General features: G+C 55.3%; 29 non-coding genes across 29 annotated transcripts; 18 read left to right on the top strand and 11 right to left on the bottom strand.

The window, feature by feature from the left end:
- The first annotated feature begins 12,746 nt into the window (after positions 1–12,746).
- On the top strand, positions 12,747–12,820 carry TRNAI-AAU. The gene has a single exon. It is a non-coding gene; the product is annotated as a tRNA-Ile (tRNA).
- A 3,629-nt stretch (positions 12,821–16,449) lies between these two features.
- TRNAA-CGC lies at positions 16,450–16,522 on the bottom strand. Its single transcript has one exon. It is a non-coding gene; the product is annotated as a tRNA-Ala (tRNA).
- A 112-nt stretch (positions 16,523–16,634) lies between these two features.
- Positions 16,635–16,708, top strand: TRNAI-AAU. Its single transcript has one exon. It is a non-coding gene; the product is annotated as a tRNA-Ile (tRNA).
- Positions 16,709–20,346: 3,638 nt separating this feature from the next.
- TRNAA-CGC lies at positions 20,347–20,419 on the bottom strand. The gene has a single exon. It is a non-coding gene; the product is annotated as a tRNA-Ala (tRNA).
- Positions 20,420–20,531: 112 nt separating this feature from the next.
- TRNAI-AAU lies at positions 20,532–20,605 on the top strand. Its single transcript has one exon. It is a non-coding gene; the product is annotated as a tRNA-Ile (tRNA).
- Positions 20,606–24,406: 3,801 nt separating this feature from the next.
- On the top strand, positions 24,407–24,480 carry TRNAI-AAU. The gene has a single exon. It is a non-coding gene; the product is annotated as a tRNA-Ile (tRNA).
- Positions 24,481–28,283: 3,803 nt separating this feature from the next.
- On the top strand, positions 28,284–28,357 carry TRNAI-AAU. The gene has a single exon. It is a non-coding gene; the product is annotated as a tRNA-Ile (tRNA).
- Positions 28,358–32,161: 3,804 nt separating this feature from the next.
- On the top strand, positions 32,162–32,235 carry TRNAI-AAU. Its single transcript has one exon. It is a non-coding gene; the product is annotated as a tRNA-Ile (tRNA).
- Positions 32,236–35,856: 3,621 nt separating this feature from the next.
- Positions 35,857–35,929, bottom strand: TRNAA-CGC. The gene has a single exon. It is a non-coding gene; the product is annotated as a tRNA-Ala (tRNA).
- A 110-nt stretch (positions 35,930–36,039) lies between these two features.
- TRNAI-AAU lies at positions 36,040–36,113 on the top strand. The gene has a single exon. It is a non-coding gene; the product is annotated as a tRNA-Ile (tRNA).
- Positions 36,114–39,744: 3,631 nt separating this feature from the next.
- On the bottom strand, positions 39,745–39,817 carry TRNAA-CGC. The gene has a single exon. It is a non-coding gene; the product is annotated as a tRNA-Ala (tRNA).
- Positions 39,818–39,929: 112 nt separating this feature from the next.
- Positions 39,930–40,003, top strand: TRNAI-AAU. Its single transcript has one exon. It is a non-coding gene; the product is annotated as a tRNA-Ile (tRNA).
- A 3,624-nt stretch (positions 40,004–43,627) lies between these two features.
- TRNAA-CGC lies at positions 43,628–43,700 on the bottom strand. The gene has a single exon. It is a non-coding gene; the product is annotated as a tRNA-Ala (tRNA).
- A 112-nt stretch (positions 43,701–43,812) lies between these two features.
- Positions 43,813–43,886, top strand: TRNAI-AAU. Its single transcript has one exon. It is a non-coding gene; the product is annotated as a tRNA-Ile (tRNA).
- Positions 43,887–47,518: 3,632 nt separating this feature from the next.
- On the bottom strand, positions 47,519–47,591 carry TRNAA-CGC. Its single transcript has one exon. It is a non-coding gene; the product is annotated as a tRNA-Ala (tRNA).
- Positions 47,592–47,702: 111 nt separating this feature from the next.
- TRNAI-AAU lies at positions 47,703–47,776 on the top strand. The gene has a single exon. It is a non-coding gene; the product is annotated as a tRNA-Ile (tRNA).
- Positions 47,777–51,570: 3,794 nt separating this feature from the next.
- On the top strand, positions 51,571–51,643 carry TRNAI-AAU. The gene has a single exon. It is a non-coding gene; the product is annotated as a tRNA-Ile (tRNA).
- Positions 51,644–55,447: 3,804 nt separating this feature from the next.
- TRNAI-AAU lies at positions 55,448–55,520 on the top strand. The gene has a single exon. It is a non-coding gene; the product is annotated as a tRNA-Ile (tRNA).
- Positions 55,521–59,142: 3,622 nt separating this feature from the next.
- TRNAA-CGC lies at positions 59,143–59,215 on the bottom strand. Its single transcript has one exon. It is a non-coding gene; the product is annotated as a tRNA-Ala (tRNA).
- Positions 59,216–59,327: 112 nt separating this feature from the next.
- TRNAI-AAU lies at positions 59,328–59,401 on the top strand. The gene has a single exon. It is a non-coding gene; the product is annotated as a tRNA-Ile (tRNA).
- Positions 59,402–63,203: 3,802 nt separating this feature from the next.
- On the top strand, positions 63,204–63,277 carry TRNAI-AAU. Its single transcript has one exon. It is a non-coding gene; the product is annotated as a tRNA-Ile (tRNA).
- A 3,803-nt stretch (positions 63,278–67,080) lies between these two features.
- On the top strand, positions 67,081–67,154 carry TRNAI-AAU. Its single transcript has one exon. It is a non-coding gene; the product is annotated as a tRNA-Ile (tRNA).
- Positions 67,155–69,707: 2,553 nt separating this feature from the next.
- On the bottom strand, positions 69,708–69,780 carry TRNAA-CGC. Its single transcript has one exon. It is a non-coding gene; the product is annotated as a tRNA-Ala (tRNA).
- A 112-nt stretch (positions 69,781–69,892) lies between these two features.
- On the top strand, positions 69,893–69,966 carry TRNAI-AAU. The gene has a single exon. It is a non-coding gene; the product is annotated as a tRNA-Ile (tRNA).
- Positions 69,967–80,352: 10,386 nt separating this feature from the next.
- On the top strand, positions 80,353–80,424 carry TRNAQ-UUG. The gene has a single exon. It is a non-coding gene; the product is annotated as a tRNA-Gln (tRNA).
- Positions 80,425–82,769: 2,345 nt separating this feature from the next.
- On the bottom strand, positions 82,770–82,852 carry TRNAS-AGA. The gene has a single exon. It is a non-coding gene; the product is annotated as a tRNA-Ser (tRNA).
- A 10,486-nt stretch (positions 82,853–93,338) lies between these two features.
- Positions 93,339–93,410, bottom strand: TRNAD-GUC. The gene has a single exon. It is a non-coding gene; the product is annotated as a tRNA-Asp (tRNA).
- A 2,394-nt stretch (positions 93,411–95,804) lies between these two features.
- Positions 95,805–95,876, bottom strand: TRNAD-GUC. Its single transcript has one exon. It is a non-coding gene; the product is annotated as a tRNA-Asp (tRNA).
- Positions 95,877–102,794: 6,918 nt separating this feature from the next.
- TRNAR-UCG lies at positions 102,795–102,867 on the top strand. Its single transcript has one exon. It is a non-coding gene; the product is annotated as a tRNA-Arg (tRNA).
- The last annotated feature ends 6,530 nt before the right edge of the window (positions 102,868–109,397 follow it).

Genomic DNA, 109,397 nt, shown 5'->3' with positions numbered 1-109,397 from the left:
ATTAACATAGTAAAAATATGTCCTGATTCCGCTAAATAACACATGGCGGAAATAAGAAGAGACATATATTGTCAGTGACGACTAATTTCGCAAACGATCTTCCCATTATTAATTTCCACGCTGCCCCCATTGGAGGTCTGGGCACCTCCAGTGTCACTGCTCTGCATTCACCTTCCCCTTAGAATTGTTCTCGGACATTCCCAAATTTGGAAAATTGTGCAGTTCACAATGTGAATAGTGACCCTGGCTCCTTCCTGCACCTACTCTACATTGCTCCACAGCAGCTTCTCCCCCTGCAGAGTCACCCCCGCACGGCAGTGCAGCCACCCAGGGTTTTGCAAAAATTAATAATACAGAGTTTGGAGGAAAGTAAACATTTGTGAGTTGTGGAAATAGCAAAAGGCAACAGTTGTGGTGTTACAAGAAGGGCAGTTTTTGGTTTAATAATAAAACCCAGTTATATAAATGTAACTGTATGTGCAGCTCTGTGCACTCACGTTGGATGGAAGCTTAGTAATTAAATTATACAAGAGGGTCAGGTAAAGTGGCTACTACCACCACTATGTTTTGTCCCGAGAAGCCTTTACAGCCATTCTGAGGGGAAATGGGCCCTTTGTCCACAGAAACGGTCTATAGGGGACAGCTGCAGGCAGCAGGTGGAGAGATAATCTCATCAAAATGATTTGACTCCTGGGTAATGTAAGCAAAATCACTAAAGGAATGTCCGCGGTTTCTATTGGCACTTAACATGCCTGCCCCTGGCTGTCTCTGGTTGTACAAGATGGACATGTAATCGGGGTACAGTTGTGTAAAAAAAAATTATTGCAGTGCAAGGGCTGTTAGACAAAACAAACTGTTGTGTGTAATTGTGTAAGGTTTTAAAAACCTAAACTGAGACTTATGGTTTGTAACATAATGTTATGAAGGTTAAACTATGGAAGGAATGTGCGTTTTCCCAGGACGTGTGCAGTGTATATTGGAGAAGGGGTAAAAGAAATGCAAACAAAACATGGTACTTAATTCAAACCCTATTAGGGCTCCAAAGGGAGCCACAATAGGCTGTGGTTTCTTTTTCAGATCTGTGTGTTTTGAAGCAGAAGATGAAAGTGGAAAGTAATCAGAACTCCGGTGGAAGTTGTTTGTGTCCCTTTTAAGACAGTCTCTGAGCTGCTGATGGCTTTGGATCCAAAAACAAGCCCAAAAGCCGCGGTGAATGCAAGTGACCTAGCTGATGGGGGAACGAGAGAACTGCCCATCAGTGGCAGCACAAAGGAGCTGCAAATAATAAATACATCTGGTCAGCAAACAAGCTACTGGAAGACTCAGATTGTGGCCCTCCAGGAAAGGGAGGTGAAAAAACAAGTCAAGCCTGAAAATAAGGGGGACAGGTTAACCCTAAGGAGTGTGTGGGTGTATGTACAGTGCTAAAGCTAAATCTAAAGCTGTCTCTCAGCTGTTACCTGAGGATAAACTTAAAGCTTGGTACAGCAGAGAAACTATTGCAAACTGGGTCTGTTGTACAAGAGGGGAAACTGAGGCACACCACCTCATGAATTTCATAAATGACCAGTGAGTGGGGTAATTCACTATCTAACTATAGAACAAAATAAGGACAGCCTGGAGGGAATTCTTCTGTTTTTCCTGCAATTAGCAAGGAAATTTGTAAAAGGAAGTGGTATTATTATTATTAAGCACTAATCTGTCCCCACTGGGGGTGTGTGTGGAAATTGTTTCTTTTGTTTTTCAGACACTCTACAAGCAAGCTGGTGCCAGCAAAAGACTAACCCAGAATACCATGAATCTATGTTTTGTGTTGTTTGTCTGTGGTGTTTGTCTTGTTGTTAGCATTGTTGTGTTTCAATGAACAGAAAACCTCATGACATGGATGGGGATGGCTTCAAAAGGCTGACCTGGGGGAAGATGTGTGTGGACATTCAAAATGCTCGACTAGGAGGCCAGCACCTGTGTAATAGCTACCGTGGTATCTGGAAGTGAATCGGCAGCTGAGGTGGGCCCCACAAGCCCTATGGGAATAATGAGAAGGGGATTTGCTCGCTGGCAATCAATGGAGGGGTGTGTAAAATGGTGTAAATCCAGAGAAGATGTTTGAATGTGCCCCTCCCTGATGGCCGTGGAGGAGCACACCCAATGGCCCGTGGCAAGGGGTGGACAATTGGGTGTACTGTGTATGAGGTGTTTTGCTGGAAATGTACATATTACTGGGGGCACAATTACACCAGCCCCTAACCAAATTCCACACTACACGCTGCTCTCTGGGCTTTGGCGCACAGATAGATCTGTGAATCTTACTGCTGTGAATAATCGAACCAGCGCATACAGCCTGATTCCACACCATGTGGTTAAGTTGGTTTGGACAATAACCCATTTCTCTGTGGACATTCAATGGACTTATGCTATGGACAAAAGCACGAAAACCTGCAGCGGCAGCGTATTGCAACTGCCAGCAACTGGGCATGTTAAGGGCTTGACCCCGTCGAAGGAGGAGAGGAGGTGTTTCGGTGGTGGCCAGGATGTTGGACCATGCGGCTAGTGCTCAGGTCTCTCGGTGTTGCTGTGGATTGTTACAGCGGCTGGTGTATTGCTAAGTATACTTGTGTTACGTTGCCTATGGAAATAACCTAGAAGTAATGGAGTAAGCCCCTCCCCCCTGTACTAGACAACCTTGACCCAACCTTCCCAGGCCCACTATAGTGGGAAGTCTGGAACACTAATTGGAACAGGTGTGGCAGGCCCGTACGAGAGAAGGTGCAGGGCACTGCACTACGCACAGGGACAAATGGAATATCAACACCTTCCACCTTGATGCCTGGCCCTATCAGGAAATGTGTCACCATACTTCCTATGCTTTGCTAAGGGGGAGAATGGGAACAGGGACACAGGCAAGGCTCTGTGGCGTCAGGGCTGGGATGGGGACACTGAGGAAGGAAACTGGAATCGTTGCTTGCTGGAAATTCAACCCAATAAACATCTAATTGTTTGCACCTTCGGACTCTGGGTATTGCTGCTCTGTGTGTACGCAAGACAGACCCAGTAATTGGAGGGTGAAGGGATCTCGATGAAAGGAGCAGAACAGAATTTACTTGGGGTGGGGAGAGAATTGAGAGTGTCTCAGGGGGTTGTACAGAGGTGTTGCCTGGGTGAGAGACTGGCTAAAACGCAGGCCTCGCTGTGAGCAGGATTTGAACCTGCAGGGGAACCCTTTTGGATTTAAAGTCCAACGCCTTAACCACTCGCCCATCACAGCTGTGAGCACAAAACTGCCCCAATGCCAGAGAAACTGGTAAATAATCCCAATGCCCAGGCGTGAAGTCATCTGAACTACAGGATTCCCACCGCAAACCTGGCTCCCAAAGCACAGGGGGGATTTGGGGTTTGTTCTGTTTGCTTAGCCAGGTGCCACAGGAGTCTTTGCTGCTTTTACAAATCCAGACTAACACGGCCCCTCTGATACTCCTAGTGACACTCTCCAATGGATCCCCATCCTCCACCCACCTTGAGCTAGGTAGGAGCAGATCATCATTATCCCTACTTGAGAGAGGGAGAAGCTGAGGCTGAGAAAGGAGAATTGACTTGTCTTAGGTCACACAGTCAGCCAGTGGCAGAGTTGGGAATAGGACCCAAGAGCCCTGATTTTGAAACTAACCATCAGATCGTGAATTTCAAACACTGAATGACCTGAATAAAGTGCTCTCAGATGAGCTCCACACCAACAACAGTTCACAGTAATTATTCAGCAAGTATTTGAGGAGAACTGCAATGTTAGAGAGAATCATGAACTGCTCAGAGACAATTAATGCAGCAAAGCAGCAAAATTTGTCAAACATATAAGTGGTTATGACTTATTTCCTTGGTCTTAAAGAGAACAACAAGGACCTGAATCTCCTCCCTGTCAATAACCCCCTGCTCAGCCAATCAGGGTAGAGACTGAGGACGGGAGGCTGAGGGTTCTCACCAGAGAGCCCAAAGGATGGCCCAGGTCACCGGTGGGGATCACTGCCCGAGCACTATTTCAGCCCCACATTTTTGGGTGGACCTCCCACAGTGGGAGCTGCAGAGCACTCCCCATACACACACACATACACACACACACACACACCGCTCCTGGTGATGGGAGGAACAGGTGAAAGGACAAAAGAAGCAAGAGACATAGAGAAAGGAGGGAGGGATGGATGGATGGAGGAAAAGGTGAAACAGAAAGGACAAACCCTAATGACCCCAGTGATTCTAAGGGACAAAATCCCAGGTGCGGAATAAAATTCTGCCTCCTTAAGTTTGTGTTTTCCATGCCTAGAATTCAACTGTCACCAGATGGATCAGACTGAACAGGTTTCAAACCTCGAGGAGGCTTCAACCTTCTAAACAGGGATGGCTGTTTTCTAGTAAAATCAGGAAAAGGGAAGGAGAAAACTCAAAAGAGGTTCCTCCTGGCACTCACGTCCGTGAACCCGAATACTCTCTCAGTCCTCAAAGAGAGACCTGGAGAAGGAGACTTGCTGAAGCAAAGCCACAGGGGTCTCTGAGGTTTCCCTGGCCCCTCACCCCTGTCCTGCCTGGCTGATGTCAGCATCTCTCTGTGAGGTCACCACCTCCCCACCACCTTGGACCAATAGTCTGAGGTCCTGCAAAAGGCCTTTGTGATGGACAGCTTTGCTAGGTTTTTATGCATTTGGACAACAAAATGTTGAGTGTTTACATTAATATCAAGCACTCCTGTATAGAGGAGCCCCTGAACATAATGGAGAATGGAAATGAAAATGTTTAACTTTAAAAAAAAAAAGAAAGAAGGTTATAAGAGAACACGGGGGTTTGAACTGAGGACTACGTGAAAACTGCAGTTAAGCACTCTAACACTGAGCAATATCCCCAATGACAACAGGAGTATGGAATCGTGATGTCCAGGACTTTGAAGGACAAACCCTGATTCATCGAGCTCCTTTGCCATTCCCAGACCACAGGTGGTTTTCAAAATGGGGTTTGATTAAACTTCTTAAATGTGGCAAACACCACAGCTTGCACACCCACCGATATAGCTTCTCCCACTGACATAGCTGCCACCTCTTGGGAAGTGGATTAACTACACCCCCAGGAAAACTCTCTCCCATCAGCCTAGAGCAGTGGTTCTCAAACTGTGGGGCAAGACCCCAAAGTGGGTCATAACCCTGTGTTAATGGGGTCGCCAGGGCTGGCATTAGACTTGTTGGTGCCTGGGGCTGAAACCAAAATCTGAGCCCCACCACCCAGGGCTGAATCCCTCAAGCTCTGGTTTTGCCCTCCCCCAACTGGGGCAGGGCTCAGGCTTTGTCTCCTCTGCCTCTGCTCAGTGTAGAGGGGCTTGGTGTGTCTTTCTAGGGTCATGTAGTAAGTTTTTTTGGCAAAAAGGGGTTGTAGTGAAAGGAAGTTTGAGGAACCCTGGCATAGAGCCTCTGAGTATGTCTAGACTTGGCTCCCTGTGGCAGATCAGACACTGGAAGCACAGCCATGGAGACACCACACCCCAGCCTGGCCTAGCAGGCAAGAATCAAACCTCCACAGCTGTTGCTTTCTAACCCATCTCCCTAAGCCCTCACCCACCACCACTTGACAAAGGAGCTTTTCTACACTGTGGTTCTGGTCTCACTGAAGGGTCATTTCCAATTGTTTGCTCAGACCAGCATTAGGGAAAATGGTGCCCTGGGCAAAGCTTGTACTTTGGCACTTCCCCATTGCCCCTGGACGATCCCCACTCCCCCTTTACCGCTAGCTCCTGCACTCCCAACCCTTGCACCTCCTTCACCCCTAACTCCTGCCCCCTCCTGTGCCCCCTTTGCCCTTAACTCCCTGGGCCACCAGCCATTGCCCCTCTCCTGCAGCCCCTTCACATGGCTCCAGTGCTGGGGGCCCCGCACTTGTTCTCCCTTTCCCTGGGCTTTGGCATCACTAGCCCCTGCTTAGGGAGTAGGGTTCAGTGGTCCCCAAAATGTGGGGCATGACTCTTAGGGGGACACAGAGGAACATTCATGGAGTCAATGAAATCAATTGAGCTTCTTCAGTCTCTCGCTGCAGATATTTCCCTTGTTTTTAAAGGCAAAAATCCTGATCTTTCCAATGGGAGCTGCTGCTTCAATGTTTAGTTTGGGGAGGGATCTGGCTGCACTCAGAGATCTGCCCGTGGGTTACAATCTGCGATCCGAAGGGTCGAATGCAAACAGCGTTTAGATGGGACCGTTAGTGCCGCCCCCGTGTGGCCAAAGGTTAGAACTGACCAGCAGAGTTTACAGCTGGAGCCTGGGACGCTCCTGAACAAACTGGGCCCAAAGCCTCTCGCGTGGGATCCTCGCTGTGCAGCAGGAGGCGGAGGGAAGCTGGTTGTCAGGGCTCAGGGCAGCACCCTGCCATGCTGAGCCGGTGTCTGTGCTAAGCTCGGCATCAATCAGGTGATTCTGGGAAGTTTGGGGTCCCCGGGCTCCCACAGGAGGGTGAAGTAGGTCACCCCTGGAGCAGGGTAAAGCTGCAGGGTGACAGTGGGGTTGCTGCCCCTGTGAACAGCTGCTGTAGCACCGCCTGGGCAGGACAGAGAGAGCCAGTTATACCCTCCCCCCCCCAGCCTGTATCGGGGGATGGGAGCACTCACACCCTGGGGACCCACCCACCAGAGATCTACGGGGGGGAGAGTGGCACCCACACACCCAGGATCTTGTAGGGGGGGACAAGGGCATCCACACTTCGGGATCCCCTGCAGAGGGACGGACACCCACACATCCAGGATTCTGTATGGGGGGCAGAGGTACCCGGACACCTGGGCAGGGGAAGGGGGCACCGAAACATCCGGGATCTTACCTGGGACGACAGCGGCGCCCGCAGCTCAACATGAGACGGGGGCAAGGGGAAGCAGGAGCATTTCCCAGTTCCAGGCTGTCCTCGTCTGGCCAAGGCACAGAGCTCAAGAGCAGAGTTTAAAGCTCCAGCTGCCAGGCTGCAAAACAAGCTGGGCCCTGTGGCTGGTGCCTGTGATCCCAGCGCCTGGGGAGGCTGAGGCTGGCGGATCGCTTGAGCTCAGGAGTTCTAGGCTGCAGAGGGCTGTGCCGATCAGGTGTCCGCACTAAGTTCAGCATCAATATGGTGATCCCAGAGAAGCTTGGGGTCTCCAGGTTGCCTAAGGAGGGGTGAACCGGCCCAGATTGGAAACGGAGCAGGTCAAAACTCCTGTGTTGATCAGTAGTGGGATTGCACCTGTGAATAGCCCCTGCAGTGTAGCCTAGGCAAGACAGTGAGACACAGTCTCTTTTTAGACACCCCCCTCCCCCGCAGAGCCTGGCTCGGGGGATGGGAGCATCCACACGCTGGGGAATCTGACTTGCGGGGAGGGACGCCCCCCTGCAACATGGATTTTGAAAAGAGGAACAGCGACACCCACACACCACAGAGCCTGGATGGGGGCAGGGGAACCACACACAGGAGCTAGTTCATGGGGTGGGGGACACACCCATATGCTCCGTTGCACCATTCTTAATGAGAAGAACGGGGGCATCCGCACAACACGGATCCTTAACGGGTGGGGGGACACCCACACACTCCACTGTTAACCAGCAGGGACAGGGGCACCAGACACCCCCAGCAGCGTGGAGAACCCCCACATCCACCGGATCCCTCATGGGGGGTAAGACAGAGGGGATTGTAATGGGGCCCAGCGCACCCACGCACCAGAGATTGTTAAGGGTTGAAGGGACAGGGACACCCACACACACTGAGATCACGTCCCTGGGGGAACGCAAAACCTCCACAGAAGGACCTGGCCTGTTCCATGATGGCAGCCCAGCCTGGGTGAGTCAAAGTCTCTTTTTATACAGCCAAGCCTCAGAGATCCTGACTAGGGGGAGAGAGACACCCACCCACCAGAGATCCTTAATGGTCTAGGGTGCACCCCCACACCAGGGATTCTTAGGGGTGGCAGGAATGGAGACAGCCAGACACACTGAGATCACTTCCTCCCAGGAGCCTGGGCCAGACAGGGAGACACAGGCCCCCTTTACAGATCTGCCAGACAACCTTCCTCCCACTCCCTCCACACAATGTTCTTATCTGGAGGTGAAGCCAGGAAAACCACATGGAGGATTCTTATCTGGGGAACTGGGGGGACCCACTTACCATCAGAGATTCTTAAGGGCAGAAGGAACAGGGACTCCCACCTCTGCAGCATGGGGGTGGGTCGCCTGCTGGGATCATCTGGGCATATTTCACCTCGTCAGCTCCCTTGGGGGCTCCTTGTTCGCTGCCTCTGGCACCCAGTTTAGCCTCCTTCCTGAGGGCTGAAACGCTTTGATCTGTCTAAGGTCTGTGGGATCAATACGTGTCATGGTGTAATTCTGTGTTATTCGGGGGTCAGACTAGCTGAGCTAATGGCTCCTTCTGCCCTTAAACGCCATGAAAACATTTCCCTGGTTTCCCTTTGTGCCTGACAGACACCACAGTGAGGGGCCCAATAGAGGATCCTGGACACAGCGCTCTGGCTCTTACTTTACTTGGGGACGTCAGCGCTTTCCTAGCAAAGCTGCTGCTAAAGCGCTGGATTTGGGGAACGGTTCGGCTCCGATTCAGAGATCTGCCTGCGGGGTGTGAACCTGCCACGAGGAGTGGGAAACGCTACCAGCAACGGGAGGCGTTGGCTGAGCTCCATGCTGCCCCCGTGTAGACAAAGATTAGAACTGAGCAGCGGAGTTTAAAGCTGGCGCTGGGAGGGACCTGAACACGCGGGGCATGAAGGCTCCTGCTTGTAACGCTTGTTGGGTGGGCAGCTGAGTGTAGCTGATTGCTGGAGTTCAGGGCTGCACCCCGGGGTGCTGAGCAGGTGTCTGTGATCAGGTTGGCCTCGCTATGATGGTTCCTTGGAAGTTTGGGGTCACCAGTCTCCCTAAAGAGAGAGGAGCCAGGTCAGCCCACGAAAGGAGGCCGGCAAAACTCTGGTACCAATAGACAGTGGGACTGCCCCTGTGAAGAGCCACTGCAGCCCCGCCAGGGAGAGCCGGTCTCTATTTATGCAGCCCCACCCCCCCACTCACCCATTCCTCAGGACAAGGGTTGTGCTCAAAGATCTGTGCCCCGTGTTTTTACCTCTGTGTGAAGTGTGCAGTGCAAATAACCCTCAGCGCAAAAGGTAAGTTCAAGGCTCCACTTCCACCGGCTCAGGCAAGATGGTGCAGAGGGGCCCCTGGGTGGCTGTGGGCCTGGGGAGGATGGCTTTTGATTTTTCGGCCTGACCGCTACGGGCAGCCAGGCCAAAAGTCAGATGGCCGGCTCTCCCGGCCACCCAAATGGACCCGACGCCGGATCATGCTCCCCAGCCCAAGCCACAGAGGAAGGCTTAATCCTCGGCACCCCAACCTAGGGGAGAGGCTTCACACTCCGCCGGCGCAGGGTGACCTTTGGGACTTCCCTGGACACCATCCTCCCACCGCCCACAGCCAGACCCCCCAAGCCCACACTCGAGCCCACACCTCCGACAGGAAGGAGCAGGAGGACCACTCCGCCCAGGGACACCACCACTCAAAGTCAGCTTCACTTGCTTCCTCTTCTACCCCTTTCCTCCCAAGTTATGCGCGCCTCACGGGAGCCGGCCCTGGGAAGACGCAGGCACGGCACTCTGACTGGTGCAAGCCAAACGCCCACACCGAGAGTTTAGCACGGGCTCTTGAGGCACTGGAGGAACCCCATGCAGAAGCACTGACGGAGCTAAGCTTTACGGCCAAGGGCCCTACCTGTGCAGAAAGCCAACTTGCTTGTGAAAAAGACGCCTCTTTCGGCTCCCCTTCCAAACTTCCAAATGCCTCCAAATGGGAAAACACACACACTGAAATACCCAAACAGTCCTAAGGCTGGGGCCAGGTGAAAAAGAAAAGCAAGGAAAAGATTTCTAAATGGCCACCCTGCCAGAGTCGTACAGCTCCGCAAGTGAAACCCGTGGGAGGGACATTACACAGAAAAGGGGAATGGAAAGCTGCCCAAATTGAGATGCTGTGGAAAGCTACAGCCCCATCGCTACTCCTACTCTGCACACTTCTTGCAACAGCTGATGAACGGCCAGGTGCTTTTCGCATCCAAGCCCACACCAGGGAAAGACCTTGAGAAGCTTCCCGTGGCTTGCCTGGTTCAGCTGGTCAGAGTGTGGCACTCGTGGAGGCAAGATGGTGCAGAGGATCCCTGGGTGGCTGTGGGCCTGGGGAGGATGGCTTTTGATTTTTCGGCCTGACCGCTACGGGCAGCCAGGCCAAAGTCAGATGGCCGGCTCTCCCGTCCACCACGCTCATCAGGAGCCCTTAGCTGACCGGCTCGGAGAATGCGGGCAGCGTCCCCTACCTCTCGCATGCAAAGCGAGCGCTCTGCCGATTGAGCTAATACCCCGCAGCTGGCCTGACTCTCTGGAACACGGCAAATAAAGGCAAGGGCTCTTTGGCCTTAAGATTGACACAGCATTAAATGGGGGGGTGGGGGGATTGCTACCCAGAGCTGGGGAAGGGGGTCCGAGTCCCAGCCACGCTCCTCGGCACAAACACCAACGCTCCTTCCTGGAGTGTGTCTGGGCTGAGAGTTAGCCCCTGAAACAAGCACCAAGCTTCAGAAGACAACACAGGGATAGATCACTTGACGATTGCCTGCTCTGGCCATTGACTCTGAAGCGCCTGGCATTGGTTACTGTCAGAAGACGTGATAGTGGCCTAGATGGACCATCGGTCTCACCCAGGAGGGCCGTTCTTATCTTCACCACTTTCCTCTAACCCAAGCAAAGCCAGAAGCAGGCCCAGCTCAGCAACTCTAGCAGACTCCCTGGCCTCTGGCCCAGCATACAGCAAAACGACCCTGCCTCCGCCAGGATAGACAGCCACCGACTCCCTCTTCCAGACCAACGCAGCCCTTCCCCGCTTTGGCTGTCTCCAAGCTGTCTGCATGCTCTGCTCTGCTCCACGGCTGCCATGCTGCCTGAGATCAGGAGGCTGCGAGGTCTCACGGTCTCAGCTGAGCTGGTATCGCATGCCACCCCGCCCATCTCCTCATTCTCTTCATGGACCCCTGGGATGTGAGTAATTCTGTATTTGAGTGGCTCTCCCTCCCGGCCAATGAGCTTGGCGTAGACTAGCAGGGAGGGAGGAGGAAAGGGATTGTGCTCCAGTGAGAGCTCAGAAAGAAAGGTGCAGGTCCCCCACTAGAGCCCAGCACAGCAGAGCAAAGCAGAGCAGAGCAGGCTGGAGAATGTGTGTATGGGTCTGACTACTTCTCCCATGCTCTTCCATTTGAGCTAACTTCCCCCAGCTGTCGCCAGCCTCCCAGTCAGCGCAAGGGGGAGAAGGGCCGGGTGACGTTATTGATATAAATTGGGACCATATAGAACATGGGTTGCAACCAAGGTCCTGCAGTGGTACCAAATCTTAGATAAAGGGGTCATCTAAGGTGTCTAAAACCAGATTATGGGTTGCTGGTTATAATTATGCTGTCTATATGTCTGTATCATTTGTAGTTAAAGTTATAAGTATTGGCTCTGTAATGTCTATAGTTTGTATTCTGCTCTGCCTCTGGGAAGTGTCCCAGACAAGCTGATGTTAGCCCGGCATAGCTGGATTGATGGCCCATTAAAGGGCCATCGGCTACACAATTGACCCATGGAGAGAAGGCAGACACGCCTTGTGACTCAGCAAAGTATGCAGGGACTGGCCCATGTGACTCTAGGCTCCATTTTGCTGTAAATTTCCACAGTGAAGACAAAGGGATTCTTACACCTGGAAAAGTCTATATAAGGCCAATGCCTCATCTCCATCTTGTCTTCAATCCTGCTTCTGACCTCTGGAGGGACTTTGCTAAAAACTGAAGCTCTACACCAGGGACTGAGGACCCATCCCAGCGGGGGATGTTCCAGAGACTTAAATTGAACCTGCAGTTTACTCCATCACTGCTGCAAGCCTGAACTAAGAACTTTGCCATTACTGTATGTAATTGATTCCATTTAACCAATTCTACCTCTCTTCTCTACCTTTTTCCCTTTGTAAATAAACCTTTAGATTTTAGATTCTAAAGGATTGGCAACAGCGTGATTTGTGGGTAAGATCTGATGTGTATATTGACCTGGGTCTGGGGCTTGGTCCTTTGGGATTGAGAGAACCTTTTTCTTTTATTGGGGTGTTGGTTTTCATAACCATTTATCCCCAGGACGAGTGCACTGGTGGTGATACTGGGAGACTGGAGTGTCTAAGGAAATTGCTTGTGTGACTTGTGGTAAGCCAGTGGGGTGAGACCAAAGTCCTTTTTGTCTGGCTGGTTTGGTTTGCCTTAGAGGTGGAAAAACCCCAGCCTAGGGCTGTAACTGCCCTGTTTGAGCAATTGGTCCTGATTTGGCACTCTCAGTTGGGTCCCGCCAGAATCGCTCCGTCACACCTGGGTGGAAGAGCTTTGTGCTCCGCAAGGGCTGGCCTTTTGGGAGGCCAAGCGGGGAGAGGGATGGAGGCCACTGGAGGAGCTGAGCTGGCTGACTGTCCATGGCTTCTAAAAGAAGGGCAAGAGAAGGTCCCGGGGCTGCCTTGCCGCTGGAGAATGCGGGCATTGATCCCGCTGCCTCTCGCATGCGAAGCGCGCGCTCTACCACTTGAGCTCATTCCCTACCTTGGCAGGTGGTGTCTCGATCCATCCATTCGATAACGGAGGCCACATCATTCCCGCGCCAGCCGGTGACTCCTTCCAAAGGGTCAGGCAAGAGGGCACCCGTAGGCCGGCTAGCTCAGCTGGTTAGAGCGTGGTGCTAATAACGCCAAGGTCATGGGTTCAAGCCCCATGCTGGCCACTCGGGGTGCAGGAGGGAGAGGGTGGCTTCTGGTCTTTTGGCTGACTGCTAGGGGTGGCAGAGGCCAAAACCAGGTGGGCCGGGAGCAGGCAAGAGCCCTGCTGGGCGCGGGCGCAAGCGCCGGGCAGGAGGAGGCTCCGGACACCTCCTTGGGCTCTCCTCCCTGGGCTCCTTGCTCCACCTGCTGCCTGAAAGGAACTTGGGCCCGGGGAGGAGACTGGTGAGCCCGGCCGGCTGCCTTCCAGGCTCATAGGAGGCCAGGCTTGAGCTGCCCGGCCCGCGAAGCCAAAATCGCAGGCCTGCCGGCTCACCCCCATTTCCACACAGGGTTGACCTGATGGCCCGAATTCTTGCCGGCTGCCAGCTCCACCCAAATGGACCCGACGCCGGATCATGCTCCCCAGCCCAAGCCACAGAGGAAGGCTTAATCCTCGGCACCCCAACCTAGGGGAGAGGCTTCACACTCCGCCGGCGCAGGGTGACCTTTGGGACTTCCCTGGACACCATCCTCCCACCGCCCACAGCCAGACCCCCCAAGCCCACACTCGAGCCCACACCTCCGACAGGAAGGAGCAGGAGGACCACTCCGCCCAGGGACACCACCACTCAAAGTCAGCTTCACTTGCTTCCTCTTCTACCCCTTTCCTCCCAAGTTATGCGCCTCACGGGAGCCGGCCCTGGGAAGACGCAGGCACGGCACTCTGACTGGTGCAAGCCAAACGCCCACACCGAGAGTTTAGCACGGGCTCTTGAGGCACTGGAGGAACCCCATGCAGAAGCACTGACGGAGCTAAGCTTTACGGCCAAGGGCCCTACCTGTGCAGAAAGCCAACTTGCTTGTGAAAAAGACGCCTCTTTCGGCTCCTTCCAAACTTCCAAATGCCTCCAAATGGGAAAACACACACACTGAAATACCCAAACAGTCCTAAGGCTGGGGCCAGGTGAAAAAGAAAAGCAAGGAAAAGATTTCTAAATGGCCACCCTGCCAGAGTCGTACAGCTCGCAAGTGAAACCCGTGGGAGGACATTACACAGAAAAGGGAATGGAAAGCTGCCCAAATTGAGATGCTGTGGAAAGCTACAGCCCCATCGCTACTCCTACTCTGCACACTTCTTGCAACAGCTGATGAACGGCCAGGTGCTTTTCGCATCCAAGCCCACACCAGGAAAGACCTTGAGAAGCTTCCCGTGGCTTGCCTGGTTCAGCTGGTCAGAGTGTGGCACTCGTGGAGGCAAGATGGTGCAGAGGAGCCCTGGGTGGCTGTGGGCCTGGGGAGGATGGCTTTTGATTTTTCGGCCTGACCGCTACGGGCAGCCAGGCCAAAAGTCAGATGGCCGGCTCTCCCGTCCACCACGCTCATCAGGAGCCCTTAGCTGACCGGCTCGGAGAATGCGGGCAGCGTCCCCCACTACCTCTCGCATGCAAAGCGAGCGCTCTGCCGCTTGAGCTAATTCCCCGCAGCTGGCCTGACTCTCAGGCACCAGGCAAAAAAAGGCAAGGGCTCTGTGGCCTTAAGCTGGACACAGCCTGAAATGGGGGGGAGGGGGGCTTGCTACCCAGAGCTGGGGAAGGGGGTCCGAGTCCCAGCCACGCTCCTCGGCACAAACACCAACGCTCCCTCCCTGGAGTGTGTCTGGGCTGAGAGTTAGCCCCTGAAACAAGCACCAAGCTTCAGAAGACAACACAGGGATAGATCACTTGACGATTGCCTGCTCTGGCCATTGACTCTGAAGCGCCTGGCATTGGTTACTGTCAGAAGACGTGATAGTGGCCTAGATGGACCATCGGTCTCACCCAGGAGGGCCGTTCTTATCTTCACCACTTTCCTCTAACCCAAGCAAAGCCAGAAGCAGGCCCAGCTCAGCAACTCTAGCAGACTCCCTGGCCTCTGGCCCAGCATACAGCAAAACGACCCTGCCTCCGCCAGGATAGACAGCCACCGACTCCCTCTTCCAGACCAACGCAGCCCTTCCCCGCTTTGGCTGTCTCCAAGCTGTCTGCATGCTCTGCTCTGCTCCACGGCTGCCATGCTGCCTGAGATCAGGAGGCTGCGAGGTCTCACGGTCTCAGCTGAGCTGGTATCGCATGCCACCCCGCCCATCTCCTCATTCTCTTCATGGACCCCTGGGATGTGAGTAATTCTGTATTTGAGTGGCTCTCCCTCCCGGCCAATGAGCTTGGCGTAGACTAGCAGGGAGGGAGGAGGAAAGGGATTGTGCTCCAGTGAGAGCTCAGAAAGAAAGGTGCAGGTCCCCCACTAGAGCCCAGCACAGCAGAGCAAAGCAGAGCAGAGCAGGCTGGAGAATGTGTGTATGGGTCTGACTACTTCTCCCATGCTCTTCCATTTGAGCTAACTTCCCCCAGCTGTCGCCAGCCTCCCAGTCAGCGCAAAGGGGAGAAGGGCCGGGTGTGACGTTATTGATATAAATTGGGACCATATAGAACATGGGTTGCAACCAAGGTCCTGCAGTGGTACCAAATCTTAGATAAAGGGGGTCATCTAAGGTGTCTAAAACCAGATTATGGGTTGCTGGTTATAATTATGCTGTCTATATGTCTGTATCATTTGTAGTTAAAGTTATAAGTATTGGCTCTGTAATGTCTATAGTTTGTATTCTGCTCTGCCTCTGGGAAGTGTCCCAGACAAGCTGATGTTAGCCCGGCATAGCTGGATTGATGGCCCATTAAAGGGCCATCGGCTACACAATTGACCCATGGAGAGAAGGCAGACACGCCTTGTGACTCAGCAAAGTATGCAGGGACTGGCCCATGTGACTCTAGGCTCCATTTTGCTGTAAATTTCCACAGTGAAGACAAAGGGATTCTTACACCTGGAAAAGTCTATATAAGGCCAATGCCTCATCTCCATCTTGTCTTCAATCCTGCTTCTGACCTCTGGAGGACTTTGCTAAAAACTGAAGCTCTACACCAGGGACTGAGGACCCATCCCAGCGGGGGATGTTCCAGAGACTTAAATTGAACCTGCAGTTTACTCCATCACTGCTGCAAGCCTGAACTAAGAACTTTGCCATTACTGTATGTAATTGATTCCATTTAACCAATTCTACCTCTCTTCTCTACCTTTTCCCTTTGTAAATAAACCTTTAGATTTTAGATTCTAAAGGATTGGCAACAGCGTGATTTGTGGGTAAGATCTGATGTGTATATTGACCTGGGTCTGGGGCTTGGTCCTTTGGGATTGAGAGAACCTTTTTCTTTTATTGGGGTGTTGGTTTTCATAACCATTTATCCCCAGGACGAGTGCACTGGTGGTGATACTGGGAGACTGGAGTGTCTAAGGAAATTGCTTGTGTGACTTGTGGTAAGCCAGTGGGGTGAGACCAAAGTCCTTTTTGTCTGGCTGGTTTGGTTTGCCTTAGAGGTGGAAAAACCCCAGCCTAGGGCTGTAACTGCCCTGTTTGAGCAATTGGTCCTGATTTGGCACTCTCAGTTGGGTCCCGCCAGAATCGCTCCGTCACACCGGGGTGGAAGAGCTTTGTGCTCCGCAAGGGCTGGCCTTTTGGGAGGCCAAGCGGGAGAGGATGGAGGCCACTGGAGGAGCTGAGCTGGCTGACTGTCCATGGCTTCTAAAAGAAGGGCAAGAGAAGGTCCCGGGGCTGCCTTGCCGCTGGAGAATGCGGGCATTGATCCCGCTGCCTCTCGCATGCGAAGCGAGCGCTCTACCACTTGAGCTAATTCCCCTACCTTGGCAGGTGGTGTCTCGATCCATCCATTCGATAACGGAGGCCACATCATTCCCCGCGCCAGCCGGTGACTCCTTCCAAAAGGGTCAGGCAAGAGAGGGCACCCCGTAGGCCGGCTAGCTCAGCTGGTTAGAGCGTGGTGCTAATAACGCCAAGGTCATGGGTTCAAGCCCCATGCTGGCCACTCGGGGTGCAGGAGGGAGAGGGTGGCTTCTGGTCTTTTGGCTGACTGCTAGGGGTGGCAGAGGCCAAAACCAGGTGGGCCGGGAGCAGGCAAGAGCCCTGCTGGGCGCGGGCGCAAGCGCCGGGCAGGAGGAGGCTCCGGACACCTCCTTGGGCTCTCCTCCCTGGGCTCCTTGCTCCACCTGCTGCCTGAAAGGAACTTGGGCCCGGGGAGGAGACTGGTGAGCCCGGCCGGCTGCCTTCCAGGCTCATAGGAGGCCAGGCTTGAGCTGCCCGGCCCGCGAAGCCAAAATCGCAGGCCTGCCGGCTCACCCCCATTTCCACACAGGGTTGACCTGATGGCCCGAATTCTTGCCGGCTGCCAGCTCCACCCAAATGGACCCGACGCCGGATCATGCTCCCCAGCCCAAGCCACAGAGGAAGGCTTAATCCTCGGCACCCCAACCTAGGGGAGAGGCTTCACACTCCGCCGGCGCAGGGTGACCTTTGGGACTTCCCTGGACACCATCCTCCCACCGCCCACAGCCAGACCCCCCAAGCCCACACTCGAGCCCACACCTCCGACAGGAAGGAGCAGGAGGACCACTCCGCCCAGGGACACCACCACTCAAAGTCAGCTTCACTTGCTTCCTCTTCTACCCCTTTCCTCCCAAGTTATGCGCGCCTCACGGGAGCCGGCCCTGGGAAGACGCAGGCACGGCACTCTGACTGGTGCAAGCCAAACGCCCACACCGAGAGTTTAGCACGGGCTCTTGAGGCACTGGAGGAACCCCATGCAGAAGCACTGACGGAGCTAAGCTTTACGGCCAAGGGCCCTACCTGTGCAGAAAGCCAACTTGCTTGTGAAAAAGACGCCTCTTTCGGCTCCCCTTCCAAACTTCCAAATGCCTCCAAATGGGAAAACACACACACTGAAATACCCAAACAGTCCTAAGGCTGGGGCCAGGTGAAAAAGAAAAGCAAGGAAAAGATTTCTAAATGGCCACCCTGCCAGAGTCGTACAGCTCCGCAAGTGAAACCCGTGGGAGGGACATTACACAGAAAAGGGGAATGGAAAGCTGCCCAAATTGAGATGCTGTGGAAAGCTACAGCCCCATCGCTACTCCTACTCTGCACACTTCTTGCAACAGCTGATGAACGGCCAGGTGCTTTTCGCATCCAAGCCCACACCAGGGAAAGACCTTGAGAAGCTTCCCGTGGCTTGCCTGGTTCAGCTGGTCAGAGTGTGGCACTCGTGGAGGCAAGATGGTGCAGAGGAGCCCCTGGGTGGCTGTGGGCCTGGGGAGGATGGCTTTTGATTTTTCGGCCTGACCGCTACGGGCAGCCAGGCCAAAAGTCAGATGGCCGGCTCTCCCGTCCACCACGCTCATCAGGAGCCCTTAGCTGACCGGCTCGGAGAATGCGGGCAGCGTCCCCCACTACCTCTCGCATGCAAAGCGAGCGCTCTGCCGCTTGAGCTAATTCCCCGCAGCTGGCCTGACTCTCAGGCACCAGGCAAAAAAAGGCACGGGCTCTGTGGCCTTAAGCTGGACACAGCCTGAAATGGGGGGGAGGGGGGCTTGCTACCCAGAGCTGGGGAAGGGGGTCCGAGTCCCAGCCACGCTCCTCGGCACAAACACCAACGCTCCCTCCCTGGAGTGTGTCTGGGCTGAGAGTTAGCCCTGAAACAAGCACCAAGCTTCAGAAGACAACACAGGGATAGATCACTTGACGATTGCCTGCTCTGGCCATTGACTCTGAAGCGCCTGGCATTGGTTACTGTCAGAAGACGTGATAGTGGCCTAGATGGACCATCGGTCTCACCCAGGAGGGCCGTTCTTATCTTCACCACTTTCCTCTAACCCAAGCAAAGCCAGAAGCAGGCCCAGCTCAGCAACTCTAGCAGACTCCTGGCCTCTGGCCCAGCATACAGCAAAACGACCCTGCCTCCGCCAGGATAGACAGCCACCGACTCCTCTTCCAGACCAACGCAGCCCTTCCCCGCTTTGGCTGTCTCCAAGCTGTCTGCATGCTCTGCTCTGCTCCACGGCTGCCATGCTGCCTGAGATCAGGAGGCTGCGAGGTCTCACGGTCTCAGCTGAGCTGGTATCGCATGCCACCCCGCCCATCTCCTCATTCTCTTCATGGACCCCTGGGATGTGAGTAATTCTGTATTTGAGTGGCTCTCCCTCCCGGCCAATGAGCTTGGCGTAGACTAGCAGGGAGGGAGGAGGAAAGGATTGTGCTCCAGTGAGAGCTCAGAAAGAAAGGTGCAGGTCCCCCACTAGAGCCCAGCACAGCAGAGCAAAGCAGAGCAGAGCAGGCTGGAGAATGTGTGTATGGGTCTGACTACTTCTCCCATGCTCTTCCATTTGAGCTAACTTCCCCCAGCTGTCACCAGCCTCCCAGTCAGCGCAAAGGGGAGAAGGGCCGGGTGTGACGTTATTGATATAAATTGGGACCATATAGAACATGGGTTGCAACCAAGGTCCTGCAGTGGTACCAAATCTTAGATAAAGGGGGTCATCTAAGGTGTCTAAAACCAGATTATGGGTTGCTGGTTATAATTATGCTGTCTATATGTCTGTATCATTTGTAGTTAAAGTTATAAGTATTGGCTCTGTAATGTCTATAGTTTGTATTCTGCTCTGCCTCTGGGAAGTGTCCCAGACAAGCTGATGTTAGCCCGGCATAGCTGGATTGATGGCCCATTAAAGGGCCATCGGCTACACAATTGACCCATGGAGAGAAGGCAGACACGCCTTGTGACTCAGCAAAGTATGCAGGGACTGGCCCATGTGACTCTAGGCTCCATTTTGCTGTAAATTTCCACAGTGAAGACAAAGGGATTCTTACACCTGGAAAAGTCTATATAAGGCCAATGCCTCATCTCCATCTTGTCTTCAATCCTGCTTCTGACCTCTGGAGGGACTTTGCTAAAAACTGAAGCTCTACACCAGGGACTGAGGACCCATCCCAGCGGGGGATGTTCCAGAGACTTAAATTGAACCTGCAGTTTACTCCATCACTGCTGCAAGCCTGAACTAAGAACTTTGCCATTACTGTATGTAATTGATTCCATTTAACCAATTCTACCTCTCTTCTCTACCTTTTTCCCTTTGTAAATAAACCTTTAGATTTTAGATTCTAAAGGATTGGCAACAGCGTGATTTGTGGGTAAGATCTGATGTGTATATTGACCTGGGTCTGGGGCTTGGTCCTTTGGGATTGAGAGAACCTTTTTCTTTTATTGGGGTGTTGGTTTTCATAACCATTTATCCCCAGGACGAGTGCACTGGTGGTGATACTGGGAGACTGGAGTGTCTAAGGAAATTGCTTGTGTGACTTGTGGTAAGCCAGTGGGGTGAGACCAAAGTCCTTTTTGTCTGGCTGGTTTGGTTTGCCTTAGAGGTGGAAAAACCCCAGCCTAGGGCTGTAACTGCCCTGTTTGAGCAATTGGTCCTGATTTGGCACTCTCAGTTGGGTCCCGCCAGAATCGCTCCGTCACACCGGGGTGGAAGAGCTTTGTGCTCCGCAAGGGCTGGCCTTTTGGGAGGCCAAGCGGGGAGAGGGATGGAGGCCACTGGAGGAGCTGAGCTGGCTGACTGTCCATGGCTTCTAAAAGAAGGGCAAGAGAAGGTCCCGGGGCTGCCTTGCCGCTGGAGAATGCGGGCATTGATCCCGCTGCCTCTCGCATGCGAAGCGAGCGCTCTACCACTTGAGCTAATTCCCCTACCTTGGCAGGTGGTGTCTCGATCCATCCATTCGATAACGGAGGCCACATCATTCCCCGCGCCAGCCGGTGACTCCTTCCAAAAGGGTCAGGCAAGAGAGGGCACCCCGTAGGCCGGCTAGCTCAGCTGGTTAGAGCGTGGTGCTAATAACGCCAAGGTCATGGGTTCAAGCCCCATGCTGGCCACTCGGGGTGCAGGAGGGAGAGGGTGGCTTCTGGTCTTTTGGCTGACTGCTAGGGGTGGCAGAGGCCAAAACCAGGTGGGCCGGGAGCAGGCAAGAGCCCTGCTGGGCGCGGGCGCAAGCGCTGGGCAGGAGGAGGCTCCGGACACCTCCTTGGGCTCTCCTCCCTGGGCTCCTTGCTCCACCTGCTGCCTGAAAGGAACTTGGGCCCGGGGAGGAGACTGGTGAGCCCGGCCGGCTGCCTTCCAGGCTCATAGGAGGCCAGGCTTGAGCTGCCCGGCCCGCGGGCCAAAATCGCAGGCCTGCCGGCTCACCCCATTTCCACACAGGGTTGACCTGATGGCCCGAATTCTTGCCGGCTGCCAGCTCCACCCAAATGGACCCGACGGCGGATCATGCTCCCCAGCCCAAGCCACAGAGGAAGGCTTAATCCTCGGCACCCCAACCTAGGGAGAGGCTTCACACTCCGCCGGCGCAGGGTGACCTTTGGGACTTCCTGGACACCATCCTCCCACCGCCCACAGCCAGACCCCCCAAGCCCACACTCGAGCCCACACCTCCGACAGGAAGGAGCAGGAGGACCACTCCGCCCAGGGACACCACCACTCAAAGTCAGCTTCACTTGCTTCCTCTTCTACCCCTTTCCTCCCAAGTTATGCGCCTCCACGGAGCCGGCCCGGGGCAGACGCAGGCACGGCACTCTGACTGGTGCAAGCCAAACGCCCACACCGAGAGTTTAGCACGGGCTCTTGAGGCACTGGAGGAACCCCATGCAGAAGCACTGACGGAGCTAAGCTTTACGGCCAAGGGCCCTACCTGTGCAGAAAGCCAACTTGCTTGTGAAAAAGACGCCTCTTTCGGCTCCTTCCAAACTTCCAAATGCCTCCAAATGGGAAAACACACACACTGAAATACCCAAACAGTCCTAAGGCTGGGGCCAGGTGAAAAGAAAAGCAAGGAAAAGATTTCTAAATGGCCACCCTGCCAGAGTCGTACAGCTCCGCAAGTGAAACCCGTGGGAGGGACATTACACAGAAAAGGGAATGGAAAGCTGCCCAAATTGAGATGCTGTGGAAAGCTACAGCCCCATCGCTACTCCTACTCTGCACACTTCTTGCAACAGCTGATGAACGGCCAGGTGCTTTTCGCATCCAAGCCCACACCAGGAAAGACCTTGAGAAGCTTCCCGTGGCTTGCCTGGTTCAGCTGGTCAGAGTGTGGCACTCGTGGAGGCAAGATGGTGCAGAGGAGCCCCTGGGTGGCTGTGGGCCTGGGGAGGATGGCTTTGATTTTTCGGCCTGACCGCCACGGGCAGCCAGGCCAAAGTCAGATGGCCGGCTCTCCCGTCCACCACGCTCATCAGGAGCCCTTAGCTGACCGGCTCGGAGAATGCGGGCAGCGTCCCCACTACCTCTCGCATGCAAAGCGAGCGCCTGCCGCTTGAGCTAATTCCCCGCAGCTGGCCTGACTCTCAGGCACCAGGCAAAAAAAGGCAAGGGCTCTGTGGCCTTAAGCTGGACACAGCCTGAAATGGGGGGGAGGGGGGCTTGCTACCCAGAGCTGGGGAAGGGGGTCCGAGTCCCAGCCACGCTCCTCGGCACAAACACCAACGCTCCCTCCCTGGAGTGTGTCTGGGCTGAGAGTTAGCCCCTGAAACAAGCACCAAGCTTCAGAAGACAACACAGGGATAGATCACTTGACGATTGCCTGCTCTGGCCATTGACTCTGAAGCGCCTGGCATTGGTTACTGTCAGAAGACGTGATAGTGGCCTAGATGGACCATCGGTCTCACCCAGGAGGGCCGTTCTTATCTTCACCACTTTCCTCTAACCCAAGCAAAGCCAGAAGCAGGCCCAGCTCAGCAACTCTAGCAGACTCCTGGCCTCTGGCCCAGCATACAGCAAAACGACCCTGCCTCCGCCAGGATAGACAGCCACCGACTCCTCTTCCAGACCAACGCAGCCCTTCCCCGCTTTGGCTGTCTCCAAGCTGTCTGCATGCTCTGCTCTGCTCCACGGCTGCCATGCTGCCTGAGATCAGGAGGCTGCGAGGTCTCACGGTCTCAGCTGAGCTGGTATCGCATGCCACCCCGCCCATCTCCTCATTCTCTTCATGGACCCCTGGGATGTGAGTAATTCTGTATTTGAGTGGCTCTCCTCCCGGCCAATGAGCTTGGCGAGACTAGCAGGGAGGGAGGAGGAAAGGATTGTGCTCCAGTGAGAGCTCAGAAAGAAAGGTGCAGGTCCCCCACTAGAGCCCAGCACAGCAGAGCAAAGCAGAGCAGAGCAGGCTGGAGAATGTGTGTATGGGTCTGACTACTTCTCCCATGCTCTTCCATTTGAGCTAACTTCCCCCAGCTGTCGCCAGCCTCCCAGTCAGCGCAAGGGGGAGAAGGGCCGGGTGTGACGTTATTGATATAAATTGGGACCATATAGAACATGGGTTGCAACCAAGGTCCTGCAGTGGTACCAAATCTTAGATAAAGGGGGTCATCTAAGGTGTCTAAAACCAGATTATGGGTTGCTGGTTATAATTATGCTGTCTATATGTCTGTATCATTTGTAGTTAAAGTTATAAGTATTGGCTCTGTAATGTCTATAGTTTGTATTCTGCTCTGCCTCTGGGAAGTGTCCCAGACAAGCTGATGTTAGCCCGGCATAGCTGGATTGATGGCCCATTAAAGGGCCATCGGCTACACAATTGACCCATGGAGAGAAGGCAGACACGCCTTGTGACTCAGCAATGTATTAATGGACTGGACCATGTGACTCTAGGCTCCATTTTGCTGTAAATTTCCACAGTGAAGACAAAGGGATTCTTACACCTGGAAAAGTCTATATAAGGCCAATGCCTCATCTCCATCTTGTCTTCAATCCTGCTTCTGACCTCTGGAGGGACTTTGCTAAAAACTGAAGCTCTACACCAGGGACTGAGGACCCATCCCAGCGGGGGATGTTCCAGAGACTTAAATTGAACCTGCAGTTTACTCCATCACTGCTGCAAGCCTGAACTAAGAACTTTGCCATTACTGTATGTAATTGATTCCATTTAACCAATTCTACCTCTCTTCTCTACCTTTTCCCTTTGTAAATAAACCTTTAGATTTTAGATTCTAAAGGATTGGCAACAGCGTGATTTGTGGGTAAGATCTGATGTGTATATTGACCTGGGTCTGGGGCTTGGTCCTTTGGGATTGAGAGAACCTTTTTCTTTTATTGGGGTGTTGGTTTTCATAACCATTTATCCCCAGGACGAGTGCACTGGTGGTGATACTGGGAGACTGGAGTGTCTAAGGAAATTGCTTGTGTGACTTGTGGTAAGCCAGTGGGGTGAGACCAAAGTCCTTTTGTCTGGCTGGTTTGGTTTGCCTTAGAGGTGGAAAAACCCCAGCCTAGGGCTGTAACTGCCCTGTTTGAGCAATTGGTCCTGATTTGGCACTCTCAGTTGGGTCCCGCCAGAATCGCTCCGTCACACCGGGGTGGAAGAGCTTTGTGCTCCGCAAGGGCTGGCCTTTTGGGAGGCCAAGCGGGGAGAGGGATGGAGGCCACTGGAGGAGCTGAGCTGGCTGACTGTCCATGGCTTCTAAAAGAAGGGCAAGAGAAGGTCCCGGGGCTGCCTTGCCGCTGGAGAATGCGGGCATTGATCCCGCTGCCTCTCGCATGCGGCGAGCGCCTACCACTTGAGCTAATTCCCTACCTTGGCAGGTGGTGTCTCGATCCATCCATTCGATAACGGAGGCCACATCATTCCCCGCGCCAGCCGGTGACTCCTTCCAAAAGGGTCAGGCAAGAGAGGGCACCCCGTAGGCCGGCTAGCTCAGCTGGTTAGAGCGTGGTGCTAATAACGCCAAGGTCATGGGTTCAAGCCCCATGCTGGCCACTCGGGGTGCAGGAGGGAGAGGGTGGCTTCTGGTCTTTTGGCTGACTGCTAGGGGTGGCAGAGGCCAAAACCAGGTGGGCCGGGAGCAGGCAAGAGCCCTGCTGGGCGCGGGCGCAAGCGCTGGGCAGGAGGAGGCTCCGGACACCTCCTTGGGCTCTCCTCCCTGGGCTCCTTGCTCCACCTGCTGCCTGAAAGGAACTTGGGCCCGGGGAGGAGACTGGTGAGCCCGGCCGGCTGCCTTCCAGGCTCATAGGAGGCCAGGCTTGAGCTGCCCGGCCCGCGGCCAAAATCGCAGGCCTGCCGGCTCACCCCCATTTCCACACAGGGTTGACCTGATGGCCCGAATTCTTGCCGGCTGCCAGCTCCACCCAAATGGACCCGACGCCGGATCATGCTCCCCAGCCCAAGCCACAGAGGAAGGCTTAATCCTCCGCACCCCACCCTAGGGGAGAGGCTTCACACTCCGCCGGCGCAGGGTGACCTTTGGGACTTCCTGGACACCATCCTCCCACCGCCCACAGCCAGACCCCCCAAGCCCACACTCGAGCCCACACCTCCGACAGGAAGGAGCAGGAGGACCACTCCGCCCAGGGACACCACCACTCAAAGTCAGCTTCACTTGCTTCCTCTTCTACCCCTTTCCTCCCAAGTTATGCGCGCTCACGGAGCCGGCCCTGGGAAGACGCAGGCACGGCACTCTGACTGGTGCAAGCCAAACGCCCACACCGAGAGTTTAGCACGGGCTCTTGAGGCACTGGAGGAACCCCATGCAGAAGCACTGACGGAGCTAAGCTTTACGGCCAAGGGCCCTACCTGTGCAGAAAGCCAACTTGCTTGTGAAAAAGACGCCTCTTTCGGCTCCTTCCAAACTTCCAAATGCCTCCAAATGGGAAAACACACACACTGAAATACCCAAACAGTCCTAAGGCTGGGGCCAGGTGAAAAGAAAAGCAAGGAAAAGATTTCTAAATGGCCACCCTGCCAGAGTCGTACAGCTCCGCAAGTGAAACCCGTGGGAGGGACATTACACAGAAAAGGGAATGGAAAGCTGCCCAAATTGAGATGCTGTGGAAAGCTACAGCCCCATCGCTACTCCTACTCTGCACACTTCTTGCAACAGCTGATGAATGGCCAGGTGCTTTTCGCATCCAAGCCCACACCAGGGAAAGACCTTGAGAAGCTTCCCGTGGCTTGCCTGGTTCAGCTGGTCAGAGTGTGGCACTCGTGGAGGCAAGATGGTGCAGAGGAGCCCTGGGTGGCTGTGGGCCTGGGGAGGATGGCTTTTGATTTTTCGGCCTGACCGCTACGGGCAGCCAGGCCAAAAGTCAGATGGCCGGCTCTCCCGTCCACCACGCTCATCAGGAGCCCTTAGCTGACCGGCTCGGAGACTGCGGGCAGCGTCCCCACTACCTCTCGCATGCAAAGCGAGCGCCTGCCGCTTGAGCTAATTCCCCGCAGCTGGCCTGACTCTCAGGCACCGGGCAAAAAAAGGCAAGGGCTCTGTGGCCTTAAGCTGGACACAGCCTGAAATGGGGGGGAGGGGGGCTTGCTACCCAGAGCTGGGGAAGGGGGTCCGAGTCCCAGCCACGCTCCTCGGCACAAACACCAACGCTCCCTCCCTGGAGTGTGTCTGGGCTGAGAGTTAGCCCCTGAAACAAGCACCAAGCTTCAGAAGACAACACAGGGATAGATCACTTGACGATTGCCTGCTCTGGCCATTGACTCTGAAGCGCCTGGCATTGGTTACTGTCAGAAGACGTGATAGTGGCCTAGATGGACCATCGGTCTCACCCAGGAGGGCCGTTCTTATCTTCACCACTTTCCTCTAACCCAAGCAAAGCCAGAAGCAGGCCCAGCTCAGCAACTCTAGCAGACTCCCTGGCCTCTGGCCCAGCATACAGCAAAACGACCCTGCCTCCGCCAGGATAGACAGCCACCGACTCCTCTTCCAGACCAACGCAGCCCTTCCCCGCTTTGGCTGTCTCCAAGCTGTCTGCATGCTCTGCTCTGCTCCACGGCTGCCATGCTGCCTGAGATCAGGAGGCTGCGAGGTCTCACGGTCTCAGCTGAGCTGGTATCGCATGCCACCCCGCCCATCTCCTCATTCTCTTCATGGACCCCTGGGATGTGAGTAATTCTGTATTTGAGTGGCTCTCCTCCCGGCCACGGAGCTGGGCGTCGACTCGCAGGGAGGGAGGAGGAAAGGGATTGTGCTCCAGTGAGAGCTCAGAAAGAAAGGTGCAGGTCCCCCACTAGAGCCCAGCACAGCAGAGCAAAGCAGAGCAGAGCAGGCTGGAGAATGTGTGTATGGGTCTGACTACTTCTCCCATGCTCTTCCATTTGAGCTAACTTCCCCCAGCTGTCGCCAGCCTCCCAGTCAGCGCAAAGGGGAGAAGGGCCGGGTGTGACGTTATTGATATAAATTGGGAACTTATAGAACATTGGTTGGAACCACGGTACTGCATTGGTACCAAATCTTAGATAAAGGGGTCATCTAAGGTGTCTAAAACCAGATTATGGGTTGCTGGTTATAATTATGCTGTCTATATGTCTGTATCATTTGTAGTTAAAGTTATAAGTATTGGCTCTGTAATGTCTATAGTTTGTATTCTGCTCTGCCTCTGGGAAGTGTCCCAGACAAGCTGATGTTAGCCCGGCATAGCTGGATTGATGGCCCATTAAAGGGCCATCGGCTACACAATTGACCCATGGAGAGAAGGCAGACACGCCTTGTGACTCAGCAAAGTATGCAGGACTGGCCCATGTGACTCTAGGCTCCATTTTGCTGTAAATTTCCACAGTGAAGACAAAGGGATTCTTACACCTGGAAAAGTCTATATAAGGCCAATGCCTCATCTCCATCTTGTCTTCAATCCTGCTTCTGACCTCTGGAGGGACTTTGCTAAAAACTGAAGCTCTACACCAGGGACTGAGGACCCATCCCAGCGGGGGATGTTCCAGAGACTTAAATTGAACCTGCAGTTTACTCCATCACTGCTGCAAGCCTGAACTAAGAACTTTGCCATTACTGTATGTAATTGATTCCATTTAACCAATTCTACCTCTCTTCTCTACCTTTTTCCCTTTGTAAATAAACCTTTAGATTTTAGATTCTAAAGGATTGGCAACAGCGTGATTTGTGGGTAAGATCTGATGTGTATATTGACCTGGGTCTGGGGCTTGGTCCTTTGGGATTGAGAGAACCTTTTTCTTTTATTGGGGTGTTGGTTTTCATAACCATTTATCCCCAGGACGAGTGCACTGGTGGTGATACTGGGAGACTGGAGTGTCTAAGGAAATTGCTTGTGTGACTTGTGGTAAGCCAGTGGGGTGAGACCAAAGTCCTTTTTGTCTGGCTGGTTTGGTTTGCCTTAGAGGTGGAAAAACCCCAGCCTAGGGCTGTAACTGCCCTGTTTGAGCAATTGGTCCTGATTTGGCACTCTCAGTTGGGTCCCGCCAGAATCGCTCCGTCACACCGGGGTGGAAGAGCTTTGTGCTCGCAAGGGCTGGCCTTTGGGAGGCCAAGCGGGGAGAGGGATGGAGGCCACTGGAGGAGCTGAGCTGGCTGACTGTCCATGGCTTCTAAAAGAAGGGCAAGAGAAGGTCCCGGGGCTGCCTTGCCGCTGGAGAATGCGGGCATTGATCCCGCTGCCTCTCGCATGCGGCGAGCGCCTACCACTTGAGCTAATTCCCCTACCTTGGCAGGTGGTGTCTCGATCCATCCATTCGATAACGGAGGCCACATCATTCCCGCGCCAGCCGGTGACTCCTTCCAAAAGGGTCAGGCAGAGAGGGCACCCGTAGGCCGGCTAGCTCAGCTGGTTAGAGCGTGGTGCTAATAACGCCAAGGTCATGGGTTCAAGCCCCATGCTGGCCACTCGGGGTGCAGGAGGGAGAGGGTGGCTTCTGGTCTTTTGGCTGACTGCTAGGGGTGGCAGAGGCCAAAACCAGGTGGGCCGGGAGCAGGCAAGAGCCCTGCTGGGCGCGGACGCAAGCGCCGGGCAGGAGGAGGCCCGGACACCTCCTTGGGCTCTCCTCCTGGGCTCCTTGCTCCACCTGCTGCCTGAAAGGAACTTGGGCCCGGGAGGAGACTGGTGAGCCCGGCCGGCTGCCTTCCAGGCTCATAGGAGGCCAGGCTTGAGCTGCCCGGCCCGCGGCCAAAATCGCAGGCCTGCCGGCTCACCCCATTTCCACACAGGGTTGACCTGATGGCCCGAATTCTTGCCGGCTGCCAGCTCCACCCAAATGGACCCGACGCCGGATCATGCTCCCAGCCCAAGCCACAGAGGAAGGCTTAATCCTCGGCACCCCAACCTAGGGAGAGGCTTCACACTCCGCCGGCGCAGGGTGACCTTTGGGACTTCCTGGACACCATCCTCCCACCGCCCACAGCCAGACCCCCCAAGCCCACACTCGAGCCCACACCTCCGACAGGAAGGAGCAGGAGGACCACTCCGCCCAGGGACACCACCACTCAAAGTCAGCTTCACTTGCTTCCTCTTCTACCCCTTTCCTCCCAAGTTATGCGCCTCATGGGAGCCGGCCCTGGGAAGACGCAGGCACGGCACTCTGACTGGTGCAAGCCAAACGCCCACACCGAGAGTTTAGCACGGGCTCTTGAGGCACTGGAGGAACCCCATGCAGAAGCACTGACGGAGCTAAGCTTTACGGCCAAGGGCCCTACCTGTGCAGAAAGCCAACTTGCTTGTGAAAAAGACGCCTCTTTCGGCTCCCCTTCCAAACTTCCAAATGCCTCCAAATGGGAAAACACACACACTGAAATACCCAAACAGTCCTAAGGCTGGGGCCAGGTGAAAAAGAAAAGCAAGGAAAAGATTTCTAAATGGCCACCCTGCCAGAGTCGTACAGCTCCGCAAGTGAAACCCGTGGGAGGGACATTACACAGAAAAGGGGAATGGAAAGCTGCCCAAATTGAGATGCTGTGGAAAGCTACAGCCCCATCGCTACTCCTACTCTGCACACTTCTTGCAACAGCTGATGAACGGCCAGGTGCTTTTCGCATCCAAGCCCACACCAGGGAAAGACCTTGAGAAGCTTCCCGTGGCTTGCCTGGTTCAGCTGGTCAGAGTGTGGCACTCGTGGAGGCAAGATGGTGCAGAGGAGCCCCTGGGTGGCTGTGGGCCTGGGGAGGATGGCTTTTGATTTTTCGGCCTGACCGCTACGGGCAGCCAGGCCAAAAGTCAGATGGCCGGCTCTCCCGTCCACCACGCTCATCAGGAGCCCTTAGCTGACCGGCTCGGAGAATGCGGGCAGCGTCCCCCACTACCTCTCGCATGCAAAGCGAGCGCTCTGCCGCTTGAGCTAATTCCCCGCAGCTGGCCTGACTCTCAGGCACCGGGCAAAAAAAGGCAAGGGCTCTGTGGCCTTAAGCTGGACACAGCCTGAAATGGGGGGGAGGGGGGCTTGCTACCCAGAGCTGGGGAAGGGGGTCCGAGTCCCAGCCACGCTCCTCGGCACAAACACCAACGCTCCCTCCCTGGAGTGTGTCTGGGCTGAGAGTTAGCCCTGAAACAAGCACCAAGCTTCAGAAGACAACACAGGGATAGATCACTTGACGATTGCCTGCTCTGGCCATTGACTCTGAAGCGCCTGGCATTGGTTACTGTCAGAAGACGTGATAGTGGCCTAGATGGACCATCGGTCTCACCCAGGAGGGCCGTTCTTATCTTCACCACTTTCCTCTAACCCAAGCAAAGCCAGAAGCAGGCCCAGCTCAGCAACTCTAGCAGACTCCTGGCCTCTGGCCCAGCATACAGCAAAACGACCCTGCCTCCGCCAGGATAGACAGCCACCGACTCCCTCTTCCAGACCAACGCAGCCCTTCCCCGCTTTGGCTGTCTCCAAGCTGTCTGCATGCTCTGCTCTGCTCCACGGCTGCCATGCTGCCTGAGATCAGGAGGCTGCGAGGTCTCACGGTCTCAGCTGAGCTGGTATCGCATGCCACCCCGCCCATCTCCTCATTCTCTTCATGGACCCCTGGGATGTGAGTAATTCTGTATTTGAGTGGCTCTCCCTCCCGGCCAATGAGCTTGGCGTAGACTAGCAGGGAGGGAGGAGGAAAGGGATTGTGCTCCAGTGAGAGCTCAGAAAGAAAGGTGCAGGTCCCCCACTAGAGCCCAGCACAGCAGAGCAAAGCAGAGCAGAGCAGGCTGGAGAATGTGTGTATGGGTCTGACTACTTCTCCCATGCTCTTCCATTTGAGCTAACTTCCCCCAGCTGTCACCAGCCTCCCAGTCAGCGCAAAGGGGAGAAGGGCCGGGTGTGACGTTATTGATATAAATTGGGACCATATAGAACATGGGTTGCAACCAAGGTCCTGCAGTGGTACCAAATCTTAGATAAAGGGGGTCATCTAAGGTGTCTAAAACCAGATTATGGGTTGCTGGTTATAATTATGCTGTCTATATGTCTGTATCATTTGTAGTTAAAGTTATAAGTATTGGCTCTGTAATGTCTATAGTTTGTATTCTGCTCTGCCTCTGGGAAGTGTCCCAGACAAGCTGATGTTAGCCCGGCATAGCTGGATTGATGGCCCATTAAAGGGCCATCGGCTACACAATTGACCCATGGAGAGAAGGCAGACACGCCTTGTGACTCAGCAAAGTATGCAGGGACTGGCCCATGTGACTCTAGGCTCCATTTTGCTGTAAATTTCCACAGTGAAGACAAAGGGATTCTTACACCTGGAAAAGTCTATATAAGGCCAATGCCTCATCTCCATCTTGTCTTCAATCCTGCTTCTGACCTCTTGATGGACTTTGCTAAAAACTGAAGCTCTACACCAGGGACTGAGGACCCATCCCAGCGGGGGATGTTCCAGAGACTTAAATTGAACCTGCAGTTTACTCCATCACTGCTGCAAGCCTGAACTAAGAACTTTGCCATTACTGTATGTAATTGATTCCATTTAACCAATTCTACCTCTCTTCTCTACCTTTTTCCCTTTGTAAATAAACCTTTAGATTTTAGATTCTAAAGGATTGGCAACAGCGTGATTTGTGGGTAAGATCTGATGTGTATATTGACCTGGGTCTGGGGCTTGGTCCTTTGGGATTGAGAGAACCTTTTTCTTTTATTGGGGTGTTGGTTTTCATAACCATTTATCCCCAGGACGAGTGCACTGGTGGTGATACTGGGAGACTGGAGTGTCTAAGGAAATTGCTTGTGTGACTTGTGGTAAGCCAGTGGGGTGAGACCAAAGTCCTTTTTGTCTGGCTGGTTTGGTTTGCCTTAGAGGTGGAAAAACCCCAGCCTAGGGCTGTAACTGCCCTGTTTGAGCAATTGGTCCTGATTTGGCACTCTCAGTTGGGTCCCGCCAGAATCGCTCCGTCACACCGGGGTGGAAGAGCTTTGTGCTCCGCAAGGGCTGGCCTTTTGGGAGGCCAAGCGGGGCGAGGGATGGAGGCCACTGGAGGAGCTGAGCTGGCTGACTGTCCATGGCTTCTAAAGAAGGGCAAGAGAAGGTCCCGGGCTGCCTTGCCGCTGGAGAATGCGGGCATTGATCCCGCTGCCTCTCGCATGCGGCGAGCGCTCTACCACTTGAGCTAATTCCCTACCTTGGCAGGTGGTGTCTCGATCCATCCATTCGATAACGGAGGCCACATCATTCCCGCGCCAGCCGGTGACTCCTTCCAAAGGGTCAGGCAAGAGGGCACCCGTAGGCCGGCTAGCTCAGCTGGTTAGAGCGTGGTGCTAATAACGCCAAGGTCATGGGTTCAAGCCCCATGCTGGCCACTCGGGGTGCAGGAGGGAGAGGGTGGCTTCTGGTCTTTTGGCTGACTGCTAGGGGTGGCAGAGGCCAAAACCAGGTGGGCCGGGAGCAGGCAAGAGCCCTGCTGGGCGCGGGCGCAAGCGCTGGGCAGGAGGAGGCTCCGGACACCTCCTTGGGCTCTCCTCCCTGGGCTCCTTGCTCCACCTGCTGCCTGAAAGGAACTTGGGCCCGGGGAGGAGACTGGTGAGCCCGGCCGGCTGCCTTCCAGGCTCATAGGAGGCCAGGCTTGAGCTGCCCGGCCCGCGAAGCCAAAATCGCAGGCCTGCCGGCTCACCCCCATTTCCACACAGGGTTGACCTGATGGCCCGAATTCTTGCCGGCTGCCAGCTCCACCCAAATGGACCCGACGCCGGATCATGCTCCCCAGCCCAAGCCACAGAGGAAGGCTTAATCCTCGGCACCCCAACCTAGGGGAGAGGCTTCACACTTCGCCGGCGCAGGGTGACCTTTGGGACTTCCCTGGACACCATCCTCCCACCGCCCACAGCCAGACCCCCCAAGCCCACACTCGAGCCCACACCTCCGACAGGAAGGAGCAGGAGGACCACTCCGCCCAGGGACACCACCACTCAAAGTCAGCTTCACTTGCTTCCTCTTCTACCCCTTTCCTCCCAAGTTATGCGCCTCACGGAGCCGGCCCTGGGAAGACGCAGGCACGGCACTCTGACTGGTGCAAGCCAAACGCCCACACCGAGAGTTTAGCACGGGCTCTTGAGGCACTGGAGGAACCCCATGCAGAAGCACTGACGGAGCTAAGCTTTACGGCCAAGGGCCCTACCTGTGCAGAAAGCCAACTTGCTTGTGAAAAAGACGCCTCTTTCGGCTCCCCTTCCAAACTTCCAAATGCCTCCAAATGGGAAAACACACACACTGAAATACCCAAACAGTCCTAAGGCTGGGGCCAGGTGAAAAAGAAAAGCAAGGAAAAGATTTCTAAATGGCCACCCTGCCAGAGTCGTACAGCTCCGCAAGTGAAACCCGTGGGAGGGACATTACACAGAAAAGGGGAATGGAAAGCTGCCCAAATTGAGATGCTGTGAAAGCTACAGCCCCATCGCTACTCCTACTCTGCACACTTCTTGCAACAGCTGATGAACGGCCAGGTGCTTTTCATCCAAGCCCACACCAGGAAAGACCTTGAGAAGCTTCCCGTGGCTTGCCTGGTTCAGCTGGTCAGAGTGTGGCACTCGTGGAGGCAAGATGGTGCAGAGGAGCCCCTGGGTGGCTGTGGGCCTGGGGAGGATGGCTTTTGATTTTTCGGCCTGACCGCTACGGGCAGCCAGGCCAAAAGTCAGATGGCCGGCTCTCCCGTCCACCACGCTCATCAGGAGCCCTTAGCTGACCGGCTCGGAGAATGCGGGCAGCGTCCCCACTACCTCTCGCATGCAGCGAGCGCTCTGCCGCTTGAGCTAATTCCCCGCAGCTGGCCTGACTCTCAGGCCCCGGGCAAAAAAAGGCAAGGGCTCTGTGGCCTTAAGCTGGACACAGCCTGAAATGGGGGGGAAGGGGGGCTTGCTACCCAGAGCTGGGAAGGGGTCCGAGTCCCAGCCACGCTCCTCGGCACAAACACCAACGCTCCCTCCCTGGAGTGTGTCTGGGCTGAGAGTTAGCCCCTGAAACAAGCACCAAGCTTCAGAAGACAACACAGGGATAGATCACTTGACGATTGCCTGCTCTGGCCATTGACTCTGAAGCGCCTGGCATTGGTTACTGTCAGAAGACGTGATAGTGGCCTAGATGGACCATCGGTCTCACCCAGGAGGGCCGTTCTTATCTTCACCACTTTCCTCTAACCCAAGCAAAGCCAGAAGCAGGCCCAGCTCAGCAACTCTAGCAGACTCCTGGCCTCTGGCCCAGCATACAGCAAAACGACCCTGCCTCCGCCAGGATAGACAGCCACCGACTCCCTCTTCCAGACCAACGCAGCCCTTCCCCGCTTTGGCTGTCTCCAAGCTGTCTGCATGCTCTGCTCTGCTCCACGGCTGCCATGCTGCCTGAGATCAGGAGGCTGCGAGGTCTCACGGTCTCAGCTGAGCTGGTATCGCATGCCACCCCGCCCATCTCCTCATTCTCTTCATGGACCCCTGGGATGTGAGTACTTCTGTATGTGAGTGGCTCTCCTCCCGGCCAATGAGCTTGGCGTAGACTAGCAGGGAGGGAGGAGGAAAGGATTGTGCTCCAGTGAGAGCTCAGAAAGAAAGGTGCAGGTCCCCCACTAGAGCCCAGCACAGCAGAGCAAAGCAGAGCAGAGCAGGCTGGAGAATGTGTGTATGGGTCTGACTACTTCTCCCATGCTCTTCCATTTGAGCTAACTTCCCCAGCTGTCACCAGCCTCCCAGTCAGCGCAAAGGAGAAGGGCCGGGTGTGACGTTATTGATATAAATTGGGACCATATAGAACATGGGTTGCAACCAAGGTCCTGCAGTGGTACCAAATCTTAGATAAAGGGGTCATCTAAGGTGTCTAAAACCAGATTATGGGTTGCTGGTTATAATTATGCTGTCTATATGTCTGTATCATTTGTAGTTAAAGTTATAAGTATTGGCTCTGTAATGTCTATAGTTTGTATTCTGCTCTGCCTCTGGGAAGTGTCCCAGACAAGCTGATGTTAGCCCGGCATAGCTGGATTGATGGCCCATTAAAGGGCCATCGGCTACACAATTGACCCATGGAGAGAAGGCAGACACGCCTTGTGACTCAGCAAAGTATGCAGGGACTGGCCCATGTGACTCTAGGCTCCATTTTGCTGTAAATTTCCACAGTGAAGACAAAGGGATTCTTACACCTGGAAAAGTCTATATAAGGCCAATGCCTCATCTCCATCTTGTCTTCAATCCTGCTTCTGACCTCTGGAGGACTTTGCTAAAAACTGAAGCTCTACACCAGGGACTGAGGACCCATCCCAGCGGGGGATGTTCCAGAGACTTAAATTGAACCTGCAGTTTACTCCATCACTGCTGCAAGCCTGAACTAAGAACTTTGCCATTACTGTATGTAATTGATTCCATTTAACCAATTCTACCTCTCTTCTCTACCTTTTTCCCTTTGTAAATAAACCTTTAGATTTTAGATTCTAAAGGATTGGCAACAGCGTGATTTGTGGGTAAGATCTGATGTGTATATTGACCTGGGTCTGGGGCTTGGTCCTTTGGGATTGAGAGAACCTTTTTCTTTTATTGGGGTGTTGGTTTTCATAACCATTTATCCCCAGGACGAGTGCACTGGTGGTGATACTGGGAGACTGGAGTGTCTAAGGAAATTGCTTGTGTGACTTGTGGTAAGCCAGTGGGGTGAGACCAAAGTCCTTTTTGTCTGGCTGGTTTGGTTTGCCTTAGAGGTGGAAAAACCCCAGCCTAGGGCTGTAACTGCCCTGTTTGAGCAATTGGTCCTGATTTGGCACTCTCAGTTGGGTCCCGCCAGAATCGCTCCGTCACCGGGGTGGAAGAGCTTTGTGCTCCGCAAGGGCTGGCCTTTTGGGAGGCCAAGCGGGGAGAGGGATGGAGGCCACTGGAGGAGCTGAGCTGGCTGACTGTCCATGGCTTCTAAAAGAAGGGCAAGAGAAGGTCCCGGGGCTGCCTTGCCGCTGGAGAATGCGGGCATTGATCCCGCTGCCTCTCGCATGCGAAGCGAGCGCTCTACCACTTGAGCTAATTCCCCTACCTTGGCAGGTGGTGTCTCGATCCATCCATTCGATAACGGAGGCCACATCATTCCCCGCGCCAGCCGGTGACTCCTTCCAAAAGGGTCAGGCAAGAGGGCACCCCGTAGGCCGGCTAGCTCAGCTGGTTAGAGCGTGGTGCTAATAACGCCAAGGTCATGGGTTCAAGCCCCATGCTGGCCACTCGGGGTGCAGGAGGGAGAGGGTGGCTTCTGGTCTTTTGGCTGACTGCTAGGGGTGGCAGAGGCCAAAACCAGGTGGGCCGGGAGCAGGCAAGAGCCCTGCTGGGCGCGGGCGCAAGCGCCGGGCAGGAGGAGGCTCCGGACACCTCCTTGGGCTCTCCTCCCTGGGCTCCTTGCTCCACCTGCTGCCTGAAAGGAACTTGGGCCCGGGGAGGAGACTGGTGAGCCCGGCCGGCTGCCTTCCAGGCTCATAGGAGGCCAGGCTTGAGCTGCCCGGCCCGCAAGCCAAAATCGCAGGCCTGCCGGCTCACCCCCATTTCCACACAGGGTTGACCTGATGGCCCGAATTCTTGCCGGCTGCCAGCTCCACCCAAATGGACCCGACGCCGGATCATGCTCCCCAGCCCAAGCCACAGAGGAAGGCTTAATCCTCGGCACCCCAACCTAGGGGAGAGGCTTCACACTCCGCCGGCGCAGGGTGACCTTTGGGACTTCCCTGGACACCATCCTCCCACCGCCCACAGCCAGACCCCCCAAGCCCACACTCGAGCCCACACCTCCGACAGGAAGGAGCAGGAGGACCACTCCGCCCAGGGACACCACCACTCAAAGTCAGCTTCACTTGCTTCCTCTTCTACCCCTTTCCTCCCAAGTTATGCGCGCCTCACGGGAGCCGGCCCTGGGAAGACGCAGGCACGGCACTCTGACTGGTGCAAGCCAAACGCCCACACCGAGAGTTTAGCACGGGCTCTTGAGGCACTGGAGGAACCCCATGCAGAAGCACTGACGGAGCTAAGCTTTACGGCCAAGGGCCCTACCTGTGCAGAAAGCCAACTTGCTTGTGAAAAGACGCCTCTTTCGGCTCCTTCCAAACTTCCAAATGCCTCCAAATGGGAAAACACACACACTGAAATACCCAAACAGTCCTAAGGCTGGGGCCAGGTGAAAAAGAAAAGCAAGGAAAAGATTTCTAAATGGCCACCCTGCCAGAGTCGTACAGCTCCGCAAGTGAAACCCGTGGGAGGGACATTACACAGAAAAGGGGAATGGAAAGCTGCCCAAATTGAGATGCTGTGGAAAGCTACAGCCCCATCGCTACTCCTACTCTGCACACTTCTTGCAACAGCTGATGAACGGCCAGGTGCTTTTCGCATCCAAGCCCACACCAGGAAAGACCTTGAGAAGCTTCCCGTGGCTTGCCTGGTTCAGCTGGTCAGAGTGTGGCACTCGTGGAGGCAAGATGGTGCAGAGGAGCCCCTGGGTGGCTGTGGGCCTGGGGAGGATGGCTTTTGATTTTTCGGCCTGACCGCTACGGGCAGCCAGGCCAAAAGTCAGATGGCCGGCTCTCCCGTCCACCACGCTCATCAGGAGCCCTTAGCTGACCGGCTCGGAGAATGCGGGCAGCGTCCCCACTACCTCTCGAATTCATAGCGTGCGCTCTGCCGCTTTAGCTAATTCCCCGCAGCTGGCCTGACTCTCAGGCACCAGGCAAAAAAAGGCAAGGGCTCTGTGGCCTTAAGCTGGACACAGCCTGAAATGGGGGGGAGGGGGGCTTGCTACCCAGAGCTGGGGAAGGGGGTCCGAGTCCCAGCCACGCTCCTCGGCACAAACACCAACGCTCCCTCCCTGGAGTGTGTCTGGGCTGAGAGTTAGCCCCTGAAACAAGCACCAAGCTTCAGAAGACAACACAGGGATAGATCACTTGACGATTGCCTGCTCTGGCCATTGACTCTGAAGCGCCTGGCATTGGTTACTGTCAGAAGACGTGATAGTGGCCTAGATGGACCATCGGTCTCACCCAGGAGGGCCGTTCTTATCTTCACCACTTTCCTCTAACCCAAGCAAAGCCAGAAGCAGGCCCAGCTCAGCAACTCTAGCAGACTCCTGGCCTCTGGCCCAGCATACAGCAAAACGACCCTGCCTCCGCCAGGATAGACAGCCACCGACTCCCTCTTCCAGACCAACGCAGCCCTTCCCCGCTTTGGCTGTCTCCAAGCTGTCTGCATGCTCTGCTCTGCTCCACGGCTGCCATGCTGCCTGAGATCAGGAGGCTGCGAGGTCTCACGGTCTCAGCTGAGCTGGTATCGCATGCCACCCCGCCCATCTCCTCATTCTCTTCATGGACCCCTGGGATGTGAGTAATTCTGTATTTGAGTGGCTCTCCCTCCCGGCCAATGAGCTTGGCGTAGACTAGCAGGGAGGGAGGAGGAAAGGATTGTGCTCCAGTGAGAGCTCAGAAAGAAAGGTGCAGGTCCCCCACTAGAGCCCAGCACAGCAGAGCAAAGCAGAGCAGAGCAGGCTGGAGAATGTGTGTATGGGTCTGACTACTTCTCCCATGCTCTTCCATTTGAGCTAACTTCCCCCAGCTGTCGCCAGCCTCCCAGTCAGCGCAAGGGGGAGACGGGCCGGTGTGACGTTATTGATATAAATTGGGACCATATAGAACATGGGTTGCAACCAAGGTCCTGCAGTGGTACCAAATCTTAGATAAAGGGGTCATCTAAGGTGTCTAAAACCAGATTATGGGTTGCTGGTTATAATTATGCTGTCTATATGTCTGTATCATTTGTAGTTAAAGTTATAAGTATTGGCTCTGTAATGTCTATAGTTTGTATTCTGCTCTGCCTCTGGGAAGTGTCCCAGACAAGCTGATGTTAGCCCGGCATAGCTGGATTGATGGCCCATTAAAGGGCCATCGGCTACACTAATTGACCCATGGAGAGAAGGCAGACACGCCTTGTGACTCAGCAAAGTATGCAGGACTGGCCCATGTGACTCTAGGCTCCATTTTGCTGTAAATTTCCACAGTGAAGACAAAGGGATTCTTACACCTGGAAAAGTCTATATAAGGCCAATGCCTCATCTCCATCTTGTCTTCAATCCTGCTTCTGACCTCTGGAGGACTTTGCTAAAAACTGAAGCTCTACACCAGGGACTGAGGACCCATCCCAGCGGGGGATGTTCCAGAGACTTAAATTGAACCTGCAGTTTACTCCATCACTGCTGCAAGCCTGAACTAAGAACTTTGCCATTACTGTATGTAATTGATTCCATTTAACCAATTCTACCTCTCTTCTCTACCTTTTTCCCTTTGTAAATAAACCTTTAGATTTTAGATTCTAAAGGATTGGCAACAGCGTGATTTGTGGGTAAGATCTGATGTGTATATTGACCTGGGTCTGGGGCTTGGTCCTTTGGGATTGAGAGAACCTTTTTCTTTTATTGGGGTGTTGGTTTTCATAACCATTTATCCCCAGGACGAGTGCACTGGTGGTGATACTGGGAGACTGGAGTGTCTAAGGAAATTGCTTGTGTGACTTGTGGTAAGCCAGTGGGGTGAGACCAAAGTCCTTTTTGTCTGGCTGGTTTGGTTTGCCTTAGAGGTGGAAAAACCCCAGCCTAGGGCTGTAACTGCCCTGTTTGAGCAATTGGTCCTGATTTGGCACTCTCAGTTGGGTCCCGCCAGAATCGCTCCGTCACACCGGGGTGGAAGAGCTTTGTGCTCCGCAAGGGCTGGCCTTTTGGGAGGCCAAGCGGGGAGAGGGATGGAGGCCACTGGAGGAGCTGAGCTGGCTGACTGTCCATGGCTTCTAAAAGAAGGGCAAGAGAAGGTCCCGGGGCTGCCTTGCCGCTGGAGAATGCGGGCATTGATCCCGCTGCCTCTCGCATGCGAAGCGAGCGCTCTACCACTTGAGCTAATTCCCCTACCTTGGCAGGTGGTGTCTCGATCCATCCATTCGATAACGGAGGCCACATCATTCCCCGCGCCAGCCGGTGACTCCTTCCAAAAGGGTCAGGCAAGAGAGGGCACCCCGTAGGCCGGCTAGCTCAGCTGGTTAGAGCGTGGTGCTAATAACGCCCAGGTCATGGGTTCAAGCCCCATGCTGGCCACTCGGGGTGCAGGAGGGAGAGGGTGGTTTCTGGTCTTTTGGCTGACTGCTAGGGGTGGCAGAGGCCAAAACCAGGTGGGCCGGGAGCAGGCAAGAGCCCTGCTGGGCGCGGGCGCAAGCGCTGGGCAGGAGGAGGCTCCGGACACCTCCTTGGGCTCTCCTCCCTGGGCTCCTTGCTCCACCTGCTGCCTGAAAGGAACTTGGGCCCGGGGAGGAGACTGGTGAGCCCGGCCGGCTGCCTTCCAGGCTCATAGGAGGCCAGGCTTGAGCTGCCCGGCCCGCGAAGCCAAAATCGCAGGCCTGCCGGCTCACCCCCATTTCCACACAGGGTTGACCTGATGGCCCGAATTCTTGCCGGCTGCCAGCTCCACCCAAATGGACCCGACGCCGGATCATGCTCCCCAGCCCAAGCCACAGAGGAAGGCTTAATCCTCGGCACCCCAACCTAGGGGAGAGGCTTCACACTCCGCCGGCGCAGGGTGACCTTTGGGACTTCCCTGGACACCATCCTCCCACCGCCCACAGCCAGACCCCCCAAGCCCACACTCGAGCCCACACCTCCGACAGGAAGGAGCAGGAGGACCACTCCGCCCAGGGACACCACCACTCAAAGTCAGCTTCACTTGCTTCCTCTTCTACCCCTTTCCTCCCAAGTTATGCGCGCCTCACGGGAGCCGGCCCTGGGAAGACGCAGGCACGGCACTCTGACTGGTGCAAGCCAAACGCCCACACCGAGAGTTTAGCACGGGCTCTTGAGGCACTGGAGGAACCCCATGCAGAAGCACTGACGGAGCTAAGCTTTACGGCCAAGGGCCCTACCTGTGCAGAAAGCCAACTTGCTTGTGAAAAGACGCCTCTTTCGGCTCCTTCCAAACTTCCAAATGCCTCCAAATGGGAAAACACACACACTGAAATACCCAAACAGTCCTAAGGCTGGGGCCAGGTGAAAAAGAAAAGCAAGGAAAAGATTTCTAAATGGCCACCCTGCCAGAGTCGTACAGCTCCGCAAGTGAAACCCGTGGGAGGGACATTACACAGAAAAGGGGAATGGAAAGCTGCCCAAATTGAGATGCTGTGGAAAGCTACAGCCCCATCGCTACTCCTACTCTGCACACTTCTTGCAACAGCTGATGAACGGCCAGGTGCTTTTCGCATCCAAGCCCACACCAGGGAAAGACCTTGAGAAGCTTCCCGTGGCTTGCCTGGTTCAGCTGGTCAGAGTGTGGCACTCGTGGAGGCAAGATGGTGCAGAGGAGCCCCTGGGTGGCTGTGGGCCTGGGGAGGATGGCTTTTGATTTTTCGGCCTGACCGCTACGGGCAGCCAGGCCAAAAGTCAGATGGCCGGCTCTCCCGTCCACCACGCTCATCAGGAGCCCTTAGCTGACCGGCTCGGAGAATGCGGGCAGCGTCCCCCACTACCTCTCGCATGCAAAGCGAGCGCTCTGCCGCTTGAGCTAATTCCCCGCAGCTGGCCTGACTCTCAGGCACCGGGCAAAAAAAGGCAAGGGCTCTGTGGCCTTAAGCTGGACACAGCCTGAAATGGGGGGGAGGGGGGCTTGCTACCCAGAGCTGGGGAAGGGGGTCCGAGTCCCAGCCACGCTCCTCGGCACAAACACCAACGCTCCCTCCTGGAGTGTGTCTGGGCTGAGAGTTAGCCCCTGAAACAAGCACCAAGCTTCAGAAGACAACACAGGGATAGATCACTTGACGATTGCCTGCTCTGGCCATTGACTCTGAAGCGCCTGGCATTGGTTACTGTCAGAAGACGTGATAGTGGCCTAGATGGACCATCGGTCTCACCCAGGAGGGCCGTTCTTATCTTCACCACTTTCCTCTAACCCAAGCAAAGCCAGAAGCAGGCCCAGCTCAGCAACTCTAGCAGACTCCCTGGCCTCTGGCCCCGCATTCAGCAACACGACCCTGCCTCCGCCAGGATAGACAGCCACCGACTCCCTCTTCCAGACCAACGCAGCCCTTCCCCGCTTTGGCTGTCTCCAAGCTGTCTGCATGCTCTGCTCTGCTCCACGGCTGCCATGCTGCCTGAGATCAGGAGGCTGCGAGGTCTCACGGTCTCAGCTGAGCTGGTATCGCATGCCACCCCGCCCATCTCCTCATTCTCTTCATGGACCCCTGGGATGTGAGTAATTCTGTATTTGAGTGGCTCTCCTCCCGGCCAATGAGCTTGGCGTAGACTAGCAGGGAGGGAGGAGGAAAGGATTGTGCTCCAGTGAGAGCTCAGAAAGAAAGGTGCAGGTCCCCCACTAGAGCCCAGCACAGCAGAGCAAAGCAGAGCAGAGCAGGCTGGAGAATGTGTGTATGGGTCTGACTACTTCTCCCATGCTCTTCCATTTGAGCTAACTTCCCCAGCTGTCACCAGCCTCCCAGTCAGCGCAAAGGGAGAAGGGCCGGTGTGACGTTATTGATATAAATTGGGACCATATAGAACATGGGTTGCAACCAAGGTCCTGCAGTGGTACCAAATCTTAGATAAAGGGGTCATCTAAGGTGTCTAAAACCAGATTATGGGTTGCTGGTTATAATTATGCTGTCTATATGTCTGTATCATTTGTAGTTAAAGTTATAAGTATTGGCTCTGTAATGTCTATAGTTTGTATTCTGCTCTGCCTCTGGGAAGTGTCCCAGACAAGCTGATGTTAGCCCGGCATAGCTGGATTGATGGCCCATTAAAGGGCCATCGGCTACACAATTGACCCATGGAGAGAAGGCAGACACGCCTTGTGACTCAGCAAAGTATGCAGGGACTGGCCCATGTGACTCTAGGCTCCATTTTGCTGTAAATTTCCACAGTGAAGACAAAGGGATTCTTACACCTGGAAAAGTCTATATAAGGCCAATGCCTCATCTCCATCTTGTCTTCAATCCTGCTTCTGACCTCTGGAGGACTTTGCTAAAAACTGAAGCTCTACACCAGGGACTGAGGACCCATCCCAGCGGGGGATGTTCCAGAGACTTAAATTGAACCTGCAGTTTACTCCATCACTGCTGCAAGCCTGAACTAAGAACTTTGCCATTACTGTATGTAATTGATTCCATTTAACCAATTCTACCTCTCTTCTCTACCTTTTTCCCTTTGTAAATAAACCTTTAGATTTTAGATTCTAAAGGATTGGCAACAGCGTGATTTGTGGGTAAGATCTGATGTGTATATTGACCTGGGTCTGGGGCTTGGTCCTTTGGGATTGAGAGAACCTTTTTCTTTTATTGGGGTGTTGGTTTTCATAACCATTTATCCCCAGGACGAGTGCACTGGTGGTGATACTGGGAGACTGGAGTGTCTAAGGAAATTGCTTGTGTGACTTGTGGTAAGCCAGTGGGGTGAGACCAAAGTCCTTTTGTCTGGCTGGTTTGGTTTGCCTTAGAGGTGGAAAAACCCCAGCCTAGGGCTGTAACTGCCCTGTTTGAGCAATTGGTCCTGATTTGGCACTCTCAGTTGGGTCCCGCCAGAATCGCTCCGTCACACCGGGTGGAAGAGCTTTGTGCTCGCAAGGGCTGGCCTTTGGGAGGCCAAGCGGGAGAGGATGGAGGCCACTGGAGGAGCTGAGCTGGCTGACTGTCCATGGCTTCTAAAAGAAGGGCAAGAGAAGGTCCCGGGCTGCCTTGCCGCTGGAGAATGCGGGCATTGATCCCGCTGCCTCTCGCATGCGAAGCGAGCGCTCTACCACTTGAGCTAATTCCCCTACCTTGGCAGGTGGTGTCTCGATCCATCCATTCGATAACGGAGGCCACATCATTCCCCGCGCCAGCCGGTGACTCCTTCCAAAAGGGTCAGGCAAGAGAGGGCACCCCGTAGGCCGGCTAGCTCAGCTGGTTAGAGCGTGGTGCTAATAACGCCAAGGTCATGGGTTCAAGCCCCATGCTGGCCACTCGGGGTGCAGGAGGGAGAGGGTGGCTTCTGGTCTTTTGGCTGACTGCTAGGGGTGGCAGAGGCCAAAACCAGGTGGGCCGGGAGCAGGCAAGAGCCCTGCTGGGCGCGGGCGCAAGCGCTGGGCAGGAGGAGGCTCCGGACACCTCCTTGGGCTCTCCTCCCTGGGCTCCTTGCTCCACCTGCTGCCTGAAAGGAACTTGGGCCCGGGGAGGAGACTGGTGAGCCCGGCCGGCTGCCTTCCAGGCTCATAGGAGGCCAGGCTTGAGCTGCCCGGCCCGCGAAGCCAAAATCGCAGGCCTGCCGGCTCACCCCCATTTCCACACAGGGTTGACCTGATGGCCCGAATTCTTGCCGGCTGCCAGCTCCACCCAAATGGACCCGACGCCGGATCATGCTCCCCAGCCCAAGCCACAGAGGAAGGCTTAATCCTCGGCACCCCAACCTAGGGGAGAGGCTTCACACTCGCCGGCGCAGGGTGACCTTTGGGACTTCCCTGGACACCATCCTCCCACCGCCCACAGCCAGACCCCCCAAGCCCACACTCGAGCCCACACCTCCGACAGGAAGGAGCAGGAGGACCACTCCGCCCAGGGACACCACCACTCAAAGTCAGCTTCACTTGCTTCCTCTTCTACCCATGTCCTCCCATGTTATGCGCCTCACGGAGCCGGCCCTGGGAAGACGCAGGCACGGCACTCTGACTGGTGCAAGCCAAACGCCCACACCGAGAGTTTAGCACGGGCTCTTGAGGCACTGGAGGAACCCCATGCAGAAGCACTGACGGAGCTAAGCTTTACGGCCAAGGGCCCTACCTGTGCAGAAAGCCAACTTGCTTGTGAAAAAGACGCCTCTTCGGCTCCTTCCAAACTTCCAAATGCCTCCAAATGGGAAAACACACACACTGAAATACCCAAACAGTCCTAAGGCTGGGGCCAGGTGAAAAGAAAAGCAAGGAAAAGATTTCTAAATGGCCACCCTGCCAGAGTCGTACAGCTCCGCAAGTGAAACCCGTGGGAGGGACATTACACAGAAAAGGGGAATGGAAAGCTGCCCAAATTGAGATGCTGTGGAAAGCTACAGCCCCATCGCTACTCCTACTCTGCACACTTCTTGCAACAGCTGATGAATGGCCAGGTGCTTTTCGCATCCAAGCCCACACCAGGGAAAGACCTTGAGAAGCTTCCCGTGGCTTGCCTGGTTCAGCTGGTCAGAGTGTGGCACTCGTGGAGGCAAGATGGTGCAGAGGAGCCCCTGGGTGGCTGTGGGCCTGGGGAGGATGGCTTTTGATTTTTCGGCCTGACCGCTACGGGCAGCCAGGCCAAAAGTCAGATGGCCGGCTCTCCCGTCCACCACGCTCATCAGGAGCCCTTAGCTGACCGGCTCGGAGAATGCGGGCAGCGTCCCCCACTACCTCTCGCATGCAAAGCGAGCGCTCTGCCGCTTGAGCTAATTCCCCGCAGCTGGCCTGACTCTCAGGCACCGGGCAAAAAAAGGCAAGGGCTCTGTGGCCTTAAGCTGGACACAGCCTGAAATGGGGGGGAGGGGGGCTTGCTACCCAGAGCTGGGGAAGGGGGTCCGAGTCCCAGCCACGCTCCTCGGCACAAACACCAACGCTCCCTCCCTGGAGTGTGTCTGGGCTGAGAGTTAGCCCCTGAAACAAGCACCAAGCTTCAGAAGACAACACAGGGATAGATCACTTGACGATTGCCTGCTCTGGCCATTGACTCTGAAGCGCCTGGCATTGGTTACTGTCAGAAGACGTGATAGTGGCCTAGATGGACCATCGGTCTCACCCAGGAGGGCCGTTCTTATCTTCACCACTTTCCTCTAACCCAAGCAAAGCCAGAAGCAGGCCCAGCTCAGCAACTCTAGCAGACTCCCTGGCCTCTGGCCCAGCATACAGCAAAACGACCCTGCCTCCGCCAGGATAGACAGCCACCGACTCCCTCTTCCAGACCAACGCAGCCCTTCCCCGCTTTGGCTGTCTCAAGCTGTCTGCATGCTCTGCTCTGCTCCACGGCTGCCATGCTGCCTGAGATCAGGAGGCTGCGAGGTCTCACGGTCTCAGCTGAGCTGGTATCGCATGCCACCCCGCCCATCTCCTCATTCTCTTCATGGACCCCTGGGATGTGAGTAATTCTGTATTTGAGTGGCTCTCCCTCCCGGCCAATGAGCTTGGCGTAGACTAGCAGGGAGGGAGGAGGAAAGGGATTGTGCTCCAGTGAGAGCTCAGAAAGAAAGGTGCAGGTCCCCCACTAGAGCCCAGCACAGCAGAGCAAAGCAGAGCAGAGCAGGCTGGAGAATGTGTGTATGGGTCTGACTACTTCTCCCATGCTCTTCCATTTGAGCTAACTTCCCCCAGCTGTCACCAGCCTCCCAGTCAGCGCAAAGGGGAGAAGGGCCGGGTGTGACGTTATTGATATAAATTGGGACCATATAGAACATGGGTTGCAACCAAGGTCCTGCAGTGGTACCAAATCTTAGATAAAGGGGGTCATCTAAGGTGTCTAAAACCAGATTATGGGTTGCTGGTTATAATTATGCTGTCTATATGTCTGTATCATTTGTAGTTAAAGTTATAAGTATTGGCTCTGTAATGTCTATAGTTTGTATTCTGCTCTGCCTCTGGGAAGTGTCCCAGACAAGCTGATGTTAGCCCGGCATAGCTGGATTGATGGCCCATTAAAGGGCCATCGGCTACTAATTGACCCATGGAGAGAAGGCAGACACGCCTTGTGACTCAGCAAAGTATGCAGGGACTGGCCCATGTGACTCTAGGCTCCATTTTGCTGTAAATTTCCACAGTGAAGACAAAGGGATTCTTACACCTGGAAAAGTCTATATAAGGCCAATGCCTCATCTCCATCTTGTCTTCAATCCTGCTTCTGACCTCTGGAGGAATTTTGCTACAAACTGAAGCTCTACACCAGGGACTGAGGACCCATCCCAGCGGGGGATGTTCCAGAGACTTAAATTGAACCTGCAGTTTACTCCATCACTGCTGCAAGCCTGAACTAAGAACTTTGCCATTACTGTATGTAATTGATTCCATTTAACCAATTCTACCTCTCTTCTCTACCTTTTTCCCTTTGTAAATAAACCTTTAGATTTTAGATTCTAAAGGATTGGCAACAGCGTGATTTGTGGGTAAGATCTGATGTGTATATTGACCTGGGTCTGGGGCTTGGTCCTTTGGGATTGAGAGAACCTTTTTCTTTTATTGGGGTGTTGGTTTTCATAACCATTTATCCCCAGGACGAGTGCACTGGTGGTGATACTGGGAGACTGGAGTGTCTAAGGAAATTGCTTGTGTGACTTGTGGTAAGCCAGTGGGGTGAGACCAAAGTCCTTTTTGTCTGGCTGGTTTGGTTTGCCTTAGAGGTGGAAAAACCCCAGCCTAGGGCTGTAACTGCCCTGTTTGAGCAATTGGTCCTGATTTGGCACTCTCAGTTGGGTCCCGCCAGAATCGCTCCGTCACACCGGGGTGGAAGAGCTTTGTGCTCCGCAAGGGCTGGCCTTTTGGGAGGCCAAGCGGGGAGAGGGATGGAGGCCACTGGAGGAGCTGAGCTGGCTGACTGTCCATGGCTTCTAAAAGAAGGGCAAGAGAAGGTCCCGGGGCTGCCTTGCCGCTGGAGAATGCGGGCATTGATCCCGCTGCCTCTCGCATGCGAAGCGAGCGCTCTACCACTTGAGCTAATTCCCCTACCTTGGCAGGTGGTGTCTCGATCCATCCATTCGATAACGGAGGCCACATCATTCCCCGCGCCAGCCGGTGACTCCTACCCAAAGGGTCAGGCAAGAGAGGGCACCCGTAGGCCGGCTAGCTCAGCTGGTTAGAGCGTGGTGCTAATAACGCCAAGGTCATGGGTTCAAGCCCCATGCTGGCCACTCGGGGTGCAGGAGGGAGAGGGTGGCTTCTGGTCTTTTGGCTGACTGCTAGGGGTGGCAGAGGCCAAAACCAGGTGGGCCGGGAGCAGGCAAGAGCCCTGCTGGGCGCGGGCGCAAGCGCTGGGCAGGAGGAGGCTCCGGACACCTCCTTGGGCTCTCCTCCCTGGGCTCCTTGCTCCACCTGCTGCCTGAAAGGAACTTGGGCCCGGGGAGGAGACTGGTGAGCCCGGCCGGCTGCCTTCCAGGCTCATAGGAGGCCAGGCTTGAGCTGCCCGGCCCGCGAAGCCAAAATCGCAGGCCTGCCGGCTCACCCCCATTTCCACACAGGGTTGACCTGATGGCCCGAATTCTTGCCGGCTGCCAGCTCCACCCAAATGGACCCGACGCCGGATCATGCTCCCCAGCCCAAGCCACAGAGGAAGGCAATCCTCGGCACCCCAACCTAGGGGAGAGGCTTCACACTCCGCCGGCGCAGGGTGACCTTTGGGACTTCCCTGGACACCATCCTCCCACCGCCCACAGCCAGACCCCCCAAGCCCACACTCGAGCCCACACCTCCGACAGGAAGGAGCAGGAGGACCACTCCGCCCAGGGACACCACCACTCAAAGTCAGCTTCACTTGCTTCCTCTTCTACCCCTTTCCTCCCAAGTTATGCGCCTCACGGAGCCGGCCCTGGGAAGACGCAGGCACGGCACTCTGACTGGTGCAAGCCAAACGCCCACACCGAGAGTTTAGCACGGGCTCTTGAGGCACTGGAGGAACCCCATGCAGAAGCACTGACGGAGCTAAGCTTTACGGCCAAGGGCCCTACCTGTGCAGAAAGCCAACTTGCTTGTGAAAAGACGCCTCTTTCGGCTCCCCTTCCAAACTTCCAAATGCCTCCAAATGGGAAAACACACACACTGAAATACCCAAACAGTCCTAAGGCTGGGGCCAGGTGAAAAAGAAAAGCAAGGAAAAGATTTCTAAATGGCCACCCTGCCAGAGTCGTACAGCTCCGCAAGTGAAACCCGTGGGAGGGACATTACACAGAAAGGGGAATGGAAAGCTGCCCAAATTGAGATGCTGTGGAAAGCTACAGCCCCATCGCTACTCCTACTCTGCACACTTCTTGCAACAGCTGATGAACGGCCAGGTGCTTTTCGCATCCAAGCCCACACCAGGGAAAGACCTTGAGAAGCTTCCCGTGGCTTGCCTGGTTCAGCTGGTCAGAGTGTGGCACTCGTGGAGGCAAGATGGTGCAGAGGAGCCCCTGGGTGGCTGTGGGCCTGGGGAGGATGGCTTTTGATTTTTCGGCCTGACCGCTACGGGCAGCCAGGCCAAAAGTCAGATGGCCGGCTCTCCCGTCCACCACGCTCATCAGGAGCCCTTAGCTGACCGGCTCGGAGAATGCGGGCAGCGTCCCCCACTACCTCTCGCATGCAGCGGCGCTCTGCCGCAGGCTAATTCCCGCAGCTGGCCTGACTCTCAGGCACCGGGCAAAAAGGCAAGGTCTCTTTGGCCTTAAGCTGGACACAGCATGAATTGGGGGGGTGGGGGGCTTGCTACCCAGAGCTGGGAAGGGGTCCGAGTCCCAGCCACGCTCCTCGGCACAAACACCAACGCTCCCTCCTGGAGTGTGTCTGGGCTGAGAGTTAGCCCTGAAACAAGCACCAAGCTTCAGAAGACAACACAGGGATAGATCACTTGACGATTGCCTGCTCTGGCCATTGACTCTGAAGCGCCTGGCATTGGTTACTGTCAGAAGACGTGATAGTGGCCTAGATGGACCATCGGTCTCACCCAGGAGGGCCGTTCTTATCTTCACCACTTTCCTCTAACCCAAGCAAAGCCAGAAGCAGGCCCAGCTCAGCAACTCTAGCAGACTCCTGGCCTCTGGCCCAGCATACAGCAAAACGACCCTGCCTCCGCCAGGATAGACAGCCACCGACTCCCTCTTCCAGACCAACGCAGCCCTTCCCCGCTTTGGCTGTCTCCAAGCTGTCTGCATGCTCTGCTCTGCTCCACGGCTGCCATGCTGCCTGAGATCAGGAGGCTGCGAGGTCTCACGGTCTCAGCTGAGCTGGTATCGCATGCCACCCCGCCCATCTCCTCATTCTCTTCATGGACCCCTGGGATGTGAGTAATTCTGTATTTGAGTGGCTCTCCTCCCGGCCAATGAGCTTGGCGTAGACTAGCAGGGAGGAGGAGGAAAGGATTGTGCTCCAGTGAGAGCTCAGAAAGAAAGGTGCAGGTCCCCCACTAGAGCCCAGCACAGCAGAGCAAAGCAGAGCAGAGCAGGCTGGAGAATGTGTGTATGGGTCTGACTACTTCTCCCATGCTCTTCCATTTGAGCTAACTTCCCCCAGCTGTCACCAGCCTCCCAGTCAGCGCAAAGGGGAGAAGGGCCGGGTGTGACGTTATTGATATAAATTGGGACCATATAGAACATGGGTTGCAACCAAGGTCCTGCAGTGGTACCAAATCTTAGATAAAGGGGTCATCTAAGGTGTCTAAAACCAGATTATGGGTTGCTGGTTATAATTATGCTGTCTATATGTCTGTATCATTTGTAGTTAAAGTTATAAGTATTGGCTCTGTAATGTCTATAGTTTGTATTCTGCTCTGCCTCTGGGAAGTGTCCCAGACAAGCTGATGTTAGCCCGGCATAGCTGGATTGATGGCCCATTAAAGGGCCATTGGCTACCAAATTGACCCATGGAGAGAAGGCAGACACGCCTTGTGACTCAGCAAAGTATGCAGGGACTGGCCCATGTGACTCTAGGCTCCATTTTGCTGTAAATTTCCACAGTGAAGACAAAGGGATTCTTACACCTGGAAAAGTCTATATAAGGCCAATGCCTCATCTCCATCTTGTCTTCAATCCTGCTTCTGACCTCTGGAGGGACTTTGCTAAAAACTGAAGCTCTACACCAGGGACTGAGGACCCATCCCAGCGGGGGATGTTCCAGAGACTTAAATTGAACCTGCAGTTTACTCCATCACTGCTGCAAGCCTGAACTAAGAACTTTGCCATTACTGTATGTAATTGATTCCATTTAACCAATTCTACCTCTCTTCTCTACCTTTTCCCTTTGTAAATAAACCTTTAGATTTTAGATTCTAAAGGATTGGCAACAGCGTGATTTGTGGGTAAGATCTGATGTGTATATTGACCTGGGTCTGGGGCTTGGTCCTTTGGGATTGAGAGAACCTTTTTCTTTTATTGGGGTGTTGGTTTTCATAACCATTTATCCCCAGGACGAGTGCACTGGTGGTGATACTGGGAGACTGGAGTGTCTAAGGAAATTGCTTGTGTGACTTGTGGTAAGCCAGTGGGGTGAGACCAAAGTCCTTTTTGTCTGGCTGGTTTGGTTTGCCTTAGAGGTGGAAAAACCCCAGCCTAGGGCTGTAACTGCCCTGTTTGAGCAATTGGTCCTGATTTGGCACTCTCAGTTGGGTCCCGCCAGAATCGCTCCGTCACACCGGGGTGGAAGAGCTTTGTGCTCCGCAAGGGCTGGCCTTTTGGGAGGCCAAGCGGGGAGAGGGATGGAGGCCACTGGAGGAGCTGAGCTGGCTGACTGTCCATGGCTTCTAAAAGAAGGGCAAGAGAAGGTCCCGGGGCTGCCTTGCCGCTGGAGTATGCGGGCATTGATCCGCTGCCTCTCGCATGCGAAGCGGCGCTCTACCACTTGAGCTAATTCCCTACCTTGGCAGGTGGTGTCTCGATCCATCCATTCGATAACGGAGGCCACATCATTCCCGCGCCAGCCGGTGACTCCTTCAAAGGGTCAGGCAGAGAGGGCACCCGTAGGCCGGCTAGCTCAGCTGGTTAGGCGTGGTGCTAATAACGCCAAGGTCATGGGTTCAAGCCCCATGCTGGCCACTCGGGGTGCAGGAGGGAGAGGGTGGCTTCTGGTCTTTTGGCTGACTGCTAGGGGTGGCAGAGGCCAAAACCAGGTGGGCCGGGAGCAGGCAAGAGCCCTGCTGGGCGCGGACGCAAGCGCCGGGCAGGAGGAGGCTCCGGACACCTCCTTGGGCTCTCCTCCCTGGGCTCCTTGCTCCACCTGCTGCCTGAAAGGAACTTGGGCCCGGGGAGGAGACTGGTGAGCCCGGCCGGCTGCCTTCCAGGCTCATAGGAGGCCAGGCTTGAGCTGCCCGGCCCGCGAAGCCAAAATCGCAGGCCTGCCGGCTCACCCCCATTTCCACACAGGGTTGACCTGATGGCCCGAATTCTTGCCGGCTGCCAGCTCCACCCAAATGGACCCGACGCGGATCATGCTCCCCAGCCCAAGCCACAGAGGAAGGCTTAATCCTCGGCACCCCAACCTAGGGGAGAGGCTTCACACTCCGCCGGCGCAGGGTGACCTTTGGGACTTCCCTGGACACCATCCTCCCACCGCCCACAGCCAGACCCCCCAAGCCCACACTCGAGCCCACACCTCCGACAGGAAGGAGCAGGAGGACCACTCCGCCCAGGGACACCACCACTCAAAGTCAGCTTCACTTGCTTCCTCTTCTACCCCTTTCCTCCCAAGTTATGCGCCTCACGGGAGCCGGCCCTGGGAAGACGCAGGCACGGCACTCTGACTGGTGCAAGCCAAACGCCCACACCGAGAGTTTAGCACGGGCTCTTGAGGCACTGGAGGAACCCCATGCAGAAGCACTGACGGAGCTAAGCTTTACGGCCAAGGGCCCTACCTGTGCAGAAAGCCAACTTGCTTGTGAAAAAGACGCCTCTTTCGGCTCCCCTTCCAAACTTCCAAATGCCTCCAAATGGGAAAACACACACACTGAAATACCCAAACAGTCCTAAGGCTGGGGCCAGGTGAAAAAGAAAAGCAAGGAAAAGATTTCTAAATGGCCACCCTGCCAGAGTCGTACAGCTCCATAAGTGAAACCCGTGGGAGGGACATTACACAGAAAAGGGGACTGGAAAGCTGCCCAAATTGAGATGCTGTGGAAAGCTACAGCCCCATCGCTACTCCTACTCTGCACACTTCTTGCAACAGCTGATGAACGGCCAGGTGCTTTTCGCATCAAGCCCACACCAGGGAAAGACCTTGAGAAGCTTCCCGTGGCTTGCCTGGTTCAGCTGGTCAGAGTGTGGCACTCGTGGAGGCAAGATGGTGCAGAGGAGCCCCTGGGTGGCTGTGGGCCTGGGGAGGATGGCTTTTGATTTTTCGGCCTGACCGCTACGGGCAGCCAGGCCAAAAGTCAGATGGCCGGCTCTCCCGTCCACCACGCTCATCAGGAGCCCTTAGCTGACCGGCTCGGAGAATGCGGGCAGCGTCCCCCACTACCTCTCGCATGCAAAGCGAGCGCTCTGCCGCTTGAGCTAATTCCCCGCAGCTGGCCTGACTCTCAGGCACCAGGCAAAAAAAGGCAAGGGCTCTGTGGCCTTAAGCTGGACACAGCCTGAAATGGGGGGGAGGGGGGCTTGCTACCCAGAGCTGGGAAGGGGGTCCGAGTCCCAGCCATGCTCCTCGGCACAAACACCAACGCTCCCTCCCTGGAGTGTGTCTGGGCTGAGAGTTAGCCCCTGAAACAAGCACCAAGCTTCAGAAGACAACACAGGGATAGATCACTTGACGATTGCCTGCTCTGGCCATTGACTCTGAAGCGCCTGGCATTGGTTACTGTCAGAAGACGTGATAGTGGCCTAGATGGACCATCGGTCTCACCCAGGAGGGCCGTTCTTATCTTCACCACTTTCCTCTAACCCAAGCAAAGCCAGAAGCAGGCCCAGCTCAGCAACTCTAGCAGACTCCCTGGCCTCTGGCCCAGCATACAGCAAAACGACCCTGCCTCCGCCAGGATAGACAGCCACCGACTCCCTCTTCCAGACCAACGCAGCCCTTCCCCGCTTTGGCTGTCTCCAAGCTGTCTGCATGCTCTGCTCTGCTCCACGGCTGCCATGCTGCCTGAGATCAGGAGGCTGCGAGGTCTCACGGTCTCAGCTGAGCTGGTATCGCATGCCACCCCGCCCATCTCCTCATTCTCTTCATGGACCCCTGGGATGTGAGTAATTCTGTATTTGAGTGGCTCTCCTCCCGGCCAATGAGCTTGGCGTAGACTAGCAGGGAGGGAGGAGGAAAGGATTGTGCTCCAGTGAGAGCTCAGAAAGAAAGGTGCAGGTCCCCCACTAGAGCCCAGCACAGCAGAGCAAAGCAGAGCAGAGCAGGCTGGAGAATGTGTGTATGGGTCTGACTACTTCTCCCATGCTCTTCCATTTGAGCTAACTTCCCCCAGCTGTCGCCAGCCTCCCAGTCAGCGCAAAGGAGAAGGGCCGGGTGTGACGTTATTGATATAAATTGGGACCATATAGAACATGGGTTGCAACCAAGGTCCTGCAGTGGTACCAAATCTTAGATAAAGGGGTCATCTAAGGTGTCTAAAACCAGATTATGGGTTGCTGGTTATAATTATGCTGTCTATATGTCTGTATCATTTGTAGTTAAAGTTATAAGTATTGGCTCTGTAATGTCTATAGTTTGTATTCTGCTCTGCCTCTGGGAAGTGTCCCAGACAAGCTGATGTTAGCCCGGCATAGCTGGATTGATGGCCCATTAAAGGGCCATCGGCTACACAATTGACCCATGGAGAGAAGGCAGACACGCCTTGTGACTCAGCAAAGTATGCAGGGACTGGCCCATGTGACTCTAGGCTCCATTTTGCTGTAAATTTCCACAGTGAAGACAAAGGGATTCTTACACCTGGAAAAGTCTATATAAGGCCAATGCCTCATCTCCATCTTGTCTTCAATCCTGCTTCTGACCTCTGGAGGACTTTGCTAAAAACTGAAGCTCTACACCAGGGACTGAGGACCCATCCCAGCGGGGGATGTTCCAGAGACTTAAATTGAACCTGCAGTTTACTCCATCACTGCTGCAAGCCTGAACTAAGAACTTTGCCATTACTGTATGTAATTGATTCCATTTAACCAATTCTACCTCTCTTCTCTACCTTTTTCCCTTTGTAAATAAACCTTTAGATTTTAGATTCTAAAGGATTGGCAACAACGTGATTTGTGGGTAAGATCTGATGTGTATATTGACCTGGGTCTGGGGCTTGGTCCTTTGGGATTGAGAGAACCTTTTTCTTTTATTGGGGTGTTGGTTTTCATAACCATTTATCCCCAGGACGAGTGCACTGGTGGTGATACTGGGAGACTGGAGTGTCTAAGGAAATTGCTTGTGTGACTTGTGGTAAGCCAGTGGGGTGAGACCAAAGTCCTTTTTGTCTGGCTGGTTTGGTTTGCCTTAGAGGTGGAAAAACCCCAGCCTAGGGCTGTAACTGCCCTGTTTGAGCAATTGGTCCTGATTTGGCACTCTCAGTTGGGTCCCGCCAGAATCGCTCCGTCACACCGGGTGGAAGAGCTTTGTGCTCCGCAAGGGCTGGCCTTTTGGGAGGCCAAGCGGGAGAGGGATGGAGGCCACTGGAGGAGCTGAGCTGGCTGACTGTCCATGGCTTCTAAAGAAGGGCAAGAGAAGGTCCGGGGCTGCCTTGCCGCTGGAGAATGCGGGCATTGATCCGCTGCCACTCGCATGCGGCGAGCGCTCTACCACTTGAGCTAATTCCCTACCTTGGCAGGTGGTGTCTCGATCCATCCATTCGATAACGGAGGCCACATCATTCCCGCGCCAGCCGGTGACTCCTTCCAAAGGGTCAGGCAATGAGGGCACCCGTGGGCCGGCTAGCTCAGCTGGTTAGGCGTGGTGCGAATAACGCCAAGGTCATGGGTTCAAGCCCCATGCTGGCCACTCGGGGTGCAGGAGGGAGAGGGTGGCTTCTGGTCTTTTGGCTGACTGCTAGGGGTGGCAGAGGCCAAAACCAGGTGGGCCGGGAGCAGGCAAGAGCCCTGCTGGGCGCGGGCGCAAGCGCTGGGCAGGAGGAGGCTCCGGACACCTCCTTGGGCTCTCCTCCCTGGGCTCCTTGCTCCACCTGCTGCCTGAAAGGAACTTGGGCCCGGGGAGGAGACTGGTGAGCCCGGCCGGCTGCCTTCCAGGCTCATAGGAGGCCAGGCTTGAGCTGCCCGGCCCGCGAAGCCAAAATCGCAGGCCTGCCGGCTCACCCCCATTTCCACACAGGGTTGACCTGATGGCCCGAATTCTTGCCGGCTGCCAGCTCCACCCAAATGGACCCGACGCCGGATCATGCTCCCCAGCCCAAGCCACAGAGGAAGGCTTAATCCTCGGCACCCCAACCTAGGGGAGAGGCTTCACACTCCGCCGGCGCAGGGTGACCTTTGGGACTTCCCTGGACACCATCCTCCCACCGCCCACAGCCAGACCCCCCAAGCCCACACTCGAGCCCACACCTCCGACAGGAAGGAGCAGGAGGACCACTCCGCCCAGGGACACCACCACTCAAAGTCAGCTTCACTTGCTTCCTCTTCTACCCCTTTCCTCCCAAGTTATGCGCGCCTCACGGGAGCCGGCCCTGGGAAGACGCAGGCACGGCACTCTGACTGGTGCAAGCCAAACGCCCACACCGAGAGTTTAGCACGGGCTCTTGAGGCACTGGAGGAACCCCATGCAGAAGCACTGACGGAGCTAAGCTTTACGGCCAAGGGCCCTACCTGTGCAGAAAGCCAACTTGCTTGTGAAAAAGACGCCTCTTTCGGCTCCCCTTCCAAACTTCCAAATGCCTCCAAATGGGAAAACACACACACTGAAATACCCAAACAGTCCTAAGGCTGGGGCCAGGTGAAAAAGAAAAGCAAGGAAAAGATTTCTAACTGGCCACCCTGCCAGAGTCGTACAGCTCATAAGTGAAACCCGTGGGAGGGACATTACACAGAAAAGGGAATGGAAAGCTGCCCAAATTGAGATGCTGTGAAGCTACAGCCCCATCGCTACTCCTACTCTGCACACTTCTTGCAACAGCTGATGAACGGCCAGGTGCTTTTCGCATCCAAGCCCACACCAGGGAAAGACGAGAAGCTTCCCGTGGCTTGCCTGGTTCAGCTGGTCAGAGTGTGGCACTCGTGGAGGCAAGATGGTGCAGAGGAGCCCCTGGGTGGCTGTGGGCCTGGGGAGGATGGCTTTTGATTTTTCGGCCTGACCGCTACGGGCAGCCAGGCCAAAAGTCAGATGGCCGGCTCTCCCGTCCACCACGCTCATCAGGAGCCCTTAGCTGACCGGCTCGGAGAACGCGGGCAGCGTCCCCCACTACCTCTCGCATGCAAGCGGCGCTCTGCCGCAGAGCTAATTCCCGCAGCTGGCCTGACTCTCAGGCACCGGGCAAAAAGGCAAGGGCTCGGTGGCCTTAAGCTGGCCACCGCCTGCAAGGGGGGGGCGGGGGGCTTGCTACCCAGAGCTGGGGAAGGGGGTCCGAGTCCCAGCCACGCTCCTCGGCACAAACACCAACGCTCCCTCCCTGGAGTGTGTCTGGGCTGAGAGTTAGCCCCTGAAACAAGCACCAAGCTTCAGAAGACAACACAGGGATAGATCACTTGACGATTGCCTGCTCTGGCCATTGACTCTGAAGCGCCTGGCATTGGTTACTGTCAGAAGACGTGATAGTGGCCTAGATGGACCATCGGTCTCACCCAGGAGGGCCGTTCTTATCTTCACCACTTTCCTCTAACCCAAGCAAAGCCAGAAGCAGGCCCAGCTCAGCAACTCTAGCAGACTCCTGGCCTCTGGCCCAGCATACAGCAAAACGACCCTGCCTCCGCCAGGATAGACAGCCACCGACTCCCTCTTCCAGACCAACGCAGCCCTTCCCCGCTTTGGCTGTCTCCAAGCTGTCTGCATGCTCTGCTCTGCTCCACGGCTGCCATGCTGCCTGAGATCAGGAGGCTGCGAGGTCTCACGGTCTCAGCTGAGCTGGTATCGCATGCCACCCCGCCCATCTCCTCATTCTCTTCATGGACCCCTGGGATGTGAGTAATTCTGTATTTGAGTGGCTCTCCTCCCGGCCAATGAGCTTGGCGTAGACTAGCAGGGAGGGAGGAGGAAAGGATTGTGCTCCAGTGAGAGCTCAGAAAGAAAGGTGCAGGTCCCCCACTAGAGCCCAGCACAGCAGAGCAAAGCAGAGCAGAGCAGGCTGGAGAATGTGTGTATGGGTCTGACTACTTCTCCCATGCTCTTCCATTTGAGCTAACTTCCCCAGCTGTCGCCAGCCTCCCAGTCAGCGCAAGGGGAGAAGGGCCGGGTGTGACGTTATTGATATAAATTGGGACCATATAGAACATGGGTTGCAACCAAGGTCCTGCAGTGGTACCAAATCTTAGATAAAGGGGTCATCTAAGGTGTCTAAAACCAGATTATGGGTTGCTGGTTATAATTATGCTGTCTATATGTCTGTATCATTTGTAGTTAAAGTTATAAGTATTGGCTCTGTAATGTCTATAGTTTGTATTCTGCTCTGCCTCTGGGAAGTGTCCCAGACAAGCTGATGTTAGCCCGGCATAGCTGGATTGATGGCCCATTAAAGGACCATCGGCTACCAAATTGACCCATGGAGAGAAGGCAGACACGCCTTGTGACTCAGCAAAGTATGCAGGGACTGGCCCATGTGACTCTAGGCTCCATTTTGCTGTAAATTTCCACAGTGAAGACAAAGGGATTCTTACACCTGGAAAAGTCTATATAAGGCCAATGCCTCATCTCCATCTTGTCTTCAATCCTGCTTCTGACCTCTGGAGGACTTTGCTAAAAACTGAAGCTCTACACCAGGGACTGAGGACCCATCCCAGCGGGGGATGTTCCAGAGACTTAAATTGAACCTGCAGTTTACTCCATCACTGCTGCAAGCCTGAACTAAGAACTTTGCCATTACTGTATGTAATTGATTCCATTTAACCAATTCTACCTCTCTTCTCTACCTTTTTCCCTTTGTAAATAAACCTTTAGATTTTAGATTCTAAAGGATTGGCAACAGCGTGATTTGTGGGTAAGATCTGATGTGTATATTGACCTGGGTCTGGGGCTTGGTCCTTTGGGATTGAGAGAACCTTTTTCTTTTATTGGGGTGTTGGTTTTCATAACCATTTATCCCCAGGACGAGTGCACTGGTGGTGATACTGGGAGACTGGAGTGTCTAAGGAAATTGCTTGTGTGACTTGTGGTAAGCCAGTGGGGTGAGACCAAAGTCCTTTTTGTCTGGCTGGTTTGGTTTGCCTTAGAGGTGGAAAAACCCCAGCCTAGGGCTGTAACTGCCCTGTTTGAGCAATTGGTCCTGATTTGGCACTCTCAGTTGGGTCCCGCCAGAATCGCTCCGTCACACCGGGGTGGAAGAGCTTTGTGCTCCGCAAGGGCTGGCCTTTTGGGAGGCCAAGCGGGGAGAGGGATGGAGGCCACTGGAGGAGCTGAGCTGGCTGACTGTCCATGGCTTCTAAAAGAAGGGCAAGAGAAGGTCCCGGGGCTGCCTTGCCGCTGGAGAATGCGGGCATTGATCCCGCTGCCTCTCGCATGCGAAGCGAGCGCTCTACCACTTGAGCTAATTCCCCTACCTTGGCAGGTGGTGTCTCGATCCATCCATTCGATAACGGAGGCCACATCATTCCCCGCGCCAGCCGGTGACTCCTTCCAAAAGGGTCAGGCAATAGAGGGCACCCCGTAGGCCGGCTAGCTCAGCTGGTTAGAGCGTGGTGCTAATAACGCCAAGGTCATGGGTTCAAGCCCCATGCTGGCCACTCGGGGTGCAGGAGGGAGAGGGTGGCTTCTGGTCTTTTGGCTGACTGCTAGGGGTGGCAGAGGCCAAAACCAGGTGGGCCGGGAGCAGGCAAGAGCCCTGCTGGGCGCGGGCACAAGCGCTGGGCAGGAGGAGGCTCCGGACACCTCCTTGGGCTCTCCTCCCTGGGCTCCTTGCTCCACCTGCTGCCTGAAAGGAACTTGGGCCCGGGGAGGAGACTGGTGAGCCCGGCCGGCTGCCTTCCAGGCTCATAGGAGGCCAGGCTTGAGCTGCCCGGCCCGCGAAGCCAAAATCGCAGGCCTGCCGGCTCACCCCCATTTCCACACAGGGTTGACCTGATGGCCCGAATTCTTGCCGGCTGCCAGCTCCACCCAAATGGACCCGACGCGGATCATGCTCCCCAGCCCAAGCCACAGAGGAAGGCTTAATCCTCGGCACCCCAACCTAGGGAGAGGCTTCACACTCCGCCGGCGCAGGGTGACCTTTGGGACTTCCCTGGACACCATCCTCCCACCGCCCACAGCCAGACCCCCCAAGCCCACACTCGAGCCCACACCTCCGACAGGAAGGAGCAGGAGGACCACTCCGCCCAGGGACACCACCACTCAAAGTCAGCTTCACTTGCTTCCTCTTCTACCCCTTTCCTCCCAAGTTATGCGCCTCACGGGAGCCGGCCCTGGGAAGACGCAGGCACGGCACTCTGACTGGTGCAAGCCAAACGCCCACACCGAGAGTTTAGCACGGGCTCTTGAGGCACTGGAGGAACCCCATGCAGAAGCACTGACGGAGCTAAGCTTTACGGCCAAGGGCCCTACCTGTGCAGAAAGCCAACTTGCTTGTGAAAAGACGCCTCTTTCGGCTCCTTCCAAACTTCCAAATGCCTCCAAATGGGAAAACACACACACTGAAATACCCAAACAGTCCTAAGGCTGGGGCCAGGTGAAAAAGAAAAGCAAGGAAAAGATTTCTAAATGGCCACCCTGCCAGAGTCGTACAGCTCCGCAAGTGAAACCCGTGGGAGGGACATTACACAGAAAAGGGGAATGGAAAGCTGCCCAAATTGAGATGCTGTGGAAAGCTACAGCCCCATCGCTACTCCTACTCTGCACACTTCTTGCAACAGCTGATGAACGGCCAGGTGCTTTTCGCATCCAAGCCCACACCAGGGAAAGACCTTGAGAAGCTTCCCGTGGCTTGCCTGGTTCAGCTGGTCAGAGTGTGGCACTCGTGGAGGCAAGATGGTGCAGAGGAGCCCCTGGGTGGCTGTGGGCCTGGGGAGGATGGCTTTTGATTTTTCGGCCTGACCGCTACGGGCAGCCAGGCCAAAAGTCAGATGGCCGGCTCTCCCGTCCACCACGCTCATCAGGAGCCCTTAGCTGACCGGCTCGGAGAACGCGGGCAGCGTCCCCCACTACCTCTCGCATGCAAAGCGAGCGCTCTGCCGCTTGAGCTAATTCCCCGCAGCTGGCCTGACTCTCAGGCACCGGGCAAAAAAAGGCAAGGGCTCTGTGGCCTTAAGCTGGACACAGCCTGAAATGGGGGGGGGGCTTGCTACCCAGAGCTGGGGAAGGGGGTCCGAGTCCCAGCCACGCTCCTCGGCACAAACACCAACGCTCCCTCCCTGGAGTGTGTCTGGGCTGAGAGTTAGCCCCTGAAACAAGCACCAAGCTTCAGAAGACAACACAGGGATAGATCACTTGACGATTGCCTGCTCTGGCCATTGACTCTGAAGCGCCTGGCATTGGTTACTGTCAGAAGACGTGATAGTGGCCTAGATGGACCATCGGTCTCACCCAGGAGGGCCGTTCTTATCTTCACCACTTTCCTCTAACCCAAGCAAAGCCAGAAGCAGGCCCAGCTCAGCAACTCTAGCAGACTCCTGGCCTCTGGCCCAGCATACAGCAAAACGACCCTGCCTCCGCCAGGATAGACAGCCACCGACTCCCTCTTCCAGACCAACGCAGCCCTTCCCCGCTTTGGCTGTCTCCAAGCTGTCTGCATGCTCTGCTCTGCTCCACGGCTGCCATGCTGCCTGAGATCAGGAGGCTGCGAGGTCTCACGGTCTCAGCTGAGCTGGTATCGCATGCCACCCCGCCCGTCTCCTCATTCTCTTCATGGACCCCTGGGATGTGAGTAATTCTGTATTTGAGTGGCTCTCCCTCCCGGCCAATGAGCTTGGCGTAGACTAGCAGGGAGGGAGGAGGAAAGGGATTGTGCTCCAGTGAGAGCTCAGAAAGAAAGGTGCAGGTCCCCCACTAGAGCCCAGCACAGCAGAGCAAAGCAGAGCAGAGCAGGCTGGAGAATGTGTGTATGGGTCTGACTACTTCTCCCATGCTCTTCCATTTGAGCTAACTTCCCCAGCTGTCACCAGCCTCCCAGTCAGCGCAAAGGGAGAAGGGCCGGGTGTGACGTTATTGATATAAATTGGGACCATATAGAACATGGGTTGCAACCAAGGTCCTGCAGTGGTACCAAATCTTAGATAAAGGGGTCATCGAAGGTGTCTAAAACCAGATTATGGGTTGCTGGTTATAATTATGCTGTCTATATGTCTGTATCATTTGTAGTTAAAGTTATAAGTATTGGCTCTGTAATGTCTATAGTTTGTATTCTGCTCTGCCTCTGGGAAGTGTCCCAGACAAGCTGATGTTAGCCCGGCATAGCTGGATTGATGGCCCATTAAAGGGCCATCGGCTACCTAATTGACCCATGGAGAGAAGGCAGACACGCCTTGTGACTCAGCAAAGTATGCAGGACTGGCCCATGTGACTCTAGGCTCCATTTTGCTGTAAATTTCCACAGTGAAGACAAAGGGATTCTTACACCTGGAAAAGTCTATATAAGGCCAATGCCTCATCTCCATCTTGTCTTCAATCCTGCTTCTGACCTCTGGAGGGACTTTGCTAAAAACTGAAGCTCTACACCAGGGACTGAGGACCCATCCCAGCGGGGGATGTTCCAGAGACTTAAATTGAACCTGCAGTTTACTCCATCACTGCTGCAAGCCTGAACTAAGAACTTTGCCATTACTGTATGTAATTGATTCCATTTAACCAATTCTACCTCTCTTCTCTACCTTTTTCCCTTTGTAAATAAACCTTTAGATTTTAGATTCTAAAGGATTGGCAACAGCGTGATTTGTGGGTAAGATCTGATGTGTATATTGACCTGGGTCTGGGGCTTGGTCCTTTGGGATTGAGAGAACCTTTTTCTTTTATTGGGGTGTTGGTTTTCATAACCATTTATCCCCAGGACGAGTGCACTGGTGGTGATACTGGGAGACTGGAGTGTCTAAGGAAATTGCTTGTGTGACTTGTGGTAAGCCAGTGGGGTGAGACCAAAGTCCTTTTTGTCTGGCTGGTTTGGTTTGCCTTAGAGGTGGAAAAACCCCAGCCTAGGGCTGTAACTGCCCTGTTTGAGCAATTGGTCCTGATTTGGCACTCTCAGTTGGGTCCCGCCAGAATCGCTCCGTCACACCAGGGTGGAAGAGCTTTGTGCTCCAAGGGCTGGCCTTTTGGGAGGCCAAGCGGGGAGAGGATGGAGGCCACTGGAGGAGCTGAGCTGGCTGACTGTCCATGGCTTCTAAAGAAGGGCAAGAGAAGGTCCCGGGCTGCCTTGCCGCTGGAGAATGCGGGCATTGATCCTGCTGCCTCTCGCATGCGGCGAGCGCTCTACCACTTGAGCTAATTCCCCTACCTTGGCAGGTGGTGTCTCGATCCATCCATTCGATAACGGAGGCCACATCATTCCCGCGCCAGCCGGTGACTCCTTCCAAAGGGTCAGGCAAGAGAGGGCACCCGTGAGGCCGGCTAGCTCAGCTGGTTAGAGTGTGGTGCTAATAACGCCAAGGTCATGGGTTCAAGCCCCATGCTGGCCACTCGGGGTGCAGGAGGGAGAGGGTGGCTTCTGGTCTTTTGGCTGACTGCTAGGGGTGGCAGAGGCCAAAACCAGGTGGGCCGGGAGCAGGCAAGAGCCCTGCTGGGCGCGGGCGCGGGCGCTGGGCAGGAGGAGGCTCCGGACACCTCCTTGGGCTCTCCTCCCTGGGCTCCTTGCTCCACCTGCTGCCTGAAAGGAACTTGGGCCCGGGGAGGAGACTGGTGAGCCCGGCCGGCTGCCTTCCAGGCTCATAGGAGGCCAGGCTTGAGCTGCCCGGCCCGCGAAGCCAAAATCGCAGGCCTGCCGGCTCACCCCCATTTCCACACAGGGTTGACCTGATGGCCCGAATTCTTGCCGGCTGCCAGCTCCACCCAAATGGACCCGACGCCGGATCATGCTCCCCAGCCCAAGCCACAGAGGAAGGCTTAATCCTCGGCACCCCAACCTAGGGGAGAGGCTTCACACTCCGCCGGTGCAGGGTGACCTTTGGGACTTCCCTGGACACCATCCTCCCACCGCCCACAGCCAGACCCCCCAAGCCCACACTCGAGCCCACACCTCCGACAGGAAGGAGCAGGAGGACCACTCCGCCCAGGGACACCACCACTCAAAGTCAGCTTCACTTGCTTCCTCTTCTACCCCTTTCCTCCCAAGTTATGCGCGCCTCATGGGAGCCGGCCCTGGGAAGACGCAGGCACGGCACTCTGACTGGTGCAAGCCAAACGCCCACACCGAGAGTTTAGCACGGGCTCTTGAGGCACTGGAGGAACCCCATGCAGAAGCACTGACGGAGCTAAGCTTTACGGCCAAGGGCCCTACCTGTGCAGAAAGCCAACTTGCTTGTGAAAAAGACGCCTCTTTCGGCTCCCCTTCCAAACTTCCAAATGCCTCCAAATGGGAAAACACACACACTGAAATACCCAAACAGTCCTAAGGCTGGGGCCAGGTGAAAAAGAAAAGCAAGGAAAAGATTTCTAAATGGCCACCCTGCCAGAGTCGTACAGCTCCATAAGTGAAACCCGTGGGAGGGACATTACACAGAAAAGGGAATGGAAAGCTGCCCAAATTGAGATGCTGTGAAAGCTACAGCCCCATCGCTACTCCTACTCTGCACACTTCTTGCAACAGCTGATGAACGGCCAGGTGCTTTTCGCATCCAAGCCCACACCAGGAAAGACCTTGAGAAGCTTCCCGTGGCTTGCCTGGTTCAGCTGGTCAGAGTGTGGCACTCGTGGAGGCAAGATGGTGCAGAGGAGCCCCTGGGTGGCTGTGGGCCTGGGGAGGATGGCTTTTGATTTTTCGGCCTGACCGCTACGGGCAGCCAGGCCAAAAGTCAGATGGCCGGCTCTCCGTCCACCACGCTCATCAGGAGCCCTTAGCTGACCGGCTCGGAGAATGCGGGCAGCGTCCCCACTACCTCGCGCATGCAAAGCGCGCGCTCTGCCGCTTGAGCTAATTCCCCGCAGCTGGCCTGACTCTCAGGCACCGGGCAAAAAAAGGCACGGGCTCTGTGGCCTTAAGCTGGACACAGCCTGAAATGGGGGGGAGGGGGGCTTGCTACCCAGAGCTGGGGAAGGGGGTCCGAGTCCCAGCCACGCTCCTCGGCACAAACACCAACGCTCCCTCCTGGAGTGTGTCTGGGCTGAGAGTTAGCCCTGAAACAAGCACCAAGCTTCAGAAGACAACACAGGGATAGATCACTTGACGATTGCCTGCTCTGGCCATTGACTCTGAAGCGCCTGGCATTGGTTACTGTCAGAAGACGTGATAGTGGCCTAGATGGACCATCGGTCTCACCCAGGAGGGCCGTTCTTATCTTCAACACTTTCCTCTAACCCAAGCAAAGCCAGAAGCAGGCCCAGCTCAGCAACTCTAGCAGACTCCTGGCCTCTGGCCCAGCATACAGCAAAACGACCCTGCCTCCGCCAGGATAGACAGCCACCGACTCCTCTTCCAGACCAACGCAGCCCTTCCCGCTTTGGCTGTCTCCAAGCTGTCTGCATGCTCTGCTCTGCTCCACGGCTGCCATGCTGCCTGAGATCAGGAGGCTGCGAGGTCTCACGGTCTCAGCTGAGCTGGTATCGCATGCCACCCCGCCCATCTCCTCAGTCTCTTCATGGACCCCTGGGATGTGAGTAATTCTGTATTTGAGTGGCTCTCCTCCCGGCCAATGAGCTTGGCGTAGACTAGCAGGGAGGGAGGAGGAAAGGATTGTGCTCCAGTGAGAGCTCAGAAAGAAAGGTGCAGGTCCCCCACTAGAGCCCAGCACAGCAGAGCAAAGCAGAGCAGAGCAGGCTGGAGAATGTGTGTATGGGTCTGACTACTTCTCCCATGCTCTTCCATTTGAGCTAACTTCCCCAGCTGTCACCAGCCTCCCAGTCAGCGCAAATGGGAGAAGGGCAGGGTGTGACGTTATTGATATAAATTGGGACCATATAGAACATGGGTTGCAACCAAGGTCCTGCAGTGGTACCAAATCTTAGATAAATGGGGTCATCTAAGGTGTCTAAAACCAGATTATGGGTTGCTGGTTATAATTATGCTGTCTATATGTCTGTATCATTTGTAGTTAAAGTTATAAGTATTGGCTCTGTAATGTCTATAGTTTGTATTCTGCTCTGCCTCTGGGAAGTGTCCCAGACAAGCTGATGTTAGCCCGGCATAGCTGGATTGATGGCCCATTAAAGGGCCATCGGCTACACAATTGACCCATGGAGAGAAGGCAGACACGCCTTGTGACTCAGCAAAGTATGCAGGGACTGGCCCATGTGACTCTAGGCTCCATTTTGCTGTAAATTTCCACAGTGAAGACAAAGGGATTCTTACACCTGGAAAAGTCTATATAAGGCCAATGCCTCATCTCCATCTTGTCTTCAATCCTGCTTCTGACCTCTGGAGGAACTTTGCTACAAACTGAAGCTCTACACCAGGGACTGAGGACCCATCCCAGCGGGGGATGTTCCAGAGACTTAAATTGAACCTGCAGTTTACTCCATCACTGCTGCAAGCCTGAACTAAGAACTTTGCCATTACTGTATGTAATTGATTCCATTTAACCAATTCTACCTCTCTTCTCTACCTTTTTCCCTTTGTAAATAAACCTTTAGATTTTAGATTCTAAAGGATTGGCAACAGCGTGATTTGTGGGTAAGATCTGATGTGTATATTGACCTGGGTCTGGGGCTTGGTCCTTTGGGATTGAGAGAACCTTTTTCTTTTATTGGGGTGTTGGTTTTCATAACCATTTATCCCCAGGACGAGTGCACTGGTGGTGATACTGGGAGACTGGAGTGTCTAAGGAAATTGCTTGTGTGACTTGTGGTAAGCCAGTGGGGTGAGACCAAAGTCCTTTTGTCTGGCTGGTTTGGTTTGCCTTAGAGGTGGAAAAACCCCAGCCTAGGGCTGTAACTGCCCTGTTTGAGCAATTGGTCCTGATTTGGCACTCTCAGTTGGGTCCCGCCAGAATCGCTCCGTCACACCGGGGTGGAAGAGCTTTGTGCTCCGCAAGGGCTGGCCTTTTGGGAGGCCAAGCGGGGAGAGGGATGGAGGCCACTGGAGGAGCTGAGCTGGCTGACTGTCCATGGCTTCTAAAAGAAGGGCAAGAGAAGGTCCCGGGGCTGCCTTGCCGCTGGAGAATGCGGGCATTGATCCCGCTGCCTCTCGCATGCGAGCGCTCTACCACTTGAGCTAATTCCCTACCTTGGCAGGTGGTGTCTCGATCCATCCATTCGATAACGGAGGCCACATCATTCCCGCGCCAGCCGGTGACTCCTTCCAAAGGGTCAGGCAAGAGAGGGCACCCGTGGCCGGCTAGCTCAGCTGGTTAGAGCGTGGTGCTAATAACGCCAAGGTCATGGGTTCAAGCCCCATGCTGGCCACTCGGGGTGCAGGAGGAGAGGGTGGCTTCTGGTCTTTTGGCTGACTGCTAGGGGTGGCAGAGGCCAAAACCAGGTGGGCGGGAGCAGGCAAGAGCCCTGCTGGGCGGGCGCAGCGCCGGGCAGGAGGAGGCTCGGACACCTCCTTGGGCTCTCCTCCCTGGGCTCCTTGCTCCACCTGCTGCCTGAAAGGAACTTGGGCCCGGGGAGGAGACTGGTGAGCCCGGCCGGCTGCCTTCCAGGCTCATAGGAGGCCAGGCTTGAGCTGCCCGGCCCGCGAAGCCAAAATCGCAGGCCTGCCGGCTCACCCCCATTTCCACACAGGGTTGACCTGATGGCCCGAATTCTTGCCGGCTGCCAGCTCCACCCAAATGGACCCGACGCCGGATCATGCTCCCCAGCCCAAGCCACAGAGGAAGGCTTAATCCTCCGCACCCCAACCTAGGGGAGAGGCTTCACACTCCGCCGGCGCAGGGTGACCTTTGGGACTTCCCTGGACACCATCCTCCCACCGCCCACAGCCAGACCCCCCAAGCCCACACTCGAGCCCACACCTCCGACAGGAAGGAGCAGGAGGACCACTCCGCCCAGGGACACCACCACTCAAAGTCAGCTTCACTTGCTTCCTCTTCTACCCCTTTCCTCCCAAGTTATGCGCGCCTCACGGGAGCTGGCCCTGGGAAGACGCAGGCACGGCACTCTGACTGGTGCAAGCCAAACGCCCACACCGAGAGTTTAGCACGGGCTCTTGAGGCACTGGAGGAACCCCATGCAGAAGCACTGACGGAGCTAAGCTTTACGGCCAAGGGCCCTACCTGTGCAGAAAGCCAACGTGCTTGTGAAAAAGACGCCTCTTTCGGCTCCCCTTCCAAACTTCCAAATGCCTCCAAATGGGAAAACACACACACTGAAATACCCAAACAGTCCTAAGGCTGGGGCCAGGTGAAAAAGAAAAGCAAGGAAAAGATTTCTAAATGGCCACCCTGCCAGAGTCGTACAGCTCCGCAAGTGAAACCCGTGGGAGGGACATTACACAGAAAAGGGGAATGGAAAGCTGCCCAAATTGAGATGCTGTGGAAAGCTACAGCCCCATCGCTACTCTACTCTGCACACTTCTTGCAACAGCTGATGAACGGCCAGGTGCTTTTCGCATCCAAGCCCACACCAGGGAAAGACCTTGAGAAGCTTCCCGTGGCTTGCCTGGTTCAGCTGGTCAGAGTGTGGCACTCGTGGAGGCAAGATGGTGCAGAGGAGCCCCTGGGTGGCTGTGGGCCTGGGGAGGATGGCTTTTGATTTTTCGGCCTGACCGCTACGGGCAGCCAGGCCAAAAGTCAGATGGCCGGCTCTCCCGTCCACCACGCTCATCAGGAGCCCTTAGCTGACCGGCTCGGAGAATGCGGGCAGCGTCCCCCACTACCTCTCGCATGCAACGCGAGCGCTCTGCCGCAGAGCTAATTCCCGCAGCTGGCCTGTTTCTCCGCCACCGGGCAAAAACAGGCATGGGCTCTGTGGCGTTAAGCTTGACACCGCCTTAAATGGGGGGGAGGGTGGCTTGCTACCCAGAGCTGGGGAAGGGGGTCCGAGTCCCAGCCACGCTCCTCGGCACAAACACCAACGCTCCCTCCCTGGAGTGTGTCTGGGCTGAGAGTTAGCCCCTGAAACAAGCACCAAGCTTCAGAAGACAACACAGGGATAGATCACTTGACGATTGCCTGCTCTGGCCATTGACTCTGAAGCGCCTGGCATTGGTTACTGTCAGAAGACGTGATAGTGGCCTAGATGGACCATCGGTCTCACCCAGGAGGGCCGTTCTTATCTTCACCACTTTCCTCTAACCCAAGCAAAGCCAGAAGCAGGCCCAGCTCAGCAACTCTAGCAGACTCCTGGCCTCTGGCCCAGCATACAGCAAAACGACCCTGCCTCCGCCAGGATAGACAGCCACCGACTCCCTCTTCCAGACCAGCGCAGCCCTTCCCCGCTTTGGCTGTCTCCAAGCTGTCTGCATGCTCTGCTCTGCTCCACGGCTGCCATGCTGCCTGAGATCAGGAGGCTGCGAGGTCTCACGGTCTCAGCTGAGCTGGTATCGCATGCCACCCCGCCCATCTCCTCATTCTCTTCATGGACCCCTGGGATGTGAGTAATTCTGTATTTGAGTGGCTCTCCCTCCCGGCCAATGAGCTTGGCGTAGACTAGCAGGGAGGGAGGAGGAAAGGGATTGTGCTCCAGTGAGAGCTCAGAAAGAAAGGTGCAGGTCCCCCACTAGAGCCCAGCACAGCAGAGCAAAGCAGAGCAGAGCAGGCTGGAGAATGTGTGTATGGGTCTGACTACTTCTCCCATGCTCTTCCATTTGAGCTAACTTCCCCCAGCTGTCGCCAGCCTCCCAGTCAGCGCAAGGGGGAGAAGGGGCGGGGTGGAAGAGCTTTGTGCTCCGCAAGGGCTGGCCTTTTGGGAGGCCAAGCGGGGAGAGGGATGGAGGCCACTGGAGGAGCTAAGCCGGCTGACTGTCCATGGCTTCTAAAAGAAGGGCAAGAGAAGGTCCCGGGGCTGCCTTGCCGCTGGAGAATGCGGGCATTGATCCCGCTGCCTCTCGCATGCGAAGCGAGCGCTCTACCACTTGAGCTAATTCCCCTACCTTGGCAGGTGGCGTCTCGATCCATCCATTCGATAACGGAGGCCACATCATTCCCCGCGCCAGCCGGTGACTCCTTCCAAAAGGGTCAGGCAAGAGAGGGCACCCCGTAGGCCGGCTACCTCAGCTGGTTAGAGCGTGGTGCTAATAACGCCAAGGTCATGGGTTCAAGCCCCATGTTGGCTACTCGGGGTGCAGGAGGGAGAGGGTGGCTTCTGGTCTTTTGGCTGACTGCTAGGGGTGGCAGAGGCCAAAACCAGGTGGGCCGGGAGCAGGCAAGAGCCCTGCTGGGCGCGGGCGCAAGCGCTGGGCAGGAGGAGGCTCCGGACACCTCCTTGGGCTCTCCTCCCTGGGCTCCTTGCTCCACCTGCTGCCTGAAAGGAACTTGGGCCCGGGGAGGAGACTGGTGAGCCCGGCCGGCTGCCTTCCAGGCTCATAGGAGGCCAGGCTTGAGCTGCCTGGCCCGCGAAGCCAAAATCGCAGGCCTGCCGGCTCACCCCCATTTCCACACAGGGTTGACCTGATGGCCCGAATTCTTGCCGGCTGCCAGCTCCACCCAAATGGACCCGACGCCGGATCATGCTCCCCAGCCCAAGCCACAGAGGAAGGCTTAATCCTCTGCACCCCAACCTAGGGGAGAGGCTTCACACTCCGCCGGCGCAGGGTGACCTTTGGGACTTCCCTGGACACCATCCTCCCACCGCCCACAGCCAGACCCCCCAAGCCCACACTCGAGCCCACACCTCCGACAGGAAGGAGCAGGAGGACCACTCCGCCCAGGGGCACCACCACTCAAAGTCAGCTTCACTTGCTTCCTCTTCTACCCCTTTCCTCCCAAGTTATGCGCGCCTCACGGGAGCCGGCCCTGGGAAGACGCAGGCACGGCACTCTGACTGGTGCAAGCCAAACACCCCACACCGAGAGTTTAGCACGGGCTCTTGAGGCACTGGAGGAACCCCATGCAGACGCACTGACGGAGCTAAGCTTTACGGCCAAGGGCCCTACCTGTGCAGAAAGCCAACTTGCTTGTGAAAAAGACTCCTCTTTCGGCTGCCCTTCCAAACTTCCAAATGCCTCCAAATGGAAAAACACACACACTGAAACACCCAAATGCTTTTGGGGGAGGGATAGCTCAGTGGTTTGAGCCTTGGCCTGCTAAATCCACAGTTGTGAGTTCAATCCTTGAAGGGGCCATTTAAGCATCTCGGGCAAAATTCAGCCCTGTTAGTGAAGGCAGGGGGCCAGACTCAATGACCTTTCAAGGTCTCTTCCAGCTCTAGGAGTTTGGTCTACCTATCCTACATAAAAGAATCATGTTGTCATACATAGTGGCCCCATCATGTGGCCATTGCCTTTCCCTCCTCTCTGATAAAAGTTTTAGTATTTTGCACAGAAACTTTCTCTCCTCAGGAGAGACCTGGGAACCAGGGCTGCCAGCCAGCCAAACACTTTTAAGAGGAGGCGTCATATGTCAAAAAATGATCTCCCTTCCTCAGTTCAGTGAGAGCCTGAAATGTTACTTATCCCAGCAGAGCCGGAGGATTGAAAGCAGCTACATCAAGCCCCTGTGTAGCTAACAGGAATGAACACAAACACTCCCTTGTATCTGAAGTGATGTTTAGTTTTACCCTTGGTAAACTACAAGACTAAAGGGAAAGAAGGTGGTGCCAGATATAAGGTGTGAAACACAAAACAATCGTCATAGTTATGTCCATAGTGACTGCAAAATCTTTCTATATACTTCTTATTATCATCAGTGTATTATTTTCTCTGGCATCTAGACATTGACTAGACCTTGACCAAGAAATTTGGATCTTTATAAAATAATCAACTACCCCTCGTTAAGGTAATGGACTTGAGACCCACTTGGGTGTCTCCACGCAGGTTCAAGTACTAACAACAGTGGCTGCCTTACAGCCATAACTTTTAATCAGGGCAATACATTGATACAAATTCCTGTTAAATAATTTCTCAGCCAGAGTCCCTCACCCACATTCCTTAGGGCATTGGGCCACCATGTGGACGTTTCATTTCCCTCCTCAATTTCACACAGAGACACAATTTCCTTTGCACAGATCCATGAACAGCAAAACCTCCCTGTGTCTCTTGTCTGAGCCAGGGCATTCGATTCCAGTAAACCCTTCTCTCCTGCAATGGCGATGGTCAGACAGAGGGGACGTGGCCACCTTCACCTCTGACAGTGAGATATTGGCTCAACTCTTTCTTTCTGCTGCTGTTGTTAGTCCATGAAACATCAGGGATGGAATGCAAGGCTGAGTTCATGCACCAACCCCCTGAAACATTTCAGTGCCCCAGAGAAAACCTGCCCCTGGCTATTTGAATGATATGGTGGAAATTCGAATAGGAAAGGGACTGTCTGAATTGTCAGTGTGGGGAATGAACAACAGTCTACAGAAATGTCTTTAACACAAACACACTCTCATCCTGCTCCAGCTGGAAGGGAAATGGGCAGGAACTCTTGCTGTTCAGCCATGGACACACTTACACTAATGCAGAGCCGTGAGTGTGCTGGGGAAGCTGGTCTGAGCAATTTGAAGTGACGTCTGTGAGAACAGAAGCATTGTGTAATGCCAGAACACTGTATCAAGTAGTTGTGGCTAAAAATCCATTAGGTTGGTCTTCCTCCTGCAGGTTTGAATCCTGCCAACGACAGATGCTTTAGTGTGTTATCTTAGTGCCTGAGCATTCATGGAGCTAGATCTGGCTTAAAATACTGCTGAAGCACTGTGGAGAAGACAGTTGCTACAATGAAGGGAGGGGTTTTCCATCCCTGTAATAGCTCTGTTGACACAACAATCTTTCCTTTCATTTAGCACTATCTAACCACGGCTTAGGTCAGCTTAATTATACTGGATCCGGGGGTTTTCACACCCTGAAAGAGGTACTTGTTAGAGGGTTTATCCCATCACCCTCCCATTCCCTGGTCAGCAATGCACGAAGCTCAAAGGTGCAAACAATTCAATGTTTATTGGGGTCAACTTCCAGCAAGCAATGATTCCAATTTCCTTCCTCAGTGTCCCCCTTCCCAGCTCTGACACCACAAAGACTTGCATGTGTCCCTGTTCCTATTCCCCGCTTTAGCAAAACAGAATTCCAATTCCCCTACCCCCATTCGCATTCCCCCCCTTACTTCCTGACTGACTGCAGACTATATAGTAAAACTGGAGTTCTGCTTAGCTATACCCTAACCAATCATTTTACTGAAATGTAACTAACCAATCCTAACATAGTGTAACATGATTATCTAACCAATTATACCCCACCACCTTAATTGGTTTACACCCAACAATTTAATTATACAGCAGACAGAAACAGTCACAGCACCAGACAGAGATTATACAGACAAGCAATAGGAAAGAGGGGACTACAGTGACAGAACAACAAAGAAATGGGGATTTCACACCCCAGCTGTTGGTAAGTGAGTTGTTCCCAGACAGGATGCTATCATGGTAGAGGTTGTGGGTGCTGGTTGCTTAACTGCCTGGCCCCCAGGGCAGGATTTTGAGGTTCACCGTTACTGTCTCAGAATGCCAGCACCCATCTTTTGTTCACTTAAAATGTGAGCAGGGAGATTACAATACCACAGAACTCATGGAGCTCCAGGAAATGTGTAACTTCAGATCTGGGTGAGTGTGTCTAAAATTCAGCTGTGCTGTAGAAGGTCTCTAGGAGTTGAAAGACATGTGCCATCTCAACCTCCCTAAAGAGTTCATCAACTATTAATGAAAACTAGGGTTGATAAGTCACATACTTTGTAGTAGCAGGATGGTGGACTGGTCTAAAGTGCTAGTTATAAGACTCTTTTGCCCAATCCCTTGGGTGTTCTGGTCTCTGCATAGAGACGTGGTTTCACATCCCACTCCTGACATTACCATTAATTCTATCCGGAGAAAATGGCCTCACTTCAATCTCCTGTGGAACAATAGAACCCCATTTGCTTAGCTTTGCTATTCCAGTAGTTGTGAGAGAAGCTCCAAACCAGGGGGAAACAGGACCTGTTCTCTCGACCCATCAATTTTTTGTCTTCCTTCATTCCAAGCCCTTTTCTCAGATACGTCCGTATTTCCCACACTTTCATGAAACTTTAGGGTCATCATTTAATTGCCACACAACTGTACTTATGAAGTGAAGTGAAACACAACATTTTTTGGATATTCTTGCAGAAGAGTTTTGCTTTCTGACCTGGAATTGAACGGGGCTACCCGAGGGGGACAATGCTGCTCCCTTTTCTTGGCTCATCCAAAAAACATAAGTTTGTGGTGCCCTTTGTTTCCCTGTTCTTCAAACACCTGTCAGGGGTGGCCTAGGGAGACGTGGTCCTGACTCTCGGGGTCCCTCCCTGCCCTACCTTTCTATAGGATTCCGTTGTGTGGGTTTGTGCTGTGTCGTTGTCCCGCACTGAGCTGTTTTGCACAGTGTCACTTTGCACTCTGACACATTGTTTCGTGTTGTATGGTTTTTGCACTGCCTTGTGTTGAGTCGGTTTGAGCTGAGCTCTTTTGCAGTGCGTCATTTTGCCCCATGGGGCGTTCATTTGCATGGTGCTGAATTGTCGGGCTTTGCACTCCTACGTGTTGTCACTTTGTGCTGTGGAATGTCAGTTCCCGTTGAATTGTTAGATGTTAGATTGGGGTGTTTCCACTTTTGTTGTTGTTTATATTATATTGCGATGGCATCGAATTACAGAGCTGTACGGCTGCAAAGGCCCTGGAGAGGTCATGAAATCCAGCCCTGTCTGCTGAGGCAGGGCCAAGCAGAGACGATACGTCAGGGCCATGTGGGGTCAAGTGCCCACAGCAGCCGGCCCAGGCAGGGAGCAGGAGGGAACCAGAGCCAGAGCAGGTTGTCTATGGGACCAAGTATATGGAGAGTATCCTTGACAGAGGTTTGTTCAACCTGTTCTTAAAAACCTCCAAGGACAGAGACTCCACAGACTCCCTTGGGAGCCTATTCCAGAGCTTAACTACACTCAGAGTTAGAAAGCTGTTCCCAACATCTAACGAGAAACTCCCTGGCTGCAGATTAAGCCCATTACTTCTTGTCCTACCGTCAGTGGACATGGAGAACAATTGATCATTGTCCTATTTATAATGACCAAACTTTTCTCTCTGCAATCATCTGTTAAATGGTTATTATCCCCTCTTCTTTCTGGGGTAGAATGGAAGAGGAGAAAATTCTATTTGTTCTTACTTCATGTTTTACTGAAGCTCAGAGAGGAAGGAACCTGACCTGCCTAAGATTGTAGAGAGGACAGAGAGTTTATTTCATTTTGGGCTGTGACTATAAGCAGAAGAGTGACACCTAAGGGCTGTTGCTGTTGCCCAATATGGGGCTTAAACTCATGATGGCCGGATTAAGAGTCTCATGCTCTACCAACTGGGTTAGCTGGATTTGAAGTCAGTCAAGTGCCCAGTCGCAGTGTAGAAGAAGCCCTGAGGGCATTTATTTGTGGAGCTGAGGTTCCCTGTCTGACATTTGCCTTCTTTCCTGGTTTGTTATGTCTCTAGTGAGAAAACCAGAGCTGTCACAAGGCTGGTTAGATACAGCCCCAGTGTTGACTGTAATTATTTCTATTTCGAACGGAATTAATTTTGATAAACTTTAAAATAATTTTTTTCAAGAGGAATATTGCTTGAGTCAAGATTTGCAACCTTCTACTGAGTTGGAGGGTAACAGCCACAGAGTTCCCCAGTTCGCTTGGTTGCTAACCAAAGACACATCGGGCAAGAGAGGTCAGAATTTAAAGTGGTGATGGATGCAGGATGATTGATTTTTGCAACCAGTTATTTTTATGGGTGCTGAGGCCCCTTTTCCTTTTGAGGAGGCAGCAGTTAGAGCCCAGCTGCTTAACCCTCAGGCCTGGCCATGGAAACGTCCCCGTAACTGGCCTTATGTTTCTTTCATGTTTGATACCTTTGGGGTTCACACGTCCGCACGACATGCGGTTTACAACAGCAGATACTTTGAGAAAACTGCCAGGCTCAGTGGGCTATTCCAAACTCTGCCTCACTTCGTCTAGAGTGGGTCATGTGATGAAGTCTCCATGGCAACTAATGGCCAGACCCTTCCCCTCTGCAGGGGGATGCTAAAGGTGGGGGAGAACAAAGAGATCAGGTGACCTCCTGGCCTGGGAAGGAGACAAAGCCCAGAGAGGAGGGGCTGGAGGGGGGTTGGCAGTTTTGGAAGCTGGCTGGGAAATGGAGGGGAGCCCCCATGGGGCTCAGGCCTCCCAACAGGGCTGTGGCCTCCCTGGGGCCCCAGATGGACCTAACTAAAGGGAGTCCTGTTGTCTGTACCGGCAAGACCTGTTTTGGACTGTGTTCCTGTCATCTAAATAAACCTCTGTGTTACTGGCTGGCTGAGAGTCACGTCTGACTGCAAAGTGGGGGGGGGCAGGACCCTCTGGCTTCCTCAGGACCCCGCCTGGGCGGACTCGCTGGGGGAAGCGCACGGAGGGGCAGAGGATGCTGAATGCTCCTAGGAGAGAACTAGGAAGTGAAGCCGTGTGAGCTTCTTGCCCTGGAGACAGTCTGCTCCAAGGGAGAGGAGGCTCCCCAGAGTCCTGCCTGGCTTTGTGGGGAGCAGTTCCAGAGCATCGCCCGGGGACTCTGTGACACCCCTCACTCCCGATCCGTAGCTCCTGCTATCCCAGTCCTGACCTCCAGACTCACAACTCTGCTGGTGCCCCTCACTCCCGACCCGCAGCCCCCTGTGCTCCCTCCAGCTCTGACGGTGCCCCTCACTCCCAACCCGCAGCCCCTGCCATCCCAGTCCTGACCTGCAGACTCACAGTTCTGCTGGTGCCCCTCACTCCTGACCCGCAGCCCCTGCTATCCCAGTCCTGACCTCCAGACTCACAGCTCTGCTGGTGCCTCTCACTCCTGACCCACAGCCACCTGTGCTCCCTCCAGTTCTGACAGTGCCCCTCACTCCTGATCCTCAGCCCCCTGGGCTCTCTCCAGCTCTGCTGGTGTTCCTCATTCCCGACCCACAGCCCCTGCCATCCCAGTCCTGACCTCCAGACTCACAGCTCTGCTGGTGCCCCTCACTCCTGACCCGCAGCCCCCTGCGCTCCCTCCAGCTCTGATGGTGCCCCTCACTCCCGACCCGCAGCCCTCTGAGCTCCCCCCAGCTTTAGCGGTTCCCCTCACTCCCGACCCGCAGCCCCCTGGGCTTCCTCCAGCTACACCAGTGCCCCTCACTCCCGACCCGCAGCCCCTGCCATCCCATTCCTGACCTCCTGTGACATTATGAGTGTAATATAATATTTCATTGAAAGGTGACAGGGCCAGAAAGAGTTAATCAACTCACCTCACCCACTGACCTGACCCATGGGTGAACCTTAAGGACTGGTTAGGAAGATCTGTAAATGAACAGAGCTTTGAAATGCAAGTCGGCATTGTTAGAGGTAGAAGGGGAGATGTTTGCTCAGGTCTTGTGATGTAAGCAAACAAGTCTTGTCTATTGCTGTAGTTTTAATTCAAAGATCAAAAAAGGAATATTAACATTTATAATGAAACTTGAGTGAAATAGTATTATTGTCTCTGTGTCTCTTTGAAGGTTGTGCTAACCTGGATCTGAACTGTTTAATGGATAAATTATCCTGTGCTAATTGCCAGGATGTTTGGGAGAAGGAGTTAAGCCTGTTGTTTTCTCAGGCTGAAAGGCTGCTGGAAATGTATAAGAAGCCTGGGACATGATCCTGCTTCATCTCAGATCTGCTTTGGGTTTCAAGAGGAAACCTTTAATCATAAGGATTGAGATCCCCAGTCACTGACTGGAATCACCCTGAATATGGACATTGGACTATAACCTCTCGACTATTTCTGAAAGGACTTTTGGCAACTACAAGCTCACCTCTGCTGTGCATCTGAACCTGGAGAATTGAATTCAAGTCTGTCTGTATATTGATCTTTTAACCAACACTCTCTCTCTCTCACTTTTCTTTTTTAATAATTTTTAGCTTAGTTAATAAGAATTGGCTGTAGCGTGTATTTGGGGTAAGATCTAAGTTATAATTGAACCTGGGTGTGTGGCTGATCCTTTGGGATTGGAAGAACCTTTTCTTTGATATGATGAGATCAGATTTTTAGGAATCATCATCATATCTGACGAGTGTCTGGACGTAGGCCTGAGGCTGGGCACTTTAAGGGAACTGCGTTGTTTGGACTTCTGAGTAACCAGTGAGGTGCTACAGAAGCTGTTTTGTGCTGGTTGGTAAATCTAAGTATTGGAATAACCACCAGCGTTTGGGGTGTGTCTGCCCGTTTTGTTTGCAGTTCACCCTGATTGAGTGACCTCAGCTGGCTCCCACGGGCAGCACCGTCACACTGCTCCTTTCTAGTCACACTTTCTACACATCTAACATTAGTATATAATGTAATACAGATCTGTCCCAACACCTGCGGGAGGGCCTCTGGTAAGGCGGATTCAGCGGCATGCCTGCTGGAGGTCTGCCGGTCCTGTGCCTTCAGCGTAACCACCACCGAATTGCTGCTGCAGCCGCGGGACTGGCAGAGCTCCTGCAGGCATTCTGCCTAATCCGCATTACCAGGGGACCTCCTGCAGGCAGGCTGCCAAAGGCAGCCTGCCACCCTCACAGCGATCGGCAGGCCGCCCCCTGCAGCTTGCTGCGCTGGTGCCTGGAGCTGCCCCTGTCCCTGACTCAGGGCAGAGGATATTGGAAGCTGAACATCCAGAGCTTGCAAGATAAAGGAGCAGGGGGGTGAGGCCTGGTGGTGTTGGCAGAACGGGAAAGCATCAGAGGGTTCTATGGCAACCAGGGGGATTGGTGGGAGTTGGTGAGGGAGGAGTTGGCGGCTTTGTTCCAGCAGTCGGGCAAACACCACAACATTAAAGAAACCAACAGTGCCAAGTCCTGCAGCGTCGCCCGTGGGATTTCCACAAGAGCATCCAGGCAGGGGAGCCAGTCAGCTTGTGACTGTACGACCGGATCAAGCGACAGCTGCCCGAGTTCCAGGAGAGGAGGCTGCAGCTGGCCGATATGAGCGGGAGCACCGAGTGAAGGGAGGGGCGGCCTCCCCTGACATTTTTGCAGCCTGCAGGGAATGGAGATCAAGCAGGGGGATGGGGGGGACTCAGGGCAGGACTCGCGGATCCGATAGTGCAGGAATCAATCCTGAACCACTTAAAGGAGGGGAAAGTGATCAGGAACAGTCAGCATGGATTCACCAAGGGCAAGTCATGCCTGACTAACCTAATTGCCTTCTATGATGAGATAACCGGCTCTGTGGATGAGGGGAAAGCAGTGGATGTGCTATTTCTGGATTTTAGCAAAGCTTTTGATACAGTCTCCCACAGTATTCTTGCCAGCAAGTTAAAGAAGTCTGGGCTGGATGAATGGACGGTAAGGTGGATAGAAAACTGGCTAGATGGTCGGGCTCAACGGGTAGTGATCAATGGTTCCATGTCTAGTTGGCAGCCGGTATCAAGTGGAGTGCCCCAAGGGTCGATTCTGGGGCCGGTTTTGTTCAATATCTTCATTAACGATCTGGAGGATGGTGTGGACTGCACCCTGAGCAAGTTTGCAGATGACACTAAACTGGGAGGAGTGGTTGATACGCTGGAGGGTAGGGATAAGATACAGAGGAACCTAGACAAATTAGAGGATTGGGCCAAAAGAAATCTGATGAGGTTCACCAAGGACAAGTGCAGAGTCCTGCACTTAGGACGGAAGAATCCCATGCACTGCTACAGACTAGGGACCGAATGGCTGGGTAGCAGTTCTGCAGAAAAGGACCTAGGGGTTACGGTGGACGAAAAGCTGAATATGAGTCAACAGTGTGCCCTTGTTGCCAAGAAGGCTAATGGCATTTTGGGTTGTATAAGTAGGGGCATTTCCAGCAGATCAAGGGATGTGATCATTCCCCTCTACTCAGCACTGGTGAGGCCTCATTTGGAGTACTGTGTCCAGTTTTGGGCCCCACACTACAAGAAGGATGTGGATAAATTGGAGAGAGTCCAGCAGAGGGCAACAAAAATGATTAGGGGGCTGGAGCACATGACTTATGAGGAGAGGCTGAGGGAACTGGGATTGTTTAGTCTGCAGAAGAGAAGAATGAGGGGGGATTTGATAGCTGCTTTCAACTACCTGAAAGGGGGTTCCAAAGAGGATGGATCTAGACTGTTCTCAGTGGTAGAAGATGACAGAACAAGGAGTAATGGTCTCAAGTTGCAGAGGGGGAGGTTTAGGTTGGATATTAGGAAAAACTTTTTCACTAGTAGGGTGGTGAAGAACTGGAATGGATTATCTAGGGAGGTAGTGGAATCTCCTTCCTTAGAGGTTTTTAAGGTCAGGCTTGACAAAGCCCTGGCTGGGATGATTTAGTTGGGTTTGGTCCTGCTTTGAGCAGGGGGTTGGACTAGATACCTCCTGAGGTCCCTTCCAACCCTGAGATTCTATGATTCTATGACCACAGTTGCTGGAGGAGGAGAGAGAGTCCTGTGAGAGGAAGCTGCTGGTGGGAAGTAATAAGTGCAGAGTGCAAACCCGCCAAGAGTCACAGGGATTTAGAAAATAAAGCAGCAGCAGGTCCCATGGTGTAATGGGCAGCACTCAGGACTTTGAATCCTGGAATCTGAGTTCAAATCTCAGTAGGACCTTCTGGAGATATGTTGATTTGCTGCAAACCCTTAGAATCCCCCACGTTCAGGCACCCCTGGGGTCCTGCACTTCACACAGCTCTCCCTGATTTCAGCTGTTAGTGAGGAAGCCTCACTGCTAGTGCAGACTGGACAGTTTCTTGCATGGGAGACACTGTCCCAAAGCAGGACTAATGCTTAGAGCTGCTTCTCAGAGATTTCAGATCTGTTGGTCTGCAGCAAGACTCTACGTTGAGTCTTAACCAGCTCTGTTATTACACAGAGAAGAACAAAAGGGTCAAATGGGGCCTGGAACCCTTAAGAAGGATCCACCCCACCGAGTACAACACTTGTCGCTACCTGCTCTTAACCCCACTGAGAATGTTTTGGGGTCACTCCTTGGCTTTATCAACCTAGGGAACTGGGAAACTAGGAATTAACAGATGCTCCAGATTAGTGTGCGGTACTTATAGGGCACTGCTGAGAGGAGCTATGCTGAGGGTGTGAGTTCAAGCCTCACCTAGAGCACTGGTTTTCATTAACCAAATGGCATCACCCCCTCATTTGGCCCTGTGGAATGTAGAATTCCAGCCCAGGAACACTGAGGCAGGGGAAGAGTCAGAAATGCCCCTTTCACTTATTACCTCCTCTCCAGAGCACAGGTCAGAATCTACCATCCTTTCTCCCCCACCAGCCCCTGTGCCAGCATCCCTCAAGCAGAGCCTGGAGTCCTGCCCCTGGCGTCTGTACTATTGACACAGACTAAGTGACAGGGACAAAACACTCAAATCCCGCATGGTGCGAGGAGCCAGGTTTGCTCTTCAAATTCTGTCATTGGTACATTTCCAGGCCTGGGAATGTCCCACAACAGCATTTAATGGGAAGCTGCCTGCAGAACAGTGACACTGCACAGAGCTCCTGTGGAGGAGGGGTGGGAACTAGTAACATTTTGAGGATCGTTTGGGAAATGAGCCTTTGCTGACAAGGTTTGTCTCTGTTCATATTTCACCTTCAGGTGTTATGTTGAGGGATCTTTAGTGTATTTTTGTGAGGTTAATAACTATCTCCTCAACTTTATTTACTCAACTTAAATATTGGTGTCACTTGATTTTTGCATCTCCCTGTGACAATACAACTGACACGTGTGGCTTTCTACAGGGGGTCATGATGTTATAGTTGGGGAATTCAGTCTCTGTACTTCTGGGGAGGGAGGTTGCTTTTTTACAGCTGCCTCAGGGCCAGGCACACTGGGCTGTTAGCTGCACTCACTGTCCTTGCCAGGGGCCCCTGCTGAACCCTGGGAGGCTGCACTGCCGTGCTGGGGTGACGCTGCTGGTGGAGAAGCTGCTGTGGAGCAATGTAGAGCAGGTGCAGGAAGGATGAGGTCACTATTCACATTCTGAACTGCACAATTTTCCAAATTTGGAAAAAGATTAATAGATTCATAGACTTAAGGTCAGAAGGGACCATTATGATCATCTAGTCTGACCTCCTGCACAATGCAGGCCACAGAATCTCACTCACCCACTCCTGTAACAAACCCCTAACCTATGTCTGAGTTATTGAGGTCCTCAAATTGTGGCTTAAAGACCTCAAGGTGCAGGGAATCCTCCAGCAAGTGATCTGTGCCCCATGCTGCAGAGGAACACAAATGTCCGAGAACAATTCTAGGGGAAGGTGAATGCAGAGCAATGACACTGGAGATGCCCAGACCTCCAATGGGGGCAGCGTTGACATTAATAATGGGAAGATCATTTGTGAAATTAGTCGTCACTGACAAGATTTGTCTCTGTTCCTATTTCATGCTGTGGTGTTAGTTAGAGGAATCAGTACAGATTTTTACTATATTGATTAAACACTTAATTTTATTTAACCAAGCCAAAAACTTAATGTCACTTATTTTTTCTCTGTCCTAGCAAGAATGAATTGAATTTTGTTACTTTCTGGAAAGTGCAGCGAGATTAAATGTGGGGAATTCAGTCTCTGTGTTTGTGAGCTGATGTTTTCCTCTCACAGGTCAGTGCCTGCATTGAAATACCCAGAGGGATCTAAGGGCAGGTGTACGCTGGGCACTGAACTGGCAGAGCGACGTCTCTCAGGGTGTGAAAAACCCCCACCCCCAAACCCATAGAGTTAAGGTGACCTAAAGCCTGGTTAGATAGTGCTAAAGAAAAGGAAGAATTGTTTTGTCAATGCAGCTATTACAGGGATGGGAAAATCCCTCCAGTCACTGTCTACTCCAAAGTGCTATAGCAGTGCCACAGCAGCGTTTTAAGTGTAGACAGAGTGAAAGTAGATCTGGCTCCAGTTTGCACTGTGGATGCTCAGATACTAAGACTACAATAATAACAACAATACAGTGCTTGTGTAGTTGGCAGGATTTGAACCTGCATGGGGAAGACCCCAATGGATTTCTAGTCCATCACCTTAACCACTCGGCCACAACTACTTGACATACACACCCTTCACTACATGATGATTCTGTTCTCACTGAATTGTCACTTCAAATTGTTTGCTCAGACCAGCTTCCCCAGCACACTCACGGCTGCACATCAGTGTAAGTGTATCCTGGGCTGAACAGAGAGAATTCCTGCCCATTTCCCTTCCGGCTGGAGCAGGATGAGAGTGTGTTTGTGTGAATGACATTGCTGTAGATTGTTGTTCATTCCCCACTCTGACAATTCAGACAGTCCCTTTCTTAGTCAAATCTCCAGCACATCGTTCCAATAGCAGGGGGCAGGATTTCTCTGGGGCACTGAAATTTTTCAGAGGGCTGGTGCGTGAACTCAGCCTTGCATTCCACCCTTGATGTTTCATGGACTAACAACAGCAGCAGAAAGAAAGAGCGGAGCCAATATCTCCCTGGCAGGGATGCAGGTGCCATGACCCCTCTGTCTGACCGTTACCATTGCAGGAGAAAAAGGTTCACTGGCATCGAATGCCCTGGCTCAGACCAGAGACACAGGGAGATTTTGCTGTTCATGGATCTGTGCAAAGGAAATTTTGTCTCTGTGTGAAACTGAGGTCGGAAATGAAACGTCCACATGGTGGCCCAATGCTCTAGGGAATGTGGGTGAAGGACTCGGGCTGAGAAATGATTTAACAGGGGTTTGTTTCAATTTATTGCCCTGATTAAAATCTATGGCTAAAAGGCAGCCACTGTTGTTAGTACTTGTACCTGTGTTGGGACACCCCAGTTGGTGTCAAGTCCAGGGGCAGTTGATTATTTTATCAAGGTACAAATTTCTTTGTCAAGGCCTAGACGCCAGAGAAAACAATGCACTGCTGATAAGAAGAAGTACATCAAAAGATTTTGCAGCCACCATGGGCATAACTATGATGTGTCGTGTTTCACTCTTTATACCTGGCGCCACCTCCTTTCCTTTTAGCCTTGTAGTTGACCAAGGGCAAAGCTGAACATCTCCTCAGATACCAGGGAGTGTTTATGTCCATTCCTGCGAGCTACACAGGGGTTTGATGTTGCTGCTTTCAATCCTCCGGCTCTGCTGGGATAAGGAACAATTCAGGCTGACACTGAACTGAACAAGGAAGATCAGTTTTTGACAGGGAGAGGGACGCCTCCTCTTAAAGGTGTTTGTCTGGCTGGCAGTCCTGGTTCCCAGGTCTCGCCCGTGGGGCTCCAGCAGTTTTGGGACCAGGTCACTCCCTTGGCCCCACCTGCTGTCCCCAGGCGCTCCCCCCCCCCAGGGGCCCCAGCAGTGCAGCGGAGCTGAGCAGCATCTGTCTGCTCACTCCAGTGGCTGCCGGCCCCTCCGCATGGCAGGGCAGGGCAGGGCTGTGCTTCTGCGCGCTGCCCCCACCCCAAGCCCCTGCAGCCAATGAGATGATAAAGGGGCGGTGTCTGGGGGCAGCAGCACACGGAGGCCCCTCAGCCCACCCTGCCTTGGAGCCCCAGGTAAGCACTGCACCCCTGACACCCTCCCAGAGCCTGCACCCTCACCCCCTCCCCACATACCCCTTCCCACTCCCAAACTCCTTTCCAGAGCCTGATCCCCCCTACACACACCTCCCCGGCCCCCAAACTCCCTCCCAGAGCCTGCAGCCCCCTCCACACACCCCTGCCCCCAAACTCCCTCCCAGAGCCTGCCCCCAGTCTCCTGCCCAGAGCCTGCAACCCCACTCCTCCTCCTGTTCCCCCTGCCCCAGCCCAGAGCCTGCACCCAGCACTCAAACTCCATCCCAGAGCCTGCACCCCAGAACCCCTCTCCCACCCAAACTCCCTCCCAGAGACCAGCCTCTCACCCCTTCTGCACCCAAACTCCCCCCAGAGCCTGCACCCCAATCCCCAGCCCAGGGCCTGCACCCTAGACCTCCTCCCCCTATACAAACTCCCTCCCAGAGCCTTAGGCAGGTGGAGGGTGCAGTTTTGGGGGGCGGGTTCTGGGCGGTATGAGTGACATTATTGGCCCACTGGGAGGACTGGAGGACTGGCACTGGCCCTAAGGTAAATTGTGGTTGAGACCCTGCTTTAAGGGATTGGAGCAATGCTGGAGAGACTGACGGGCAGGGAGCTGAGGCGCTGTGTGTGCCCCAAGGAGAGTTGTTGTTGTGCTCTGGTGACACAGAGCGGGGGTGGGGAGTTTGTAAGCTGGGGTGTTTGTATAGAAGAGAGAAAGTTTACTAACCCCCAGGTTAAAAACTGTTCCTGCTCTGGGCTATCCAGGGCCCTCTCTGTTGTGAGTGTAGGTCAGTGGGTGAATGTTTCCTTCTAGGATAATAGGTTTGTAGTTCCAATCCAAGTGATTCCCTTTAAAAACTTTTTCAAATGAAAATCAATTTCCAGACCCATCTCCAGTATGTTCAGGAGTTCGCTGGCGGGCGGGGGCTTGAAATGAATTTAAACACTCAGCATTTTCCTGTACAAATGAATAAAGACCTAGCAGAGCTGTCCAGCAGCTGAAATCAGTTCCAGTCCTCGGCGTCTCTAAGAGGGACACTCAGTAGCTGAGGCATGTGGGACACCTCTGTGGTGAGGACAGGTGAAAAAATGCTGGATTCAATGAAAGCTGAGCCCATAGGAGGGGAAGGTGAACGGCAGCACCACACAGGGTCATAACACTCAGACACGGGGCTTCACTGTCACTGCCCCTGTGTTTTCCATCATTTATATCCTAAGGAACACACCCTCCCCCTCCCCCACACACTGTCACACACAACCTTCTCCCCTTGAGCCCCATCCCACCCCTACCCCTCTCCCCCACACACGCCATGGGACACAGCCTCTCGGTGACTCACCCAGATGGGGACTCGTCTCTGCATCTCCCCAGCAGGGGAGCAGAGAGCCGAAAGGGCCACAGGAGACCAATGGAGCTAGGCAGGGATAGAAAAGACTTCCCCTCCCTTCCCTTCCCTTCCCTTCCCAAGAGTCCCGTTAATCTCACCCATGGGATGTTCCAGCACTGGGTGGGCTCAAAGCACCAACCTTCCCCTGAGCCACGGAAGGGGGAACCAGCTCTATCACATGGAAGGAGGCTCCCCACCTCTGCTGCTGCCATCCTGCAGCCTTTAATATGGATTTATTTTAGCTAATGCAACCCCCTCACCCACCCCTCTAATCCATCCATGAGACATAGAGACAAGCTCTTGACAGCAGGGTCCAGTGGTGCAATGGGTTAGTGCCCAGTACTTACAGAGCAGTGCAGAGTGGAGTCATGCTGAGGTTGTGAGTTCAAACCTCCCCTGGAGCACTAGTTTCCTTTAAGCAAATGGCTTCTGCCAATCATTTTGCCCTGCAGAAAATACAGTCGCAGCTCAGAAGACACCGAGGTCCCCTTGCTTTACAGAGAGCAGGGCAGATTCCACAGATCTACCAGGCTCTGCTCTCCACCAGCCGCCTGTGTCAGGAGGGGTCAGGCAGAGCCCAGAGCACTGCCCCCGACTCCCCCTCAGTCTTTGCTCCCCAAACCACCTGTGTGCTCACCCTCTTCGCTGTGAGACTCAAACCCTGCCGGGCTTTCTGTATGTTGCGGGGGTTTTTTTGTTTGTCATGTTGATGTGCATGTGGGTCCTGTGTGATTTTTGTGGATGCCATATAGTTTTGTGTGTGTGTGTGTGACTTTTGCATGCAGATTGTTTTTCGCTAAGTATTCTTTTGGTATGTGGTTTTTGTGCTTTCCTGTTGTGGGCTTTTGCTGTATTTTTTGGTGTGGATTTGTTCTATGTTTTGTGTGGCTTTCCCTTATGTGTATATGGCTCTGTGTGCTGTGTGGATTTGGGTTTTGTTTATGTCTGTGTGGGCCTGTGCAGTCTGTGATGTTCTCTTTCTCTCTATTTGTCTCTCTGTTTGTATATTTCATGTGTAAATTCACTGGAACTTTTCAAAATCTCCACAGCTTTGCCAATTTTCACCAGGAATTTTACTCATTAACAAATTCTCACTTGTTCCTTACCAGTTGGTGGCCATTGCCCCAGGGGCATGTCAGTCTCAGGGTCCTGCTTTGAGCAGGGCGTTGGACTAGATACCTCCTGAGGTCCCTTTCAACCCTGGTATTCTATGAGAGGGTCACCAATGTTCAGAGAAACTAGCACAAGCTGAGCCCATGGTGTAATGGTCGGCATGCTGAAATCTGAGTTCAAAGCTCAGTGGGACCTTGTGGTAAATCCCTGGAAATTCAAGTGCTTTCCTATCTCCAGCTGTCTAAGAATGAGTTGTTTACCTTGTGCTGAGTGACTCATACCCACTGGAGCCAGGTCTTTGGTTGGAATGGGGTCTAGAAGTGGCTATGGTTTGACTGGGTGTTTGGGATTTCTGATGCCCACAAGTTTGGCCCTTGTGCTTTCTACCACACTTTTCCTCTTGCCCACATGGCGCTTGAAGAAAGGAGTGTCAGGGCCAGGTTTCATAGTCAGGGAAAGGCAGGACGGAGGAAGAGTCCCAGGCTGGAGCCCAGCACCTCTCCTCCTCTGGGCACCTAGGACAGAGGTGGCTGGTGCTGACAGCTCCAAGGGAAGGCTTAAAAGCCACAGAGCAACCAAGGGCAGGGCAAGAGGAGGGGAGAACCATGCCTATACGTGGCCAGCAGACAGCCACAGAGATGCCCAGCCAGGCTGCTCCCTGGCATGCCGAACACCCACTGAAAACCACCCACAGCCAGCTGCTGATGCTTTGTGGCCAACATCAGAAGATGGCAGGAAAGCAGGGCCAGCCCCCCTGGTGGGGCCTCTTACCGTTCCCACTCAAGGTGCTCACTTTGGCAGTGGGGCAGGAGATTTTACCCCAAGAAGCTTTTCCCCAGCTGGCGAGAAGCAGAGAAACACCCAGGCTCCCAAGGTGCTATTTAGCAAGTACCCTCCAGCACAGGGACAGGCGCACACTTGGAAGAGGGAAACTGCTCCACACGCTAGCCCGGGCAGCCGCCCATTTTCTTTGGCAAGTCAGGAATGGCAAAGGCGAGACTGGAAGCACTTGGGGCTCATGCCCCAGCCTTTGTGACACCCACCCCCCCAACTCCTTCCTGGGGCTCTAGCTGAAGCCAGAGCATTGGCCTGAGCAGCCAAGAAGAGGTTCCAGCCCTGAAGGGAGCAGGACTTTCAGCACAAAGGTAAAATTGCACAAGCACAGCCACCAAGGGACTCAAACCCTCAATCCCTTGATCAGAAGACAAATGCCTTATCCATTAGGCCACAGGAACAAAACTTTTCCAAGTATTTATTTGGAAAAGGCAGACACTGTGTTTCTCAGGTCATCTACTGAGTGGGGCCAAGACTCTCTGGGCACAAGAAGTCGAGTTCCCAGTGAGATGTGAGACAATTCTCTGGAGCCAGGTACAGGACTTTGGCAGGGAGGCTCAGGCATGAGGGATTGGGGTGCAGTGGACAGACCAGCTATCTAGGTGCTTAGATTTGGTCTCACTGAGGAGAAGGAGGAATCCTGCTGATAGGCAGTGGCTGTGGAGAAAAAGTGTGATCTCCAGGCTGCTCAGGTCTCCTTCTTCCAGCTCCTCATCTGGCTGAGCTGCTCCACTGGCCTAGACAAGTCCTCTGCATGCACAGCAAATAGCCCAAGAGCCATTTCTGCCCAAACCTGTGCTGGGGGGTGAGCGTCTGTCTTCCCTGTCCCATCTGCGCTAGAGCAGACCACTAGATTGAGAGAGATAGTCAACAACTATTAAGGCTAAGATTATATAAAGGGGGTCCCAGAATCTGTGACTTTCAGAGATCTCAGTGACATTTTCCTCCTCAGCCCTGGGGCAGCAAGACTGGAGCTGTCGGCCGGTGGGGGCCTCACAGCTATCAGCCACCAGTGTCGGAAGGGGCTCCCACAGGCCCATGCCACCACGGATGGACCCCACAGCTCCCAGCTGTTGTGGGTGGATCCCAGAGCTCCCAGGTACCACATGTGACAGGGGGACCCTGGAGCTCCCAGTCGGGTGACTGCGTTATAAGTCCGGTCAGCGGTGCTGCGGGGCTCAGGCAGGCTGGTCCCTACGTGTCCTAGGGCACCGCACTGTGCCCTGGAAGTGGCCAGTAGGTCCCCCCTGCTGCACCGCTGACCAGGAGCCGCCCGAGGTAAGTCTGCACCCCAACCCCCTGCCCCAGCCCTGAACCCCCCAAACCCAGAGCCCCCTCTTGCACCCCAGAGCCCTCACCCCCCTGCACTTCAAACTCCTGCCCCAGCCCAGAGCTTCCTCCCACACCTGGAACCCCTCATCCCTGCCCCCACCCCAGAGCCATCACCCAGTCCTGGACCCCAACCCCCTGCCTCAACCCACAGCCCCCTCCTGCACTCTGAATCCCTCGGCCCCACCCTGCAGCTGGAGACCCCTCCTCCACCCCAAACCCCTCATCTCCCCACAGCTCCCACAGGCAGACCCTGGAGCTCCCAGCAGCCATGGGTGGCCGGGGAGCCCCCACAGCCCACCCCACTGCGTATGGACCCTGCAGCTCCTACGAGCGGACCCCAGAGCTCCCAGCCGCTGCGGATGGACCCAGGATTTCCCAACAGGCCTTGATGGCGGGAGGACCCCGCAGCCCCACGTCATTGCTCACAGACCCTGCAGCTCCGAAGCCCCTGGAGCTCCCGGCCACACCAGGCAGGAGAGGAGCCCCCGGCGCTCAGACACTGCAGGCAGAGCCGGGAGCTCCCAGTCACCGGGGGGGGGGTGAGGAGAAGCCGCAGCCCCCGGCCAGTGCAGATGGCCCTGTAGCTCCCAGCTGCCACAGGTGGATGCCAGAGCCCCCAGCTGCCATCGGGACCCCCCGGCCCCCACGGGCAGGAACCGTCACCCTTCGACCGGCAGAAAACAGAGGTGCGCAGAAACCCATCGCGCCCTGTGACCCCCCGCCCCCCCCCCCCGGTGCTGCGGCTTCTCGCCAGGCAGGAGGCGGCGCCCAGTAGTTTCCCCAGGAATTGAAATTAGGGGGGGTGTTTGAATTTACGGGGGGGGGGTGTCAGGGCCAATGAGATATATAAAAGAGATGTGAATAAAGTAAATGTTTTGTTAGGATAATGCAAATTTAATATAAGGATAATGCAAGTTACACATAACAGGTCTAGATTTCTAAAAATATATATAATTAAAAAAAATGTATTTAATTTAAATTGACTTTTGAAAAGTAAGCCATCATGGGATAAGAGGGAATTCCTCTCATGGATCAGTAACTGGTTAAAATTTTGGAAACAAAAGGTAGGAATAAATTATCAGTTTTCAGAATGGAGAGAGAAATAGTGGTATCCCAGAGGGGTCAGTACTAGGACCATTACTGTTCAACATACTCATAAATGATCTGGAAAAATGGGTAAACAGTGAGGTGACAAAATTTGCAGATGATACAAAACTGTTCAAGAGAGTTAAGTCCCAGGCAGACTGTGAAGAGTTACAAAGGGATCACAAAAAACTGGGTGATTGGGCAACAAAATGGCAGATGAAATTAAATGTTGATAAATGGCTTCATCGGATGCATAGAATGGAACATATAGTGAGGATATATGTATAAGCACACACACACACACACAGAGAGAGAACATGAAAAGGTGGGAGTTGCCCAACCAACTCTAAGAGGCTAATTAATTAAGATGAGCTATTCTCAGCAGGAGAAAAAAAACTTTTGTAGTGATAATCAAGATGATCCATTTAAGATAGTTTGACAAGAAGGTGTGAGGATACTTAACATGGGGAAATAGATTCAATGTGTGTAATGGCTCAGCCATTTCCAGTCTCTATTTAAGCCTAAATTGATTGTATCTAGTTTGCATATCAAGTTCAGCAGTTTCTCGTTGGAGTCTGTTTTTGAAGCTTTCTGTTGCAAAATTGCCACCTTTAAATCTGTTACTGAACGGCCAGAGGTTGAAGTGTTCTCCTACTCGTGTTTGAATGTTATATTTCCTGACGTCTGATTTGCATCCCATTTATTCTTTTGCACAGAGACTGTCTGGTTTGGCCAATGTACATGGAAGAGGGGCATTGCTGGCACATAATGGCATATATCACATTGGTAGATGTGGAGGTGAACGAGCCCCTGATGGCATGGCTGATGTGATTAGGTCGTATTATGGTGTCACTTGAATAGATATGTGGACAGAGTTGGCATCGGGCTTTGTTGCAAGGATAGATTCCTGGGTTAGTGTTGTTGTTCTGTGGTTGCTGGTGAGGATTTGCTTCAGGTTTGGGGGTTGTCTGTAAGCAAGGACTGGCCTGTCTCCCATGATCTGGGAGCGTGAGGGATCATCTTTCAGGATAGGTTGTAGATCTTTGATGATTCGCTAGAGAGGTTTTAATTGGGGGATGAATGTAAAGGCCAGTGGTGTTCTGTTATTTTCTATGTTGGGCCTGTCTTGTAGTAGGTGACTTCTGGGTACTCTTCTGGCTCTGTCAACCTGTTTTTTCACATCAGCAGGTGAGTATTGTAGTTTTAAGAATGCTTGATAGATATCTTGTAGGTGTTTATCTCTGTCTGAGGGATTGGAGCAAATACGGTTGTATCTTAGAGCTTGGCCATAGACAATGGATCATGTGGTGTGTCCTGGATGGAAGCTGGAGGCATGTAGGTAAGTATAGCGGTCAGTGGGTTTCCGGTATAGGGTTGTGTTTATGTGACCATCGCTTATCAGCACAGTACTGTCAAGGAAATGGACCACTTGAGTGAATTGATCTAGGCTGAGGTTGATGGTGGGATGGAAATTGTTAAAATCACAGTGGAATTCCTCAAGGGCTTCTTTTCCATGAGTCCAGATGATGAAGATGTCTTCAGTGTAGTGCAAGTACAGTAGGGGCATTAGGAGACGAGAGCTAAGGAAGCGTTATTTTAAGTCAGCCATAAAAATGTTGGCATACTGTGGGGCCATGTGGGTACCCATAGCAGTGCCGCTGACTTGAAGATATATATTGTCCTCAATGTGAAATAGTTGTGGGGGAGGACAAAGTCGCGAAGTTCAGCCACCAGGTTTGGCATGTAACTAGTTCACAAAACTAGGGGGGGGGGGGTTGGGACATCCCTGCTCATGCCCCTGGGCAGCCTCTTTCCCGTTACCGCTCTGAAACGTGCCCCACATGCAGGCCCCAAGCTGGGCCCGGGGCGGAAGGACAGGACGAGCGTGTCCTTGCGAGGTAATTGTCTCTCTGGAGGTGAAAGTCATCAGTGAGGTGCGAAGGAAGTGGCCTTCGAAGGAGAATGCAAGGCATGTGGCGGGCAGGCCAGGGATTTCTTTGTCCCCCTCCCGCCGGGGAATCAAAGGGGTCACACCCCCCGTCGGGGAATCAAACCCTGATCTCCCGCGTGACAGGCGGGGATACTCACCACTATACTAATGAGGAAAGGGTCACAGTGAGTAGCCCCAGCTCCCACAGACCAGCTATGGTCAGCGTACACCTACACCGTCGCATGGGCCCCAGCAGGCAACAACACCCCTGGCCCTCTTCTGCTTCCCAAAGGCTTTGGCCGCAGCAACAGCCCTGGCCCTCCTCACCTGCCCTTGCCCAGCAGGACGCCTTTTCGGGCCTACACAGCTCCTCACACAACACCCGCCTGGGACCTTGCCCTCCCCTACCAGCTCAGCAGCACCTTTTTTCCTCTCAAAACCTCCTCTTGCCACCCTCCCCCTTCCACACTTCACACTCACCTCATCACAAACTCACCCACGGCCCCTTTGGCTTCTCAAGCGCCTCTGGAGGGACGCAGCTTCCCTGGCACGCAGATCCTTCCCTTCAACGCGCACTGGATGGACATTCGATACACAGCCCTTTCCAGGAGGGAATGCGCTGCTTTTGGACCCTGGCGCCCAGCAAGAAGTCCTGGGACTCTTTTTCTGACCGATGGACCCCACTGACTGGCCTTTACCAAGCAGAAACTGAGGACTGGCTGATGGCTCTCTTTGCAAACGGACGCCATCAGACTGAGACACGAGGCGTGCTGCAGGATAGCCCCTCCCCACCAAAAACCAATGCCGTGACCCGGATTCGAACCGAGGTTGCTGCGGCCACGGCGCAGAGTACTAACCACTATACGATCACGGCCAAGTGCTGGGGGTGCAGGCAGCAGCCCAGCGGAAAATGCTCAGCTCTGCGCTCTCGGGGCGGCCACCTACCTCGCCGGCGGCCACAGGTCTTTCTCAAGTCTCCCCATTACAGTCACAGGTCAAATGCTGAGCAAAGGAAAAAAGACAGGAAGCCAATCCCATGCCTGTCCCTTTTTCTGTCTTCCTCCACCCCTGGACCAAGTGCCTCCCCGTTTGTCTGGGCCATTGTCCTCATGGCCCTGGCCAGCCTATTTCCCTTTGCCGCTCTGAAACGTGCCCCCACGGGCAGGCCCCGGGGGAGGCTTTGGCTAGGGCGAGCGTGTCCTTGCGAGGTAACTGTCTCTCTGGAGGTGAAAGTCATCAGTGCGGGGTGCGAAGGGAAGTGGCCGTCGAAGGAGAATACAAGGCATGTGGCAGGCAGGCCAGGGATTTCTTTGTCCCCCCTTCAAAAGGGGTCACCCTCCCCGTCGGGGAATCGAACCCCGGTCTCCCGCGTGACAGGCGGGGATACTCACCACTATACTAACGAGGAAAGGGGCACGGTGTGTGGCCCCAGCTCCCAAAGACCAGCTATGGTCAGCGTACACCTACACCGGCGCATGGGCCCCAGCAGGCAACAGCACCCCTGGCCCTCTTCTGCTTCCCAAAGGCTTTGGCCGCAGCAACAGCCCTGGCCCTCCTCACCTGCCCTTGCCCAGCAGGACGCCTTTTCGGGCCTACACAGCTCCTCACACAACACCCGCCTGGGACCTTGCCCTCCCCTACCAGCTCAGCAGCACCTTTTTTCCTCTCAAAACCTCCTCTTGCCACCCTCCCCCTTCCACACTTCACACTCACCTCATCACAAACTCACCCACGGCCCCTTTGGCTTCTCAAGCGCCTCTGAAGGGACGCAGCTTCCCTGGCACGCAGATCCTTCACTTCAACGCGCACTGGACGGACATTCGATACACAGCCCTTTCCAGGAGGGAATGCGCTGCTTTTGGACCCTGGCGCCCAGCAAGAAGTCCTGGGACTCTTTTTCTGACCGATGGACCCCACTGACTTGCCTTTACCAAGCAGAAACTGAGGACCGGCTGATGGCTCTCTTTGCAAACGGACGCCATCAGACTGAGCCACGAGGCGTGCTGCAGGATAGCCCCTCCCCACCAAAAAGCAATGCCGTGACCCGGATCCGAACCGAGGTTGCTGCGGCCACGGCGCAGAGTACTAACCACTAAACGATCACGGCCAGGCGCTGGAGGTGCAGGCAGCAGCCCAGCGGAAAATGCTCAGCTCTGCGCTCTCGGGGCGGCCACCTACCTCGCCGGCGGCCACAGGTCTTTCTCAAGTCTCCCCATTACAGTCACAGGTCAAATGCTGAGCAAAGGAAAAAAGACAGGAAGCCAATCCCATGCCTGTCCCTTTTTCTGTCTTCCTCCACCCCTGGACCAAGTGCCTCCCCGTTTGTCTGGGCCATTGTCCTCATGGCCCTGGCCAGCCTATTTCCCTTTGCCGCTCTGAAACGTGCCCCCACGTGCAGGCCCCGGGGGAGGCTTTGGCTAGGGCGAGCGTGTCCTTGTGAGGTAATTGTCTCTCTGGAGGTGAAAGTCATCAGTGCGGGGTGCGAAGGGAAGTGGCCGTCGAAGGAGAATGGAAGGCATGTGGCGGGCAGGCGAGGGATTTCTTTGTCCCCCCTTCAAAAGGGGTCACCCTCCCCGTCAGGGAATCAAACCCCGGTCTCCCACGTGACAGGCGGGGATACTCACCACTATACTAACGAGGAAAGGGGCACGGTGAGTGGGCCCAGCTCCCACAGACCAGCTATGGTCAGCGTACACCTACACCGTCGCATGGGCCCCAGCAGGCAACAGCACCCCTGGCCCTCTTCTGCTTCCCAAAGGCTTTGGCCGCAGCAAGAGCTCTGGCCCTCCTCACCTGCCCTTGCCCAGCAGGACGCCTTTTCGGGCCTACACAGCTCCTCACACAACACCCGCCTGGGACCTTGCCCTCCCCTACCAGCTCAGCAGCACCTTTTTTCCTCTCAAAACCTCCTCTTGCCACCCTCCCCCTTCCACACTTCACACTCACCTCATCACAAACTCACCCACGGCCCCTTTGGCTTCTCAAGCGCCTCTGGAGGGACGCCGCTTCCCTGGCACGCAGATCGTTCCTTCAACGCGCACTGGACGGACATTCGAAACACAGCCCTTTCCAGGAGGGAATGCGCTGCTTTTGGACCCTGGCGCCCAGCAAGAAGTCCTGGGACTCTTTTTCTGACCGATGGACCCCACTGACTTGCCTTTACCAAGCAGAAACTGAGGACCGGCTGATGGCTCTCTTTGCAAACGGACGCCATCAGACTGAGCCACGAGGCGTGCTGCAGGATAGCCCCTCCCCACCAAAAAGCAATGCCGTGACTGGGATTCGAACCGAGGTTGCTGTGGCCGCGGCGCAGAGTACTAACCACTATACGATCACGGCCAGGCGCTGGAGGTGGAGGCCAGCAGCCCAGCAGAAAATGCTCAGCTCTGCGCTCTCGGGGCAGCCACCTACCTCGCCGGCGGCCACAGGTCTTTCTCAAGTCTCCCCATTACAGTCACAGGTCAAATGCTGAGCAAAGGAAAAAAGAGAGGAAGCCAATCCCATGCCTGTCCCTTTTTCTGTCTTCCTCCACCCCTGGACCAAGTGCCTCCCCATTTGTCTGGGCCATTGTCCTCATGGCCCTGGCCAGCCTATTTCCCTTTGCCGCTCTGAAACGTGCCCCCACGTGCAGGCCCCGGGGGAGGCTTTGGCTAGGGCGAGCGTGTCCTTGCGAGGTAACTGTCTCTCTGGAGGTGAAAGTCATCAGTGCGGGGTGCGAAGGGAAGTGGCCGTCGAAGGAGACTGCAAGGCATGTGGCGGGCAGGCCAGGGATTTCTTTGTCCCCCCTTCAAAAGGGGTCACCCTTCCCATCGGGGAATCGAACCCCGGTCTCCCGCGTGACAGGCGGGGATACTCACCACTATACTAACGAGGAAAGGGGCACGGTGAGTGGCCCCAGCTCCCACAGACCAGCTACGGTCAGCGTACACCTACACCAGCGCATGGGCCCCAGCAGGCAACAACACCCCTGGCCCTCTTCTGCTTCCCAAAGGCTTTGGCCGCAGCAACAGCCCTGGGAAAAGCCCTGGCCCTCCTCACCTGCCCTTGCCCAGCAGGACGCCTTTCCGGGCCTACACAGCTCCTCACACAACACCCGCCTGGGACCTTGCCCTCCCCTACCAGCTCAGCAGCACCGTTTTTCCTCTCAAAATCTCCTCTTGCCACCCCCCCCTTCCACACTTCAGACTCACCTCATCACAAACTCACCCACGGCCCCTCTGGCTTCTCAAGCGCCTCTGGAGGGACGCAGCTTCCCAGGCACGCAGATCCGGCTGATGGCTCCCAAATGTGCAAGTCCGTCCCCGCAGAGCTGCCCCATAGGGTGACATTGAAGAAACTGTGGAAAACGGGACGGGGGTGTGTGGGGGGGTAATAGGCTCCTATATAAGAAAAAGTCCTCCCAGACCGTCCTGTCCCTTTAAACATGGGACATCTGGTCACCCTGGAGCAGCCCCGCACTCCTGCTCCCCGGTTGGTGCGTTTGTAACCCGGGGGCTGAAGCCGACGCGAGAAAGGGAAGGGAGCGAGCTCGGAGCTCTCCGGCGCCACCTGCTGGGAGCAGAGGGAAATGACTGAGCGACGTCCTGGCTAATTTAAATATCACCTGGTTCTCTCCTGGGTGGCTCCACTGGAGAGCTGGGGCGTGGCCTGAGTGTGGCAGCACCTTATTTGCATATTAAAAGCAGCTGTTTGGGGCCATTGGGGTAAAATATGAGTAAGTTTTGGGGTTGGTCCCCACATGTTTAGTGCAGGCTGTGGGGAGCCGGGCTGAGCAGAGCCTGCCCCAATGGGGAGTGTGGTCACCCTGACCTGGGAGCGTGTGGCCAGACATGGGGAAGGGGCTGCGGGGGGGGAGGAAGGTGAGGGAGAAGGTTGGCTTTGGAAAGCAGAAAGTGCCCCCTGTGGGGGGCCCCCCCGCTTTTGGTGCCTGGGCGGGGTTCTCGTTACCTACTGAAGAGCAGCAGCAGTGGTGGGGGAGGGGAATTGAGACTCTGCTTTGGGGGTTGCTGTGGGGCGTGACACAAGCCCCCTGGTGCTGGCTGCTGCTGTGGGGCATAGGACAGGTGGGGGCGGGGCTGTCTGGGTCCTTGAGATGAGGGGCGGTTCCTGGTTGGCTGGTGCCTGCCTGCCTAAGTTTTCTGACAGCTGATCTCCCATTGGCCCTCGCGCGGGGCGGGTCTCCGAAAGCTGGTCTCCCATTGGGCCCTCCCCACTGACGTTTCTGACGGGCTCATCTCCCATTGGTGACGTTGTCTGACAGCGATGCGGGGCGGAGCCGCCAGGGCCTTGTGCGCTCAGAGCTCAGCGCCGCCCGCGAGAAGCGGCGCGAGGCCGCGCGGGGCGGGTCCCGCTGCCGGGGGGAGGGACCGAGACCGCAGCAGCGGCGCCGCCTCCCGCCTGGCGCGAAGCCGCAGCGCCGGGGTCACAGGGCGCGGCGCTTCGCGCGGCTGTTTCCTGCCGGTCGCGGGTGACGGGTCCTGCCCGGGCGGCCGCGGGGTCCCGATGGCAGCGGGGCTCTGGCGTCCGCCCGCCCGCGGCGGCTGGGAGCTGCGGGGCCCCTGCACTGGCCGGGGCTGCGGCTCCTCCTCACCCCGGTGACTGGGAGCTCCGGGCTCCGCCTGCGGTGTCTGAGCGCCGGGGCTCTCTCCTGCCCGGGACGGCCGGGAGCTCCCGGGGCTGCGGCTCCTCCTCACCCGCCCCGGTGACTGGGAGCTCCGGGCTCCGCCTGCGGTGTCTGGGCGCCGGGGCTCCTCTCCTGCCCGGGCGGCCGGGAGCTCCCGGGGCTGCGGCTTCTCCTCACCCCCCCCCCGTGACGGGGAGCTCCCGGGGCTGCGGCTCTCCTCACCCCGTGACTGGGAGCTCCCGGGCTGCGGCTCCTCCTCACACAACGCCCCGGTGACTGGGAGCTCGGGCTCCGCCTGCGGTGTCTGAGCGCCGGGGCTCCTCTCCTGCCCGGGCGGCTGGGAGCTCCCGGGCTGCGGCTTCTCCTCACCCGCCCCGGTGACTGGGAGCTCCGGGCTCGGCCTGCGGTGTCTGGCGCCGGGAGCTCCTCTCCTGCCCGGGCGGCCGGGAGCTCCCGGGCTGCGGCTCCTCCTCACCCCGGTGAGTGGGAGCTCCGGGCTCGGCCTGCGGTGTCTGAGCGCCGGGGGCTCCTCTCCTGCCCGGGCGGCCGGGAGCTCCCGGGCTGCGGCTTCTCCTCACCCCGCCCCGGTGACTGGGAGCCCGGGCTCTGCCTGCGGTGTCTGAGCGCCGGGGCTCCTCTCCTGCCCGGGCGGCCGGGAGCTCCCGGGCTGCGGCTCCTCCTCACCCGGTGACTGGGAGCTCCGGGCTCGGCCTGCGGTGTCTGAGCCGGCTCCTCTCCTGCCCGGGCGGCCGGGAGCTCCCGGAGCTGCGGCTTCTCCTCACCCCGTGACTGGGAGCTCCGGGCTCCGCCTGCGGTGTCTGAGCGCCGGGGCTCCTCTCCTGCCCGGGCGGCCGGGAGCTCCCGGGCTGCGGCTCCTCCTCACCCACCCCACCCGGTGACTGGGAGCTCCGGGCTCTGCCTGCGGTGTCTGAGCGCCGGGGCTCCTCCTGCCGGGCGGCCGGGAGCTCCCGGGCTGCGGCTCCTCCTCACCCCGGTGACTGGGAGCTCCGGCTCTGCCTGCCGTGTCTGAGCGCCGGGGCTCCTCTCCTGCCCGGGCGGCCGGGAGCTCCGGGCTGCGGCTCCTCCTCACCCCCGCCCGGTGACTGGGAGCTCGGGCTCTGCCTACGGTGTCTGAGCGCTGGGGGCTCCGCTCCTGCCCGGGGCGGCCGGGAGCTCCCGGGGCGGCGGCTTCTCCTCACCCCCCCCCGGTGACTGGGAGCTCCGGGCTCTGCCTGCGGTGTCTGAGCGCCGGGGGCTCCTCTCCTGCCCGGGCGGCCGGGGTCCCGGGCTGCGGCTCCTCCTCACCCCGCCCGGTGACTGGGAGCTCCGGGCTCCGCCTGCGGTGTCTGAGCGCCGGGGCTCCTCTCCTGCCCGGGCGGCCGGGAGCTCCCGGGCTGCGGCTCCTCCTCACCCCGGTGACTGGGAGCTCGGGCTCGGCCTGCGGTGTCTGAGCGCCGGGGCTCCTCCTGCCCGGGCGGCCGGGAGCTCCCGGGCTGCGGCTCCTCCTCACCCCGGTGACTGGGAGCTCCGGGCTCTGCCTGCGGTGTCTGAGCGCCGGGGCTCCTCTCCTGCCCGGGCGGCCGGGAGCTCCCGGGCTGCGGCTTCTCCTCACCCCCCCCCCCCGGTGACTGGGCGCTCCCGGCTCTGCCTGCGGTGTCTGAGCGCCGGGGGCTCCTCTCCGGCCTGGGGCGGCCGGGAGCTCCCGGGGCTGCGGCTCCTCCTCACCCCCCCCCCCGCCCGGTGACTGGGAGCTCCGGGCTCTGCCTGTGGTGTCTGAGCGCCGGGGCTCCTCTCCTGCCCGGGCGGCCGGGAGCTCCCGGGCTGCGGCTCCTCCTCACCCCCGCCCGGTGACTGGGAGCTCCGGGCTCTGCCTGCGGTGTCTGAGCGCCGGGGCTCCTCTCCGGCCCGGGGCGGCCGGGGGGTCCCGGGGCTGCGGCTTCTCCTCCCCCCCCCCCCCCGGTGACTGGGAGCTCCGGGCTCGGCCTGCGGTGTCTGAGCGCCGGCGGCTCCTCTCCGGCCCGGGCGGCCGGGAGCTCCCGGGGCTGCGGCTTCTCCTCACGCCCCGGTGACTGGGAGCTCCGGGCTCTGCCTGCGGTGTCTGAGCGCCGGGGCTCCTCTCCTGCCCGGGCGGCCGGGAGCTCCCGGGGCTGCGGCTCCTCCTCAACCCCCTCCCCCCGGTGACTGGGAGCTCCGGGCTCGGCCTGTGGTGTCTGAGCGCCGGGGGCTCCTCTCCTGCCCGGGGTGGCCGGGAGCTCCCGGAGCTGCGGCTTCTCCTCACCCCCCCCCCCCGGTGACTGGGAGCTCCGGGCTCCGCCTGCGGTGTCTGAGCGCCGGGGGCTCCTCTCCTGCCCGGGGCGGCCGGGAGCTCCCGGGCTGCGGCTCCTCCTCACCCCCCCCCCCGGTGGCTGGGAGCTCCGGGCTCTGCCTGCGGGGTCTGGGCGCCGGGGCTCCTCTCCTGCCCGGGCGGCCGGGAGCTCCCGGGCTGCGGCTCCTCCTCACCCCGGTGACTGGGAGCTCCGGGCTCTGCCTGCGGTGTCTGAGCACTGGGGCTCCTCTCCTGCCCGGGCGGCCGGGAGCTCCGGGGCTGCGGCTCCTCCTCACCCGCCCCGGTGACTGGGAGCCCGGGCTCTGCCTGCCGTGTCTGAGCGCCGGGGCTCCTCTCCTGCCTGGGGCGGCCGGGCGCTCCCGGGCTGCGGCTCCTCCCCACCCCCCCCCCCGGTGACTGGGAGCTCCGGGCTCGGCCTGCGGTGTCTGAGCGCCGGGGCTCCTCTCCTGCCCGGGCGGCCGGGAGCTCCGGGCTGCGGCTCCTCCTCACCCCGGTGACTGGGAGCTCCGGGCTCGGCCTGCGGTGTCTGAGCGCCGGGGCTCCTCCTGCCCGGGCGGCCGGGAGCTCCCGGGCTGCGGCTCCTCCTCAACCCCGGTGACGGGGAGCTCCGGGCTCGGCCTGCGGTGTCTGAGCGCCGGGGCTCCTCTCCTGCCCGGGCGGCCGGGAGCTCCCGGAGCTGCGGCTTCTCCTCACCCCGGTGACTGGGAGCTCCGGGCTCCGCCTGCGGTGTCTGAGCGCCGGGGCTCCTCTCCTGCCCGGGCGGCCGGGAGCTCCCGGGGCTGTGGCTCCTCCTCACCCACCCCGCCCGGTGACTAGGAGCTCCGGGCTCTGCCTGCGTGTCTGAGCGCGGGGCTCCTCTCCTGCCCGGGCGGCCGGGAGCTCCCGGGCTGCGGCTCCTCCTCACCCCGGTGACTGGGAGCTCCGGGCTCTGCCTGCGGTGTCTGAGCGCCGGGGCTCCTCTCCTGCCCGGGCGGCCGGAGCTCCCGGGGCTGCGGCTCCTCCTCACCCGCCCCGGTGACTGGGAGCTCGGGCTCTGCCTGCCGTGTCTGAGCGCCGGGGCTCCTCTCCTGCCTGGGGCGGCCGGGAGCTCCCGGGCTGCAGCTCCTCCTCACCCCGCCCGGTGACTGGGCGCTCCGGGCTCTGCTTGCGGTGTCTGAGCGCCGGGGGCTCCTCTCCTGCCCGGGGCGGCCGGGAGCTCCCGGGGCTGCGGCATCTCCTCACCCCGGTGACTGGGAGCTCCGGGCTCTGCCTGCGGTGTCTGAGCGCCGGGGCCTCCTCCTGCCCGGGGCGGCCGGGAGCTCCCGGGGCTGCGGCTTCTCCTCACCCCCCCCCCCTGGTGACTGGGAGCTCCGGGCTCTGCCTGCGGTGTCTGAGCGCCGGGGGCTCCTCTCCTGCCCGGGGCGGCCGGGAGCTCCCGGGGCTGCGGCGCTGCAGGGTCTGTGAGCAATGACGTGGGGCTGCGGGGCCCTCCCGCCATCAAGGCCTGTTGGGAAACCCTGGGTCCATCCGCAGCAGCTGGGAGCTCTGGGGTCCGCTCGTAGGAGCTGCAGGGTCCATACGCAGTGGGGTGGGGCTGTGGGGGCTCCCCGGCCACCCATGGCTGCTGGGAGCTCCAGGGTCTGCCTGCGGGAGCTGTGGGGAGATGAGGGGTTTGGGGTGGAGGAGGGGGCTCCAGGCTGCAGGGTGGGGCCGAGGGATTCGCAGTGCAGGAGGGGGCTGTGGGTTGTGGCTGGGGGTGGGGGTCCCGGACGGGGTGATGGCGCTGGGGTGGGGCAGGGATGAGGGGTTCCAGGTGTGGGAGGAAGCTCTGGGCTGGGGCCGGGGGTTGAAGTGCAGGGGGGTGAGGGCTCTGGGGTGCAAGAGGGGGCTCTGGGTTGGGGGGGTTCAGGGCTGGGGCAGGGGGTTGGGGTGCAGACTTACCTCGGGCGGCTCCTGGTCAGCGGTGCAGCAGGGGGGACCTACTGGCCAGTTCCAGGGCACAGTGCGGTGCCCTAGGACACGTAGGGACCAGCCTGCCTGAGCCCCGCAGCACCGCTGACCGGACTTATAACGCAGTCACCCCACTGGGAGCTCCAGGGTCCCCCTGTCCCATGTGGTACCTGGGAGCTCTGGGATCCACTCACAGCAGCTGGGAGCTCTGGGGGCCTCCCGCTGCTCACAGTAGCTGGGAGCTGTGGGGTCCATCCGTGGTGGCATGGGCCTGTGGGAGCCCCTTCCGCCACTGGTGGCTGATAGCTGTGAGGCCCCCACCAGCCAACAGCTCCAGTCTTGCTGCCCCAGGGCTGAGGCGGAAAATGTCGCTGAGATCTCTGAAAGTCACAGATTCTGTGACCCCCTTTATATAATCTTAGCCTTAATCGTTGTTGACTGTCTCTCTCAATCTAGTGGTCTGTTCTAGGGCAGATGGGACAGGGAAGACAGAAGCTCACCCCCCAGCACAGGTTTGGGCAGCAATGGCTCTTGGGCTATTTGCTGTGCATGCAGAGGACTTGTCCAGGCCGGTGGAGCAGCTCAGCCAGATGAGGAGCTGGAAGAAGGAGACCTGAGCAGCCTGGAGATCCCTCTTTTTCTCCACAGCCACTGCCTGTCAGCAGGGTTCCCCCTCCTCCTCCTCAGTGAGACCAAATCTAAGCACCTAGATAGCTGGTCTGTCCGCTGCACCCCAGTCCCTCATGGCTGAGCCTCCCTGCCAAAGTCCTGTACCTGGCTCCAGATAATTGTCTCACATCTCGCTGGGAACTCGACTTCTTGTGCCCAGAGAGTCTTGCCCCACTCAGTAGAGGACCTGAGAAACACAGTGTCTGCCTTTTCCAAATAAGTGCTTGGAAAAGTTTTGTTCCTGTGACCACGTGGCCTAACGGATAAGGCATCTGACTTCGGATCAGGAGATTGAGGGTTCGAGTCCCTTCGTGGTTGTGCAATTTTACCTTTGTGCTGCAAGTCCTGATCCCTTCAGGGCTGGAACCTCTTCTTGGCCGCTCAGGCCAATGCTCTGGCTTCAGCTAGAGCCCCGGGAAGGAGTTGGGGTTTGGGTGTCACAAAGGCTGGGGCATGAGCCCCAGGTGCTTCCAGTCTCGCCTTTGCCCTTCCTGACTTGCCAAAGAAAATGGGCGGCTGCCCGGGCTAGCGTGTGGAGCAGTTTCCCTCTTCCAAGTGTGCGCCTGTCCCTGTGCTGGAGGGTACTTGCTACATAGCACCTTGGGAGCCTGGGTGTTTCTCTGCTTCTCGCCAGCTGGGGAAAAGCCTCTTGGGGTAAAAATCTCCTGCCCCACTGCAAAAGTGAGCACCTGGAGTGGGAACGGTCAGAGGCCCCACCAGGAGGCTGGCCCTGCTTTCCTGCCATCTTCTGATGTTGGCCACAAAGCATCAGCAGCTGGTTGTGGGTGGTTTTCAGTGGGGGTTCGGCATGCCAGGGAGCAGCCTGGCTGGGTGTCTCTGTGGCTGTCTGCTGGCCACGCATAGGCATGGTTCTCCTCTCCTCTTGCCCTGCCCTTGGTTGCTCTGTGGCTTTTAAGCCTTCCCTTGGAGCTGTCAGCACCAGCCGCCTCTGTCCTAGGTTCCCAGAGGAGGAGAGGTGCTGGGCTCCAGCCTGGGACTCTGCCTCCCTCCTGCCTTTCCCTGACTATGAAACCTGGCCCTGACACTCCTTTCTTCAAGCGCCATGTGGGCAAGAGGAAAAGTGTGGTAGAAAGCACAAGGGCCAAACTTGTGGGCATCAGAAATCCCAAACACCCAGTCAAACCATAGCCACTTCTAAACCCCATTCCAACCAAAGACCTGGCTCCAGTGGGTATGAGTCACTCAGCACAAGGTAAACAACTCATTCTTAGACAGCTGGAGATAGGAAAGCGCTTGGATCTCCAGGGTTTTACCATAATGTCCCACTGAGATTTGAACTCAGATTCCAGCATGCCAACCCTTATACCATGGGCCCAGCTTGTGCTAGTTTCTCTGAACATTGGTGACCCTATCATAGAATACCAGGGTTGGAAGGGACCTCAGGAAGTATCTAGTCCAACCCCCTGCTCAGAGCAGGGCCAATCCACAGACAGATTTTTACCCCAGATCCCTAAATGGCCCTCTCAAGGACTGAGCTCACACACCTGGGTTTAGCTGGCCAATAGTCAAACCACTGAGCTCTCCCTCCCTCACAGGCCCAGCTTGTGTAAGGGACTGTTGGCCCTTTACTAAAAGTGAGTGGGGTTTTTTTGGTTGGCTAGTTCCCAGTTCCAATAGAAGGGGGAAGGGTCAATGGGAAATCAGGACCCTGAGACTGACAGGCCCCTGGGGCAATGGTCACCAACTGGTAGGGAACAAGTGAGAATTTGTTAATGAGTAAAATTCCTGGTGAAAATTGGCAAAGCTGTGGAAATGTTGAAAAGTTCCAGTGAATTTACACATGAAGATACAAACAGAGAGACAAATAGAGAGAAAGAGAACATCACAGACTGCACAGGCCCACACAGACATAAACAAAAACCAAACCCACACAGCACACAGAGCCATATACACACAAGGGAAAGCCACACAAAACATAGAACAAATCCACACCAAAAAATACAGCAAAAGCCCACAACAAGAAAGCACAAAAACCACATACCAAAAGAATACTTAGCAAAAAACAATCTGCATGCAAAAGTCACACACACACAAAACTATGCAAGGCATCCACAAAAATTATACAGGACCCACATGCACATCAACACGACAGACAACAAAAACCCAACATACCGAAAGCCAGGCAGGGTTTGAGTCTCACAGTGAAGAGGGTGAGCACATAGGTGGTTTGGGGAGCAAAGACTGAGGGGGAGTCGGGGGCAGTGCTCTGAGCTCTGCTCGACCCCTCCTGACACAGGCGGCTGGTGGAGAGCAGAGCCTGGTAGATCTGTGGAATCTGCCCTGCTCTCTGTAAAGCAAGGGGACCTCGGTGTCTTCTGAGCTGCACTTGTATTTTCTGCAGGGCAAAATGATTGGCAGAAGCCATTTGCTTAAAGGAAACTAGTGCTGTAGGTGAGGTTTGAACTCACAACCTCAGCATGACTCCACTCAGCACTGCTCTGTAAAGACAGGGCACTAACCCATTGCACCACTGGACCCTGTTTTCAGGAGTTTGTCTCCATGTTCCATGGATGGATTAGCGGAGTGTGTGTGTGTGGGGGGGGGGGTGTTGGGGGTGTTTGCATTAGCTAAAACAAATCCATATTAAAGGCTGCAGGATGGCAGCAGCAGAGGTGGGGAGCCTCATTCCATATGATAGAGCTGGTTCCCCCTTCCGTTGCTGAGGGGAAGGTTGGTGCTTTGAGCCCACCCGGTGCTGGAACGTCCCATGGGGGAGATTAACAGGACTCTTGAGAAGAGAATGGAGGGGAAGTCTTTTCTATCCCTGCCTAGCTCCATTGGTCTCCTGTGGCCCTTTCGGCTCTCTGCTCCCCTGTTGGGGAGTTGCAGAGACAAGCCCCCATCTGGGGAGTCACCGAGAGGCTGTGTCCCATGGCGTGTGTGGGGGAGAGGGGTAGGGGAAGTGGTGGGGTGGGATTGAGCTCAAGGGGAGAAGGTTGTGTGTGACAGTGTGTGGGGGATGGTGTGTTCCTTAGGATAGAAATGATGGAAAACACAGGGGCAGTGACAGTGAAGCCCCGTGTCTGAGTATTATGACCCTGTGTGGTGCCGCCGTTTACCTTCCCCTCCTATGGTCTCAGCTTTCATTGAATCCAGCATTTTTTCACCTGTCCTCACCACAGAGGTGTCCCACATGCCTCAGCTACCGAGTGTCCCTCTTAGAGACGCTGAGGACTGGAACTGATTTCAGCTGCTGGACAGCTCTGCTAGGTTTTTATTCATTTGCACAGGAAAATGCTGAGTGTTTAAATTCATTTCAAGCCCCCGCCCCGCCTTCAGCAAACTCCTGAACATACTGGAGATGGGTCTGGAAATCGATTTTGATTCGAAAAAGTTTTTAAAAGGGATCACTTGGATTGGAATTAGGAACCCATTACTCTGCAGGGAAACATTCACCCACTGAACTCTACTCTCAACAGAGAGCGCCATGTATAGCCCAGAGCAGGGACAGTTTTTAACCTGGGGGTTAGTAAACTTTCTCGCTATACAAACACCACAGCTTACAAACTCCCCACCCCCGCTCTGTGTCACCAGAGCACAACAACAACTCTCCTTGGAGCACACACGGCTCCCCAGCTCCCTGCCCGTCAGTCTCTCCAGCGTTGCTCCAATCCTTTAAAGCAGGGTCTCAACCTCAATTTACCTTAGGGCCAGGGCCAGTCCTCCAGTCCTCCCAGTGGGCCAATAATGTCACTCATACTGCCCAGAACCTGCCCCCAAAACTCTGCCCCTCACCTGCCTAAGGCTCTGGGAGGGAGTTTGGGTGCAGAAGGGGTAAGAGGCTGGTGTCTGGGAGGAAGTTTGGGTGGGGGGAGGAGGTCTAGGGTGCAGGCCCTGGGCTGGGGCTGGGGATTGGGGTGCAGGGTCTGGGAGGGAGTTTGGGTTGGGGAGGGGGTCTGGGGTGCAGGTTCTGGGATGGAGTTTGGTTGATGCTGCAGGATCGGGGCTTGGGCTGTTGTATGGGGGAACAGGAGTAGGGGTGGGGTTGCAGGAAGGGGGAGGAATATTGGGGTAGACGGGAGGGGGGTGTGGGAAGGGGGAGGGGGTGCAGGCTCTGGAACGGATTTTGGGAACTTGGGGGTGCACAGGGAGAGGCTGCAGGCTGTGGGAGGGAGTTTGGGAGCTGGGGGGTGTGGAGGGAGGGGATGCAGGCTCTGGGAGAGAGTTTGGGGATGGGGGTGCAGGCTCAGGAAGGGGGTCAGGAGTGTGGCGCTTACCTGGGGCTCCAAGGCAGGGTGGGCTGGGGGTCCCATTGGCCACAGGGGTGATCAGGCAGGGGCAGTGCGCGGAGGCCCAGCCCCACCCTGCCCTGCCATGGGGAGGGGCCGGCAGCCACTGGAGTGAACAGGCAGATGCTGCTCAGCTCCGCTGCACTGACGGGGCCCCTGGGGGGGAGCGCCTGGGGGCAGCAGGTGGGGCCAAGGGAGTGACCTGGTCCCAAAACTGCTGGAGCCCCACGGGCAAGACCTGGGAACCAGGACTGCCAGCCAGACATACACCTTTAAGAGGAGGCGTCCCTCTGCCTGTCAAAAACTGATCTTCCTCCTTCAGTTCAGTGACAGCCTGAATTGTTCCTTATCCCGGCAGAGCCAGAGGACTGAAAGCAGCAACATCCAACCCCTGTGTAGCTCGCAGGAATGGACACAAACACTCCCTGGTATCTGAGGAGATGTTCAGCTTTGCCCTTAGTCAACTACAAGGCTAAAGGGAAAGGAGGTGGCGCCAGGTATAAAGAGTGAAACACGACACATCATAGTTATGCCCACGGTGGCTGCAAAATCTTTTGATGTACTTCTTCTTATCAGCAGTGTATTGTTTTCTCTGGAGCCTAGGCCTTGACCAAGAAATTTGTATCTTGATAAAATAATCGACTGCCCCTGGTGAAGGCAATGGACTTGACACCCACTGGGGTGTCCCTACACAGGTACAAGTACTAACAACAGTGGCTGCCTTTTAGCCATAGATTTTAATCGGGGCAATAAATACAAACCCCTGTTAAATCATTTCTCAGCCTGAGTCCTTCACCCACATTTCCTAGAGCATTGGGCCGCCATGTGGACGTTTCATTTCCGACCTCAGTTTCACACAGAGACAAAATTTCCTTTACACAGATCCATGAACAGCAAAACCTCCCTGTGTCTCTGGTCTGAGCCAGGGCATTCGATGCCAGTGAACCTTTTTCTCCTGCAATGGCGACGGTCAGACAGAGGGGTCATGGCACCTGTATCCCTGCCAGGGAGATATTGGCTCCGCTCTTTCTTTCTTTCTGCTGCTGTTGTTAGTCCATGAAACATCAAGGGTGGAATGCAAGGCTGAGTTCATGCACCAGCCCTCTGAAAAATTTCAGTGCCCCAGAGAAATCCTGCCCCCTGCTATTGGAATGATGTGCTGGAGATTTGACTAGGAAAGGGACTGTCTGAATTGTCAGAGTGGGGAATGAACAACAATCTACAGCAATGTCGTTCACACAAACACACTCTAATCCTGCTCCAGCCGGAAGGGAAATGGCCAGGAATTCTCGCTGTTCAGCCCAGGACACACTTACACTGATGCACAGCCGTGAGTGTGCTGGGGAAGCTGGTCTGGGCAAACAATTTGAAGTGACAATTTACTGAGAACAAAATCATCATGCAGTGAAATGGTTGCATGTCAAGTAGTTATGGCCGAGTGGTTAAGGCGATGGACTAGAAATCTCTTGGGGTTTCCCTGCGCAGGTTCGAATCCTGCCAACTACGCAAGCACTGCACTGCTGTTGTTATTATTGTAGTCTTAGTGCCTGAGCATCCACAGTGGGAACTGGAGATAAATCTAGTTTCACTCTGTCTACACTTAAAACGCTGCTGTGGCACTGCTATAGCACTTTGGAGTAGACAGTGACTGGAGGGATTTTCTCATCCCTGTAATAGCTGCATGGACAGAACAATTCTTCCTTTTCTTTAGCACTATCTAACCCAGGCTTAGGTCACCTTAACTATATGGGTTTGGGGGGGGGGGGTCACACCCTGGGAGACATCGCTTTGACAGTTCAGTGCCCAGCGTACACCAGCCCTTAGATCCCTCTGGGTATTTCAATGCAGGCACTGACCTGTGAGAGGAAAACATCAGCTCACAAAGACAGAGACTGAATTTCCCACATTTAATCTCGCTGCACTTTCCAGAAACTCACAAAATTCAATTCATTCTTGCTAGGACAGAGAACAAATAAGTGATACTAAGTTTTTGGCTTGATTAAATAAAAGTAAGTGTTTAATTAATATAGTAAAAATCTGTCCTGATTCCTCTAACTAACACCATAGCGTGAAATAGGAACAGAGACAAATCTTGTCAGTGACGACTAATTTCACAAATGATCTTCCCATTATTAATTTCCACAGTGCCCCGAGTGGAGGTCTGGGCACCTCCAATGTCATTGCTCTGCGTTCACCTTCCCCTAGAATTGTTCTTGGACATTCGACTTCCTCTGCGGCATGGGGCTCGGGTCACTTGCTGGAGGATTCCCTGTACCTTGAGGTCTTTAAGCCACAATTTGAGGACTTCAATAACTCAGACATAGGTTAGGGGTTTGTTACAGGAGTGGGTGAGTGAGATTCTGTGGCCTGCGTTGTGCAGGAGGTCAGACTAGATGATCATAATGGTCCCTTCTGACCTTAAGTCTATGAATCTATGAATCTATTCCCAAATTTGGAAAACTGTGCAGTTCAGCATGAGAATAGTGACCCCGTCTCCTTCCTGCACCTGCTCTACATTGCTCCACAGCAGTTTCTCCACCTGCAGAGTCACCCCAGCACCGCAGTGCAGCCGCCCAGGGTTCAGCAGGGGCCCCTGGC

Source organism: Mauremys reevesii, linkage group 12, assembly GCF_016161935.1.
Source record: "Mauremys reevesii isolate NIE-2019 linkage group 12, ASM1616193v1, whole genome shotgun sequence".
NCBI classification, from domain to species: domain Eukaryota; kingdom Metazoa; phylum Chordata; order Testudines; family Geoemydidae; genus Mauremys; species Mauremys reevesii.
The sequence above is the reverse complement of the archived record's forward strand: the minus strand, read 5'-3'. Positions and strand labels throughout refer to the sequence as shown.